The 144,179-nt window shown below is 44.3% G+C and overlaps 1 protein-coding gene and 1 long non-coding RNA gene across 2 annotated transcripts; one reads left to right on the top strand and one right to left on the bottom strand.

Moving 5' to 3' along the window:
- Positions 1-50,074: 50,074 nt before the first annotated feature.
- ARRDC3 (arrestin domain containing 3) lies at positions 50,075-58,109 on the bottom strand. Its single transcript, XM_075837347.1, has 8 exons — positions 57,590-58,109; positions 54,488-54,569; positions 54,024-54,171; positions 53,358-53,460; positions 52,875-53,131; positions 52,248-52,407; positions 51,881-52,032; positions 50,075-50,747 (listed from the first exon to the last, which is right to left on the bottom strand). Exons 1-8 carry the CDS (start codon positions 57,867-57,869, stop codon positions 50,691-50,693), a joined length of 1,239 nt encoding a protein of 412 aa, XP_075693462.1. The 5' UTR covers positions 57,870-58,109; the 3' UTR covers positions 50,075-50,690.
- A 3,625-nt stretch (positions 58,110-61,734) lies between these two features.
- LOC142745226 (uncharacterized) lies at positions 61,735-128,375 on the top strand. Its single transcript, XR_012881681.1, has 3 exons — positions 61,735-61,844; positions 65,322-65,475; positions 128,167-128,375. It is a non-coding gene; the product is annotated as an uncharacterized LOC142745226 (long non-coding RNA).
- Positions 128,376-144,179: the final 15,804 nt, after the last annotated feature.

Below are 144,179 nucleotides of genomic sequence, written 5' to 3'. Positions count from 1 at the left end.
GCTCGCCCACGGAGGCGTCCTCCTGGTGAAGGTTCAGCATTGCAGTAGCTGCCGACGAGACTCGTCCAGGCTCCTCGAACACAGTGCGGAATAACCGCACGAACCCCTGGAAGTCTCGGGTGCCTGTCGTTCCCAGATTGGGTTCGCCCACGCCAGGGCCTTGCCAGCAAGTAACAAGATAATAACGGCGATCCTGGCTCCGTCAGAAGGAAATGCTCTGGCGTGCAGGGAGAAGTGGATATGACACTGGTTAAGAAATCCCCTGCACATGCTTGCGTTTCCATGGAAACAAGGTGGCAGTGGCAGCGAGAACCGAGGATCAGAACCGAATCTACCAGAAGGTGTAGCAGTAGGATCAGTCAGAGAGGCTGGAACAGGTGCAGAGAAGGAAGCAGATAGCGTCCCTAGCTGCTGTGCCATGGAGTCTACTGCCACAAGAAGTTGATCCTGTCGTGCTCGCAGGCCTGCAGGTCCGCCGGCATGGCTTGGGAGGGTGACAGGCCCTTGAATTGACCAGCGGGGTCCATGGCCTAAGCGTACTGTCACGGCGCGGGGTGTGGACCCACTTGGCCGTACCGTGTTGCGCGATAGCACCTGAGGAAATGTAGACAGTAGCGTTGGATTCAAACTAAGATGAGGCTCCAACAGTAGACAGACACCCGACGGGGTGTGACACAATAGATGCAGCAGAAGACACAATATGACTCCAACTCTTGACGGCACAGAGGCACAGTAGCACGGGATACAGGGTACAGGCAGCAGGAACGGGTGACACTGGGAACTGGAAAAGACTAATTTTACAAATTTTAGGTAACACAACAACGCTCAGGCAATGATCAAGAGGGCAGAGCACTTTTTATAGTCCAGCAGCATTCTGGGCTAATTGCAGCTTTTCTGCACCTGTGCACGCACTGGCCCTTAAAGGCCGTGCAAGCGCGGGCGCGCGAGCCCTGCAGGAGACAGTGTCTGGACCAGGAAGTGAGTGCCGGCATCTCTCAGGAGGGAGATGCCGCTGAGAACTCATACGTCCATGGCCGCGGCCGTCAGAGTGTAAGTCTGGACGACGGTCCGCGGCCATAGACGTTACACCTATCAGTGTAAAACTGACAGTCTATTAGAATGTGCCTCTGGCACGGCCTAATAGGCATACAGGTATGGGGCCTTTGTTAGGCCCGGACTGCAATGGCAACCAATCGGAGGCCGGCGATCCCGTTCAACAATGGATGACAGAGGGACGTCCCTCTGTCAACCACTTAAGTGCCGCGATCTCTATTGACCGCAGCATTTAAGGGGTGTAACTGTTAGGAACGGAGGTTTCCCTGATCCCGGCCATTGTAGTGGGAGTGTAGTTTTCAATCACAGCTGTGCTCCCGCGGTGATCTTGCAATCAACATTATGTACATGTACGTAGCAATGCATGAGGTACATGTACGTGAAAATGCATTAAGGTGTTGATATAACTCCAGAGTTAACATAGGCTAACTCAAATTAGAATAAAAATAGAAAGACAGTCATTTGGGTACACAATGACACACTCTAATAGGCTTGCATTGGGTTAGGTAATTGGTGCACCCAAATACGGCTTCAGATGGATGGAACTGATTTTCTGATTTTATATACAGTGTTTAGTATTTTTCTGTATTGCATTACTATATTGCCAGTCATATTTTCAAGTCATCTTTAGCAATTTCCCAAGACATTGGCTATGAGACATACACTTTCACTAAGCTACTTTACATTGCATAGCACTGTGGGTGACTTGTCTCCAACAAACGTTTCCTTTCTGCCACTCTGCTTCTATTTTTGGCTGTAGCTAATGTGAGGACTTGCCCTGTACGGATGGATCCTCAGGTTCATCTTGAAGATAGATTGTTCATTTAGATAGCTGACATCAGATGACAAAGTTGAATACAATGGGTTGTTATGAGCAAAAGAAGACACGAGTCACTCTACCCTTTATTTACTGTGCAACACCAATAATTATGATTAGCGACAAGTCATTCAATTTCATCATGTCTTTGTTGGATGAAACAATTATGCAATGTTAAATACTTTTGTGTCAAAAAAGACAAAAGTATAGTAGGTATCATACTACTGGCTAACCAGAAAAATTATGTATGCAAGCTTTCAGAGCACGAAGGCTCCTCCTTCAGGCAAGTTTACCAATGAATCAGACTTAAAGAGGCTCTGTCACCAGATTGTGCAACCCCTATCTGCTATTGCAGCAGATAGGCGCTGCAATGTAGATTACAGTAACGTTTTTATTTTTAAAAAACGAGCATTTTTGGCCAAGTTATGACCATTTTCGTATTTATGCAAATGAGGCTCGCAAAAGTACAACTGGGCGTGTTGAAAAGTAAAAGTACAACTGGGCGTGTATTATGTGCGTACATCGGGGCGTGTTTACTACTATTACTAGCTGGGCGTTGTGTATAGAAGTGTCATCCACTTCTCTTCACAACGCCCAGCTTCTGGCAGTGCAGCACTGTGACGTCACTCACAGGTCCTGCATCGTGTCGGCACCAGAGGCTACACTTGATTCTGCAGCAGCATCAGCATTTGCAGGTAAGTAGCTACATCGACTTACCTGCAAACGCCGATGCTGCTGCAGAATCATCTGTAGCCTCTGGTGCCGACACGATGCAGGACCTGTGAGTGACGTCACAGTGCTGCACTGCCAGAAGCTGGGCGTTGTGAAGAGAAGTGGATGACACTTCTATACACAACGCCCAGCTAGTAAAAGTAGTAAACACGCCCCGATGTACGCACATAATACACGCCCAGTTGTACTTTTACTTTTCAACACGCCCAGTTGTACTTTTGCGAGCCTCATTTGCATAAATACGAAAATGGTCATAACTTGGCCAAAAATGCTCGTTTTTAAAAAATAAAAACGTTACTGTAATCTACATTGCAGCGCCTATCTGCTGCAATAGCAGATAGGGGTTGCACAATCTGGTGACAGAGCCTCTTTAAGGTACTTTTACACAGCCCGACCTGGGCCGTGTAAATGAGCGCCGATCAACGAGACAGCTCGTTGATAGGCATTAGTTTGCCTCTTTCACAAGGAGCTAGTATGGAGACGAGTGCTCGTTACTCCGATCTCTCGTCCCCATACATTATTATCATGTCGGCAACACATCTCCCTGTTTACAATGATAATATTTTCAATATTTAAAACGATATGATCAGCTGATGAACGAGCGTTTTTTTATTCATCGGCTGATCATTTCGCTGTTTACACAGGGCAATTATTGGGAAAGAGCGTTCTGTGAACGCTCGTTTGCCCGACAAGTGGCCAGTGTAAAAGGGCCTTTAGAAAAGAGCACAACATTTAATTTTAAAAAAAATTTTAATTTATATTTTTTTATTATTTTTCAAAACATAACATGAACAAAATCAAAAAGTTTACTGTCACATCCACAAAAATATCTCAAGTCCATATTGCGCAATAAGTTACAAGCATATGTTTTATGCATTAGTACACAAAGTACATTGAAAGCGTTTAGTGAGAAACATAAAAGAGAAAAAGAGAAAGAAGAAGAAAAAAAACAAAAAAACAAAACAGACATACATTTACAAATCAAAAATTTGGCTGCGGTTTACTACGTCAAAAATGTAACGTTGGCATTACATAACTCTACCATCATTGACATCCACAGCCCACTTAAAAACTTTAAGAAAATCCTTAGGGTATGTTCACACGATGAGAGGCATTTACGTGTGAAAAGACAGACTGTTTACAGCTGCCTCGTTTCACACGTAAATGCTCCTCCTCGTAATTTACGAGGCGTCTGAGACGCTCTGAGACGCTCGTAAATCTTGAGCTGTGCTTCATTGAGTTCAATGAAGAACAGCTCAAATTACGTGGCAAAGAAGTGCCCTGCACTTCTTTGCCAAGGCAGTCTATTTACGCGTCGTCGTTTGACAGCTGTCAAACGACGACGCGTAAATTACAGGTCGTCTGCACAATACGTCGGCAAACCCATTCAAATGAATGGGCAGATGTTTGCCGACGTATTGCAGCCCTATTTTCAGACGTAAAACGAGGCATAATACGCCTCGTTTACGTCTGAAAATAGGTTGTGTGAACCCAGCCTTACTGCTATATCCTAATGCCCTAGCACCAACGGGTTAAGAGGGGCTTCCAATATTTATAACATAAGGAGGAAGTGATCTTGAGGCATTATAATCTGACCATAATACCCAGTTACTTAGGAATTTCCCATATGAATTAGAACTAACCGCTACCATTTTTTCCATGGTGTAATCAAATTAGACAAGATTGCTTAACTCAGCAATAGTGAGAGGGTCTGAGGATTTCCAAGACCTGGCTATCAACAGTCTAGCAGCTAAGATGACATGCCCCGTTATGCATCAGCAAGTCCAACAGAGCATAGCGCCAGTGCAGGGGAAGGTGAAATTGAATAATGTGAAATAGCAGATAAAAATGCGATAGTAGCTTTGCAGAAGTTAAATACCAGTAGGCAATTCCACCAAACATGCATATAATCACCTGGTATACCACAATTCCTCCAACATAGGGGAGAGTAGGAAGGATTAAATTTAGCCAGCAACACTGGAGTTCTATACCATCTAAGCAATATTTTATGCGCTATTTCTCTATGACTATGACTAGAGATGAGCGAACCGGGACAACCGAACCCGGTTTCGGTCCGAACATCGGGAAAAGTTCGGTTCGCAGCGAATCCGAACTTCACCGTGTTCGGCCGAACCCGTTTTGACCGATCCCGGTCAAAAATATTATACAAATCGGAAGCCACTTGTCTCTATCAATCACTGATAGAGAAAAGAGGCTGCTGATTAAAAATAAAATAAAAAGTATTTCATACGTACCCGGTCGTTGTCTTGGTGACGAGTCCCTCTTCTTCCTCCAGTCCGACCTTCTTTTCTGACGCGGCAGCCTGTGATTGGCTGCAGAGGCCTCTGCAGCCTGTGATTGGCTGCAGAGGCCGCGGCAGCCTGTGATTGGCTGCAGCGGTCACATGGGCTGTAACGTCATCCAGGAATGTCGGTCCGGATGTCGAGAGGGACGCGTCACCAAGGCAACGGCCGGAAGACCGGACTGGAGGAAGCAGAAAGTTCTCGGTAAGTATGTACGTCTTTTTTTTACAGGTTACTCTATATTCTGATCGGAATTCACTGTCCAGGGTGCTGAAACAGTTACTGGCGATCAGTTAACTCTTTCAGCACCATGGACAGTGACTATTTACTGACGTCGCCTAGCAACGCTGCCGTAATGACGGGTGCACGCATGTAGCCACCCGTCATTACGGGGCCTCATGCACACGACCGTAAAAACACCCGTTATTACGGGTCGTAATTATGACCCGAAATAGCGGGCCCATAGACTTCTGTTAGCCACGGGTACCTTCCCATTTTCTCACGGGAAGGTGCCCGTGCCGTTAAAAAGATAGAACATGTTCTATTTTTTTATTTTACGGGCCGTGCTCCTATAATTTATAATGGGAGCACGGCTCGGAAAAACGACCGGCTGCCCGTGGCCGGCCGTGCTCATCTCCTGAAATACTCTGTGCTGCCTTAAACTCTGTGGACAGGTCAGGATCCTGTTTCTTTTAAATGCTGCTGGGGAACCCGCTCGATCCACTATATAAGGCTGCACTACAGTGCAGCATTTAAAAGAAACAGGATCCTGACCTGTCCACAGAGTTTAAGGCAGCACAGAGTATTTCAGGAGATGAGCGTGCAGATTCAGTGCTGCTGTGAACTCTGCTCTTACCATTACGTAGCTCTCAGTCTGTTACCTCTCCTCCACTCCTGTCCTCAATAACACCTTCACATGATTGGCAAGTCACCACGTAATGGTAAGAGCAGAGTTCACAGCAGCACAGAGTATTTCAGGAGATGAGCGTGCGGATCTTGTGCGGGGTGGTGACTTGCCAATCATGTGAAGGTGTTATTGAGGACAGGAGTGGAGGAGAGGTAACAGACTGAGCTACGTAATGGTAAGAGCAGAGTTCACAGCAGCACAGAATCTGCACGCTCCTCTCCTGAAATACTCTGTGCTGCTGTGAACTTTGCTCTTACCATTACATAGCTCAGTCTGTTACCTCACCTCCACTCCTGTCCTCAATAACACCTTCACATGATTGGCAAGTCACCACGTAATGGTAAGAGCAGAGTTCACAGCAGCACAGAGTATTTCAGGAGATGAGCGTGCGGATCTTGTGCGGGGTGGTGACTTGCCAATCATGTGAAGGTGTTATTGAGGACAGGAGTGGAGGAGAGGTAACAGACTGAGAGCTACGTAATGGTAAGAGCAGAGTTCACAGCAGCACTGAATCTGCACGCTCCTCTCCTGAAATACTCTGTGATGCTGTGAACTCTGCTCTTACCATTACGTGGTGACTTGCCAATTATGTGAAGGTGTTATTGAGGACAGGAGTGGAGGAGAGGTAACAGACTGAGAGCTACGTAATGGTAAGAGCAGAGTTCACAGCAGCACTGAATCTGCACGCTCCTCTCCTGAAATACTCTGTGATGCTGTGAACTCTGCTCTTACCATTACGTGGTGACTTGCCAATCATGTGAAGGTGTTATTGAGGACAGGAGTGGAGGAGAGGTAACAGACTGAGAGCTACGTAATGGTAAGAGCAGAGTTCACAACAGCACTGAATCTGCACGCTCATCTTCTGAAATACTCTGTGCTGCCTTAAACTCTGTGGACAGGTCAGGATCCTGTTTCTTTTAAATGCTGCACTGTAGCGCAGCCTTATATAGTGGATTGAGCGGGTTCCCCAGCAGCATTTAAAAGAAACAGGATCCTGACCTGTCCACAGAGTTTAAGGCAGCACAGAGTATTTCAGGAGAGGAGCGTGTGATTGGCTGCAGAGGCCGCTGCAGCCTGTGATTGGCTGCAGAGGCCGCTGCAGCCCGTGATTGGCTTCAGAGGCAGTCACGTGGGATGAAGCGTCATCCCTGGAGGCCGGCCTTCTGACGTCATCCTGACGTGCGTGACCGCCACTACAGCCTGTGATTGGCTGCAGTGGCGACATGGATGAAACGTCATCGCTGGAGGCCGGACAGGAGGAATGTAAGTATGAACGTATATTTTAATTTTTTTTTTATTACATTAAAATTGTATTTTCCGCGCGCCGAGCATGGTACTGTCAAGGTTGCTGAAAGAGTTAGTGCAGCCCATTAACTCTTTCAGCACCCTGGACAGTACCATGCTCGGCGCACGGAAATTACAGGTTCGGTCAGAACTAGTTCGGTCCGAATCTAACTTTTTCGTGAAATTCGGCGAACTAGCCGAACCGAACTTTTCATAAATTCGCTCATCTCTAACTATGACCTTTAGAAATCTTTGAGTGATAACCAGATTCAATTCTGTCTCCCATTTAAGCAAATAACCTGGTTTATTTAAGAGCACAACATTTAAGATGTTACACAAAGACAGGTTAAGAATTGTAGTCTGCACACCTTGATTGTGTTCAAAATTATATTTATTTGTTTCTCAGGATAAATGCCAGAGGCACATATAGCCTCTGGCATTTATCCTGAGAAACAGATAAATATAATTTTGAACACAATCAAGGTGTGCAGACTACAATTCTTAACCTACATCCGGGTTGGGACCCTATCTCGAGCACCCAAAGATACCGGTGCTATCTGAACACAACCATAGTTACACAAAGACAATCAGTACATGAGGTGATACATCATTAAGATAAGCCAGGGCAATAAAACTGGGGTTATAGGGGTGATGACTTAGGAGTTAAGGGATCTGGAGTCAGTCTGATGGGGGATGTGATGTGTGTCCATGTAATGGCTCATAAATCCGGGTGTTAGATTGAGTCCATGTGTCAATGACTGGAGTGTTATCATCAACTTGAATTCCCAAATTTTTCTTTCTCTGTTGTTCTTAAAATGACCCTTCAGTATTAGGACCGTTAAATCTGCCAAACCGTGGTCTGACCACAAGTGTTTTATCCCGTGAGTGTATCCAGCTGCTGCTTTATTGTATGTCTGTGAAGATGTCTGTGAAGATTCATTCTGCTTTGTAGTTTTTGTTTGGATGAAAGAAAAACATTGGAAGAAGAAAAAAAAATGTTTTCCAAATAAAAAAATGTATAGGCATTTTGTGGGTGGATTGCAAACAATAAATTCACCCTCTACTTTTAACATCATGAACTATGTCATGCCGTTTCAATTCATCCGTCAACCAGGCCATAGTCACACCATACCTCCCAAGTTTCAAGTATCGCAAAGAGGGCAATTTTTCTTCCTTTTAAGCCCTGCCTCTAACCCTCTCCCATACACACCCGATTCAGCCCACGCAGTATCATGCCCCTTTAGCTGCCTCCCACACAGTATAGTGCCAAATAGCTGCCCCCACACAGCATAATGCCCCCAATAGCTGCACCATACAGTATAAGACCCACACAAATTCCCCAACACAGTATAATACCCCATAGTGCCTCCCACACAGTATATTGCCAAATAGCTGCCCCCACATTATAATGCCCCTATAGGTGCCCCCATGGAATATAATGCCCTCTTAGCTGCCCCCATACAGTATATTGCCACCTTAGCTGCCCCCATACAGTATAATTCCCCATAGCTGCCCCCATATTGTTTAATACCCCATAGCTGCCCCCATACAGTACAATGCCGCCTTAGCTGCCCCATACAGTATAATGCCCCCTTAGCTGTCCCTAGTGCCAGTGCCCACATAGTGTCAAACCCATGTAGATAGTGCCACACACAGTGTCCATGTAGATAGTTCCACAGTGTCCCCTGCAGATAGTGCCCAGTGCCTATGTAGATAGTGGCACACCCCCTTGAATATAGTGCCACCCCTCCTGTAGATAGCGCCATTGGGGCTCCCTCTATGAGCGGAATCCCCAGCAAGAGCATCGGACACGCTGTGGGTGGGAATTCCGCTCCAGGAAAAGCCCCTGACATCACTGTCCATATATGCAAAGGTTTAGAAGTATGGGCAGCACAGGAGAACAACAATGCTCTGGCTGAGGATTCCGCTCCAGGATCTTGACGTCACTGTCCATACATGGATAGTGACGACAGGGGCTTCTCCAGGAGTGGTATCCCCGGCCAGAGGGTCGACAACACTCTGGCTGGGGATTCCGCTCCAGGAGAAGCTCTTGACGTCGCTATACATATATGGATAGTGACGCCAGGGGCTTCTCCAGGAGCAGAATCCTCGGCCAGAGCATCGGCAACGCTCTGGCTGGGGATTCCTTTCTATGAGTAGCCTCTGACGTCACGGTCTATATATGGATAGTGAAGCCAAAAGCTTCTCCAGGAGCGGAATCCCCGGCCAGAGCATTGGCAACGCTCTGGCTGGGAATTCCACTCTAGGCAAAGCCCCTGACATCACTGTCCATATATGGACAGTGACTTCAAGGACTTCCGTGGGCTCAGCGCTTAAAGGAGCGCTGTGCCCGGGGAGTCCTCTAATAGTGGACAGTGAATGCTGAAGCAGGGAGCTGACGGTTCCTTGCTTCAGCATTGGATTCAACTATATCTGCATCATGAGGACGCAGATAAAGTTGACACTGTGACATACCACCGGCCGCCCGGGACAGCGGGACACTGTCCGGAATCCGGGACTGTTCCACTGAATCAGGGATGGCTGGGAGGTATGGTCCCACACCAGCAGTTGCATTGGGATGCATTACATTTGTCCACTGTGTTTTTTAATAGTGTCCTAACTATTTAACCCCCGGACATAGCCGTATTAGGGCTTGTCTTTTGCGGGATGAATTGTATTTTTCAATAACACCATTTTTGGGTACATATCATTTATTGATATACTTGTGTTAACTTTTTTGGGGGGGAATTGAAAATAAAACAAACAAAACCGATACCTGCATTGCTTTTTGCATTTTAAGTTTGTGCCATTCACTGTGTGGCGTAAATAATGTGTTCCATTTATTTTATGATTACAGCCAATGGCGGATTATAATATGGGCCGTTCGGGCGGTCGCCCGGGGCCCGAGGCTGCCAGGGGGCCCATCGCGGCCCGAACCACACACAATCTTAAAAAACTATGCAGCGCTGCCCGCTTCCAACTGAATCTGCGTCCGCAGGACGCAGATTCAGTTGGGTTGAATGCTGGAGTCTCGCCCCAGCATTCACTCTGCCGTGAGCGGCTCGGTGCAGGCAGGCGCGATGTAGTGACGTCATCGCTCCTGTCTGCACGGAGTCACTCACAGCACAGTGCAGAGGAGGAGAAGTATCCCCCACCGTCGTGGCAACCGGGATAGGTAAGTAATTATGTTTTTTTTATTTATTAGGTACGCACATATGGGGGCATTATACTGTGTCAGCTATGGGGCATTATACTGTGTCACAGCTATGGGGCATTATGCTGTGTCACCTCTATGGGGCATTTTACTGTGTCACATCTATGGGGCATTATACTGTGTCACATCTATGGGGGCATTATACTGTGTCACATCTATGGGGCATTATACTGTGTCACATCTATGGGGGCATTATACTGTGTCACATCTATGGGGCATTATACTGTGTCACATCTATGGAGGCATTATACTGTGTCACATCTATGGGGCATTATACTGTGTCACATCTATGGGGCATTATACTGTGTCACATCTATGGGGCATTATACTGTGTCACATCTATGGGGATATTATACTGTGTAGCAGCTATGGGGGCATTATACTGTGTAGCAGCTATGGAGGCATTATACTGTGTCACATCTATGGGGGCATTATACTGTGTCACATCTATGGGGCATTATACTGTGTCACATCTATGGGGCATTATACTGTGTCACATCTATGGGGATATTATACTGTGTCACATCTATGGGGGAATTATACTGTGTCACATCTATGGGACATTATACTGTGTCGCAGCTATGGGGGCATTATACTGTGTCACATCTATGGGGGCATTATACTGTGTCACATCTATGGGGCATTATACTGTGTCGCAGCTATGGGGGCATTATACTGTGTCACATCTATGGGGGCATTATACTGTGTCACATCTATGAGGCATTATACTGTGTCACAACTATGGGGGCATTATACTGTGTCACATCTATGGGGGCATTATACTGTGTCACATCTGTGGGGGCATTATACTGTGTCACATCTATGGGGCATTATACTGTGTCGCATCTATGGGGCATTATACTGTGTCACATCTATGGGGCATTATACTGTTTTGCAGCTATGGGGCATTATACTGTGTCGCAGCTATGGGGCATTATACTATGTCGCAGCTATGGAGGCATTATACTGTGTCGCATCTATGGGGCATTATACTGTGTCGCAGCTATGAGGGCAATATACCATGTAGCAGCTATGGGGATATTATACTGTATCGCAGCTATGGAGGCATTATACTGTGTTGCAGCTATGGGGGCATTATACTGTGTCACATCTATGGGGCATTATACTGTGTCACATCTATGGGGATATTATACTGTGTAGCAGCTATGGGGGCATTATACTGTGTAGCAGCTATGGAGGCATTATACTGTGTCACATCTATGGGGGCATTATACTGTGTCACATCTATGGGGCATTATACTGTGTCACATCTATGGGGCATTATACTGTGTCACATCTATGGGGATATTATACTGTGTCACATCTATGGGGGCATTATACTGTGTCACATCTATGGGACATTATACTGTGTCGCAGCTATGGGGGCATTATACTGTGTCACATCTATGGGGGCATTATACTGTGTCACATCTATGGGGCATTATACTGTGTCGCAGCTATGGGGGCATTATACTGTGTCACATCTATGGGGGCATTATACTGTGTCACATCTATGAGGCATTATACTGTGTCACAGCTATGGGGGCATTATACTGTGTCACATCTATGGGGGCATTATACTGTGTCACATCTGTGGGGGCATTATACTGTGTCACATCTATGGGGCATTATACTGTGTCACATCTATGGGGCATTATACTGTGTCACATCTATGGGGCATTATACTGTTTCGCAGCTATGGGGCATTATACTGTGTCGCAGCTATGGGGCATTATACTATGTCGCAGCTATGGAGGCATTATACTGTGTCGCATCTATGGGGGCATTATACTGTGTCGCAGCTATGGGGGCAATATACCATGTAGCAGCTATGGGGATATTATACTGTGTCGCAGCTATGGAGGCATTATACTGTGTTGCAGCTATGGGGGCATTATACTGTGTCATAGCTATGGGGCATTATACTGTGTAGCAGCTATGGAGGCATTATACTGTGTTGCGGCTATGGAGGCATTATACTGTGCAGCAGCTATGGGGATATTATACTGTGTCACAGCTATGGGGGCATTATACTGTGTCGCAGCTATGGGGGCATTATACTGTGTCGCAGCTATGAGGGCATTATACTGTGTCACAGCTATGGGGATATTATACTGTGTCGCAGCTATGGAGGCATTATACTGTGTCACAGCTATGGGGGCATTATACAGTGTCGCAGCTATGGAGGCATTATACTGTGTAGAGGCAGCTATGAAGGGCATTATACTGTGTGGAGGCAGTTATGGGGGCATTATACTGTGTAGCAGCTATGGGGGCATTATACTGTGTCACAGCTATGGGGGTATTATACTGTGTAGCAGCTATGTGGGCATTATACTGTGTCGCAGCTATGGAGGCATTATTCTGTGTAGAGGCAGCTATGAAGGGCATTATACTGTGGGGGCAGCTATGGGTGGCAATATACTGTGGGGGCAGCTACGGGGGACATTATACTGAGCAATTACAAGAGCTGCAGGTCCAAAGGGGGAGACGCTGTGTAGCACAATATACAAGGGGGGATTGTTGTATAGCATTATATAGAAGGGAGAGCTGTGTATCACTATATCTAAGGGGGATTGCTGTGTAGCACTATATACAAGAGGGGGAGGGCTATGTGACGCTATTTACAGAGGGGGAGGACTGTGTTGCGCTATTTACAGGGGGCTGTGTGTGGTGCTATCTACAGTGTTTGACACAATTATATTCAGGGGCGCAGTCTATGGTGCTATAATATTTAGGGGCACAGTGTTTGTACTATTTTATTCAGGGGCACAGTGTTTGGTGCTATTATATTTAGGGGTACAGTGTGTGGCACCATGATAATATTATCTTTGTTTATAGGTGTGGAAATGTTGGAAAAGTGAGGAGCCAAGACATCTGAGTGACAAATTCTACAGAAATGGGCCATGGCCGGGAAAAGTCGTCATGAACTCTGGACTGGATGGAGAAAAGGAAAAAAACTACGTTGTCACCTGTGAGTCACTAGATTTATAGACAATCTGTCATCTCTACTGACATGTTTATTATAGGAAATCCTTGTATTTCACAAAGTCTTTGTCCAGTCCAGGACTGATAGACAAATAAGTGTTACTATTCCCCTTGTCAGGAGAATGTGTCCCTACACGGTGCGATACTGTCAGCGATGGTTGGAGACTGTCAGTATGTGGGGACACAGCCTTTTGACAAGGGGAGTAGTAACACCCATTTGTTAATGTCTGGACAAAAAGGAAGTGTTAACAATAGTTTCAGGGCGGCGGTGGAGAAGGGGGGCCCAACTATGGGTAACAGCCCAGGGCCTATGGTCTACTTAATCCGCCACTGATTACAGCGATACCAAATATGTATAGGTTTTTATATTTGTTTTTGTGGGTCAATAACTCCAATAACTTAATCCATTCCAATGACTTATTTTTAAATAAATTAACTTATTTTTCTGTCAATGTAGCTATATGTGGGCTTGTCAAGCCACTTAAATGTCCTGGTCACTATTGACCATGGCATTTAAGGGGTTAAACATCCGGGATCAAAGTTATTTTTTTTCCTGGTCATTGCAGCAGGAGCCTGACTGTCATTCATGCAGAAGAGCGTTTTTAAGGTCAGGCACTGATGTCGGTCGAGAGGGCCAGGCTCACAATCTCTGTTCTAGTTCATCCCAAAGGTGTTCAATGTGGTTGAGGTCAGGTCTCTGTGCGGGCCAACCCCTGAAAAAAAAACCCCATAGCATTACCTTGTCTCTACCAAACTTTACAGTTGGCACAATGCAGCTGCTTGGCCATGAAGCTCCCGGCGCACAGTTTTTGTGTGGATGTTAAAGCAAAAAGAGGTTTGGTACCCTACTGTTATTGAGTCAGCAGAGTGTTGGTGACTTTTATGCACTATGCGCTTCAGGACTCATTGATCCCCAGCTCTGTAACTTTATGTGGTCTGCCACTTCGTGGCTGAGTTGCTGTGGTTCCTAAATGCTTCCACTTTGTAATAATACCACACACAGTTGATTGTGGAATATGTAGAAAGGAAGAAATTTCACAAACTGACTTGTTACAACAGTGGAATCCTATTACAGTACTACGCGCAAATTCAGTGAGATCATTAGAACGACCCATTCTTTCACAAATATTTGTAAAGGCGACTGTATGGCTAGATGCTGGATTTTATAAACCTGTGGCAATGGGACTGAATGAAACAGCTGAATTCAATGATTAAGAAATATGTCCAAATACTTTTGTCCATATAGTGTATATCTGAAGCTAAAAGCACACAACTAGAGCAACTGGAGAAGAGAAAAAAGCACATAACTTTCACAAGTTTTAGGATAAACTGTAAGGGTATGTGCACACACACTAATTACGTCCGTAATTGACGGACGTATTTCGGCCGCAAGTACCGGACCGAACACAGTGCAGGGAGCCGGGCTCCTAGCATCATAGTTATGTACGATGCTAGGAGTCCCTGCCTCTCTGCAGGACAACTGTCCCGTACTGTAATCATGTTTTCAGTACGGGACAGTAGTTCCACGGAGAGGCAGGGACTCCTAGCATCGTACATATGTATGATGCTAGGAGCCCGGCTCCCTGCACTGAGTTCGGTCCGATACTTGCGGCCGAAATACGTCCGTCAATTACGGACGTAATTAGTGTGTGTGCACATACCCTAATAGGTAATTTTATTGGTGTTATTATTGTGATCAGGATGCATTTTGGATTTATTCTACATCCATAATCCTAATGCATCTAAATTATGTTCAAGAATCTTTAGTGTAAAAAGCCGGTGTACATTTTAAGGTCTTGAAAAGCAATTATTCCAGAAAGAGTCAGGCTAAACAATTTTTAAAAGCTGCACAGATTAAAAGGATAGATGTATGAGTACAAGCTACTTGTAAAAAGGAAATGAAAAGTTAAGGTATTACATAAGCCTTAATCATTGGTTTCTATTTTAAGGTCTTTTAAGGGCAAGCAGTGCGCTCTGGGCAGGTCTGAAGCTTCAGGCGCGCACACGTGTGAGCTGCAATGAATATCACTTCAAACAGCTGCTTCTAGCTACCAAGGCTCCGGCCGGTCTTTGCTGGTCCAAGATGACTCATCACATGAAACAGAAACTTTTATATCCAGACATGACTCATTTTACCTTCCATAAGTCTATATATATAACATGTTGAAACACTATTGGACTAGTTACCTTAAAATAAATTGAACAATGACATTGGCCAATGTAATTGAAGGCATTACATAACTATTAAGTCCTTAAGGATCGGTCCAATTTCCTTGAGGACTAGTAGAATTTAATGCTTTTTTCTCTTTTTTATTTTTTGTTCAATGTAGCTGTGTGAGGCTTCGTTTTTTGCGGGAAGGAGTTGTACCTTATGTAGATCACATTTATTGGTACAACTGTATGAAAAAAGAAGTCCTGCTGCAGTTATTTTTTTATGTTTTTTACAGCATACACCGATCATCATAACTATTAAGGGCATTTGAAAAATACAAATCTGAGGGTACAGCTGTAGCCTTTGTAAATTATAACGAGCTTAATAAAATCAGTAACAAAGTAATAAAATCAGCAAAAATACAAAATGAAAGGCAGGTGGCCTAGGTTAGTAAAACAAATCCCAAAAAATTCTTCACGTATGTAAAAGAAACCAAGGTCTGAACATGTAGGACCCCTAGATAGTGGTAATGGGGAGTTGGTGACAGGGGATCAAGAGAAGGCAGAGTTACTAAATGGATTCTTTAGCTCTGTATATACAACAGAAGAAAGAGCAGCTGATGTAGCCGGTGCCAGTGCTGTTAATACATCAAATACAACGAAGGAGCTAGTCACAGCAGCTACAGTAGATAGCTTTAAAACAAGCTTAGATGGGCAGCGGAGCCTGACCGCTATGAGAGATGGACGCATGATCTTACAGCTTCGTCGTAGCAGTGCAAATAGCACTGATTTTCAGCTGATTTTTTGCAAACAAGATGGTGAAAACCGGTATTTATAGAGGCGGTGACTTACCTGGTACTCCCAAACCGGGAAAAAAACAAGCAGATTTGCCGAAATATTGGAATAAGCGGAACGCTCATTCTTCCGCCAGAGCACTTAAGATGGCGGCGGACGCCATGGCGGTTACAGACACGGCAGATGAATCTGATGCAGACAGCTTGGCTGACCAACACGACGTCTCCTCAGTGCCGACACCAAGTCTTTCCTACGGAAAACCTTATTGCAGGCAATGCGTTCTGTGCTGTCGGAGCTCGCGGATATTAAAACCGAGGTGAAGCAGATTGGTCACATGGACGAGACCTTAGAGACCTTGTGTTCTGAGGAAATTCACTTCGCCGGCGCATTAGTTGTCCAGGTTGATCACATGAAGAACCCCCTTCCTCCACTCAATGCTGATTTACCATGGCAACCTGTGATGAAATCTAGGTCCCCGAAGGTGAAGAAGACGTAGGCTAACATTCAACCAGAGGTTCCCTGAGGGACTCTGAAATATTCTCTTAATTTTTCTTTGTTGTCCTCATTGTTCCAAGACCTTATGGGAACATTTGCGCCGAATGAGTTTTCCTGAGACGTGAGTTTAATGGGCGCCTTGGTTCCCACATGTTATTTCATTTGTCTCCTTTGTTGCCTATAAGCACTGTTGATGCTGACTATTTTTCCTTTGGGCTTCATTGCATGGATCCCTCGTGCTTCTATTGACTCACTGTCTGTTTGATCGTTTAATACTTTATTATTTACAAGTGATTTTCTTTTTTAGGTTTTGCTTAACCTTTGTACATATACTGTAATGTATCTATATGATGTGGTTAATATAGATGTTATAGCTCTGGTTTACACCACAATGTTCTGGTTGACTTGCACATGCGCTTTCGATCAGGAAACCTCTCCTCCTCCCCCTCCCTTGCAATACCGTCTTACGTTGTTGACTGTCACACTTTACCTCCCTAGTGCCTCTTCAAAGGGGCTGACAAATAGCAGAGAAATTGTTACTATTTGTATTTAAAACTTGCTTGGTTTTTTCGGGCACTAGTCCGGAGCTCCTTATTTTTTGTGTTCACCCCCCTCCCTCCCTTCTTATTCTAACTGAATAGCTTCTGGATGCGTGGGCTTCCACCTCTACAACCCATTCCCCATCCAACTGTAATAATGGCAGATGTCACCGTGTCTACTTTTAATGTTAAGGGGATGAATGTGCCTAATAAAAGAGAACACATTTTTCTAAAAAAAATGGAGGCGCAGATAACCTTTCTGCAAGAAACGCATTTTAAAGCTAAGAAGATTCCCCAGATCCCCAGACACCACTAATCAAGTTGGTATCACAGCTGTCACCCGACATCCGCTTCCAAGAGTGTCGCTACCGTTATTCATGAATCCATACCTTTCAGACTGAGACAGCGACACACTGATGCAGAGGGTAGGGTCCTTTTTTTGAAAGGGCATATTGCTTCTGCTACTTATACTCTGGTGAATATTTATGCTCCAAATACCCATCAGATTTCCTGGCTCCTGAAAGCATTAAACGATTTGAAACTTTTTGCAGAAGGCCAAATTATCCTAGGTGGTGATCTTAATGTTGTTTTAAATCCCTTTTTAGATTCCTCTTCCAAGAAATCAAGCATATCGCAATGTGACTTGTGTAAATTGCATACTAAACTCCACGATCTGGGACTTCATGATGTCTGGAGATCTCATTTCCCTACTACCAAAGACTTTACTTTTTTTCTCACCCATCTACCTTTCATACCAGAGATTAGATTACATCTTTGTTTCTACTCCCTTGTTGCCACTGTCGCTGTCGTCGCTATCTCCTAGGAGTGGAGGTGGCACTTAAATTAGTCACTTTTGGATAAAGCCAGTGATTGTGACAACATCAAACAACACCTTTCAACATTCTTTGAGATCAATTCTCAAGACAATAGCAACCACCCTATGATATGGGAAACACACAAATCCTACATTAGAGGCATCTCAATTGCTTTGGGTTCCAAAATCTTGTTGGCACAGATAGCTTCCATGGAACGTATTCACAAAAGATCAGCATCCCTTTTAGCTCAGGAGGATCCAAATTGAGAGAATTTCTTAAAGGGTTTTTTAACGCTAAGGCCGCAAAAACGTATCTTTATTTCCAGCACTGTATATATCAGGGGTCTCAAGCACGAGGCCCACGGGCCACATGCTGCCCCTGGGGCACTCATCTGCGGCCAGCGGGACACAGAGCCGCTAGTACAGGCTCTGCTCCGTGACTCTGTGGAATTCACTGACATCGCTGTCCATATATGGACAGTGTTGTCAGGGTCTTCCCAAGAGCGGAGTCCCGAGCAGACCGCTAGTATCGGCTCTGCTCCGGCACTCTGGGGAATCCCATGACATCGCTGTCCTCATATTGACAGCAATGTCTGGGGCTTCCCCAGAGCCGGAGTCCCGTGGAGAGCGCTAGTATCGGCTCTGCTCCGGGACTCTGGGGAATCCCATGACATCGCTGTCCCCATATTGACAGCGATGTCTGGGTCTTCCCCAGAGCTGGAGTCCCAGGCAGAACGCTTGGCTCTGCTTCGGGACACTGGGGAAGCCTCTGACATCGCTGTCCATACATTGACAGTGATGTCAGGGGCTTCCCCAGAGCAGGAGTCCCAGTGATGTCATGAGCACAGCTGGAGTCCCAGGAAGAGCTTACTAGCGCTCTGCCCGGGACTCCAGCTCTGGGGTTGCCCCTGACATCCATGTCCATATATATGGACAGTGATGTCAGGAGCAGAGCTGGAATCCCAGGCAGAGTGCTAGAAGTGGCTCTGCTCCGGGACCCCAGCTCTGGGCAAGCCCCTGACATCACTGTCCATATATGGACACTGTTGCAGTGACTTCCAAAGAGTTCTGGCACAGAGCCTATATTAGTGCTCTGCTACGGGACACCAGCTCTGGGGTTGCCCCTGATATCCCGTCCAGGAGGATCGCCTGACGTCACAGTGTATGGACAGTGACGTCAGGGGCTCCAACACCAAAGGAATCCCCAGCCAAAGCGTCGGCAACGCTCTGGCTGGGGATTCCACTCCTAGAGGGAGCCCCAATGGAGCTATCTACTGGGGGTGTGTGTGGCATTATCTGCAGAGGGCACTGTGGCAGCATCTTCAGAGGGCACTGTGACAGCATCTGCAGAGGGCAATATGGCAGCATCTGCGTAGGGCAAATGGCAGCATCTGCGGAGGACACTTTGGCAGCATCTGCAGAGAGCACTGTGGCAGCATCTACGGTGGGCACTGTGGTAGCATCTACAGAGGGCTCTGTGATAGCATCTACAGAGGGCACTGTGGTAGCACCTACAGAGGGCACTGTGGTAGCACCTACAGAGGGCACTGTGGTAGTATCTACAGAGGGCACTGTGGCAGCATCTACAGAGGGCACTGTGGCAGCATCTACAGAGGGCACTGTGGCAGCATCTACAGAGGGCACTGTGGCAGCATCTACAGAGGGCATTGTGGCATTATCTACAAGTGGGTCTGTGGCAGTATCTACAGAGGACACTGTGGCATTTTCTAGGGGGGTGTGGCAGTATCTACAGAGGGCACTGTGGCATTATCTACAGAGAGCACTGTGGCATTATCTACAGAGGGCACTGTGTCATTATCTACAGAGGGTACTGTGGCACTACCTAAAAAGGGGATGCCCAATCTTGACATGTGTGTCTGCCAAACGCTGCCAACTGAGCCGCCGGACTGCATTTAGCGACACTTAAAGGAACAGTGTCATCACAAAAAAAAAATTCATATGTTAAAGATGTTAGTGCTTTATTAAAAACGTTTATATTTATTTGTGTGTTTGTGTTTTACTTTTTCTTATTTTTACACTTTTTCTTCCCTATGGGGGCTGCCATTTTTTGTTCCATTTCTGTATGTGTCGATTAACGACACATACAGACATGGAATACGGCAGCCACAGTCCCATAGGGACTGCGAACGGCTCCCGTCCCATCCACTTCTGTGTACGCCGTCTGTGTGGGAACTGCGCATGCGCCGCTCCCACACAGTCCAATTTGAAATTGGCGCCGTCCGGCGCCATTTTCCTGTGGACCGGAAGTCGCGGCCGGACAGTAAGATTACTACTTCCGGTCGCGGCTTCCGCACTTGGACCAGCGGCAGCAGACGGAGCGGACGGGCCGGAGGGAGCCGCGGCGGCAGGAGCAGGTAAGAGATTTCAATGTATGTTCGTGTTTGTGTACGTTTACTACTGTATGTAAACCTACTACACTGTGTGTTAGCTCAAAAAATGGCGACACACAGTGTAGGAGGTTAGACCGTTCAAACCCCTCGTTTATCCCGGCACTAGCCAAGATAAAGGAGGGGGGGATGCTGAGAGCTCACTAGAGCGAGGGCTTTTTACCCAATTTTGCAATGCTGCAATTTTGGGAATAGCTCCATCTAGTGACCAGCAATGGGAAATATTATAAATTAGAATCTAATTTATAATATTTCCTGACTCGTGAAAAAAATAAAAAAAATTTGAACAATGTTTAATCACCTACACACTAAATGTTTAATTAAAAAAAAAAAAACATGTTTTTCTGGCCACACATTCCCTTTAAAGTGGATTGTTGAAATAAGCACGTGGATAATTCTCTAAAATTTTAAACCTAGCGGTATTATTATAGTAATGTAGTATTATTATAGTAGTTCAAATAACTAATTGATTAACAATAATTTTGTATTGTATCAAATTTGAATGTAATGCGGCCCGCCAACTTCCCATTTTTTCTATATGTGGCCCACTTACCTGGCCGAGTTTGAGACCCCTGGTATATATGCTCATGGTAATAAGGGTGGAAAACTTATGTCTCGCTTAATTAAAAAAGCTAGGGAACGCTCTCACGTAGCCTCGGTCAAGGATGAACTAGGTAATCATTTCTCTTCCACCAAAGATATTACACAGACATTCCAAACTTTTTACTCCAGACTTTATAATTTAATAGACTCTGAACCTACGGACTCTAATCTTTGTAAAAAGGAAACTACTGAAGCTTTCCTTGCATCCCTTGAACTCCCCTCCATAGATTCATACTCTGCTGCTAAACTTGTAGCGCCAGTTACTATACAAGAATTGCAAAATGTAATAGCTAGTTTTCCCCAGGGAAAACGTCTGGGTCCGGATGGATTTCCATTCATTTACTATAGAAAATTCCAAGATGTCCTCCTTCCTCGCTTTACGCAGTTATGTAACAATGTATTACAAGGGGGTAGGTTACCTAAACCGACACAAGAAGCACATGTGGCGCTTATACCTAGAGAAGTGAAATACCCTCAACTGTGCGGAAGTTACAGACCAATCTCACTATTAAGTTTAGATTTAAAAATGTGGGCCAAACTCCTTGCCTCCAGGCTGAGACCCTTAATGCCCCTTTCAGTGCATAATGAACAATCAGGCTTTGTTGTCGGAAGGGAGGGTAAAGACAACACTACCAAACTTTTCTGGGCCATTCATTTAGCTCATAAGACGAACACACCTCTTGTTCTTCTCAGCATAGACGCCGAAAAGGCATTCGATAGAGTCAATTGGGCTTTCATGAGGGCCACCTTGGAAAAATTTAACCTACCGCCAATTTTTATAGAAGCAATTTTTACCTTATAAACACAACCTCATGCAAGATTAAAGGTCAGCGGGTCTCTATCTCCTGCTTTTGAGATCTAAAATGGGACACAACAGAGTTGCCTCCTTTCCCCTTCCTTGTTTGTTTTAGTGGTCGAGACGCTTCTTCAATGTGTAAGGCAGGCATCAGATGTGAGAGGCATGGAGTTTGGCTCAACGCAATTACAGGTCACAGCCTTTGCTGATGACCTCTTATTCTTAGTCACTAATCCCCAGCTTGGCTTTCCCAAACTCACGACTATATTGAATCAATATGGGAGCATCTCTAATTTCAAAGTAAATTTGAAGTAAGTCTGAAGTGTTAAATATAACTCTCCCGCAGGCTGACATGTTAATTATGCAATCAAGATCCCCTTTTCTCTGGTCCAAAAACACCATTAAATATTTAGGAATTCGTTTATCGATTAATTGCTCCCATTTATTCCATTTAAACTACCACCCTCTTCTCTCAGAAGTGACTAAGTTAACTAAAGAGTATAATATTCCCCTGCTATCATGGTTAGGCAGAAAGAACTTACTAAAAACTTACATTTTACCCAAGATTCTGTATGTGCTACAAATGTTCCCTATAGGACTTCCACAAACTTTCTTCAAATCATTACGAGGGATATTCTCTAAATTTCTCTGGAACAATAAGAGACCTAGACTGTCCCACTCACTCTTGACAACTAAAAAAGTAGCTGGAGGTATTTGATTGCCAGACATGCATTTATACTATAAAGCTATCCAACTCAATAGATGAATGGAACTGGTTAAGCCTTCCAGAGACCAAACCATTGCCCTTGTTACAAAGTCCTTATGGGATACATCGTTCAATAAGGCTCTCTGGACACCCGAACCAAAATTGTTTCGGAAACTCTCTTTTGATCCCCTGACCAAAGGAATGTGTGAGGTCTGGCACTCCCTACATCCCACCCTCATGCCATCACCTTCACCTTGCTTATCGATGGGGCTCATACCTGACCTTTTAAAGATAGGCACAACAGAATATCCAGACATGTGGGAAGCTCTTAAGGGTATGTTCACACGTAGTGACCAAAAACGTCTGAAAATACGGAGCTGTTTTCAGGCGAAAACAGCTCCTGATTTTCAGACGTTTTTGTAGCAACTCGCGTTTTTTGCCGTTTTTGGAGCTGTTTTTTAATGGAGTCAATGAAAAACGCCTCAGAAAACGTCCTAAGAAGCGTCCTGCACTTCTTTTGACGAGCCGTGATTTTACGCGCCGTATTTTGACAGCGACGCGTAAAATAAAGGCTTGTGGGAACAGAACATCGTAATTCCCATTGAAAGCAATGGGCAGATGTTTGTAGGCGTATTAGGGGCGTTTTTTCAAGCGTAATTCGAGGCGTAAAACGCCGGAATTACGTCTAAAAATAGGCCGTGTGAACATACCCTAATAGATATTCTGTCCAAGAAATTCGAGGTCATCATACAGTGCCGGATGAACACCACTTTCACACACTTCTGCCGGAAATGAGTCTCACATTTTTACATTACATCCACTTCAAGAAATTGTGTTCACACTTTTTAATGCTTCATTCCCCACTTAGGAACGTGAATGAAATGGAAAAGATATTGTTAGCTCAGACTCCCAACACCAGGAAAATGTCATATTTATATAATGTCTTGCTGAGTGGATCCTCGTCTGTCAAACCAAACTTTATTTCATCTTGGGAAAAGAAGACAGGAACCCCCTTCTCTAATTATGAAAATAAATTCATTCTTGAGAATTCACATGGTGTCTCGAATTGTGTACGCTTGCAGGAAAACCACTATAAGCTCTTATCCAGATGGTACGGAACTCCTGAGTTCTTACATACCCATAACATGGCGAATTCAGCAGATTGTTGGAGATGCAAAGCTGGCATTGGCACATACACACACATCTGGTGGTCCTGCCCTCTTATAACTCCCTTTTGGGATCAAATTGGAGATATGATCAGACAGATCACTGGTGTTGACTTAGTCTTGTCACTTGACATGATTGCTTTCTCTAAACCTTCCGGACTGTATAAGCCATCAAAACGTAACTTATCCACATATTTGATCGCTGCGGCAAAAACTCTGGCCCGCTTTATTGGTTGCAGACTCAACCACCCTCCATGCAAACTTGGTTAACTAAAGTAGCTCAAATTTGTCGATTCGAAGAATTGTCCATCTGGGCCGATAGAACGCATGATGCCTTTCTTAAAATTTGGCAGTCTTGGATTCATTTCCAGACCCTGTCACAACAACCATCTGCCACATAGTGTTTAATTCTCTTGCCATACAAGGTGCTGTCTCCTCTCTCTTATGATTAACATCTAGTCCAATGGGCAGTGGCGTAACTACCGCCGTAGCAGCAGTAGCGGCTGCTACGGGGCCCGCGGCATGAGGGGGCCCGTGTCGCCCGCCGGCACGGGCCCCCACCATGGCCGTAGGCTCCGCTAGCAGCCGCTATGGCTGCTAAAGCGGGACGCCACTGAACACTACGGCAGAGCAGGGAGGTATCTCCCCGCTCTGCCATTAACTGGTTCCCGACCGCTGGCTGTATTTTTACGGCCAGCGGTCAGGGTCCTTAAAACCCGAGCCATAGACTTTCTACGGCTCGGGTTTTAACTTGCTGCCCGCGCGATCGGGCAGCTGAATGTCGGGTCTCCGGCTGTCAGTGACTGCCGGGGACCCTGAGGAGAGGATAGAAGCAGCTTTCGCTGCTTCTGTCTTCTCTGATCACTTGTACACAGCGCTGAATGCGCGCTGTGTACAGGAATAGAGACAGCAGCAGCGGCGCTGTCTCTATTCCTCCCGGTGATCATGTGACTCGTCACATGATCGCCGGGTGCCGTTAGTGGCAGACTGTTGCTGGGTCTTACTAGACCCAGCACAGCCCTATTAGTGACAATCGTCACTATGAGAGGGCTGATTTCCCCTGTAACTGGGGCTGCTGTGCAGCTCCAGTTACAGTGGAAAACATGGTGTAAAAGAAAGAAAAAATATATATAAAGTTCCCCAAAGGTCTTCTTTGACCTTTGAGGGACAGACCATTGTAATAAAAAAATAGTAAAGTAAAGTGCAAAAAAATTTAAAATAATAAATACACATAAAATACCCACCCCAAAAAAAACGTTCCCCCCGCTAAACATTGTTGTAACGCTAGCGCTGACCCAATTACCCTAATATAGACATGTAATATATTAAAATTTACGGTAGACAATGGCGATCACAAATAAAAGGTCTATTTTAGGGTAAAACTATGTTATTACCAAAAAAAAAATAGCTGAAATGTAAAAAAGCTTATTTTTTTACTATTATTTTCAAACTTTATGAATAAAAATTCTAAAATAGCAAAAAAGGTGTGTATAAAAACGATAAAAAATTAAACCTTCTACGGAAAAAACGTCGCAAAAATCACGTCGTTAGCCCAACAAATAAAAAAGTTATAGCCATTTAACTAACACGTGCTAAAAATGGCTAAACGGTGTCTGGTCCTGAAGGCGCAAAATAGAGCAAAAGACATGTATCCCCTCTCCACAGGACACGTATCCCCTCTCCACAGGACACGTATCCCCTCTCCACAGGACACGTATCCCCTCTACACAGGACACGTATCCCCTCTCCACAGGACACGTATCCCCTCTCCACAGGACACGTATCCCCTCTCCACAGGACACGTATCCCCTCTCCACAGGACACGTATCCCCTCTCCACAGGACACGTATCCCCTCTCCACAGGACACGTATCCCCTCTCCACAGGATCTCCACAGGATAGGGGATACATGTGTGATCTCTGGCAGCGATAGGGAGAACGGGGGACTGAAAGTCCCCTGAAGTTCTCCATCACAAACCTCTGACTTCCGGGGTCTGTGTCGGCAGCTCCGGAGAAATTAATGGAGCGCCGGTCGTGCTTGTGCGCATGCGTGACCAGGGCTCCTTTCATTTTTATTGAGCTGCGCAGACGCCGGAAGTCAGAGGTTAGTCATGGAGAACTTCAGGGGACTGTCAGTCCCCCGTTCTCCCTATCGCTGCCAGCGATCACTCATGTATCCCCTATCCTGTGGAGATCCTGTGGAGAGGGGATACATGTATTTTGTAGGACACACTGTAGGTCGCATTTTTTTGGGAGGGGGGACGCTGTATGGCGTTCCCTACAGGGGGGGAACGCTGTATGGCGTTCCCTACAGGGTGGGGGGTGGCTGTATGGCGTTCCCTACAGGGGGGGTGGCTGTATGGCGTTCCCTACAGGGGGGGAGCTGTATGGCGTTCCCTACAGGGGGGGAGCTGTATGGCGTTCCTTACAGGGGGGAGCTCTATGGCGTTCTCTACAGGGGGGCTGTATGGCGTTCCCTACAGGGGGGGCTGTATGGCGTTCTCTACAGGGGGGGCTGTATGGTGTTCTCTGCAGGGGGGGCTGTATGGCGTTATCTACAGGTAGGCTGTATGGCGTTATCTACAGGGGGGCTGTATGGCGTTCTCTACAGGGGGATGTATGGCGCTATCTACAGAGGGGGGGGCTGTATGGCACTATCTACAAGGGGGGGGTTGTGTGACACCCAGGGGAGGGGGGGCCCCAGTCAAAGGTTTGCTATGGGGCCCAGTCTTTCCTAGTTACGCCCCTGCCAATGGGTATACGTGGATCCTCTCAAATCTCCCCCCCCCCTCAGACCTGCTTCTTTTATGTATCCCTCCCTCTCTCCTCACCCTCCCCTCTTGCAATGCTGTATGGTATATTGCTCTTTGTACGAGATTGTTGTATATATGAGTTTTGTTTATATTGTCCTGCTCCCAGTGCTCTCCTTACAATGATCATATACTTACCTCTTTACCTGCAGTAATGACTTGACGGTGTTCTATGCCCGTATTTTCTTTTTGTATTTTTGTATTTTCATAGATTTCAGTATCCCTTGTATAAATGGTTATTTACGACTTATGTGATGTTAAAAAAAGAAAGAAATATAAATAATGATTAAAAAAAGGCATAAAACGGCCGTCACCCGGCTGCTGTAGGAACAATAGACCCCTAATGGGGCTATTTACACGACCGATTTTTTGACGGCCCGGGAAACCTGGCCGTCAAAAAATGGGACATGTCCTATTTTCGGCCGTTTACCCGGCCGCCCGGCTCCCATAGAAGTCTATGGGGCCGGGTAATACACGGCCATCACCGGAATGTGTCCCGAGTGATGGCCATGTATTCCGTCGCTCGCTCCATCCTCACAGCGCAGAGTGCATGTGAGGAGGAGGAGTTGATGCCACTCGGACGAATGGCTGTACTCTGGAGATACACTGTGTGGCAGGGCCGGGGTGTACAGCAGGTGGAAGGGAGCACTGCGCTGGCTCCCTTCCCCTGCTTGTTTTAAATGCGCCTTGGCCCGGCGACACCTTAGATGGTGCCGCTAGCAGCTGCTGCTGCGGCTGCTACTATTGTAGCGACGCCACTATAGCAGAGCAGGGAGGTATCTCCCTGCTCTGCTATGTGCTAGCCCCACTTTAGCTCCCTGAAGGAGCGGAATCCCTGTGTGTTCGGGGATTCCGCTCCTGGACAGAGCGCTTGATGTCTCTGTCCATATTTGGGCAGTGACATCAGAGGAAACTTCTGAAGCGGAATCCCCGAACACATGGGGATTCCCCTTCAAGAGTTGCCCTTGATGTCACTGTCCAGATATGCCCGGCCCGGAACGGATGCAAAACTAATGCAAACCGGCCGGGAAAAACAGCCCCCTGTTGGTAATTCCACCCAGCCCCCTGTTGGCAATGCCACCCTGCCCCCTGTAGGTAATGCCACACAGCCCCCTGTAGGTAATGCCACACAGCCCCCTGTTGGCACTGCCCCCTGCCCCCTGTAGGCAATGCCACCCTGCCCCCTGTAGGCAATGCCACCCTGCCCCCTGTAGTTAATGCCACCCAGCCCCCTGTAGGTAATGTCACCCAGTCCCCTGTAGGTAATGCCACCCAGCCCCCTGTTGGTAATGCAACCCAGCCTCCTGTTTGCAATGACACCCTGCCCCTGTAGGTAATGCCACCCTGCCCCCTGTAGGTAATGACACCCAGCCCTCTGTTGGTAATGCCACCCAGCCCCATGTTGGCAATGCCACCCTGCCCCCTGTAGGTAATGCCACCATGCCCCTGTAGGTAAAGCCACCCTGCCCCATGTAGGTAATGCCACCCTGCCCCCTGTTGGTAACGCCACCCAGCCCCCTGCAGGTAATGCCACCCAGACCCCTTCAGGTAATGCCACCCAGCCCCCTGCAGGTAATGCCACCCAGCCCCCTGCAGGTAATGCCACCCAGCCCCCTGCATGTAATGCCACCCAGCCCCCTGCATGTAATGCCACCCATCCCCCTGCTGGTAATACCACCCTGCCCCCTGCAGGTAATGCCACCCAGCGCCATGTAGGTAATGACACCCTGCCCCTTGTAGGTAATGCCACTCAGCTCCCTGTATGTAATGCCACCAAGTCCCCTGTAGGTAATGACACCAAGTCCCCTGTAGGTAATGCCACACAGCCCCCTGTTGTTAATTCCACCAGCCCCCTGTTGGCAATGCCACCCTGCCCCCTGTAGGTAATGCCACACAGCCCCCTGTAGGTAATCCCACACAGCTATTCACACGACCAATTTTTTGACGGCCCGGGAAACCTAGCCGTCAAAAAATGGGACATGCCCTATTTTCAGCCGTTTACCCGGCCGCCCGGTTCCCATAGAAGTCTATGGGGCCGGGTAATACACGGCCATCACCGGAATGTGTCCCGAGTGATGGCTATGTATTCCGTCGCTCGCGCTCTCTCTCCTCCTCCTCCTCCTCACAGTGCAGAGTGCATGTGAGGAGGAAGGTCTTTTTACGCTCCCTGTAGAAGTCGGAATCTTCGATCCCCGGCCGGGGATTGGGGATTCCGCTACAGGAGAAGTGAGTGACTACACTGTCCATATATGGACACAGCGACGTCACTCACTTCTGAAGCGGAATCCCCGACACCTTGGCCGGGGATTCAGCTACAGGAGAAGTGAGTGACTACGCTGTCCATATATGGACACAGCGACGCCACTCACATCTGAAGCGGGGGATTCCGCTACAGTAAAAGTGAGTGACTACGCTGTCCATATATAGACACAGTGACGTCACTCACTTCTGAAGCGGAATCCCCGACACCTTGGCCGGGCATTCCTCTCCAGGAGAAGTCAGTGACTAAACTGTCCATATATGGACATTGAAGTCAGTGACTTCTCCTGGAAGGGTGCAACTAACAGGGGGCTGTGTGACATTACCTACAGGGGCAGGGTGGCATTACCTACAGGGGGCAGGGTGGCATTACCTACAGGGGGCTGGGTGACATTACCTACAGGGGGCAGGGTGGCATTACCTACAGGGGGCAGGGTGGCATTGCCAACAGGGGGCTGGGTGGAATTACCAACAGGGGGCTGTGTCGCATTACCTACAGGTGACTGGGTGACATTACCTACAGGGGGCAGGGTGGCATTACCTACAGGGGGCAGGGTGGCATTACCTACAGGGGACTTGGTGGCATTACATACAGGGAGCTGGGTGGCATTACCTACAAGGGGCAGGGTGGCATTACCTACAAGGGGCAGGGTGGAATTATCTACAGGGGGCTCGGTGGCATTTCCTGCAGGAGGCTGGGTGGCATTACCTGCAGGGGGCTGTGTGGCATTACCAACAGAGGGCTGTGTGGCATTACCTACAGGGGACTGGGTGACATTACCTACAGGGGGCAGGGTGGCATTGCCAACAGGGGGCTGAGTGGCATTACCAACAGGGGGCTGTGTGGCATTACCTACAGGGGGCAGGGTGGCATTGCCAACAGGGGGGCAGTGTGGCATTGCCAACAGGGGGCTGGGTGGCATTACCAACAGGGGGCTGTGTGGCATTACCAACAGGGGGCTGTGTGGCATTACCTACAGGGGGCAGGCTGGCATTGCCAACAGGGGGGCAGTGTGGCATTGCCAACAGGGGGCTGGGTGGCATTACCAACAGGGGGCTGTGTGGCATTACCTACAGGGGGCTGTGTGGCATTACCTACAGGAGGCTGTGTGGCATTACCTACAGGGGATTTGGTGGCATTACATACAGGGTAGCTGGGTGGCATTACCTACAAGGGGCAGGGTGGCATTACCTACAGGGGGCTGTGTGGCATTACCTGCAGGGGGCTGGGTGGCATTACCTACAGAGTGCTGTGTGGCATTATCTACAGAGGGCTGTGTGTGGCAACAAATTTAAATGAAATGCAACCGATATTAAAACGGACAGGGAAAAAAAAAGGATGCAAAACGGGTCAAAATCGGCCGTTAAAAACGGCAAAACGGCCCGGAACGGAATCGGAACGGATGCAAAACGGATGCAAACCGGCCAGGAAAAACAGCCGATTTTATCGGCCGACACTCGGACCCTGTCGTGTGAATGAGGCGCAAAGCTGTAACTGCAGGGACTGTTTGTGCTGTCATATGGCGCTCCATTGGGTTCTGCATGTAGGAGATACAGGGTGATTTAAAAAAGTTGGTGCACAATTATAGCCTTAGTATTCAGAACCGAGAGAACATAACACACATTTATTAACATAGAAAGAAACACTATCTATCCAAGTTTTATCTATACACTACAAATGTTCAAAGTGATTTCCACTGGTGTCATGGCAGATGTTTAGGCGGGAGTCCAGTTCTGTCCAGACACGTGCCAGCATATCCTCGGATATGGACTTCACTGTTTCAGTGTTGCGTTGTCTCAGGTCGTTCAGATCCTGAGGCTGGGGGGGGGGGCAGACAGTGGCGTAGCTATAGGGGTCGCAGCGGTCGCAACTGCGACCAGGCCCCGTAGCTAGGGGCGCCCGGAGGCCCCCCTCACTACACTAGGGCTGCAATGATTACTCTACATTGCTGGTAATGCCCCTGATACGACACCCAGTAATGTAGCTTAAAGCATTGGTGGCAGCTCAGCTGTCAGAGAGTCATTGCGTGGAGGGGGAACAAGAGGGTGGAAAATGATTGATAGATGAATCCACCCATCTTACGAGACCCAGGCCCGCCCACTGTACTGTCCACCAAATCAGCTCACTTCTTGCTGTTTCCCTCTTCCTCGTGACCTGTGCAGAGGTAAAGGAATGGCTACAGCAAGAACATCGTGTGCATGTCTGATCCTCCCCGGCAGAACGAGCTGCTCTCTGACCCCACAGCAGATGTAAGTAGCAACTAGTAATCCAGCTATTAACCCCTTCACTGTGTGTACATATGTCTGTCATGCTGAGCAGTCACACCTCAGGGCTGACCGTTTAGCATTACAGACAAAGTCTATCTATCTATCTATCTCATATCTATCTATCTATCTAACTATCTATCTCATATCTATCTATCTATCTATCTATCTATCTATCTATCTATCTATCTATCGTGAAGGAAATAAGTATTTGATCCCTTGCTGATTTTGTACGTTTGCCCACTGTCAAAGACATGAACAGTCTAGAATTTTTAGGCTAGGTTACTTTTACCAGTGAGAGATAGATTATATAAAAAAAAAAAAAAAAACAGAAAATCACATTGTCAAAATTATATATATTTATTTGCAATGTGCACAGAGAAATAAGTATTTGATCCCTTTGGCAAACAAGACGTAATACTTGGTGGCAAAACCCTTGTTGGCAAGCACAGCAGTCAGACGTTTTTTGTAGTTGATGATGAGGTTTGCACACATGTTAAATGGAATTTTGGCCCACTCCTCTTTGCAGATCATCTGTAAATCATTAAGATTCCGAGGCTGTCGCGTGGCAACTCGGATCTTCAGCTCCCTCCATAAGTTTTCGATGGGATTAAGGTCTGGAGACTGGCTAGGCCACTCCATGACCTTAATGTGCTTCTTTTTGAGCCACTCCTTTGTTGCCTTGGCTGTATGTTTCGGGTCATTGTCATGCTGGAAGACCCAGCCACGAGCCATTTTTAATGTCCTGGTGGAGGGAAGGAGGTTGTCACTCAGGATTTGACGGTACATCGCTCCATCCATTCTCCCATTGATGCAGTGAAGTAGTCCTGTGCGCTTAGCAGAGAAACACCCCCAAAACATAATGTTTCCACCTCCATGCTTGACAGTGGGGATGGTGTTCTTTGGGTCATAGGCAGCATTTCTCTTCCTCCAAACACGGCGAGTTGAGTTAATGCCAAAGAGCTCAATTTTAGTCTCATCTGACCACAGCACCTTCTCCCAATCACTCTCAGAATCATCCAGATGTTCATTTGCAAACTTCAGACGGGCCTGTACATGTGCCTTCTTGAGCAGGGGGACCTTGCGGGCACTGCAGGATTTTAATCCATTACGGCGTAATGTGTTACCAATGGTTTTCTTGGTGACTGTGGTCCCAGCTGCCTTGAGATCATTAACAAGTTCCCCCCGTGTAGTTTTTGGCTGAGCTCTCACCTTCCTCAGGATCAAGGATACCCCACGAGGTGACATTTTGCATGGAGCCCCAGATCGATGTCGATTGACAGTCATTTTGTATGTCTTCCATTTTCTTACTATTGCACCAACAGTTGTCTCCTTCTCACCCAGCGTCTTACTTCTGGTTTTGCAGCCCATTCCAGCCTTGGGCAGGTCTATGATCTTGTCCCTGACATCCTTAGAAAGCTCTTTGGTTTTGCCCATGTTGTAGAGGTTAGAGTCAGACTGATTAATTGAGTCTGTGGACAGGAGTCTTTTATACAGGTGACCATTTAAGACTGCTGTCTTTAATGCAGGCACCAAGTTGATTTGGAGCGTGTAACTGGTCTGGCGGAGGCTGAACTCTTAATGGTTGGTAGGGGATCAAATACTTATTTCTCTGTGCACAATGCAAATAAATATATATATAATTGTGACTATGTGATTTTCAGTTTTTTTTTAAAATATAATCTATCTCTCACTGGTAAAATTAACCTAGCCTAAAAATTCTAGACTGTTCATGTCTTTGACAGTGGGCACACTTACAAAATCAGCAAGGGATCAAATACTTATTTCCTTCACTGTAAGGGTATGTTCACACGGCCAAATTACGGACATAATTTGGGCGTTTTACGCCTGAAATTACGTCTGAAATTATGGCTTGAAAGCGTTGACAAACATCTGCCCATTGAAAGCAATGGGCTGACGTTTGTCTGTTCACACGAGGCGTATATTTACGCGTCGCTGTCAAAAGACGGCGCGTAAATAGACGCCCGTGCCAAAGAAGTGTCATGTCACTTCTTCAGACGTAAATGGAGCCTTTTTCCTATGGACTCCATGGAAAACCAGCTCCCGTTCAAGCGCCTGCACATGCCGTTACGGCTGAAATGACGGGGCTGTTTTCTCCTGGAAACATACCCTAACTATTCAGCTCCGGTTGTAAAGTGACTGTGTGACTAGACTATAGGCCCTTTTACACCAGCCAATTATCGTTCCCGATAATTGCCCTGTGTAAACAGGGCAACGATCAGCCAATGAACGAGCAAACGCTCGTTCATCGGCTGATTGCATGGTTTTAAATACTGAAAATATTATCTTTGTGGGCAACACATCTCCCTGTGTAAACAGGGATATATGCTGCCGACATGTTAAAAATATATGGGTAGGAGCGATCCTGAGGATAGGTCATCAATGTTTAGGGACTGGACAACCTCTTTTAAGCCTGCCGTGTGTTAGGCTTAGATACAGGGCCCCAGCAGACAGTAATTTTATACTGTATCACACATGCACTTGAGCCCTGTATCTAAGCCTACCATATGTGTTAGGCTGTGTTCACATAAGCGTTGCCCTTCCGTTGAGGGGTTCCGTCGGAGCTTTCTGTCGGTTAACCCCTCAATGGAACGGCAAACTGAAACCTCAGCTTCCGTTTCCCTCACCATTGATCTTCAGGGTGACGGAAACGTTGCTAAAGGTTTATGTTTGTCAACGTTGTGACGGTTCCGTTGTTCTTGACACAACCAATAGTGCAGCCGACTGCGCTATTGATTGCAGAACAGCTATTCCTATTGATCAGCCGGGCTGAAATTATTGATTTCACTAACCAGTGTCTGATCGGCCACACCACTCTGCAGCAGTGGGCAGGAAGAGGTGCTCTTGCAGAATTGAGGCTAGGTAAGCATTTATTTTTATTTTTTCATCCACTTACAAAAGCTTGACGTAATAATATGTTAAAGGCCTAAGGTAGTTTGGACACCTTGATGCACTTCTTCGACATTCCCGCAACAAATGCAGGGATCAGAGAAAGCTCTGTTCCGAGTAGTTAACCCTTTTAGTATTACGTTAAAAATTACACAAATGACAAATGGGGCAGATTTACTAATACTGTCTTAGTTTTACAGTGTAAACTTAAACAAGGCAGTCAGAAAATGCACCAAATTGATCAAGGTGATACATGCTGTATAATCAATTTGGCGCATCTTGCTATACACTTTTCTGTTACTTATACCACCTATAAAGTTGGCTTCGTTTATGCCAGTTTTGTGCGGCAAAATTTGGTTGTATTTTTAGCGCAAGTTGTCATCTTTCCTGAAAAAAAAATAAAAAATGGCTAAAACAGTTCATAAATGTGGCGCACAGCATATACACCAGAATTGTGGCTCAATTTGTGCCAAAATTCTGGTGCTTTTTGAATAGTAGATCTGCCCCAAATATTTTATTCGATAGAGCCCACGTAAAATAACCTCAATATATTAGAATCCCCATAAAATTAATCCCCAGTAAATGGTGACATATATGTAACCCAAATTGATATTATCCTCCCCAAAAAACTAGCTGCGTCGATGGAAAAATAAAGAAGTTATAACTTCAGTAATGCGGAGAAAAATTGCGTGTGATCTGAAATTCCAGAACGGCTTGGATCTATAGGGGTTAAATGCACACTTATGTTTTTTTTTTATTATTATTATTTTGGGCCCAAAACAACTGTCCAGTCATCAGACTGGATATTCATTTTAATCATCGATGCCTCAATGAAATTACAGAAACCGTTCAAGGAAATGTTTCTAGACCTGCTTCTATTGAATGCCACATCACTACTAACCCCTTACTGCACCTTGCTGTAAAGTTATGGCAATGGCATCTGTGGCAGCACAATGCTATACAGTAATGGCAATAAGCTGATGGCTACAGGTCCGGCTTCAGAAACCACAATTAGCAATAAGCTGTCATCACTGGGGAAACTTTGGCTAGACAAATATAGTATACCATGTCAGCCTTTCAAATGAGACAACCCCTTTATGGCCAAAACTGGCTGCATCCTTAGGTAATTAAAGTAAATCAGAAAAAACATTAGTACAACAAAAACTTGTGGCATAGGGCATGCACGGACATTTTTAAACTTTGCAATCTAATGGGGAATTTTAGAAATTCAAAGCAAAACTATCTAAAAAATTACTGCTGCACTTTATTTTGCATGACTGGTGGGGTCGCGGGGGTTGGACCCCACTGATCATACATACATTGATGGACACCAATTCAAATTAATGGAAAACGCATTTAATCATAGTCTATAATTATAGGGAACCATTGTCCATGCTGTCGTATCTGCCAGCAGCTAAGTTATAGAGCAGGAGGACCTAAACAGATTGGAGTTTAGTTCTGTGCAAAAAGATTCAGGTTAACCTGTATTTTATGAATTTAAATCCCTCCTAAGGCAGAATTCACACGACAGGGTTTCCCGGCCGGGTGCCGGCCGTTCATAAATCGTCCGGCACCCGGCTGCATTAGGAACAATAGACCCCTAATGGGTCTATTCACACGACCGATTTTTTGACGGGCTGGGAAAACCAGCCGTCAAAAAATAGGACATGCCCTATTTTCGGCCGGGTACCCGGCCGCCCGGCTCCCATAGAAGTCTATGGGGCCGGGTAATACACGGCCATCACCGGAATGTGTCCCGAGTGATGGCCGGGTCTACCGTCGCTCGCGCTCTCTCTCCTCCTCCTCCTCACAGTGCAGAGTGCATGTGAGGAGGAGGAGGGTCTTTTTTTGCTCCCTGTAGGAGTCGGAATCCCCAATCCCCAGCCGGGTATTGGGGATTCCGCTACAGGAGAAGTGAGTGACCACACTGTCCATATATGGACACAGCGAAGTCACGCACTTCTGCAGCGGAATCCCCGACTCTATGGCCGGGGATTCCGCTACAGGAGAAGTGAGTGACTACACTGTCCATATATGGACACAGCGTAGTCACTCACTTCTGCAGCGGAATCCCAGACTCTATGGCCGGGGATGCCGCTACAGGAGTAGTGAGTGACTACACTGTCCATATATGACGTCACTGTGTCCAAATATGGACAGCGAAGTCACCCACTTCTGCAGCGGAATCCCCGACTCTATGGCCGGGGATGCCGCTACAGGAGAAGTGAGTGACTACACTGTCCATATTTGGACACAGTGACGTCACTCACTTCTGAAGTGGAATTCCCGACCTGTGGCAGGGAATTCCTCTCCAGGAGAAGTCAGTGACTACACTGTCCATATATGGACATTGAAGTCAGTGACTTCTCCTGGAAGGGGGGGGGGGATGGGTGCAACCTACAGGGGGCTGGGTGGCATCACCTACAGGGGGTTGGGTGGCATCACCTACAGGGGGCAGGGTGGCATCACCTTCAGCGGGCAGGGTGGCATCACCTACAGGGGGCAGGGTGGCATCACCTACAAGGGGCAGGGTGGCATTACCTACAGGGGGCTGGGTGGCATCACCTGCAGGGGGCTGGGTGGCATCACCTACAGGGGGCTGGGTGGCATCACCTGCAGGGGTCTGGGTGGCATCACCTACAGGGGGCTGGGTGGCATCACCTGCAGGGGGCAGGGTGGCATCCCCTACAGGGGGCTGGGTGGCATCACTTACAGGGGGCAGGGTGGCATCACCTACAAGGGGCAGGGTGGCATCACCTACAAGGGGCAGGGTGGCATTACCTACAGGGGGCTGGGTGGCATCACCTACAGGGGGCTGGGTGGCATCACCTGCAGGGTGCTGGATGGCATCACCTGCAGGGTGCTGGGTGGTATTACCTGCAGGGGGCTGGGTGGCATTACCTGCAGGGGGCTGGGTGGCATTACCAACAGGGGGCTGGGTGGCATTACCAACAGGGGGCTGGGTGGCATTATCTACAAAGGGCTGTGTGTGGCAACAAATTTAAATGAAATTCATCCGATTTTAAAACGGACAGGGAAAAAAACGGATGCAAATCGGGTCCAAATCGGCCGGTAAAAACGGCCAAAAACTGCCGATTTTCCCGGCCGACACTCGGACCCTGTCGTGTGAATGAGGCCTAACTGTGAGCTAAAGAGTCCAGTGGGCGTCTCAACCACTGATTAACAGCCTTCCTTGCATCTGTGTCTATACAGAAAAAGCTGCCAACCACTGGATAAGACCCATGGACTCTTAAAGGCTATGGAAAACTTTGTGCATGAAAAATAGTCACTGCAGAAAAAAAAAGATGCACTTATCTGTTTAATGCATTGAATTTTCCTTTTTATGGCTGTCATAACCAGTTTATAAACTTTTCTCCATTCAAACTTCTTCTCTAGGGGCGTTCCCCCAGCACTGGTTACATGTTCTCTTCTCTAGCGGCGATCCCCAGCACTGGTCACATGTTTTCTTCTCTAGGGGCGTTCTGCAGCACTGTTAACATGTTCTCTTCTGTAGGGGCGTTCCCAGCACTGGTCACATGTTCTCTTCCCGAGGGGCGTTCCCCAGCATTTGTCACATGTTCTCTCTAGGGGCGTTCCCCAGCATTTGTCACATGTTCTCCTCTCTAGGGGCGTTCCCCCAGCACTGGTTACATGTTCTCTTCTCTAGCGGCGATCCCCAGCACTGGTCACATGTTTTCTTCTCTAGGGGCGTTCTCCAGCACTGTTAACATGTTCTCTTCTGTAGGGGCGTTCCCAGCACTGGTCACATGTTCTCTTCCCTAGGGGCGTTACCCAGCATTTGTCACATGTTCTCCTCTCTAGGGGCGTTCCCCAGCATTGGTCACATGTTCTCCTCTCTTGGGGCGTTCCCCAGCATTGGTCACATGTTCTCCTTTCTAGGGGCGTTCCCCAGCCCTGGCTTCTCTTCTTCTCTGGCTGTGTGGATTTCTCATGCACAAGCAGCCTTCTCTCTGCTCTCTCCTCAGCTCTCCCCCCTACCTTCTGCTGCTTCTGAGGCTATTTTGCATAACCATGCCCACACAGTTACACAGTGTGTCTATGTATTTCCCATTCTCCCCCCTCCCCCTCTGAGCTTCTGCTCACAATCTTCTGACTACACTATAGCTCTCTGCTTACACAGGAGACATGTTGCACTGTGCATGCCCAGCTACTTGTGGTTGGGAGCGATCGCTGGGCATGCACTGTAGTGTTAAAGAGGCTCTGTCACCAGATTCTCAAATCCCTATCGCCTATTGCATGTGATCGGCGCTGCAATGTAGATAACAGTAACGTGTTTTTTTTTTTAAAAACTTTCATTTTTGGCCAAGTTATGAGCTATTTTATATATATATATATATATATATATATATATATATATATATAGATATGCAAATGAGCTTTGAAATGGACAACTGGGCGTTTTTTTTTTTCGTATGTCCAACTGGGCGTGTATTGTGTTTTTAACTGGGTGTGTTTATTTGTTTTACTAACTGGGCGTTGTGAATAGAAGTGTATGATGCTGAGGAATCAGTGACCAATCAGCATCATGCACTCCTCTCCATTCATTTACACAGCAGCATCACGTTCTTACTAGAACGATGTGCAGCCACATACACAAGTGTCCTGATAATGAATACACATTACCTCCAGCCTGGACATCATGTGTATTCAGAATCCTGACACTTCTGAATCTTTTCTGTGAGATTCCAGCAAGCCACGCGTAATCTCGCGAGATTACGAGGTAAAAAAAAACTTGACTGTTATCTACATTGCAGCGCCGATCACATGCAATAGGAGATAGGTATTTGAGAATCTGGTGACAGAGCCTCTTTAAGTAAAGGGGAGAAAGTGGCTGGTGACTGAAGGGGAACTGTTCTCATCTGCACAGCACACACCAGTGAGTAGGACCTCGCACATGGGCAGATGTCACAGTAAATGCTCGTACATGTGTCTACAAAGGAGGAGTTGCTGAGTTTGCCGTCAGGGAGCTGACCGACAGATCAGAGAGAGAACTGAATATAGCAGCTTGCCATGTTCTGAAATACACTGCAGGTACAGAAGACAAACGGTAGACAATTTTTAATTAAGATTAAATAGAAATGTGTTTTATTTTGCAAAAAAAACATACAATGCATATATGTTATATTACAGCTGTAACGGCAGGCACCAGACTGGGGTCCGATCCCCGCAAATTAACCCCTTAAATACTGTGGTCAATTGGGACCGCAGCATTTAGTTGGTTTGTACGCGATCTGCACCCCTGCAACGCGATCACGGGGCTGCCGATTGCTGCTATGGCAACCAGACGCCTAATAATGGCCTCCTGGCTGCCAGGTACGGTAGCCTTTTAGACCCCGCCCAGAAGCGGGACCTAATTGGCTTGCTGTCCGTGTATAACTGTCAGCTATAATACACTGCACTATGTAGGTAGTGCAGTGTATTAGAATAGCGATCAGGGCTTTTGGCCTTCAAGTCCCCCAGTGGGACAAAAAAAAAGTTCAAAAAAGTTAATAAAAATGTTGCATAAAAATAAAGAAAGTAAAGTTTCAAGTTAAAAAAACAAAAAACAGCCTTATTCCCATAATAAATATTTTATTATAGGAAAAAACGGAAAACACATATTTGGTATCGCCGCATCCGTAACAACCCCAACTATAAAACTAGAACAATGTTTTTCCTGCATTGTAAAAGACAATGCCAGAATCTCTGTTTTTTGGTCACTTCGCCTCCCAAAAAAATGGAATAAAAAGTGATCAAAAAATTGCATGTATCCCACAATGGTACCAATAAAACTACAGCTCGTCACGCAAAAAAAAAAGCCCTTACACAGCCTTGTGGACGCAGAAATACAAATATGGCAACCCAAAAGTTAAACGATTTAAAAAATTAAAAAAAAGTGATTTTATTGTGGTAATGCTGTAAAACATAAAAAAATGTATACACTACCGTTCAAAAGTTTAGGGTCACTTCGAAATTTCCTTATTTTTGAAAGAAAAGCACAGTTTTTTTCAATGAAGATAACATTAAATTAATCAGAAATACACTCTATACATTGTTAATTTGCTAAATGACTATTCTAGATGCAAACGTCTGGTTTTTAATGCAATATCTACATAGGTGTATAGAGGCCCATTTCCAGCAACCATCACTCCAGTGTTCTAATGGTACATTGTGTTTGCTAACTGTGTTAGAAGGCTAATGGATGATTAGAAAACACTTGAAAACCCTTGTGCAATTATGTTAGCACCGCTGTAAACAGTTTTGCTGTTTAGAGGAGCTATAAAACTGACCTTCCTTTGAGCTAGTTGAGAATCTGGAGCATTACATTTGTGGGTTCGATTAAACTCTCAAAATGGCTAGAAAAAGAGAGCTTTCATGTGAAACTCGACAGTCTATTCTTGTTCTTAGAAATGAAGGCTATTCCATGCGAGAAATTGCCAAGAAACTGAAGATTTCCTACAACGGTGTGTACTACTCCCTTCAGAGGACAGCACACACAGGCTCTAACCAGAGTAGAAAGAGAAGTGCATTAGAGTCTCTAGTTTGAGAAATAGACGCCTCACAGGTCCTCAACTGGCAGCTTCATTAAATAGTACCCGCAAAACGCCAGTGTCAACGTCTACAGTGAAGAGGCGACTCCGGGATGCTGGCCTTCAGGGCAGAGTGGCAAAGAAAAAGCCATATCTGAGTCTGGCTAATAAAAGGAAAAGATTAATATGGGCAAAAGCACACAGACATTAGACAGAGGAAGATTGGAAAAAAGTGTTATGGACAGACGAATCGAAGTTTAAGGTGTTTGGATCACACAGAAGAACATTTGTGAGACGCAGAACAACTGAAAAGATTCTGGAAGAGTGCCTGACGCCATCTGTCAAGCATGGTGGAGGTAATGTGATGGTCTGGGGTTGCTTTGGTGCTGGTAAAGTGGGAGATTTGTACAAGGTAAAAGGGATTTTAAATAAGGAAGGCTATCACTCCATTTTGCAACGCCATGCCATACCCTGTGGACAGCGCTTGATTGGAGCCAATTTCATCCTACAACACATCCGCACAGATTACATATGCCACCACATTATAAACTGAAATACCAGCAAAAACCCCAAATAGAACTACTACCATGCAAAATCCGCGATCCAAAAGCCAAATGGAGCTCCCTCCCTTCTGAACCCTACAGCGTACCAAAACAGTAGTTTACGTCCACATATATGTCATTACTGTACCAGGGAGAACCCGTTTAACAGTTTATGAGGTATTCTGTGGCACAAACTGGGTACAACATATTGAGCACTAAAATGTAATATCAGTGGAAAATTCCAATTTTAACTTTGCACCATCTGCTGCGCATTAATTCCTTCTTGATAAATGCCTTGAGGGGTGTATTATCCAAAATGGGCTAACTTCTTGGTGGTTTGTTTTACTATTTGACCTTAGAGCCCTGCAATTGTTAGCCAATGCTGCATAAATTGCCAAAATGACCTCAAATCCGCATGGTGCTTTTTCACTCCTATAAGGCAACACGAAGGGTGTATCTAAAGCCAAGAAACATAATAATTAGAGAGCTGTCTTTTCATAGTGGCACAAGCTGGGCACCACATATTGGACACTGAAGTCATATAATGGCCAGAAATAGTGTTATTCCTCATGTACACACATATGACAGCTTGTTCTGAAAAATCACTTGAAAAGTTAAGTACGCTTTAAAGGGATTTTCCCACAAAACACATGTATCCCCTATCCACAGCATAGTGGATACATGTGTGATTGCTGGGGGTCTGACCGCTGGGACCCCCAGCGATGTGGAGAATGGGGGACCGAAAGTCACCCGAAAGGCTCCATGACAATTAAACGTAGGTGCGCATATGCTCGGCCAGCGATACATTAATTTCTATGGGAATTTCAGGACCGCGGGTGCGCTGGTCGGTGCATGCGCACCATTCTCATGGAGCACTTCGGAGGATTTTTGGTCCCCAGCGGTCAGACCCCCAGCGATCACATATTTTTCTCCTATCCTGTGGATAGGGGATACAGGATGGAAGAGACACAGGATTTGTTTATGGCAAAACCCCTTTAACCCCCTTCCCGCTCCTTGACATACTATTCCGTCATGCTGAACGCGTCGTTCGTCCTCAGTAACCGCATAGTACGTCATGGGGAAAATGCAGCGCCATTTCCCCCCCGGCGTTTTCTTGAGCTGTGATAACCGCTTTTTCCGACAACAGGCTATCACAGCTCAATGTGCAGGGACCGATCGCAGTGGTCCCCACCGATTAACCCCTTAGAAGCTGCGTTCAATAGCGATCACAGCTTCTAAGGGGTTACAACACCATTGGTGGCCTCGCGACGCAATCGTGTGCTACCGATGGTTCGGGTTGCTATGGCAACCAGAGGCCTAATAATGGCCTCCAGGTCTGCCATCTGCGGAAGCCTAGGAGGTCCTGTCAAAGGCAGGACCCTCTAGGCTTGCTGTCAGTGAGTAACTGACAGCTCTAATACACAGCACTACGCATGTAATGCAGTGTATTAGAATAGCGATGAGGGCTTCCTGCCTTCAAGTCCCCTAGTGGGACAAAAAAAAAAGTTACAAAAAGTTGAAATATTAAAGAAAATTTAAGTTTTAACATAATAAAAGTCAAAATCGCCCTTTTTCCTTTATCAAGTCCTTTATTATTAAAAAAATAAATAAAAAGAAACTATACATAATTAGTATCGCCACGTCCGGAACGGCCTGAACTATAAAAGTATTTTGTTATTTATCCCGCACGGTGAACGCCGTAAAAGAAACTAATAATAAATCATACCAAATCTCTATTTTTTGGTCATTTCACCTCACATAAAATGGAATAAAAAGAGATCAAAAAGTCTCATGTGGCCAAAAATAATCAAAACTACAGTTCGTTACGCAAAAAACAAGCCCTTACACAGCTTTCTTGAAGGAAAGTAAAACAGTTCTGGCTCTTAGAATAAGGCAACACAAAAAGTAAATGATTTTTCAAAAAGTATTTTATTGTGCAAACGCCATAAAACATAAAAAAATATATAGATTTGTTATCGCCGGAATCGTATCGACCCGCACAATAAAGTGAATATGTCATTTATAGCGCATGGTAAACGCTGTAAAAAAAAAATAAAAAATTATAAAAACCAATAGTAGAATTGCTGTTTTTTAGTCACCATGCCTCTTAAAAAATAGAATTAAAACTGATCAAAAAGTTGCATGTACCCCAAATTGGTACCAATGAAAACTACAGATTGTCCTGCAAAAAAATAAGCCCTCACACAGCTCCGGTGGAAAAATATTGGCGACACAAAATTTGCAGAATGTGTTCCAAAAGAGGATAAGATCTGGCACCATTTATCAGCGCGACAGTGGCCACATATCTGCGGATTATTATACCCTCTTATTTTACCCTGATGTACTCCTGACAGATTACGTATACCCTGATGTACTCCGCACAGGCTACCTATGCCCCCACATTATAAACGGAAACACCAGTAAAACCCCAAACAGAACTACTACCAAGCAAAATCCATGCTCCAAAATCCAAGTGCCGCTCCTTCCGTTCTGAGCCCTACAGCGTGCCCAAGCAGCAGTTTACGTCCACGTATATGCCATTGCCATACCTGGGAGAACTTGCTTAATAAGTTTGAGATATTTGTCTTCAGTGGCACAAGCTGGGTATAACATATTGTGCACTAAAATAGCATATCAGTGGAAAATCCACTGCGCATTATTTTCTAGTAAAAAAACACCTTTTAGGTCAAAATACTCACTGCACCTCTTAATTTCCAAAATAGGGTCACTTCTGGTGGGTTTCCATTGCTCCGATACCTCTAGGGCTCTGTAAATTGAACATGGCACCTGAAAACCAATCCAGCAAAATCTTGACACCAAAGAACACATAGCGCTCCATCCATTCTGAGCCCTCCCATGGGCCTAAACAGCAGTTTATCACCACAAATGGGGTATTGCCGCACTCAGGAGAAATTGCACAACAAAATGGGGTATTTTATTCCTTGTGATATTAAGAAATTTTGTGCAAAAATTACATATTAATGGAAAAAATTGTAAAAATTTTAATTTCACAGCCCAATTCAAATATGTTCTGTGACAAAACTGTGGGGTCGGTCACAACACTCGTAAATTAATTCCTTGAGGGGTGTAGTTTCCAGAATGTGTTCTTTTTGGGGTTGTTTTCTATGTTTTGGCACAACAAGACCTCTTCAAACCTGGCATGGTGCCTTAAAATATATTCTAAAAAAAAAAAAAAAAAAAGAGGCCCCAAAATCCACTAGGTGATCCTTTGTTTCTGAGGTGTTTTAGCCCAGTAGAGCACTAGGGCCATACGTGGGACATTTCTAAAAACTGCAGAATCAGGGCAATAAATATTTAGTTGTGTTTCTCTAGTAAAAACCTATGTTGCAGAAAAAATATAGATTAAAATTGAATTTCTGCAAGAAAAATTATATTTGCAAATTTCGCCTCCACTTTTCTTTAATTCCCGTGGAACGCCTAAAGGTTTAAGAAACTTTCTAAATGTTGTTATGAATACTTTGGGGGGGTGGTTCTGGACTTTAAAATTGGGTTTCTAATATATAGACCCTTCAAATCCACTTCAGAACTAAACTGGTACCTAAAAAAAAAACTATTTTGAAATTTTCTTCAAAATATGAGAAATGCTGCTTATGCTCTAAGCTTTGTAACATCCTAGAAAAATAAAACAATGTTGAAAAAATGATGCCAACATAAAGTAGAAATATGGGGAATGTTAATTAGTAACTATTTTGTGTGTTATAACCATCTGCCTTACAAGCAGACACATTTAGGGTATGTGCACACACACTAATTACGTCCGTAATTGACGGACGTATTTGGGCCGCAAGTAGTGGACCGAACACAGTGCAGGGAGCCGGGCTCCTAGCATCATACTTATGTACGATGCTAGGAGTCCCTGCCTCTCCGTGGAACTACTGTCCCGTACTGAAAACATGATTACAGTACGGGACAGTTGTCCTGCAGAGAGGCAGGGATTCCTAGCATCGTACATAACTATGATGCTAGGAGCCCGGCTCCCTGCACGGAGTTCGGTCCGGGACTTGCGGCCGAAATACGTCCGTCAATTACGGACGTAATTAGTGTGTGTGCACATACCCTTAAATTCAGAAAAGTGCATTTTTTTTCCCCCAAAATTTTCTGTACATTTTGCCATTTTTCACAAATAAGCAATGAATGTATCGACCAAATGTTACCACTAACATAAAGGCCAATGTGTCAGGAGAAAATCTCAGAATCGCTTGGATTAATAAAGGCAATCCAAAGTTATTACCACATAAACTGACACGACAGATGAGATTTGAAAAATGGCTCTGAGCCTTAAGGCCCAAACTAAGCTGCGTCATTTCATTTAATTATTTTTTACATTTTTCCTGTATTGTCTGCATAGACAGTTCAGAAAGTGCTTTATGGCAGCTACAATGGGAGCGGTCAGAAAAATGTCATACTATCCGTTTCCAGGAAGCAATAGAGTACTATCACCTTCCCAGAGACCAGGGAGTGACAAGGGAACTGCATAGAAAGCCTTAGGGTATGTTCACACGGCCTATTTACGGACGTAAATCGGGCGTTTTTGCCCCGAATTACGCCCGAAAATAGCGCCTCAATAGCGCTGACAAACATCTGCCCATTGAAAGCAATGGGCAGACGTTTGTCTGTTCACACGAGGCGTATATTTACGCGCCGCTGTCAAATGACGGCGCGTAAATAGACGCCCGCGTCAAAGAAGTGACCTGTCACTTCTTTGGCCGTAATTGGAGCCGCTATTCATTGACTCCAATGAATAGCAGCGCTAATTACGGCCGTAATTGACGCGGCGTTCAAGCGCCTGCACATGCCGGTACGGCTGAAATTACGGGGATGTTTTCAGGCTGAAACATCCCCGTAATTTCAGCCGTTACGGACCCCCGCCGTGTGAACATACCCTTATCTGTGTGTAAAGTGCGGCTATCCTGCCTTATCTAGACCTTCATTAATACAAGAAAGCTGTCATTAACTTGCCCAGCCTCTAATGATAATGAGATGATTCTCCTCATCCTGTACATACAGCAAAGCCGACAGGTAAGGCTTCGTTCACATCTGCGTCAGGGCTCTGTTCCGTCGGAACAGAGACAAAACCTTGCAAAACGGAGACAAACTGAAACCATTGGCACCGGAACATTCACCTTTGAAATCAATGGTGATGGAAACGGAAACCTATGGTGCAGATGTGGACGAAGCCTAACTGATACAAGCAAATGGCACATCAGCTTGTATCTGTCATCCATGGACTTCAATCTTAAAAAAAAAAAAAAAAAAACCCCAGAAAGCTCCTTTGTCAGGTTTCCATAATTTGACGGAAAACAGCACAGCAGACTACAGTATTTCTAGTGTAAAAAATTTTTTAAAAACCAGATGGAACGGAGCCTGAGGGTATGTTCACACGCTTAACAAAAAACAGCTAAAAATACGGAGCGGTTTTCAAGGGAAAACAGCTCCTGATTTTCAGCTGATTTTTAAGCAACCATCGTTTGAGCGTTTTTTTTCGATTGAGTCAATGAAAAACTGCTCCAAAAAGGGCTCAAAAACTGACATGACTTCTTTTTACGTGCCATTATTTGAAAATGAGGTGTAAAATAACACCCAGTCTTAACAGAACACCGTATTTCCCATTGAAATCAATGGGCAGATGTTTGTAGGTGTTCTGCTTCCGATTTTTCAGCCGTTTACGGCCCGAAAGCTGGTTGGAAATAGCCTGTGTGAACATACCCTCACTGGGCACAACTGATGCAAAAATACAACCCAATGAAATCAAAGGGTTCTTTGACGGAAACGTTGACTTCCGTTCCTGTGGTCCTGACTGATACGCTAGAAAGGAAACCACAACGCAGATGTGAACGGAGCCTAAGCTAGAGAACCGGACATAAACAGTGTCTGCTCCAGTAGTCATTGGGAAAACTGGAATATTAAAAGAATTAGGCTATGTTCACACGGGGTCTTTTGCCGAGTTTTTTGACGCGGAAACCGCGTCGCAAAACTCGGCAGAAACGGCCCGAGAACGCCTCCCATTGATTTTAATGGGAGGCGTCGGCGTCTTTTTCCCGCGAGCAGTAAAACTGCCTCGCGGGAAAAAGAAGCGACATGCCCTATCTTCGGGCGCTTCCGCCTCCGACCTCCCATTGACTTCAATGGGATGCAGGAGAAAGCGTGTTTTCTGCCCGCGGCGCTCAATGGCCGCGGGCGAAAAACGGCGCGATAATTGCTATTCACACGGAGTATTTTGGGGGAGGAATATCTGCCTCAAAATTCCGTTTGGAGCTTTGAGGCAGATATTCCTCCCCCAAAATACTCCGTGTGAACATAGCCTTAAGGTGAATATTGACATTTAAAAAAAAAAATCTATTCATAATAAAAATGTAATTCAAAATAAAAGTCAGACATTTTCTGATGGTACATTCCAATTAAAGTGGCTGTCATTTTATGAATCAGTGAGCGGTGCGCAGTTGTCACGCACCCAGACTTCAATGGGCGCGTTGGTGCATGATTACGCACCAAAATAGGACATGCAGTGAGTTTCACGCAACGGACTCTCGCTGCGTGGAAAACTCCTGCACGTGAGCAGCAATGGGTCAGTGTGCTGCGTGAGACTTACATGCGCAGCACACGGACGTCATTCACGTTTGTCTGAATGAGCCCTTACTTGTAAAAGGTTCAGATTCTACTGGAAGGAAGCCCAAAGTAAAATGCTTTGTCTGAGTAATAAGTCAGTTATCCATGTGAGATTCCATATGGTCTTGCGATTAAATTTTTTTTTTAATGTGAAACAAGTGCTGGATTATCAGAATGTCTGAACGTCTCAGATGCTGGATTTAAGGAATTTCTGAAGACTTGTTCGCGGTGGATGTGTTGTAACCCAGAAATATAGAATTTCCACTTTTTGCTCTTGTCTTCTACATACATTAAACATTTACATATACAGTTGAGAAGAGAGAGAGAACGAGAGTGTGTGAGTGAGTGAGAGTGAGTGAGAGTGAATGAGTGAGTGAGAGTGAATGAGTGAGTGAGTGAGTGCTACCATTATAAGAATTCTTGTCAAAGGCAAAAAAAAAAATCTTTATTTAGACGCTTATTGGGTTATTTAAATAAACTACAAGAAATTGTTATAAAAACAAAAAAGTTTATTTTTGAAACAAGGAAGAATAGGAAAACAAAATATTTTCCACATAAGTTTGCTTTGAACTGGAGCTTACAATAACATTTTCAGCACCAAAACAATATATTAGAAAAAAAAAAAAAAAAAGAGAATATACAAATAGCCATAGATTAGTATCTATAAGCATACACATAATATTGCACTTATTCATCCATTTGTTCCTAGTTAGGAAAAAAACCTTGAATACTGGGCTATATTCGCCAACTTTTTTAATAAACTGACCAATACATGTAAAAAAGAAAAAAACAAAACATATATAATGCCTCTAAACAACAGAGTAAATAAATATTTCACAAACTTTGCAGAAGTTTAAGCATATTTGATTTACCACATTTCATGCGATACAGTGCCAGTGGTCTTAATGCTAAACCTCACTTACATATGCAGTGGCTATTAATATTGGTCAACCCTATTCAGACATAAACTTTGCCCATATTATCGTAGGCAAGCCAGGAATTGTTCCCCATTTTCTAAAGCATAAAAAAATAAAGTTTTAATGCCAATTACATGACAACTAATCAGCGATTAAAACAGAAAGTGAACCAGTAGAGAAATTAGATTTTTTTTCCCCTCAAAACTACTGTCATTTCCACTTAACTCAGTATTATGTCAGATAGAGAAAACCAAATAGTCAGATGAATCACTTAAAACGTGACTAATATATTTTATATCTTCACGGTGGAAGTATTTTTTTTTTCTTCTTTTTAAACTCAACCTCAACTAAATTAGCTTAAAAAAAGGACACTTGCAAAAAAGCATGGATTATAGTGGATGTCACAAGTTCTTATAGTCCAATTTCTCACTTGCGTTGTATAATCCGCTATACTAATCCGTTTTTAGATCAGAATAAGGATAAAAACAGATCAGTTAAAAATCCTATTGAAATCAATAGTATTTTTCATTGCGTCCGTTACGTTAATCAGTATTTTTTTTTTTACGGAGATAAAAGTGCAGAGCTTTTTCGCTGTTCAAAAAAACAGATGGGTTATTTTTATCATTGGTGTCAATGTAAGACTGATACAAACGGATTGTAAACAGTTATATTGATTTCAATGGGATTTTTAACCAATCCGTTCTGATCTTAATTCAGATCTAAAAACGGATCAGAGTAACTGATTTTACAACGCAAGTGTGAACTTAGCCCAACTTCCTTGTCAGAAGAGCAACGTTATTTGTGTAATATTAACAGCACTGTGGTGGGACCTTTTAGGTTTGCTATACAACTAGTACAGAGGATAGAGTTATTAGGACATGACTTGGTTTCATGCAAGTACTCATCACATGTGCTAGGTTTTTAACTATTTTGTAGGGAAAGTGATGAATGCAATAATACATTAGCTAAAAAAAAAAAAAAAAACTTTTACTTTGTGCATCAGTAAAAAAAGTGTTCTACCAGTCAGGTAAACTACTATTCTTGTCAAAAAGTAATCTGAGTCGGTCTAGAGTTTTAAGTCTTGCCGCGAGTGATTTAAAAGAGGGGGGGGGGGGGGGGGGGTGGTGGAGAAGAGAAATATATATATATATATTTAAAAAAAAAAAAAGGAGTAGGAGTTGGTTTTTTGTTTCGCTTTCTTGTGCATATTAGCTAATACCATCTCATAACTCCCCACACCGTACAGTGCAACGTAAAGACACAAATAGCATTTCAAAGTTTGGCAAGTGATGAAATCTCCTGAGATTAAGTGATTTGTAGGAAGCCTGCAACAAAATCCTGCTTGGGGTGACAGTATAAAGGCAAAATGTCTTTGATAGAAACTAAGCATACAATCTTGCTGAAAAAGTCGGATTTCCTCAAGTCATATTTTTCACTCTCCTCTGTATTTTTATCTAACCCACTGGAATTGTTGCTATTATATAACAGTAGGCCGCAAAACATAACAGCAATAAACTGGCATGAAGGCATTTGATGGGTGTAGAGAAATCCATTGCAAGCTGAAGATGGTGCACATGCAGCCATAATGGACTATACGAAGCACGTAAAGCCCAGGCTACAATGAAACAAAAATTATTAGTGCATTTGTCACTATTGTCTCTTTTGCTTGCTTCTTGGTGTGCACAACACAACCAAGTTTAAAGGAGGAAAGGAAAGCTGTAGTGATTCCAAGCTGCTCTACATACACGCTGGAGGTCCGGAAATTCAGTGTTAGAGGAACCTGAACCCTCTTAACTACGCGCCGAGCATCTTGCCGCTTGACTGTGCCGTAAGAGCGCAGCCTCTTTGTGTGCCAACAGCGAGGCAGTCTGACTTCCAAAAGTATGGAGCACAAACGTGTTACAAAGCTGTAAGCGCCATAATCATGACCACAGGTTCATTCAGTTTGCAGTTTCCAAGGAGAGACTCAAACTGTTTTCTCTGAGAGTCTCCATTATGGCTGCCATGTCTCATTGTTGGCGGTTAACTTAAGTCTCATCAGCTGAATATAGCAGATTTCTTCAGCGAGATGGACAGGAGGGATGTTCATCCACAGGCTCATCTGGGTTTGGATCAACCTAAGGTAAAAGAAGAATGTTGTCTATGTCAATATCTGAAATAAACACTGAAATAAACAAGTGAGCTCGAAATACTGAGAATGGTGCAAGCGGCAAAACATGAGAAGTGGACACTGTTAGGCTGGGTTCACACGAGCATGTTACGTCCGTAATGGACGGAACGTATTTCGGTAGCAAGTCCCGGACCGAACACACTGCAGGGAGTCGGGCTCCTAGCGTCATAGATATGTACGATGCTAGGAGTCCCTACCTCGCTGCAGGACAGCTGTCCCGTACTGTAATAATGTTTTCAGTACGGGACAGTAGTTCCACGGAGAGGCAGGGACTCCTAGCATCGTACATAACTATGATGCTAGGAGCCCGGCTCTCTGCAGTGTGTTCGGTCCGGGACTTCGGGCCGAAATATGTTCCGTCCATTACGGACGTAACATGATCGTGTGAACCCAGAATTTCAGGTCACCCAAATACTGCTTTATTTTGGTCTTGAACAGGATTGCATAAATGCCAATAGTTGGATAAAATTATGTATGTATGTAGAACAATTTGATACACCAATACACAAATTAGAATTTTGGGCCTGTTCACATCAGCGTTAGGTTCCCTTGATAGGTACAGTCAGACCTTTACATCAGGGGAACCCATCAACGGAAAGGCAAACTGAAACCATAGCTTCCGTTTGCATAACCATTGATTTCTACGGTAATGCTTCCGCTGCTAATGGTTCCAGTTTGTCTCCGCTCTGTTTGCTTTTTTTTTGGGCGAAAACAGTGCTATTGATTCCGCCAAAACAGAACCCTTATGTAAAAACCCGAAACCATTAGCAACAAGCGTATTACCATTGAAATCAATGGCAATGCAAACGGAAGCTATGGTTTCGGTTTGCCTTTCAGTTGATCGGTTCCTCTGACAAAGGTCCGACAGAACCCTGATGTGAATAGGCCCTTAATTGGTTTATTTAAATTTTCGGTTTATATATTCCTGTCTATTCCAAGGCAGAAAAGTAATCAAGCCTACTTCACTATCCAGTATCTAGAGGAAAGGCAAATAGTATTAGATTATGGCTTATGGGTATTTTATGAGCCAATACTTCTAATAGTTGGTACCGCAGACTGCACATAATGCGATTTGCTTACCTCTGAGTAAAGAGGAGGAGGCAGGTAACGAAATTCTTGGATATAAGCAAACAGCGGTCCTTGAAGCGCCAACTCAAAATTATCACAAATGTTTAACGATACCATATTCTGTCTTTGCTCTTCGGTGACAATTTCTGCATAGCTTGGAGGTGCTAAAACAAAAGTACAACATGTAAATAGTGGTTTAAAAAACAAAAACCTAGTGTTTAAGCAATGCTGATGTGAAGTATATTGATGCTCTACAATAGTGTTGCATGATCCTGCACATGCCTGTTGCTAGTGAGAGCACGTGGAAGAACATGCTGGGATTGCAATCTGTAAAGATTAAAAAAAATAAAAATACAACATGATGATATTGCAAAGTTACCTTCAGGTCGCTCTGGTAGAACTAATCCCAGCCAGTTATTCATGCTGTACTGACTGCTTACACTAGACGTCCGACTGCCAAATGGGTGTAAAGGAATTGTCCCAATGACCAGAGGCAAGTTAAGAAATAAATCCATAGCGCCAGGAATATCTACATATACCTTTAAAAAAAAAAAAAAGAAGAGTTAAAAGAGATGGCAATATAAACCAGAACATGAAACTAAGCATTTTGAAAAATGGACAGTCCCTTTAAGTACTACCCATCTGCAGTATATCTGAGATGTCCTTACTACTATAATAGGGGGATGCTCAGACAGACACGGAGGGTGCAGCTATGACCCAGCTCACTATCTTTTTATTATTTGCCATGTGGCAAATAAGCACTGGTGGGTGCCCATGTAGAAGGGAGGCTGGTGGTATAGAGGCAGGGGACTACCTACTAGACCAAGGCATCTTTGGCTTTGCTACTAACACTCCTTTCCCAAATCATACTGTATGAGATTTGCTCTTTTCTCTTAATATTTAAATCAATAAAAGGCTCAATTAATATTCCCAGTCAATGACTAATAGATTTTTTTTGGTGTCAGTTCAGCTAATTGGAGATTTAGAATAATTTGTTAATACATACCATTAGAGAATATTCAACACGGATAATGCTGCAGTCAATGATTGAGGGGGATACAGGTGGGATTTTTAGCAGTTTTCCATTCCAGGTCTCCGTTTTTCCAGAAGAAAGGGATTCTCCTCGCAAGTTGGCCACAAGCTGCTTCACCTCCTTCATTTTCCCTTTGGCATAGAAAGTCTGTGTTTGATAAATGGCTGCCTTAGGCACAACCATTCTGGAAGAGCAATTCTCAATCTCTGCAAAGATTTGAATGGATTCACCTTCAAGAAAAAAAACAAAAACTGAATTTAAGGAATTTGCAGTGGGTAATAAATCAAAACCCAAACGTAATCTGCGATACCAACATGTATCGTGGCTTTGACCCATCAAGTAACTAGGGAGATCATTTTACTTTCTACCTAATAGCCAATGCTTCTCCATCAATGTCAATATATAAAAAAAAAAAAAAAAAACACAAAAACAAAAACACATTCTTCGCACACTTACCTGGTGTATAGCCCTTCCTTTCGATTTTGGCACTTAAGGATATTGGACCTGAGGTACAAAACCAGCAACACAGAGTTTTCTCTTTTGTGCCTGCTTGTGGTGACTGTAAAAGAAAAGAACATAATAATTTCGTTTTAATAAAATGCAAACAAAGCAAATGTTACAAATACTTCAAGAGGACCTTGAAGACACTATTTTGGTGACAAATTCATATTTATGAAAAAGGGAACCCAAAAATTTGGTAGGAATACAGGGTATTATAATAGTCTCCATCTAAGTTAGAATATCTAATAGTAATGGGACATAAGACCACAAAATGTCTCCCTCTAATATGGACAGGAAGGGGAGTGTAAGAAAAAACATTTGTGGTAAAATTGTATTTCTCTTTTCAAAAATATATATAATTTTTGAAATTTCAACAATGTATATTGGAAAAAATTAAAAAACAAAAAACCATCTCCACAGATGTATAATAGTATAGAATTTGGCCAGGCAAAAGGTTAACAATAGGCTTTATCATTCCATGCGACTGGAAGCGGTATTCGTGTAGGATTGTATAAGCTTTAATCACTTCAAAAATATATATATTTTTTTAAATAAGTTCAAATATAAAACTTCAATTTTAATTATGGAAATTTTGTTGTAAACAAATCCAATATTCCTTACCAGTAATGAAGGAGTGTTGATATCTATATGTTCAAACACGGTGAATTCCTTCTTTAATTTTACTGGTAGCAGCCAGGCTCTGTGCAACTCTGCTTTTACCCAATAACGTACACTGCCGTGTCTGCCTTCAAATGAGGTAGCAAGTGGTCTGCGCAAAAGAGGAAGGCAAAATTAGTGACAGAGTTCCTTAAAGGCTTATCAATACAGCCCATTGCTGCTTGGAGCAGAGGCCTAGATTAAGAAAAATAAAAAATTTGCTGGATTTTAAACAGAAACGGGTGAAATTTGGGAAAATAATTATTCTGGCCAGTTATGAAATAATGACATTAGCAACTTTATATTCCAGAAGTTACCCTCCCCTGTATTATGTATCAGTTGGGGTTAGAAATGTATTTCTGAGGAGTAGTTCCTATATCAGGGGGTGGCACGGCCTTATGAAACAGGACACAAGAGGAGATACTTACGTCTGTGGAAGCTCGAAAGTAAATGCATATTCATGGCGTCCTGAAAGAATAGTGGTCAGTCCTTCTTCAGAGTTATCATCATCTAGAAAGAGAACAAAATACCAGAAGATTAATTTCCTGTTTCCGCCATGATTCATGTTATAACGTCCTACTAGAGCTTCACTACGGAGCTTAAAATAAAAGGCGGCATTAGTAAACGGCAAATCTGAACACCAATTATCTGGGTCTGACTTTTGCAAACTAACGTTTTACGTAATTCGTACATAAAGTATTTTTTTTTTAAATAATCAGTAATTCTAATATAATCTGCTCCAGCAAACGACCTAAATAGCCCGAGAAAGAACGATAAGCCAACTAGTCTTTGAGACAATGAAATCTAGTCTCTGGCATGGAGGTCAAACCCCACCCAGACATTCGATATATTAAGGAGGGGTTACCATTTGCCGTAAACAACTTGACCTTGATCATCTACCTTCCCACATCCACAAGGGATATTTTACCCTATTCTGGGTGTGTAGACCGTGGGGTTTATTATACTACAGAATCAAAAGTATAAACCGGTTATAAAACAAAAAGCACAAAACCACGACTTGTACCGAAATGTAATATATTACCACAGACTTTTATTAGGGGCTAGAAAACAAAGCCGTTTCCTTTATGGAAGCCCTAAAGCCACTTGTGGGTGTAATCGGTATAGTAACCGGCTTCAACCGCTCATTTTATTTAACGTTCTTTATTTTTCTTGTTTATTATACGTAAAAAGCAAAGCCGTACTTTCATTTCTCTGCTGCAAAGTTTTTTTTTTTCAATGCCAGCTCAGCAATCTCCTGGAAAAGAGCACTAGCAGCAGTACAGTGTGGTAAACAAGTGCTGGGCTGTCAATCACAGACAGACTCCAGCAGGAGAGGACCGGCCTGAACCGGTGCAAGCAGATCCTCAGCCAGTCTCTCATATGCATAGACATGACGTAGCTCGCTGCAGAGACCGCTCATGCACAGCCTAACCTGCTGAGGACCCGCCCATACTGGCCTCGTCATGCCCGCCCACTTCTTCCGGGTCTACTGTAGACCATGCTGGATTGAGCAAAGCCAACGTGCCCACTGGCCCCGGTGCCAATGCATTCTTCATCAGTGACAAGCGTTCATTCGCCCGACCATTGCCTTTAGAGAAGATTAGTGGTATCCATATACTAGATAACAGACTGTGTCCAACGTGGTCGTTTACTTAGAGATGCCCCGAGGGCAGCCGCTCCACTAGCCACTTCCTAGATGGGGCCTTCATAGTCTTTGCCATAAACTTGTTTCCTAACCCCCTCAGTAGCTGTAACATTATAGATTATTATCAGGCTGGAACTTGCATAGCCCCCACCATGTATCCTGCATAGAGGACCACATAGGTGCAAAATAGATAGGTATTAGTGTTTAGCAGAGGTTTTATGTTTGTTGCAGGATTTCCTCCCCTGACAAACGCTGTGGAATACGTTGGTGCGATATACTGTAAGTACAGGATAATATTCTCCATTTTTATTAACGGCCATTTGGCCGCCCGCCATGGCGCACTGACACAGATTGGTGTTGGATTTTAGAGAATGCACCGACCCCAGGAAGATGGCCAATAAGCCCGGTTACAGGGACTCTATAAAGTCTTGCCTTCAAGAACCGTTGAAATGGTTCCAGGTTAGCAGCCATTGTAGACCACAGGAGAGGCAGACTGTAACGTTTAGTCCCTAAAATGCCTCTAGTCCCTACTGCGTCTCCAGTCCTGGGAGCCACCTGCACGTTTCCATACATATACGCGAATGATAGAGGCTTTTAGAGTAACTACACTTGTATAAGCTCAGTACTCGGGGTCTTGTGCTCCTCTAAGCAGTTGCCTTGCTCTTTATACTTTTTATGTAGAATATAATGGCCGTCAGTATACCATTACAGAGCAGCAGGAATTACACACCGTGCACGTGATCTACTAGCCGTTTATTTCAATAAAATCAAACAATCCTGTCAGACGCCAAACTGACAGAACTCGTCTCTACTACAGCGGGTTAATCAGCGTCACCGCCACGCCCACCTCTCGCCACCTGCTCCCGGGTGCCCTAAGCAACAGCATCAGCCAATCACAGCACCCAGTCATCTCCGTGGCAACAGCCTAACAAAAGCTCAGCGTCCAATCAACAGCTTGCTGGGTGCGGCTTTTCGCTGCTACCCCTCCTTTCCCATAACCAAGTTTGTGTGAGAGCCGTTTGCCGAGCTGCACGCAACAGAAGAGGGACAAGATTAACCCCTTCACTGCTGCAAACAGCAACTTCACTGGAATAATAGCCCAACATAGATCTCACACTTGTCGCTGCTAAATACTTATAAAGATTCGAATAGCAAATCCAGCCTGTGCGCACATATAGAAATATAATGACTGCATACAATATCGCGCGGATTGCTATTATGGAGTTTGAGTAGTAACCAGAGCTGTAAAATCTGGGTCAGTTTATTTATTATGAGCAGCGATAAGACAGCGCAATGAAATATCATGCACGTCCTACACAAGATCATGCAGACACGGAGGCTGTTAGCGAATGCGTTATTTGTAGAGAATACATGTGCTCTTCTGTGTGCCATTCTCTTATGGAAGATCATATGAAGTCATGGGCGCCACCTGACAGTCATGCAACCAATGCCTAGTGAGAAGAGCAGGCTCCCCCTCCCACTCACATCTCTCTCTCTCCACTGACACCACTAGCCCAAAACAGGATTGAACCGCTTCTAACAAAGGCTGCTGGAAACTTCAGAAAAACAAGACGATTCCTTCACTCCCCCCTCCTCCCCATGCAATGACTTCTCCCATTCAGTCTCCATCACCCTATAAGACTATTAAGAACATTTATGCATTTTGGAATAAACTGCCGCATACATGTAGAAAAGTTGGGCTGGAGCTGTCCATCCTGTCATACCATATCATGACACTATGTGCATAGGAATATTACAGCAGCTGCCATTAAGACTTTAGAATATCTAATAACTCACAAGGCGATGCCCATGGACTAGCAGCAGGTAATAGGAGGATGATGAATCAGTAGTACTCCAGTAATGTCAGTCTCCGCAGTGCACTCACCTCTTTCATGGCCGATCAGGATGTCTTTATGGTTGAAATACTCCACTTCCTCGGTATAATTCTGGGTATAGGCAGTATTAGATCCAGCATTCCTAGATTCAGTCCATCTCACTTTGGCATGTCCTCTTGCATGGATCTTCAGGGATTTCACTCTGATCTCCCCAGTAACTTCCAGATTTACCTTTCCTGAGACTGTGTCCCCACTGGAAAACACGGGGACATGGCTGCCATTGAGACAGTCAAAGCTTATGGTTAAACTCTTCACCTTCCCCAGCACCATGATCGCTAGAAAATGTAAAAAAAATAGATGCTGTGCGATGGTGGAAACGGGAAGGATAAAAATAAAATGTAAGATCTCATATAAAATGTGATCTTGTATTGCACTGATGGGTGCCTTAGAGGCAGTGCTTGCTGTGCAGGCAGTTCATTGGGGATAGTGGGTAGGAGAAGTAACAGCAGTGCTGCTGTCACAGTGCTCACATCAGTGGTCTCCTTACAAAGACGGCTGTCTGCAGTGTGCCGGCTCACTTTATGTAGAGCTCTGAGAAAAACAACCTGTCTGCGCATGCGCCGCGCCTCTGACACCTCTGCTCCTCCTAGCCCTTTATCCCTTCTTCTAGAAAACTTTGCAGGACGTGCCCTTTTTTTTTTGCACTTGTTTGTTCTGTATACTGTAGCAGGAGTTTCAGCTGCTGATCTGATTAATATAATACACTCACTGAAGGTGCTCAGTACTCAGTAGCTAGAATGCAGCAGATATATATGGCCTTGTGGTATAAACTTCTATTACTAGAGATTTGTTTTGTGATCAGATCTAGAGCATCCATTATCTTACATGAAAAAACAGGATTAGATCCTAGATCTCCTGTGAGATGTCGGCAGACTCCTGAGAAAAATTATACGCTGCATGCGCTCTTATTGCACTGGAGCTTGTAATCTTATGCATTGTGCATATATATGGACTTTTTTTTGTATTTGCAGGTGTTTTGAATAAGTCAAGGGTTTACTACTTGATCTGGAAGTTATCCATTTGAAGGTATTGAATTCTCAACATGCATCTCCGCATAATTATTTCAGATACTGAATGGTGATTGTATATGGCAGCTCTAGTCGATCTCTCTCTCTCTTTTTTTTAAGGCGTTTTTAGTTCCATTTTTGGTGCCATTTTTCATTAGGTGTCATTTTGTACATGCCTTTTTTCCAGCGTTTTTGAAGTCCTATAGTGAAGTCTATGGGAAAAACCCATACCCAGAAAATGCTGCCTTTGGAAAAAAATTTCACTGACCACAAAATTGCCTCAAAAAATCCACGAACCAAAGTGAAGTTGTGTGTAGTGCATTTTATATTTTACTATAGACTTTAATGTAACATCTGGCTGCACTTAAAACTGCATTAAAAACACCATTAAAAACGCCATGCCTAGGGGCAAAGGGAAGACTAGAACTTCTATTGCATCACACAATCCCTCCTTGGTTCCATTCCTGCAGCCATCAATGCCGCAACAACGCCTAAAAGATGACCCACCACCTGAACTGGTAATGGCGTCCTGTCCTGTTCCCAGCGCACTTGCGCCAGTGGAGACTCCGCTCTCGCAAGACACTTTGGCGGTATTCCGCCCATCCCAACCAACCTCAGCAGCGGCTTCATGTGCCTTTTCGACCCCATATACCCCAGCGGACTGCACCCTTACCGAAATCTGGGAGATGGTGAGAGCTCTCCCCACTAGGGTGGACATGGATGCACACATGGCGCTTCTTGAAGAACAACGGGCCAAAGCCATACAGGAAGTTTCACTGGCTGTCCACTCTCTAGACGACCGTTTCACTCATCTGAAGAGCCACAACATGTCGCTTGCCTCCAAGCTTACAGCACTCACCACCACTGTGAATACACAGGCTATACAAATGAAAGACTTTGCTTTTCACCTCAACGATGTTGAAAACGGGAAGACGTAATAACCTAAAACTACGTGTTATCCATCAATCCACAACATTGGAAGACCTGCATGATGCAGTGACATCCTTCTTCAATAAAATGCTGAATCGCCCAGCGGAGTTCCCCCTAGAACTGGACAGGGTCCATCGCTCAGCTGGTCCCAGAGCCAGAGACCCTAATCGTCCCAGGGATGTTCTCTGCAGAGTCCATTTCTATAAACAAAAGTTGCGTCGCACTTGGGAACAGGGTACGGTACCCTTTAAAGGAACAGTGTCACCCAAATTTTTTTTTTTATATGTTAAAGATGTTAGTGCTTTATTAAAAACGTTTGGATTAATTTGTGTGTTTGTGTGTTACTTTTTTTTATTTTTACACTTTTTCTTCCCTATGGGGGCTGCCATTTTTTTTTCCATTTCTGTATGTGTCGATTAACGACACATACAGACATGGAATATGGCAGCTCCAGTCCCATAGGGACTGCGAACGGGGCCCGTTCCATCCACTATCGTGTACGCCGCTGTGTGGGAACGGCGCATGCGCCGCTCCCACACAGTTCAATTTGAACTGTGGACCGGAAGTCGCGGCCGGACAGTAAGATTACTACTTCCGGTCGCGGCTTCCGGACTTGTGCACATGGAGCAGCGGCAGCAGACGGAGCGGATGGACCGGAGGGAGCGGCGGCGACTGGAGCAGGTAAGTTATTTCTATGTATGTTCGTGTTTCAGTGTGTGTTTACTACTGTATGTAAACCTACTACACTGTGTGTTAGCTCAAAAAATGGCGACACACAGTGTAGGAGGTTAGACCGTTCAAACCCCTCGTTTCTCCCGGCACTAGCCAGGATAAAGGAGGGGGGGATTCTGAGAGCTCACTAGAGCGAGGGATTTTTACCCAATTTTGCAACATAAAGCAATGTGGTTGCTTTACCACATGCAATGCTGCAATTTTGGGAATGGCTCCATCTAGTGACCAGTGCTGGGAAATATTATAAATTGAATCCAATTTATAATATTTCCTGACTCGTGAAAAAAATAAATAAAATTAGAACAATGTTTAATCACCTATACACTAACTGTTTAACTTAAAAAAAAAAAAACATGTTTTGCTGGCAACACATTCCCTTTAATGGAGAATCTGGTCACATATTAGTCGTCAAGTCACCTGCTGACCTGACTGAAGCTTTCATCCTCCACTACCAACACGGAGAGACACAATGGCTCTGCCTCCAAGGCCAGCCTCTCGCCCCAGGGGTTCCGTACCCCTTATCCTTGAACCGGCAGATGCTATGGAACTGTAGCCTCTTTGATGGGACGGCAAATACTCCCCTTATGTTGAGCATCTACGGGCCTTATGTATGTCTACATCCAGCTATACGCTGTCTAGAGAGGCTTTAACCTTACTATAGGTCTCCACCTGACGTGACTGCCCCTGCATATTGATGGATATCTCTTCATCTACCATTACGTGATGGGGGTAACGTAGTCCTCATTACCCTCCTCCAGTTTGTTCAGAATAAACTGGACCCTTAATTGACACAGTGTTCGTTCGACTGCCTCTCTACAATAGGATTGGAACTGTTTCCAGGTTTTACCTACCCAGTTGAGTTTGGTTACAAGATGTTTCTGTACAGCTCAAACATCATGCTGGTCGTTAGACTGCTTCCCACATTGATATATTCTTCAACCTGACCCCCCTCCCCTTTGATTCCTGTTGTTCCAGAAATACATACCACATAGATAGAGCATTAACGTTTTCCTGTTGTCCAAGATGATAATTTACATATAGATTTTTTGTCATAGTCCCTTCCGCTGGGCTCCTATCATGCTGAACTGCTCCTGTAATGTAACATACCGCCATTGTTGTCTGTTTAATAGCGGTTATTTAAATCTATGCAGGTTACAGTAAACTCTTTGCTATATACACTATTACCTTCAGGAGTCTCCGGGCCTTTCCGCTGCTGTAACTTTCTAAATTCTCACTTAAAAGACCTGTGTTTCTGTGGCTCCCACCTTTAGGGCCTCGCAACTCTCACAGCTGTCACTTGGAGTTTTTGGGCTTCACCTTTTACTACAACTTCTTCCTTTCTTTAACTTTCCTCTCCCCCCCCCCTTTTATTTCTCACTCCATCCCCTCATTTTTTGAGCTCCGCTTAACGAACATTGTTTTGTCATGGCTAACCTTACTGTTGTCTCTTTGAATGTCCAGGGTCTGAATGTCCCGGAAAAGCGGTCCTCCCTCCTTCAACTCCTACAGAAAAAGAGAGCACAAGTGGCATTCCTTCAGAAGACTCATTTCCACTCAGACCAACTACTGTCTTTGCGTAAGTCTAGATTCCCTGATGTTTACCACAGCACCTCTCGGGACTCTAAAACCAAAGGTGTGACCATCCCCATTTCTCGGTCCTTACCATGGGAATTACTAGGGAATCACACAGATGAGGCAGGTAGATGCCTGTTTGTCAAAGGTAAGTTCGTAAACTCCACTCTTACTTTTGCTATCCTCTACCTCCCTAATACTCTTCAAATGGCGTGCTTAGAGGAAACCCTTGCCGCCCTTGACGAGTTTGCTGAGGGGACTCTGGTACCAGGAGGCGACTTTAACTTACCACTAGAACCATCACTAGACACTACTACACCACAACCTGACCCTCCTATGAGTTTGAACCATCGCTTACATCACCTACTACACACCAACTGACCGATCCATTGCGTATCCTTCACCCCACGGACCGAGGCTACACATTTTTCTCTCATCCACACAATATGTACTCCCGTACAGACTACTTCCTCCTCCGTCACTTATAACTGTCGCTCCTCTCCTCCAGGTCGATAGATTTAATCTCTTTCTCTGACCATGCCACGATCCTACTCTCACTGACCCTTCCGTCCCTCCATCTCACACTCTGGGAGTGGCGCCTAAATTAATCCTTACTGCAGGACCCTAGAGTCCTTGTGGAATTAACGAATGGCCTTTGCTTGATATCAACTCCACCGAGGACTCCAACCACCTTTCAGAGCATAAATGTTTCTAAGGGGCTCCCTAATATGCATTTGTTTATGCCTTAAAAAAAGAATGCTCTGCTACCTTCTCTGAGCTCGTGACAAAAATTTACACCCAAGAACAGTCCCACAAAAAGTCCCTTGACCCCGTGGTAGGTGTTGAAATATGTTGGTTGTGGGACAAACTGTGTTCACTTACCCTTTCCACAGCCAAAGCCACACTCATTAAGTGTTGCTTATATTTCCTTGAGTTTGGCAATAAACCTGGTCGTACCCTGGCGAGGGCCCTACGCACACAACGAACATGAACTTACGTGCCCTATGACACCACCCCCGGTGATACTCGAGTACATATACCCATACAAATAGCAGACGCTTTTTGCTTACTCCTTGAATCTCTACAATCTCCCCAGAACTCCTGGAGACCCTGCCTCCAACCCCAGACTCAGTTCTATCAGGTCCTACCACCAGACTTCTGGAATGGATTGTATCCCATCAGATGCTCTTGAGACATTAAAATCCCCCATCTCAGAAGACGAATTTAATCTAGCCCGTAAATAATCTCCATCGGGTAAAGCCACAGGATCAGATGGTCTGTCACTACCAAACTATAAAAACTAAAATCTATCTCACTCGCCCTTTCCTTGCTGCATTTAATTCCATCCTCGAAGGTAGAACAATGCCCTTCGATACACTAAGAGCCCATATAACAGTAATCCCCAAAGACCACTCCTTATGTTGTAATTACCGCACCATTTCCCTCCTTAACTTAGACCTTAAGCTGTTCTCCACGATTCTAGACACACGACTCACCCCATTTCTAACCACAATTATCCATGGAGATCTGGTGGGTTCTCTACCTGCAAGAGAGGCCATTGACAATACTATCCGGGCTATCAACCTCATCGAACATATCACTAGCTCCTCTACCACAGCTTTTTTGCTCTCCAAGGATGCAGAGAAAGCATTCGACCTAGTAGATTGGTCGTTTCTCCAAGAGACTCTATCTTACATAGGTCTAGGTCAAAGTATGCTTAGCTCGATCTCGAGTTTATACTCCTCTCCCTCGGCATCTGTGAAGGTCAATGGCCACATCTCACGCACCTTCCCTATCACTAATGGAACTTGCCAGGGCTGCCCGCTATCTCCCCTGATCTTTATTCTTTGCATAGAACTATTCCTCTGTCACATCTGTGATAACCCAGACATTGCAGGTGTCATAGTTGGTAACATACCCCATAAAGTAGCAGCATATGCGGATGACCTATTGTTTTTTATCTCTTGTCCCCACATCTCGGTATCCGACTTGTTAGCCAAATTCAAAACCTACGCGACTTTGTCTAAATTTGAAAGTAACTTCCAAAAATTGGAGGTGCTCAATATATCCCTACCATCCCAAGTGGCATCAGCCCTGGCGGATTTCTTCCCCTTTCAATGGGACTCAACCTACCTCAAATACCTTGGGATTCTCCTATTGGACAGGCCCTCCCAACTCTTTTCCTTTAACTACCCCTCTCTCCTACGTATAATCAAAGGGGACCTCGACAGATGGTACAAAGGAATTTTTACCTGATTTGGTCGCTCCTCTTGCTTTAAAATGAACGTGTTACCCCGCCTGTTATATTTTGTCTAAGTGGTCCCCATACACCTGCCACGCTTCTTTTTTAGTGCCCTCTCCTCCATACTAACCAAATTTATCTGGTCCCAAAAACCATGTTGTATTGCCCCCACAACTCTCACTTGACCAAAACATGACGGGAATACCGTATCTCCATCTTTATTATCACGCAGCACACCTGGTCCGAATCGTGGACTGGTGCAAACACGGTTCCCTCAAACCATGGGTACGACTAGAGCAATCCCACTCCCTCTCCATGCAGCCCCAAGGATGTTAGATCAGATCACACCACATATGTGATCCCACCCGCTCATCAGACCCACATTACGTGTAGCATCCCTTTCATTCCCTAGCCAGAATATGTCCCCCTCCTCTTCGCCGCTTTATCCCATCTTAGGCAACCCATTATTCCCACCGGGCTGTGACCCGGGTCCCTTTCATTAGCGACGTATTACTCACAAGACTCAATCCCGTCATTTCATAACGGACAATAGCTGAAAGACGATAACACAACTTACGGATACCGTAGTCCTGTGCCACCTTCCCCACTGGCAAGCGTCTCAACTCTGTCACTTTCTACTGTCCCTTTCCTTCCGCCTTCTCCTATACTTCTACAATTTTCGAAAACCTCTGCTCCATGACTGGCCACTTGCGACATGCCCCCTCCCTCACATACAACCTACTCATCTCACCTGCAGAAAACACCCCCCCAACCTATTTGTCCAAATGGGAAATAGACCTTAATATTAGCTTCACAGCAGACCACCGTAATCGGATGTATACTATGACACATACAGTACGTCTTCTCTATCAAGAAGAATTAAAGAAGCGGGCTTTAAGATCTTGACTAGGTGGTACAGAGTCCCCTCCAAACTCCATATCTTCTATCCCGAGGTTTCACCCATGTGTTGGAGGTGTGGTACCCAAGTAGGTGACCTTCTACATACCTTTCGGTGCTGCCCAAAGCTAACTGCCTTTTGGAACACTGGCATGTCACTTCAAAATTCACTGACTTTGTTCTCCCCAAATCTCCTGGTCTCTTCCTGCTCCACCTGTAAGACATCCCTATCTCCACTTACAAGAAATCAGTTGTACGCCACTTGGTCAACACAGTCCGTACCTGTATCATGTATGTGAAAGCAAGTTGACCCACCTACAAACATGCCTTTGGTTTCAGAAGATCCAAGAGGTGAAACGTATGGAGGAACTCATGGACACTTTGCCGGATACTCATGACAAATTTTTGCGCTCCTGGTTCTAGTGGTTGAGCTTTGAGAACTCTCCGGAATATACCTCTTTAATAACCTAATGCAACACTTGGATTGACAACTGGGGTTAGTAGATAATTAATAAGGAATACCCTCTTATTTTATTTTTCTCTTCATCTCTCTCTTTCTTCCTTCCTTTCGTCTTCCTGTCTTCTTTCTGTCAATTTCTTTCCTGTCCTTCTATAGGACCTCAACAACGATTCAACACCATCTATTAGATCATTATTAGTTTGATCTCTGTTCTTTTGATTACCCTTCGCAATTATATGTTACTAAATTGTAATCGTGTTTTTGCCCTTTTATTAACTTTGATAATAAAAAACAGAATTAAAGAAAAAAGAAAGAGCATTCTCAGTATGCTAAAACACGATTAGCTATTGTATGGTTGGAGTTGTACTCCGAGGTTAGGTTCTCAGTTTCAAGGGGTTCACTCCAATCCCATTCAATATGCAAACAACAGAAGATAAAGTGACACTCCAGAGTAATCCAAAAATGGTGTAGGCTTTATTCACCCATTATACATGATAATGCAATTTTTCAACCCCACAATGGAGTAATTCTCAAGCCTACCAGATTATAAACTGAAATACCAGACAAAGCCTATCTGTACATTCAGGAAGACAAAAATGCCACAGAGGCATATAACCAGTACAAAGACAGTTGTAAATGTACGATAGTTCAAAAATATCCGGGATTGCTGGGGCATTTAAGAAAGGTATACCAAGCATAAGCTGGTGTATTGACCCAAAGGGATATAAAGAAAACCTACAACTGGAGAGGGTCAATAATTACACAGGAGATAATGAAAAAAGTATTAAACTTTATTAAAGACATGTATACAAAAAATAAATGAGTCGTACAATGAAAATGAGGGCGTCAGCCTGTGCCAGGGGATCCAAAGGATATGTGCTAAAGGGCAAACAGTTTGTTCATATCTATACGACAAGTAAACATGTAGTAATGAGACCTTTTGTAAAAAAATATATATATGCTAGTACAAAGACAAATGAAGCGTGTTTCAGAAAAGATCCCGCTGGTCAACGACAGACAGATTGTCAAATATAAATCAAGCACATGGAGAAACCACGTCCACACACATGAATGCAAATAGACAGATGTAATGGCAGTCAGGGAAAAGCCAGGAAAGCTGCCCCCAATAAGGTAAGAATAAGGCTGGGTTCACACACCCTATTGACGGACGTAATTCGGGCGTTTTAACCTCGAATTACGTCCGAAAATACGGCTCCAATGCGCCGGCAAACATCTGCCCATTCATTTGAATGGGCTTTACGATGTTCTGTGCCGACGGTCATTTTTTTTACGCGCCGCTGTAAAAAAGACGCCCGCGTCAAAGAAGTGCCTGTCACTTCTTGGGACGTAATTGGAGCCGTTTTCCATTGACTCCATAGAAAAACCGCTCCAATTACGTCCGTAATGGACGCAGCGAAAAACGCCGGCAACATGCCATTACGTCTGAAATTCAGGAGCTGTTTTCTCCTGAAAACAGCTCCGTGATTTCAGCCGTAATGGACGTTGCCGTGTGAACATACCCTAAGAGTAGTCAGATCATAGGCATGCTGTTTAGCCCAGTAGAGGAACCAAATGAAAAATAGATCATGGTTTAACATGACCATAGCACACACATGAATGATGGTAAAGAACCATGAAAACCAACACGTCGATTGAGCGGTATGGGAGCTTATTTTTTGTGCGGCGAGCTGTAGTTTCTAATGGTAGCATTTTGGGGTTCATGAGACTTTTTTTTATCAGTTTTTATAAAAAATTTTGTGGCAGATAAAGTGACCAAAAAACAGTAATTCTGCCAGTTTAATATTTTATTTTTTACGGCGTTCTACGTACGAACTAAACAATGATATACTGTAACAGTTCACACTTTTACGGATGTGTCGATACTGGTTGTTTATTTTTTATTTTTTTTTTACATTCTGCTTGGGGGAAAATGGGAAAAGGTTTTTGGAACTTTTAATATTATTTTTTTTATATATATTAAAAAAACTTTTTTTTACATTATTAAACTTTCTTTTACTTGTCCCCATAGGGGACTTGAACCAGCGATTGTTGGTTCGTTTGTATGATATACTGCAATAATAATTTATTGCAGTATGTCATTATACTGACACTCTCCTATGAAGCTTCACAGGAGTACAAAGAAGGCAGACCTGGGGGCCGTTGTGATGTTATTAGGGGCCACCCCCTGTTTCTAACTATTTAGATGCCACAATTACTATTTAACAGGTTAAACAGCACTTAACGGGTTAAACGAGTGGGATCGCTGTAAGATACAGCCGACACGCTCGTTCTATGCCTGCTCCATACTCCCCCACCCGACGTGCGCCATATATATATATATATATATATATATATATATATATATATACACGGCGGATGTCGGAAGGGGTTAATAAATGCCTTGAGGGGTGTAGTTTCCCAAATGGGGTCACTTCTTAGTTGTTTGTTTTATTATTTGACCCCAAACCCCTGCAATTGTAAGCCAATGGTGTGAAAATCACCAAAATAGACCTTAAATGCACATGGTGCTCTTTCACTCTAAAGCACTGTCGTATGTCCATGCAAATTATAAATTTATTAAGGGGTGTAGTTTCCATTTGGATTCACTTTTTGTGGGTTTCCACTGTACTCTGGTGCATCAGGGAACTGTGTAAATGCAACATGGCGCTTGAGCACCAATTCAGCAAAATCTGCGCTCCAAAAGCCAAATGGCACTCCTTCCCTCCTGAGGCCTGCCATGTGCTCAAACAGCAGTTTAGGGCCACATATAGTGTATTGCCGTACTTGGGAGAAATTGAGTAACAAATTGTGTTTTTTCCTCCTATTACCTCTTGTGAAAAGGAAAAATTAGGAGCTAAAACTACATATTGTTGGAAAAAATTGTGGGGTCAAAATGCTCATTACACCCCTAGATGAATGCCCTGAGGGGTGTAGTTTCCAAAACGGAGTCACTTTTAGGCCTCATTTACACTAACGTGATATACGTCCGTGCGACTCGCGTGCTTTTCACGCGGGTCGCACGGACCTATACAAGTCTATGGGGGCATGCAGACAGTCCGTGAGTTTTACTCAGCGTGAGTGCGCTGAAAAAAACTCACGACATGTTCTAAAATTCTGCGATTTTCGCGCATCATGCACCCATTGAAGTCAATGGGTGCGTGAAAACCACGAAGGTCGCACGGAAACACTTCCGTGCGAACTGCGTGATTCGCGCAAGAGCTGTCAAACTCTGAATGTAAACAGAAAAGCACCACGTGCTTTTCTGTTTACAAACATCCAAACGGAGTGTCTTAGAGATGAGCGAACCGAACTTCACCGGGTTCGGCCAAACTCGTTTTGACCGAACCCGGCAGGAGGCAGTCACTGTCCAGGGTGCTGAAAGAGTTAAACTGGTTCAGCACCCTGGACAGTGACTTCCGATCACAATATACATGAACGTGTAAAAAAAAAAAGAAGTTTTGATTTACCGATAACTCCCGGCTTCTTCCTCCAGTCTGACCTCCCGGGATGACGATTCAGTCCAAGTAACAGCTGCAGCCAATCACAGGCCAAGCACAGGCTGCAGCCAATCACAGGCTGCAGCGGTCACATGGACTGCCGCGTCATCCAGGGAGGTGGGGCCGGATGTCAAGAGAGGGACGCGTCACCAAGGCAACGGCCGGGAGACCGGACTGGAGGAAGCAGGAAGTTCTTGGTAAGTATGAACGTCTTTTTTTTATTCACAGGTTGCTGTATATTGTGATCGGAATTCACTGTCGAGGGTGCTGAAAGAGTTACTGCCGATCAGTTAACTCTTTCAGCACCCTGGACAGTGACTGACGTCGACTAGCCTCATCTCTATGATGGCGGCTGCGCGAAAATCACGCAGCCGCGCATCATACACTGATGACACACGGAGCTGTCAAGTGCCTTTTACGCACGCAAAACGCTGCGTTTTTTTTGCGTGTGCAAAACGCACACGCTCGTGTAAATCAGGCCTTAAGTGGTTTTCTTTGTACTGGTACCTCAGGGGCTCTGCAAATGCTACATGGCACCCAAAAACGAATCCATCAAAATCGACATGCCAAATATTGCTCCTGCTATTCTGAGCCCTGCCATGTATCCAAACAGCAGTTTATGAGCACATATTGGTTATTGCTGTACTCGGGAGAAATTGCTTTACAAATGTTAGTGTGCTTTTTCTTCTTTATCCCTTGTGAAAATAAAAAACAACAACATTATAGTGGAAAAATTGTTAATTTTCACAGCCTAATTCCAATACATCATGCAAAACACCTGTGGGGTCTAAATTCTTCTAGTTAGATTCCTTGAAGGGTATAGTTATGGCAATGGAGTAACTTTTGGTGGATTTCCACTGTTTTGGTCCCTCAGGGGCTTTGCAAATGCAACATGTCACCCAAAAACCATTCGAAGAAATTCAGCAATAAACCTGTGTGGTTAAAATGTTCACTATACCCTTAGATGAATTCCTTGGGGAGTGTAGTTTCTAAAATGGTGTCTTTTTGGGAGTATTTTCTATATTTTGCACCACCTCTTCAAACCTGTCATGGTGCCTAAAATTATTCTAATAAAAAGGAGGCACCAAAAACCACTAGGTGCTCCTTTGCTTTTGAGGCCTGTGTTTCAGTCAAGTAGAACACGAGGGCCACATGTGGGATATTTCTAAAAAGCTGCAGAATCTGGGCAATAAATATTGATTTGTGTTACTCTCTTAAAACCTTTTGTGTTACTGAAAAAATTGGATTCATTTTGATTTTCTGCATAAAAAAATTACATTTTAAATTTCACGCGACTTTTCTTTACATCCTGTGTAAAAGCTAAAAGGTTAAGAAGCTTTCGAATTCCTGTTTTAAATACTTTGAGGGGTGCAGTTTTTAAAATGAAGTGATTCATGGGGGTTTCTATAATATATAGGCCCCTCAAAGTCACTTCAGAACTGAACTGGTCCCTAAAAAAAATTGGTTTTGGAAAATGTAATGAAAATGTGAGAAATTGCTGCTAAAGTTATAAGCCTTCTAACATCCTAGAAAAACAAAAGGAGGTTTACAAAAAATGATGCCAACATAAAGTAGACATATGGGAAATGTGAATTAGTGAATATTTTGTGTGGTATTACTATCTGTCTTACAATCAGATACATTTAAATTTAGAAAAATACAAATTTTGCAACTCTTAAGTTTTTTTTGTGTTTTTCACAAATAGACACTGAATATATTGTCCAAATTTTACCACTAACATAAAGAACAATGCGTCACGAGAAAACAGATACAGAATCTGTTGGGTAAATAAAAGCATTCCAAAGTTATTAGCACATAAAGTGAAACGTCAGATTTAAAAAACCTTAAAGGAAAGGTGTCACGAAAAAAAAAAAATTGATATCAATTTGCATTTAGTGTTTTATTATAAAATCTTTTATTTATGTGTGTGTTTGTTTTTTACTTTTTTCTAACTTTTACTTCACTATGGGGGCTGCCATTTTGGTTTTCATTTCTGTATGTGTCGATTAACGACACATACAGAGATGGAATACGGCAGCTACAGTGCATAGGAGTCAATGAACGGGAGCCGTCCCATTGACTTTTCACTATGGCTCTGTCCTGCGCAGATGCAGGTCAGAGTTACACAGAGCAGAGCAGCTGTTTGCAGGGAGAAAGCAGGCGCCATCTTGAAGACCAGCTGCACTGCAGGTAAGATGTGTGTCTCTGCATGTCCCACTCTCTACCTCACAGACCCCCGCTCTCGTGAACCCCGACGGGCCCCCCCACCCGACGCCCCCCCCTGACTTCTCCCCCCGACGCCCCCCCCGAAACGGCCCCCCCTCCATCGACGGCCCCCCCCCCCCGAAACTGCTCCCCCCCCCCCCGACGCCCCCTCCCTCCCTTGTGTGAAGGACACACAATGAAATTGTACTGGGAGAGCCCTGAACGATAAATCTCTCTAGTTGTGCTGGGACTGTTTGGGAATGTGACTAATGAACCTCTCAGTCTCAGCACAACTAGAGAGATTTATCGTTCAGGGGTCTGGGAAAGCTGGGTGACCACCATTACCCCTCCTACTGGAGTGTGAGATTCATTAGTCACATCCCCAAACACACTCCAGTAGGAGTAATGGTGGTCACCCAGCTTTCCCAGACCCCTGAACGATAAATCTCTCTAGTTGTGCTGAGACTGAGAGGTTCATTAGTCACATTCCCAAACAGTCTCAGCACAACTAGAGAGATTTATCGTTCAGGGGTCTGGGAAAGCTGGGTGACCACCATTACCCCTCCTACTGGAGTGTGAGATTCATTAGTCACATCCCCAAACACACTCCACTAGGAGGGGTAATGGTGGTCACCCAGCTTTCCCAGACCCCTGAATGATAAATCTCTCTAGTTGTGCTGAGACTGAGAGGTTCATTAGTCACATCCCCAAACAGTCTCAGGACAACTAGAGAAATTTACCGTTCAGGGGTCTGGGAAAGCTGGATGACCACCATTACCCCTCCTACTGGAGTGTGAAGAGGTTCATTAGTCACATCCCTAAACACACTCCAGTATGAGGGGTAATGGTGGTCACCCAGCTTTCCCAGACGCAGATATAACCAGGAAAGGGCTGGATGGACGGGCTGAGGGTGCACAGGGTTTTTGGTGACCCCCTCTGTCATGTGATCGGACCTAGGTTACCGGTTCATCAGACGGGGTTCATGTGACTATAACTCTGTCCATAACAAGAGACAGTGCACTCAGGACAAGCCCTGCCCTCATGCCGTAGTTGTGTGGTTCTGTCTGCGGTGATGGCGGTGGGTGGCTCTGACACCCGCCTCCCCCGTCGGGTCATCTCAGGACAGAAGGGGTGTCCGGATTGGAGACACAGCGCCGCACCTGTCCTCAGGTCTTGTCTGGTATTGCAGTTCACCTCCATTGAAGTGAATAGGACAGAGCTGTAATACCACACACGACCTGAGGACAGGTGCGGAGCCATGTTTTCCTGGACGACCCCTTTAAGACTTTTCCCGTGTGTGTGTGTGTGTGTGTGGCAGAGCGGAGTGTGCACGGGCGCCGCTGATACTTCATAGCCGCTTATCAGCTGTTTTGAAGAATCAGCGGCGAGAACACACACACACACACACACATCCCCCAAACACGCAAAATCAAGTGTAATCCAGCGTTTTTTATGTGTTTTTTTTGCACGTAAAATGTGCAAAAAAAAAAAACATGTCAAATACACGGCGTGTGAACCGGTCAACTGAAAAGTCATTCACTTCACTTTCATCATTCTAAGGCTGGGTTCACACGACCTATTTTCAGGCATAAACGAGGTGTTTTACGCCTCGATTTACGCCTGAAAAGACGGCTCCAATACGTCGGCAAACATCTGACCATTCATTTGAATGGGTTTGCCGACGTACTGTGCCGACGACCTGTAATTTTACGCGTCGCTGTCAAAAGACGGCACGTAAAATAACAGCCTCGGCAAAGAAGTGCAGGACACTTATTGGGACGTAATTTGAGCCGTTTTTCATTGAATTCAATGAACAGCTCCAAATTACGTCCGTAATTGACGCCTCGCAAAACGCGAGTACGAGCAATTACGTCTGAAATGACGGAGCTGTTTTCTCCTGAAAACAGCTCCGTCATTTCAGACGTAAATGCAGTTAGTGTGTGCACATACCCTAGGGGTATGTTCACACACAATGTTTTCAGCTGAAAAATCGGAAGCAGAACGCCTACAAGCATCTGCCCATTGGTTTCAATGGGAAATACGGCGTTCTGTTCCGACAGGGCGTTTTTTACGTGGTAGTGTTCCAAAAACGGCAAGTAAGGGTATGTTCACACGGCCTATTTACGGACGTAATTCGGGCGTTTTTGCCCCGAATTACGTCTGAAAATAGCGCCTCAATAGCGCTGACAAACATCTGCCCATTGAAAGCAATGGGCAGACGTTTGTCTGTTCACACGAGGCGTAATTTACGCGCCGCTGTCAAATGACGGCGCGTAAATAGACGCCCGCGTCAAAGAAGTGACCTGTCACTTCTTTGGCCGTAATTGGAGCCGTTATTCATTGACTTCAATGAATAGCAGCGCCAATTACGTCCGTAATTGACGCGGCGTTCAAGCGCCTGCACATGCCGTTACGGCTGAAATTACGGGGATGTTTTCAGGCTGAAACATCCCCGTAATTTCAGCCGTTACGGATGCCCTCGTGTGAACATACCCTAAAAAGACGCCCGACCAAAATGAAGTGCACATCACTTCTTGGGACGTTTTTGGAGCCGTTTTTCATTGACTTTATAGAAAAACAGCTCCAAAAACGGCCGTTAAAAAACGCGAGTCTGATTAAAAAAATGGCTGAAAATCAGGATTGGTTTTCCCTTTGTTTAGTAAGCGTGTGAACATACACTTAGCCTTTTGGTGTGTCCTAGAACTTCTTCCAGCTGCAGAATCACACCCAATATGGCTGCCAGACACTGCTTAGCAATTTGAAGACACCTTTACCTGGCTTGTGAGAGGGGGGGTGAGGTTCCCTCCCACATTTACAGCAGCTGTGAGTCAGGTTGCTTTGCCTTATTCACCTTGCTGTAATTCTGGGAAGTGCTCCCCCTGGTGGCCAACATTGGAAAACATGTAAAATTATTATTTAATTTGTAATACTTTCCACCATACGGAAAAAAAAAAAAAATACAGAAAAAAACTTAAAAAATATAATAGAAATAAGTAACGACACTTAAAAAAAAAGGTTTAATTTGCGACACATTCCCTTTAAGGCCCAAACTAGGCTGCATCATTAAGGGGTTAAATAGAAGAATTCGCAACACTAGACATTTATTGACCTAAGGTACTAACTAGTGAAAAACAATATGTACGTATTTTATTGATTATGAGAAAATTTCCTGACAGTAGAAACCTTTTTTTGGACATACATAGATTTACACCAATGGGAAACCTGTTTTTCATCGAAATTATTCATTAGCGTCTTTTTAGACTAATTTTTTAATATTTGACTTGCAGTTTGCTTAGCAGTGGCCTCAATATGAAGAAGAATGAAGTTGGATACCTCTCACCAGTGTTGGAACCGAGATGTCTAATTAAGGCCCTGTTCACATCTCCATCAAAGGAGCAGAACCAGGGAATGCCGAATGCAGCGGTACCGTTAAAACATTGGCGGCTGACAGAATCCATTGACTTTAATGTGTTCCGTCGGCTTTCCGACGGGGTGTCCGTGGTTTTACCATAACAATAGCGCAGCATACTGTGCTATTGTTTACGGCAATCTCTGCCGTATCTGCGATGAAGACCCCTAATGGAGCTTCTAACACAGATGTGAACAGGTCCTAAGTATATTCTTGTTTTTGTGTTGTTGCGATTTTTGGAGGGAACCAAAAGAGAAGTGTTTCTTATATTTATCATGGCACATGTGCCAATTTGGTTCAGTCCGAGCCATTTTTGCTGTCTCGTAAACTGAAACATCCTCAGTATAGATAAATCTCCCATGATGTTCTGACTGACTAGTTGTTTAAACAGAGATTCCCCAAAACAGTGATACAAAGGTTTTGAAAGATAATGATTAAATACATTTAAAACTGTCATAGTGCAATACACACAGACTCTCCAAGTAAAGCAATTTGTGTGTGTGTGTGGGGGGGGGGCTGAAATACCTATTTTTTTAGGGGGGGGGGGTGTAGTACCTATTTTGACTGGTCTGTATCTTTTGAATCAAGCAGTGTTGTAGATGTATTTATCACATGTACAGTGAAGGGAATAAGTATTTGATCCCTTGCTGATTTTGTAAGTTTGCCCACTGTCAAAGACATGAACAGTCTAGAATTTTTAGGCTAGGTTAATTTTACCAGTGAGAGATAGATTATATAAAAAAAATAAAATAAAATCACATTGTCAAAATTATATTTATTTGCATTGTGCACAGAGAAATAAGTATTTGATCCCTTTGGCAAACAAGACTTAATACTTGGTGGCAAAACCCTTGTTGGCAAGCACAGCAGTCAGACGTTTTTTGTAGTTGATGATGAGGTTTGCACACGTTAGATGGAATTTTGGCCCACTCCTCTTTGCAGATCATCTGTAAATCATTAAGATTTCGAGGCTGTCGCTTGGCAACTCGGATCTTCAGCTCCCTCCATAAGTTTTCGATGGGATTAAGGTCTGGAGACTGGCTAGGCCACTCCATGACCTTAATGTGCTTCTTTTTGAGCTACTCCTTTGTTGCCTTGGCTGTATGTTTCGGGTCATTGTCATGCTGGAAGACCCAGCCACGAGCCATTTTTAATGTCCTGATGGAGGGAAGGAAGTTGTCACTCAGGATTTGACGGTACATGGCTCCATCCATTCTCCCATTGATGCGGTGAAGTAGTCCTGTGCCCTTAGCAGAGAAACACCCCAAAACATAATGTTTCCACCCCCATGCTTGACAGTGGGGACGGTGTTCTTTGGGTCATAGGCAGCATGTCTCTTCCTCCAAACACGGCGAGTTGAGTTAATGCCAAAGAGCTCAATTTTAGTCTCATCTGACCACAGCACCTTCTCCCAATTACTCTCAGAATCATCCAGATGTTCATTTGCAAACTTCAGACGGGCCTGTACATGTGCCTTCTTGAGCAGGGGGACCTTGCGGGCACTGCAGGATTTTAATCCATTACGGCGTAATGTATTACCAATGGTTTTCTCGGTGACTGTGGTCCCAGCTGCCTTGAGATCATTAACAAGTTCTCCCCGTGTAGTTTTCGGCTGTGCTCTCACCTTCCTCAGGATCAAGGATACCCCACGAGGTGAGATTTTGCATGGAGCCCAAGATCGATGTCGATTGACAGTCATTTTGTATGTCTTCCATTTTCTTACTATTGCACCAACAGTTGTCTCCTTCTCACCCAGCGTCTTACTTATGATTTTGTAGCCCATTCCAGCCTTGTGCAGGTCTATGATCTTGTCCCTGACATCCTTAGAAAGCTCTTTGGTCTTGCCCATGTTGTAGAGGTTAGAGTCAGACTGATTAATTGAGTCTGTGGACAGGAGTCTTTTATACAGGTAACCATGTAAGACAGCTGTCTTTAATGCAGGCACCAAGTTGATTTGGAGCGTGTAACTGGTCTGGAGGAGGCTGAACTCTTAATGGTTGGTAGGGGATCAAATACTTATTTCTCTGTGCACAATGGCAATAAATATATATAATTTTGACTATGTGATTTTCTTTTTTTTTTATATATATATAATCTATCTCTCACTGGTAAAATTAACCTAGCCTAAAAATTCTAGACTGTTCATGTCTTTGACAGTGGGCAAACTTACAAAATCAGCAAGGGATCAAATACTTATTTCCTTCACTGTATATACCATATATAGTGCTTTGACCCATATTATTTTGAATATTTTCCATACTGAAAGGTCTCTGATCTGAAAAGTTCAAAGCTTAGACAATGTTAACCTAAGTAATCACTTAGCACATTTTTAGTAAAGGAAGTAAGCTATCCTACATGCTTATCACCCAAGTGTGAAAGTATCTGCGTCCTTAGCCAGACATGGAAGGGTCACGTTTAAACCTCTTCTGACATTTCATTGAGATTACTGAGACACAGTAGGTGTCTATGTCTTTTGGCCCCCAATGATCACAAGAGTGAAGGGGCTGTATTCATTTTCTTATCTTCAGATCTCAAAATCTATCAGTGGATGGGAGATTCTGTGTATGGTCTCATTCTAAAAATCTCAGAGTGGAACAGAAGGGGCACAGTGTTTAGATGATCGGCATATTAATTTGCTTCAACCTCCCTTCACCCTTTTCAGCTGATTGACAGCTTTCTTGCCATTACTTTGCTAGGGAAAGAGCTGTCAATCAGCGGTAGGAATGCTGTGGAGATTTGCAGCTCATAAATACGCCGGATTCCAAGTTCACAGTGATCGCAGTGTGCTGCCATTCATAAACTGTTAGTTTAGCCAGAATGCAACATTTCTCCACAGAAAAATAAAAGGCTGAAGTCAGCGTGCCTGGAACTGGGACTGCCCTCCTTGCTCTCAAGGAGGACTGCATAAATGGACTGACAGATTCCCTTTAAAGGGGTATTCCAACCTACAGCATTTTTGACCTATTCACTGGAGAGGTGATAAATGCTAGATCAGTGGGGATCTGACCGCTGGGACACCCACAAATTGCGAGATCGCATGCCTGGCCACTGCTCCAATTAAAGTTTCCCTCCAGCGTGTTGCAGAAAAGCCAGAGGGAAACTGATGCTAGAACGGAACCCATAGTTTTCTATGGGACCTGTTCTGGCCCATGGGACATAAGTTGTGGTGCAGTATGGCACCGGACCTGTATAGGAGCAGTATCCAAAAATGTTACCTGCAGCGATTTTGTGACTGGGTCCCTGGGAGGTCCGGCACCGTATCCTATCTTAATGAACTGTTCGCCGGATAAACGCTGGGTGCTGCCGCATCCACCTTCCAGTAGCACAAGCGTAGGAGAATAAGGCCCTATTCTGCTACTAGAGGGAGCCCTTGATGTTGCTTTCCATATATGGACAGTGACGTCAGGGATCCTCCTGGACCAAAATCCCCACCAGAGCATTGCCGTCGCTCGGCCAGGGATTCCGTTCCTAGAGGGAGCCCCTGATGTCCCTGTCCATATAGAGATTGTGACATCAGGGGCTCCTCAATGGCGCTATCTACAGGGGGCATGGCTGGCAGTATCTGCAGGGGGTGTGTGTGGCGATATCTACAGGGGGATGTGTGGCACTATATACAGAGGGCTGTGTGGGACTATCTACAGGGAGTACTGTGGCATTATCTACAGAGGGCACTGGCATTATCTACAGGGGATGTGTGGCACTATCTACATAGGGCAGTGTGGCACTATCTACAGAGGGCACTGTGGCATTATCTATGAATTAGATGTATCCATTTTTAAAATGGACAGTGAAAAACAAATGCAAAACTGGTCACAATCAGCCGTCAAAAACAGAAACACAGAACAGATGCAAAAGTTCCATCAAAAATGGACCAAGACGCCCGTTTTTAATGGCCTCGGCGCTGCACTGAATATGACACAAGTGATATTACAATGCGTGTGTCAGACTTCAGCGTAGCGCCGAGACCGGAGCAGAGAAGGAGAGCCCTGACATGCCAGGATCACGTCAGAAGTTGTGTGAAATTACAAGTACACAACATGTATCCAATCTATCACAAACTATGCACCACCCTGATAAAATTGGCACATTTTCAGACCCTAGACTACCTTTTTGGTGGACCATTGTGGTAAAAACTAATGGTAAAAACGGATGGTAAAAACTCATGACAACTAACGACAGCTGATGACAACTGATAGTTTTGTAGTAAGACATTGTGAAAAAGCTTGAAAGGCAACTACATGTTTGAATCAGTTTTTGCATCAGTTGTAATCACTTGAGGGTCAAAAAAACTGATGCTGATGCAACTGATATATGTGAATGCACCCAGTTAGAAGTGGTTCCTTTGTGTATTTAATTGAGCATGGTTGGAAGATGGTTGGAAGGGCCTGTTCACATCAGTGTTGCCCTTCCGTTGAGGGGTTCCGTCTGAGGTTTCCGTCGGGTTAACCCCTCAACGGAAAGGCAAACTAAAACCTTGGCTTCCGTTTCCCTCACCATTGATCTCAATGGTGACGGAAACATTGCTAATGGATTCCGTTTGTCACCGTTGTGACAGGGTTCCGTTGTTCTTGACGGAACCAATAGCACAGTCAGGAAACGGAAGCTAAGGTTTCAGTTTGCCTTTCTGTTGAGGGGTTAACCCGACGGAAACTTCCTATGGAACCCCTCAACGGAAGGGCAACGCTGATGTGAACATAGCCGAAGATGGTTAGAGACGGGTGGCGTAAATGGTGGATGAAGTGGGTGAGATCAATAATGTGGCTGCGCCCTTGTAAATAGGGGAACAGAGTGGTTTTACAATTGCAGATTTCTGCCGGTAACTGAGTCCCAATTGACGATATAATGCTGGCTTAACACTGTGCATTTTTGTTGCATTTCTAACGTGCGTTTATTTGTTTTGGTTGATAAACTCCCATGTCTATCAATGTGAGTTCAGCAACCAAAACATAAATGCAAAAAAAATGCAGATTATGAACCCATCCAAACATGTCAAAAGGCACTTGTTTAGCTCTATTTATAAGGCGCTATTACATGGGCCAATAATTGCACAAACGAAAGTTTGTACAAACACTCATTCATGGTTACTGTTGTTTTTGTATACTAAGAAAGGACCAGGTGACAAACTAGCAAAAGTATGTTTTATAGGGCTATAAAAATGGTTGCTTGTCGGCAGGAGATCTTCTTGTGTAAATGGGATATGCTTCTGACATGATGCAAATGTATGGGGACAAACAATTGTAGTAAAGATCCTTTGTTCAGATACATGACAATAATTGCAATACAGTAAGAATTGAAAATACAGATTGTATATTGTGCTTGTCACACTGTGGCGACTTAAAGGTTATTGTTCAAACACATACTATTCTTAGGATAAATGCCCACACCTTCTATTACTGTAACGCCAGTAAAATAATACATATGTTTCTTTTGATAATATTCTTGCCTATACATGAAAGCTCGCAACCTACGTCAATGGTCCTCATGGTCTTGCAAGTCCCTATACTAATCTAACAAATTTAAATAACCTTGCGAAACAAGATGCAGAAACAAGATGTATATCCGGAGGCATAACTAAATTATCTTGCTCTAAGGACATAGTACTGCTGCCAGGGAACAACTCCCTCAGGTCTCAAGAAATAATCTGTATAGAAGTCCTTGATCAGGGGACTGTAGAGTGCGTACAGTCCTATAAGGGTAATGTTACTTCCCTCTACCCCTTCCCCCCATTAGTAGCCATACCCCCTACCAACCCCCCGTCCCTATAATAAAACTCGGACACTTGGGTTAGATAAATTCGGCCACAGCAGCCATTTTATTTACAAACAGACATAATGAACAACAATTTACAAATAAGAATAACAATAGAAGGGGAGTCCTTGGAGTCACAAAAGTCTGTCACCAAACAGCCCACCTGCATCGTATTTTACTCCCAGCCGCCACCCTACTGGCTCAGGTGCACGTCATACCTGCAGTTGGCTGACCTAAACCGCAACCACTCCCCGGGACACCACCCAACAGGAGCCCAAATTGACCAGACTACCAACCATAATGAATTAGGGAGGGACCATACCCCCGATGAATCCCCCCCCCCCCTCCGTAATTTACCACCAACTCCAAGGACCCTCAATCCGCCATACAACTGCTGCGACATCGCAAAACTGTTCCACAGCATCCTCAGGTACCTGTGAAGAAAAACAAAACAACGAGCAACAAAGCAAAATAACCTAATTGCCAACACACCGACGAAACAAAACATTTTTAGGGAGGGAAGGCGGGACAAGCTTTCCTGTACTGCTTAGAGTAATGGCGTCCTTCCTCTCTGCCCACCCTTAAATATCCTAGCCTCGCCCCACTAACCTCCGCACCCCACTACTTCCTAACCACCCCTCCTAACTCCCTTAACTCTTTCCCTGCCTACATCCTTGATCATGTTGGCCTCCCCCCAGGGCATTCTTCCGGGTCCGGCCTGTACTTGATCAGGGGACTGTAGAGTGCGTACACTCCTATATGGGTCATGTTACTTCCCACTCCCCCTTCCCCCCATTAGTGGCCATACCCCTGTCCCTATAATAAAACTCGGACACTTGGGTTGGATAAATTCGGCCACAGCAGCCATTTTATTTACAAACAAACATAATGAACAACAATTTACAAATAAGAATAACAATGGAATGTGAGTCCTTGGAGCTACAAAAGTCTGTCAACAAACAGCCCACCTGCATCGTATTTTACTCCAAGCCGTCACCCTACTGGCTCAGGGGCACCGTCATACCTGCAGTTGGCTGACCTAAACCGCAACCGCTCCGCGGGACACCACCCAGCAGGAGCCCAAATTGACCAGACTACCAACCATAATAAATTAGGGAGGGACCATACCCACCCACCATAATTTACCACCAACTCCAAGGACCCCCAATTCGCCACACGAACATACTTAGACACCTTTAAGTATGCGAGCCCCCACCCAACAAGAGGATCCGTTCGATCCCTTCTTGCAGGCGCAGAGTCCACAGATCGATCCCCACGGCCGTCATATGAACGCCTTCACCTAGCCAATAATTACCCAGGCCATCCTCGTAAAGTCGTAATGACGCACGAAGATGCACTACAAAACCCGAAACTGCCCAATTGACCTTCACCCGGGCCTTATTTAACCGTGCCACCGACCTGGCATGCCGCCACACCTTCTGCGGGACAATCTCCGACCATACCAGTTTAACCCCCGGGAAACTGGACCACAACCTAAGTAAATCGTACTTTATGTCCCGAATCAATTCCTGGAAAGGGCGACTACCCAAATCATTACCCCCCACGTGCAAAACCAGGACATCCGGAGCTCTATCCATCTGCGCAAACCTGTGTATTTTAGGCAACACCCTGCTCCACACCATCCCTCTACACCCCAGCCACCGCACCAATACTTCCTCCCGCCGAAAACCCAACTGCCGCCCATCCGGACGAACATCGGCCGCTCCGCCCCCCAATGAATGTACGAATGCCCGACAATCCACACCAATCGGCAAGGGAGACCTAGGACAATAAAGCCAAACAAATTAAAACCAAAGCTATGCACAGACGTTAAAGAAGAGGAAGGAGGGGAGAGGGAGGTGGGGAATTCAGAAATTCACACATAAAATCATCATAAGAACTGCGGGCGCACGTATAACTGGAAACGGCGGAAATCTCATCGGCCTATCCGCTTCACCACCTCCGCCCCAACCCCAATGACACCGCCTCCGTCACCGCCCCAATACGAAATGAATGTGGGGAAAGCAAAGACACCTCAAATCCCAACTGCCGCAAGCACCTACGAAAAACCCAAGTAAACTGGTACCGAGACAGAAAGGACCCGTCCACAACTGCCCACTCATCACCGGCCAAACCTCTCTATGTACTCTGCAAAGCGTGCGTCCGGGCACATCCTGGCCCCCGTGGCCGCCCCCAACACCACTCTCTTACCCTGACTGCCATGATCCGTCTTTGAACGCCGAATCCAGAATTTCACACTCCTGTCCGCCAACAACACATCTTCCATCTTCAACCACCCAGCCTCCTAGTACTGGGTGCCACCAGCTCCCCCACCCTCACGGCTCCAAGAAACGCCCACGAGAACGCCAACCTACACTACCGTTCAAAAGTTTAGGGTCACTTAGAAATGTCCTTATTTTTGCAAAAAAAGCACAGTTTTTTTCAATGAAGATAACATTAAATTAATCAGAAATACACTCTATACATTGTTAATGTGCTAAATGACTATTCTAGCTGCAAACGTCTGGTTTTTAATGCAATATCTACATAGGTGTATAGAGGCCCATTTCCAGCAACCATCACTCCAGTGTTCTAATGGTACATTGTGTTTGCTAACTGTGTTAGAAGGCTAATGGATGATTAGAAAACACTTGAAAACCCTTGTGCAATTATGTTAGCACCGCCGTAAACAGTTTTGCTGTTTAGAGGAGCTATACAACTGACCTTCCTTTGAGCTAGTTGAGAATCTGGAGCATTACATTTGTGGGTTCGATTAAACTCTCAAAATGGCTAGAAAAAGAGAGCTTTCATGTGAAACTTGACAGTCTATTCTTGTTCTTAGAAATGAAGGCTATTCCATGCGAGAAATTGCCAAGAAACTGAAGATTTCCTACAATGGTGTGTACTACTCCCTTCAGGGGACAGCACAAACAGGCTCTAACCAGAGTTAGAAAGAGAAGTGGGAGGCCCCGCTGCACAACTGAGCAGCAAGACAAGTACATTAGAGTCTCTAGTTTGAGAAATAGACGCCTCACAGGTCCTCAACTGGCAGCTTCATTAAATAGTACCCGCAAAACGCCAGTGTCAACGTCTACAGTGACGAGGCGACTCCGGGATGCTGGCCTTCAGGGCAGAGTGGCAAAGAAAAAGCCATATCTGAGACTGGCTAATAAAAGAAAAGATTAATATGGGCAAAAGCACACAGACATTGGACAGAGGAAGATTGGAAAAAAATGTTATGGACAGACGAATCGAAGTTTAAGGTGTTTGGATCACACAGAAGAACATTTGTGAGACGCAGAACAACTGAAAAGATGCTGGAAGAGTGCCTGACGCCATCTGTCAAGCATGGTGGAGGTAATGTGATGGTCTGGGGTTGCTTTGGTGCTGGTAAAGTGGGAGATTTGTACAAGGTAAAAGGGATTTTGAATAAGGAAGGTCACTCCATTTTGCAACGCCATGCCATACCTTGTGGACAGCGCTTGATTGGAGCCAATTTCATCCTACAACAGGACAATGACCCAAAGCACACCTCCAAATTATGCAAGAACTATTTAGGGAAGAAGCAGGCAGCTGGTATTCTATCTGTAATGGAGTGGCCAGCGCAGTCACCAGATCGCAACCCCATAGAGCTGTTGTGGGAGCAGCTTGACCGTATGGTACGCAAGAAGTGCCCATCAAGCCAATCCAACTTGTGGGAGGGGCTTCTGGAAGCATGGGGTGAAATTTCTCCCGATTACCTCAGCAAATTAACAGCTAGAATGCCAAAGGTCTGCAATGCTGTAATTGCTGCAAATGGAGCATTCTTTGACGAAAGCAAAGTTTGAAGGAAAAAATTATTATTTGAAATAAAAATCATTATTTCTAACCTTGTCAATGTCTTGACTATATTTTCTAGTCATTTTGCAACTCATTTGATAAATATAAGTGTGAGTTTTCATGGAAAACATTAAATTGTCTGTGTGACCCCAAACTTTTGAACAGTAGAGTATTGCCCATTGCCGGATTTAGTCATGTCACCGCTGGGGGTCGTGCCCAAGAAGGAGCTGAATAAGTTTTGGCTCATGCATCACTTGTCTTATCCGCGGGGGCGATCGGTTAATGATGGGATTTCTCCGGAACATTGCTCGGTGGTTTTTACATCGTTTGATGCGGCGGTTGAGTGGGTGTGCGCCGTTTTGGGACGGGGGCTTTAATGGCAAAAACGGATATCGAGTCAGCGTTTCGCCTCCTCCCGGTACATCCTGATAGCATACGGCTGTTAGGGTGTTATTGGGATGGAACTTATTTTGTGGATCGCTGCCTCCCGTTCGTCACTAAGGGGCCATAGGCTAGGCTGACGCCTTTTCACGTGAGCCTAGTCTAAGTCCTGCACGGGTCTGATGACGGCTGAGCTCCTGCTCCAATGCCCGCGATCGCATTTTACTTCGATCGCGGCCGTTTAACCCGTTAAATGCCGCCGTCAATAGCGACCACGGCATTTAACTTGTTTACAGAGGGAGACGCGCTCCCTCTGTCACCCATCGGCGACCCGCAAATGCAATCGCGGGTCTCCGATGGGGTGTCATGGCAGCCGGGGGCTTGATGAAAGCCCCCAGGTCTGCCCTGGACATATGCCTGTTAGGACATGCCGGAGGCACGTCCTAATAGATTGCCTGTCAGATTTACACTGACAGGCAATAATGCTCTGGTATATGAAGTATACCAAAGCATTATAGCAGCGATCTGAAGATCGCACAGTAAAGTCCCCTAGTGGGACTAGTGAAATAAATGTGAAATAAAGATTATTAATAAAAATGACGGTAAAAAAATAAATCCATTTTTTTCCATAAAAAGTGGTTTTATTTAGTAAAAGTGTAAAAAATAAATAAAAGTACACATATATGGTATTGCCGCGACCGTAATGACTCCATTAATAAAGTTAATATGTAATTTAAACTGCAAGGTGAACACCGTAAAAAAAAAAAACGCAAAAAACAATGGCGAAATTGCAATTTTTTTCCATTGCCCCCCAGAAAAGTCATAATAAAAATGAATCAATAAGTCCCATGCACTCCAAAACAGTACCAATCAAGACTACGTCTCGTCCCGCAGAAAACAAGCCCAAAAAATCACTACATTGATGTAAAAATAAAAAAGTTACGGCTCTTGGAAAGCAACGATGCAAAAACAAATTATTTTAGTTCAAAAGTGTTTTTATTGTGCAAAAGTCGTAAAACATAAAAAACCTCTACATATATGATATCGCCGTAATCGTACCGACCCATAGAATAAAGGTAACATGTTATTTACGCTGGACAGTGAGCGGCGTCAATTTAAAAACGCATAGAACCATGGTGGAATTTCTGTTTTTTTTTAAACCCCCCAAAAAAAGTTACTAAAAGTTAATAAAAAAATTATATGTACCCTAAAATGGTGCTATTAAAAAGTACAACTAATCCCGCAAAAAACAAGTCCTCATACAGCTATGTAGACGAAAAAAAAAAAAAAAAGTTATAGCTCTTTGAATGCGACTATAGAAAAACGAATAAAATAGCTTGGTCATTAGGGCCTAAAATGGGCTGGTCACTAAGGGGTTAAAAGGGCCTCATTTCTGTCTAATGGTTTAATTGAACGTGCTAATTAAGTACAGCCGGTGCTTTTGGTACTATACAAGTGACAGCATACACTGACTGCCACCTATTCACAGTCACTCATTTTCAGCCAGTCCCAATAATATTTTATAAGGGCCTCATTCCTCTAGTAGGGGAAGGGGTTTTGATTCAACTTGCTGCACTCCAGCAGTGAAATGTCTGGTAAAAAAAAGGTTGTGAAAGGACGGGGTAGAGGAAAAAACACCCATGCCATGTCCTCTTCCAGTCCCAATATTGGATCTGTTGGTGCCAGTACCAGCATTTTTGGCACAAGACATGTGCCCAGTTCTACTAGTAGCAGCAGCCATGTGCCTGCTGGTAGTAGTAGCAGTACCAGCAAGCCAGAGTTGTCCATCTCCTCCGGTGGGCGGGTTTTTTCAGACAATACGGCCATTGTGGACTGGTTGGCTGGCTCGCGGTCATCTCAGCAGGAAGACTCTGACGATCTGGCTTCAAGCCAGCTTTCGTTGGATTCAAGATCCTCTACAGTTCCTTGGCACAGTAGTAATATGAGTATTTCTAGCGTTTCCATTCCATCATCTATGTCTTCACTCCCCCTTCCTAGCGGGAAGCCATCTTTCCTGAGAGTCCTAAGAGACATCTCCTCGGGCGCGAAGGAAGATACTGAACAACATAGTGATGATGATTTGTTTTCCGCGAGTCAGCCAATGGAGTGTGTTGCGGCGGTGGTGGAGGTGGAAGCGGTGTCCGAGACGCATAGCTGTGGTAGTGGGGGTGTTGGTGGTAGCCGTGGTGGCAGACGCAGTAATGAGAGGGTGGCATGGAGCCCATGATGTCACATCACAACACAGTGACAGAAGTGGCGGGGATGATGAGGAGGGCTATGATGATGTTGTTTTAGACAGGACGTGGGAACCAGGTGACGAGGTGATGACGGCGTCAGAGGAGGAGGGTAGTAGTGGCGGCACTGGCAGTGATAAACAGCCAAGCCGAGGTAGGGGCAAAAGTAAATCTGCAAAACGTTGCAGCGGTAGGGTCAGCTCAGGAGCCGGTGATGGCGACAATGCTGCTACTGGAGTACGCTCACGAAAAAAGCCTGCCAGACAAGGGGCAAGCTCGGGTGGTGGTGGTGGTGGACGTGGTACTACCTCTTTACGGTACTCTGCCGTGTGTCAATTTTTCTGTACCTTCCCGGAGGACGAAAACATGGCACAGTGCCGTATCTGCAAGCAGAAAGTAAGGCGTGGGCAGGGCAGCAATGTAGGAACTACCGCTCTACGTAAACACATGGAGCGGCATCACAAGGCCATGTGGGACAATCGACATGCCCCATCATCATGTACATCTAATTAAGACCCCTCTGCCGCTGCTGCTGCTGCTGCTCCGAGTCCCTGTCATCTAAGTAGTAGCCAGGCCTTATCCACCATCTCGTTGTCATCATCATCACTGTCATCTAGTGCTCCTCCTACGTCCCGTCAGTTATCCATTATGGAATCGTTGTCCAATAAGCAACAATATATACCCAGTCATCCACTTGTCGTGCGGCTTAATTCACACCTGGCTAAGTTGTTGGTGGTGCAGTCGCTGCCGTACCACCTGGTCGACTCCGCCGGCTTCAAGCAATTGATGGCGTGCGCTCAGCCTATGTGGCACGTGGAGGAAAAGGTGGGCCAGTCCTTGCAATTATCCGTGTGCAGCAGGGTACATGCCACCGTCGACACGTGGAGCAGCAACTTTGGGCAGGGACAGTACATGTCTTTCACGGCCCACTGGGTCAATATTTTGCAGTCCGATGCACCACCGCAGCAAAGCCAGGCATTACCACCTCCACTCTTGTATCTTTCTGGTTCAACTCTGGACACCAGGCGCCTACCACCCTCCTCCTCCTACTCCTCCTCCTTGCCCTCCTCAATGGAGGTCTTCCCGTCCCCGACAGGACACAGCGTATCTTCCACTCCTCCTCCCTCCTCTTTTCATAGGTGCAAGGTGAAGCGCCACAACGCTGTCTTACACCTGCTGAGCCTGGGAGAGAAAAGCCACACAGGGCAGGAGCTGCTGCTGTGCATCAAGGAGGAAATCGCACGCTGGCTGTCTCCTCTGAAACTCACACTGGGCAATGTTGTCTCTGATAACGGGAAGAACGTTGTGGCTGCACTGCGTCTAGGTCACCTGACACACGCTCCTTGCATGGCACATGTGATCAATCTGGTCATAACACGCTTCTTAAAATCATATGTTGGTTTGAAGGGTGTGCTGGCCATGTCCAGGTGGGTTTGCGTTCGCTTTAGACGTTCGTATGCATTTAAGCACGCCCTCCTGGACTTGCAGCATCAAAACAATCTCCCAGAACACAGCCTGATTTGCAACGTTCCAACACGCTGGAATTCCACCCTGCACATGTTGGACCGTCTGTACGAACAGCGGAAAGCCGTGAATGATTTCCTGATGCAGCAGACGTGCAGCGTTTGGAGCCAGTGTAATTTCGAGCTCAGGCACTGGCAGCTGGTTAGAGACGCACGTCGCGTTTTGAGGCCCTTTGAAGAGGTCACACGATTTGTGAGCCGTGACGCTAGCGGAATGAACGATGTTATGCCGCTGATATTCATTCTGGAGCAAACGCTCACAGCGATGATTCAGCAAGGGATAGAGGAAGGATCACATCTGGCTATGGATGTTGAGGAGGAGGATGAGGATGAGGAAACAGGACCTGAAGAGGAGCTGGATTTGGAGATGGAATCACAGGAAGGGATAGGGGACGAGGCAGTCTCACAACATGACAGTGATGATGATGACAAGTCTGACGATGACCTTGATGATGGACAACCATGGCAGTATGGGGCGGAGATGGAACAAACCGGGCCCTCTGAAACGCTGGCCAGGATGGCGAGCTCTATGCTTCGTTACTTGCGCGCTGACTGTCATATTGTTAACATGAAGCAAAGAGATGAGTACTGGATAGCCACACTTTTAGACCCTCGGTATAAAGCCAGAATGGGGTTTTTTTGCGCCTTCCGAGAGGGAGGCAAAATTGGTTTATTATGGAGAGAAGCTATGCAGCCAGCTTGTCACGGCTTTCAAACGGCAAACACCTGCCGCAAGCATGTCTGACCGGTGGGCCACTCTCCGCTCCCCACTGTCTCATCATACCACCGCCTCTGGCAGAGCTACCTCTGCAATAGGCGGCAGCAGCAGCAGCCAAAAATATGGAAAATATGATGACAAAATTTTTACATCCAATATCCCGACCTGACACACATCGTAGTCACCAAAGGGATGTTCACCAGCACCTAAACACCCAGGTTCACTCGTACCTGGACTGTGCCCTTTCTCCGTCAGAAATCCTGATCCCAGACCCCATGGACTTCTGGGTCAGCAGATTGGATCATTGGCAAGAACTGGCCCAGTTTGCCATGGGTGTACTGTCTTGTCCACCCTCCAGCGTAGCGTCAGAGAGGGTATTCAGCGCTGCAGGGAGCTTCGTCACCCCTAAGCAAACAAGATTGTCCGCCAAGAGCTTGGAAAATCTCATGTTTCTGAAAATTAATCAAGCGTGGATCGGTGAGGATTTTAAAACCCCTGTGCCTGATGCCACTGATTAGATCTGACATTGCTGCTGCTGCTGCTGCTGCCGCTGCCGCCTGCTACTGCCGCCTGCTACTACGGGATTCTGTCCTGTCCACTCTTTTTTTAATGTGCCGCTGTTGGTGCTGCTACTACTTCTACCACCACTCCACCCCCAGTGCCGTCTCCTACAAGCACGCCTGCCCCACCACAGGGCTTTGTCTGTGACTGTCCAGTCTGTTTTAATGTGGTGCTGCTACTACTACTACAACCACCCGTGCTGTACGTTGGCTACCTCTACTACCACCAATACACCTCCACTGCCGTCTGCTACAAGCAGGCCTGGGGCCTGCCCCACCACAGGGCTTTGTCCTGTGACTGTCCAGTCTGTTTTAATGTGCTGCTACTACTACTACTACTACTACTACCACCACCCTTGCTGTCCGTTGGCTACCTCTACTACCACCAATACACCTCCACTGCCGTCTGCTACAAGCAGGCCTGCCCCACCACAGTCTTTTTTTAATGTCCTCTTTTTATCTTGGGGATTGTAAAATTCTACCAAAGTTTATTTTCCACATGTTTTGTTCCAAAGGAAGCCTTGGCTTGATCTTCCATGTTGTCTGTGTCTGCCTAGTAACCGACACCGGTCCTCATACACAGCACCATCCGCAGTACCTCTGACAAGTCTCAGAAAAACAACCACAGGGCTTTGTCCTGTCCACTCTTTTTTAATGTGCTGCTGTGCTGTTGATGCAGCTACTACTACCACCACCACCCGTGCTGTCAGTAGTCCACCACCACCACTATTACCAGTCAACCACCACCAATCCACCTCCACTGCTCTCTGCTACAAGCTGGCCTACACAACCACCGGGATTCTGTCCTGTCCAGTCTGTTTTCATTTGCTGCTGTTGGATCTGCTACTACAAATTCTACCACCAATCCACCATCCCTGCTGCCGTCTGATACTGCCAGATGATCTTAAAAAAGGAATAATTTTTGTTCTTTTATAGCTTCTTCACTTTCCAGATGCAAAACCTGTTGCTACTCCCAAAAAGGGTTAATTTTTTGAGGGCTTTGAAAAAGCAATAGCTAAGTAATAATAATAATAATAATAATAATAATAATAATAATAATAATAATAATAAGAATAATAATAATAATCTTTATATATTGGCAACATATTACGCAGCACTTTACAATTTAGAGGGGACATGAAACAAACAATATCAGACATTACATAGTGACAAAGTTCATTTACAATTCAAATCTGGGGAGTGAGGACCCTGCTCGCAAGAGCTTACAATCTATGGGGAAATAAGGGATACACAAAGTGTAACAGTGTTTGTTCTGTACAATGGTCCGGCCATTTTTATACACATGCGGTGGTAACATAAAGCTGCATGAGCCGGTCACCAGCCAGTATCCGTGTATGACGGACATGAAGAGAAGGAGTGTGAGGGAATCTTATTCTGATGACTAATCTAAATGGAGGGCCATGGAAAGGAGTCAGGTTAGGGAATGTTATAGGCCTGTCTAAATAGATGTGTTTTCAGGGCACGTTTAAAACTGTGGATATTGGGAATTAATCTGATTGTCTGCGGTAGCACATTCCAGAGGATTGGTGCAGCACGAGAGAAATCCTGGAGACCGTAGTGGGAGGTTCGGATTATGGAGGATTTTAATCTAAGGTCGTTGGCAGAACGTAGAGCCCGAGTAGGGTGGTAGACAGAGATGATGGAGGAGATGTAAGGAGGTGCAGCACTGTGGAGAGCTTTGTGGGTGAGAGTAATACGTTTGAATTTTATTCGGAAGGGGATGGGCAACAGATTGACTGGCACAGATTAGAGGCGTTGGTGTAGCGGTTGGTCATAAAGATGAGCCTGGCTGCTGCATTGAGGATAGATTGGAGAGGGGAGTGTTTAGTGAGGGGAAGACCGACTAGTAATGAGTTACAGTAGTCAAGACGAGAGTGAATCAGAGCAACAATGAGAGTTTTGGCAGTTTCCTCCGTAAGAAAAGAGCGGATTCTGGAGATGTTTTTGAGGTGAAAATGACAGGAGCGTGAAAGTGATTGTATGTGAGGAGTAAAGGAAAGATCTGAGTCAAAAATAACCCAGAGACAGCGGGCGTGCTGCTTAGGAGTTATGATAGTGCCACACACAGAGATGGAGACATCAGGTTTAGGGAGGTAAGTAGATGGTGGGAACACAAGGAGCTCAGTTTTAGAAAGATTCAGTTTCAGATAGAGAGAGGACATGATGTTAGAGACAGCGGACAGACAATCACTGGTGTTCTGTATTAGAGCAGGGGTGATGTCATGGGAAGAGGTATATAATTGGGTGTCATCAGCGTAGAGATGGTACTGGAAGCCAAATCTGCTGATGGTTTGTCCAATAGGAGCTGTGTAGAGAGAAAAGAGCAGCGGACCTAGGACTGATCCCTGAGTAACCCCGATATCAAGGGGAAGAGGAGAAGAAGTGGAACCAGCAAATGACACACTGAATGAGCAGTCAGAGAGATAGGAGGAAAACCAAGAGAGAGCCGCATCCTTGAGGCCAATAGAGTGGAGCATGTTAAGTAGGAGTTTGTGGTCTACTGTGTCAAAGGCTGCAGAGAGATCCAAAAGAATCAGGAGAGAGGATTTACCATCCGATTTAGCCGCCAAGAGATCATTTGAGACTTTAGTAAGGGCAGTTTCTGTGGAGTGTAGAGTAGAGTAGAAGTAATGACTTCTTCTTTTACCACCATATATGTATGAACCCCGGCAGGCATCTGCCACCATAAAGGGTAAATTTTTGGAGGGCTTGTCAAAAGCCATTGCTTGTTGTTGCTTTTACATCCATGTATGGATGAACCCCCGGCAGGCATCTGCCTATAAAAAGGGTAAATTTTTTGAGGGCTTGTGAAAAGCCATTGCTTGTTGCTTTTACATCCATGTATGGATGAACCCCGGAGGCATCTGCCAATAAAAAGGGTAAATTTTTTGAGGGCTTGTGAAAAGCCATTGCTTGTTGCTTTTACATCCATGTATGGATGAACCCCGGCAGGCATCTGCCAATAAAAAGGGTAAATTTTTGGGGGGCTTGTCAAAAGCCATTGCTTGTTGATTTTACATCCATGTATGGATGAACCCCGGCAGGCATCTGCCAATAAAAAGGGTACATTTTTGGAGGGCTTGTGAAAAGCCATTGCTTGTTGCTTTTACATCCATGTATGGATGAACCCCGGCAGGCATCTGCCAATAAAAAGGGTACATTTTTTGAGGGCTTGCCAAAAGTCATTGCTTCTTCTTTTACCACCTTATATGTATGAACCCTGGCAGGCATCTGCCGCCAAAAATGGTTAATTTTTGTACCTTTTTAACAATCCATTAAGCATACAACATGCACAAGTGCAGTGGTTTCTGTTAGTTATCAGCGTGTCCCATCCGTTTTCCAATAGCCATACATGTTGGCGTAACTTTCACACTAACTTTGCCTTAAAGACAGCTCAAAAGTACTTGGATACACTCATGGGTGACCTAAGAGTGTTATACAGGGCTTCTATGGCTTTTAAACAGTGTTACACATGATTTTTATGGGCTTTCTTGAATTACAGGTTCGGTCAGAACTAGTTCGGTCCGAATCGAACTTTTTCATGAAATTCGGCGAACCAGCCGATCCGAACTCATAAGTTCGCTCATCTCTAGTCTTTGCCATTCAGGGGTTGTTTTCGTCTTCCTCTAGATCAACTGGGGCGTGTAAGTATAAGGCCTTGATCACATGGTGTACATTTTGCATGCATTTTTTAAGCCAAAACCAGAAATGGATCCAGAAGAGTAGACACATTAAAGCCTTCCTTTATATATCTCTTCTTTTTAGGTTCCATTCCTGGTTTTGACTTTAAAAAAATGCATGCAAAATCTGCAGCAAATCTGCACTGTGTGAACAAGGTCAAAGCGTCCAGACGCGCAGCAGATTTTGATGCAGAAATTTCTGAGACTGAAAATCAGTACTTTTCATCTGAATGGGGTTGCTTCTGCAGCAAGCACATGGATTTTGGCAAGTTCCATTTTGATGAAATTTCAGCTACTGATTTTGCATGTATTTTTAAAGCTAAAACCAGTTTCTGGTATTTTCTCTTAATTTATATTATTCTATAAGAAATTAGGCTTTTAAAAAATTAGCTCCGTTGTGAGCTGTTTGGTACAACCAGTAAACTGGTAACAATATGATGAAAAATCAAATTAGAATTTTATGAAAAAAAAGAGGAAGAATTGATTAAGAATCTCCTTTCGATTAAATTAATTTTAATTTCTTACACTGTGTAATAGAAAGTCTGCCTATTTATAATTTTTCTTGCGATGTATAGTAAAAAATTGTGTAGTACCGTGTTAGCCAGAAATAATATGCAATGTTAAATACTTTTGTGTCAAAAAAGACAAAAGTATAGTAGGTATGATACCTTTATTGGCTAACCATGAAAGTTCTATATGCAAGCTTTCAGAGCGCAGAGGCTCCTTCTTCAGGCAAGTTAACAAATTAATGACTTCGAAAAAAGCACAACATTTAAGATGTTACACAAAGACAATTGGTCTTGCGATGTATATAACCACTTGCGCGTTACCAACCATTCATTTTATAACTCCTACTGCCATCCTGTGGTAGAATACATAAACTGCAATATTAATTCGCTGTTGAGTAACACTCATTGTAGGCGTCACAGCTGCTGTTATGTGTACAAGGAGCTGCACATTGTCACGCACACAGTTGGGTGCATGTCCAAGGAATAGGGGCTTCCTGCTGGTTTTAAACGGATAAATTTGGAGACAAAGTAGAAAAATATTTATTGTTTAGGTTGAATCAGTAAGTGCCTGGAAACACACACATCTTTACAGACACTTTTTTTTAACACATTGCTGTCACTGTCAGTTTTTGCCTTAACGCCGGAGCCCTATTTTTCTAATCTGATATTAGTTAATTTATGTGGTAATAACTTTAGAATGCATTTCCCTATCCAAGTGAATCTGAGATTGTGTTTTCATGACATATTGTACTTTATGTTGGTGGTACATTTTTGGCATTATGCTTTGCGTTTATTCATTAAAAAATTTAAAATTTGCAGGAAATTTTGAAAAATTAGCAATTTTCAAAATTTCAATTATTCTGCTTGTAAGACAGATAGTCATACCACACAATATAGTTATAGTTAACATTTACCACGTGTGTACTTTATGTTGGCATCATTTTTTGAACATTCATTTATTTTTCTAGGACGTCACAAGACTTATTACTCTAGCAGCAATTTCTCACATTTTCAAGAAAATGTCCAAATGGCAGTAAACTCATTACATCAATCCTCAAGAGACACTGGTATATTCTTACCAATGATCCTTTTTTAAAAATAATACTCCCGGCTAAACCAAAAATCACATATAGGAGAGCTAAAACTTTAAGAAATCTGATTGCACCAAGCAAACTACACAGTATTAAACAGAATGTCCCAAAAATGTTCACAGTTAAAAACGGTTCGTTCCGCTGTGGACATGCTAGATGTCTCTGTTGTTCAAGTATTGCAAACAAAAGTACAGACTACTGTTCTACAGTAACACGTGAAATCTTTCTTATTAAGAGCTGTTTGAATTTTGGTACCGATTTTGTAATTTATTTGCTACAATGTACGTACAATTTGCAATATGGAGCGCTGGTCACACATGCGCACAAGCGCGACCGGCGCTCCATTAATTTCTACGGAGCTGCCAACACAGACCCCAGAAGTCCGAGGTTTCTCATGGAGAACTTCAGGGGACTTTCGGTCCCCCGTTCTCCCTATCGCTGCCAGCGATCACACATGTATCCCCTATCCTGTGCATAGGAGATACATGTATTTTGTAGGAACAACCCCTTTAATGGCAGAGCGGGGAGATACCTCCCTGCTCTGCCGTAGTGTTCAGTAGCGTTGCGCTGTAGTAGCCATAGTGGCTGCTAGCGGAGCCTCCGGCCATGGTGGGGGCCAGTGCCGGTGGGCGACACGGGCCCCCTCATGCCGCGGGCCCCGTAGCAGCCGCTACGGCTGCTACAGCGGTAGTTACGCCACTGAGCATGATCGTAACTTTTATAGCATAACAGTTACCCCAATAGAACAGATTCCTGTAGACATATCCAATAGATTCATCAGACTTAAGCAGAGGGAAAATTATTGTATATATAAGCTTGTGACCTTACATCCCAATGGTCTGAATGACCTGACAGAATCTACCTTGGAATGATTTTATGTAGTTTTTAATGTAATTTTTATTGTATTTTTATTATATATTATCCTTTATACAACGTTCTCTTGGTCAGAGCCTTGGAACTTCTCTGTTATTATGGTTATTTATTATGCGTTTTTATGCTGATATACCCCTGTCCTTGAATTGGTTCTTCTATCCTACTCCTTTATATATCTCTTATATATACATATATTTTTCTTATTGTTGTTATTATTCCTTTTCGAGCAATTTAAATTTTTGTGTCCCGTTTATTTCATTTTTTTTTTTATTCCTGCGGCACCTAGTTTTTATAAATTTTCATAACTTATTATACCAAATAATTCTATCTACTTACCTATTATGATTCTGTGTACCTTTGTCTTGATATCATTTTTCATTCCTTTGTTGCGAGTCTATATCTCGCTCCTCTTCTGCGTACAATTTTGCGTGTCATGATCCTTTTTGGGCTTTTCTTTCAAAAATAAGGACATTTCTAAGTGACCCTAAACTTTTCAACGGTAGTGTATATATATATATAAATATAAAATGTCCAAGCAGGGCCGGCCTTAGGATAGATGGCGCCCTGTGCGAAATGATCTTTTGGCGCCCCACCCCCATCATTAAAAAAAAATGCCCCATAAAAAAATTATAATGCCCGTTTAGTGCCCCCATACAGCTTAATAATAATAATATTTAATAACATAATATATTATAACCCCTTCAAGGACACAGTATTTTTTCTTCTAATTTTGCCCACAGTATTACGCCCCCTGTAGTACCCCTACACAGTATAATGTCCACTTAGTGACCCCCACGCAGTATAGTGCCTGTCATGTCCGTGGCTGCGTGCTGTCAGGTTCACTCTCCCCCTGACGGCCACAGTCATGGGTCTGCAAGCGCTGGCCCCAGTCTCCTCCTCAGAAGATGCCAGCGCTCACTTCCACCCACCTCCACCCAAAGGAAGATGCTGATCCAGCATTGAAACGCGTTGTCACTGTACTTTTTTCAAATAAATCTTTGAACTTACCTTTTGCATACGTGATTTATCCCTTTTCACTCTCTTGCATTTCACCCTGAGTGTAGCAGCACCTCCCGAAGACTAGTTTTTCTCCCTACCATTATAATTTTGGACTATAAGAGGGGTCCAGCCCCTTGCTTCTATGCCTGAGCATTGTTTGTCATATCCTAGTTTGTCTAAGCTAATGGTCTCTTAGTGTTTTCCAGTTCCAGTGTTCCCTGTTCCTGTATCCCATATCCTGTATCCCTTGCTATCGTGTTCTAGTGCCGTGCTGTGCTGTAGTCGTGCTGTGCTGTATTCCACGCCTGTCCTGCTGCTCCACGCCTGACGTCTACCCGCTGCCCAGTCCCAGCCGAGCCTGCCTTGCTACTGTCCGAGCTGCCACAGGTTCCTTATACGAACTGTGGACTGTGACCAGTGGCGGATTAAGTAGACCATAGGCCCTGGGCTGTTACCCATAGTTGGGGCCCCCTTCTCCACCGCCGCCCTGTAACTATTGTTAACACTTCCTTTTTGTCCAGACATTAACAAATGGGTGTTACTACTCCCCTTGTCAAAAGGCTGTGTCCCGACATACTGACAGTCTCCAACCATCGCTGACAGTATCGCACCGTGTAGGGACACATTCTCCTGACAAGGGGAATAGTAACACTTATTTGTCTATCAGTCCTGGACTGCACAAAGACTCTGTGAAATACAAGGATTTCCTATAATAAACATGTCAGTAGAGATGACAGATTGTCTATAAATCTAGTGACTCACAGGTGACGACGTAGTTTTTTTCCTCTTCTCCATCCAGTCCAGACTTCATGATGACTTTTCCCGGCCATGACCCATTTCTGCAGAATTTGCCACTCAGATGTCTTTGGCTCCTCACTTTTCCAACATTTCCACACCTATAAACAAAGATAATATTATCATGGTGCCACACACTGTGCCCCTAAATATAATAGCACCAAACACTGCGCCCCTGAATAAAATAGTACAAACACTGTGCCCCTAAATATTATAGCACCATAGACTGCACCCCTGAATATAATTGTGTCAAACACTGTAGATAGCACCACACACAGCCCCCTGTAAATAGCGCTACACAGTCCTCCCCCTCTGTAAATAGCATCACATAGCCCTCCCCCTCTTGTATATAGTGCTACACAGCAATCCCCCTTAGATATAGTGATACACAGCGCTCCCTTCTATATAGTGCTATACAACAATCCCCCCTTGTATATTGTGCTACACAGCGTCTCCCCCCTTGGACCTGCAGCTCTTGTAATTGCTCAGTATATTGCCACCCATAGCTGCCCCCACAGTATAATGCCCTTCATAGCTGCCTCTACACAGTATAATGCCCCCATAGCTGCAACACAGTATAATGCCTCCATAGCTGTGGCACAGTATAATGCCTCCATAGCTGCAACACAGTATAATGTCCCCATAGCTGCGACACAGTATAATGCCCCCATAGCTGTGACACAGTATAATGCCCCCACAGCTGTTACACAGTATAATGCCCACATAGATGTGACACAGTATAATGCCTCCATAGCTGCGACACAGTATAATGCCTCCATAGCTGTGACACAGTATAATGTCCCCATAGCTGCGACACAGTATAATGTCCCCATTGCTACGACACAGTATAATGCCCCCATAGCTGCGACACAGTATAATGCCCCCACAGCTGCGACACAGTATAATGCCCCCATAGCTGCTACACAGTATAATGCCTCCATAGTTGTGACACAGTATAATGCCCCATAGATGTGACACAGTATAATGCCCCATAGCTGCGACACAGTTTAATGCCCCATAGATGCGACACAGTATAATGCCTCCATATCTGTGACACAGTATAATGCCTCCATAGCTGCGACACAGTATAATGCCCCATAGCTGCGACACAGTATAATGCCCCATAGATGCGACACAGTATAATGCCTCCATAGCTGTGACACAGTATAATGCCTCCATAGCTGCGACACAGTATAATGCCCCATAGCTGTTACACAGTATAATGCCCCATAGATGCAACACAGTATAATGGCCCATAGCTGTGACACAGTATAATGCCCCATAGCTGTGACACAGTATAATGCCCCCATAGCTGACGTGAGGTCAGGTGACTGGACTGGTCCACTCCCTGGCCGTCACAAACCCCAGTCAGAACGCAGTAATGTCCTGGCTCTTCCTAAGCTGCTGCAGGTGTCCCACATACGGTGCGCCTGTCAGCAGTGATCAGCTGCTCTTCGGCGCCCCACTTCCCTATCCTCTGGGTTGCGCCCAGGGCACATGCCCCGCCTGCCCCCCCCCCCTAGCTACGCCCCTGCAGTATGTTCACACATGTTTTTTTGGAGAACTTTTTATCATTATCTACTATTCAGGAGAGGACACACCATTTCCTTTGGACACATCCATGTAGAGGACTACTGACCGAAAAACACGGGGTAGGAGGGCAATCGCCCCATGTCTTTTACATTATCTATAAATGTGATCCGAGGAATAAGAGCGAAATTGGAAATAATACCCTGAAAATAGCTACCATAACATCACATCAAAATTAGGAAACCTTACAAAGGCGGACTGACCTATTGCTGTCATCAGAATTTCTGATATCAATATAAATTATTGAAAATAAATGAGAATTTGTATGCAGTATTGGCAGCAGTGGCGTAACTACCGCCGTAGCAGCAGTAGCGGCTGCTACGGGGCCCGCGGCATGAGGGGGCCCGTGTCACCCGCCGGCACGGGCCCCCACCATGGCCGGAGGCTCCGCTATCAGCCGCTATGGCTGCTACTGCGGGACGCCACTGAACACTACGGCAGAGCAGGGAGGTATCTCCCCGCTCTGCCATTAAATGGTTCCCGACCGCTGGCTGTATTTTTACGGCCAGCGGTCAGGGTCCTTAAAACCCGAGCCATAGACTTTCTACGGCTCGGGTTTTAACTTGCTGCCCGCGCGATCGGGCAGCTGAATGTCGGGTCTCCGGCTATCAGTGACTGCCGGGGACCCTGAGGACAGGATAGAAGCAGCTTTCGCTGCTTCTGTCTTCTCTGATCACTTGTACACAGCGCTGAATGCGCGCTGTGTACAGGAATAGAGACAGCAGCAGCGGCGCTGTCTCTATTCCTCCCGGTGATCATGTGACTGGTCACATGATCGCCGGGTGCCGTTAGTGGCAGACTGATGCTCGGTCTTACTAGACCCAGCACAGCCCTATTAGTGACAATCGTCACTATGAGAGGGCTGATTTCCCCTGTAACTGGGGCTGCTGTGCAGCTCCAGTTACAGTGGAAAAACATGGTGTAAAAGAAGAAAAAAAATATATAAAGTTCCCCAAAGGCCTTCTTTGACCTTTGGGGGACAGACCATAGTAATAAAAAAATAATAAAGTGCAAAAAAAATGTAAATAATAAATACACATAAAATACCCACCCCAAAAAAAAACGTTTCCCCTGCCAATCATTGTTGTAACGCTAGCGCTGACCCAATTACCCTAATATAGACATGTAATATATAAAAATTTACGGTAGTCAATGACGATCACAAATAAAAGGTCTATTTTAGGGTAAAACTATGTTATTACCCAAAAAAAATACCTGAAATGTAAAAAAGCTTATTTTTTTACTATTATTTTCAAACTTTATGAATAAAAATTCTAAAATAGCAAAAAAGGTGCGTATAAAAACGATAAAAAAAGAAACCTGCATTGTCTACGGAAAAAACGTCGCAAAAATCACGTCGTTAGCCCAACAAATAAAAAAGTTAGAGCCATTTAACGAACACGTGCTAAAAAGGGCTAAACGGTGTCTGGTCCTGAAGGCGCAAAATAGAGCAAAAGACATGTATCCCCCCCCCTCTCCACAGGACATGTATCCCCTCTCCACATGACATGTATCCCCCCCCCCTCTCCACAGGACATGTATCCCCTCTCCACAGGATCTCCACAGGATAGGGGATACATGTGTGATCGCTGGCAGCGATAGGGAGAACGGGGGACTGAAAGTCCCCTGAAGTTCTCCATCACAAACCTCGGACTTCCGGGGTCTGTGTCGGCAGCTCCGTAGAAATGAATGGAGCGCCGGTCGTGCTTGTGCGCATGCGTGACCAGCGCTCCTTTCATTTTTATTGAGCTGCGCAGACCCCGGAAGTCAGAGGTTTGTCATGGAGAACTTCAGGGGACTTTCAGTCCCCCGTTCTCCCTATCGCTGCCAGCGATCACACATGTATTCCCTATCCTGTGGAGATCCTGTGGAGAGGGGATACATGTATTTTGTAGGACACACTGTAGGTCACATTTTTTTGGGAGGGGGGACGCTGTATGGCGTTCCCTACAGGGGGGGGGGAACGCTGTATGGCGTTCCCTACAGGGGGGGGTGGCTGTATGGCGTTCCCTACAGGGGGGTGGCTGTATGGCGTTCCCTACAGGGGGGAGCTGTATGGCGTTCCCTACAGGGGGGGCTGTATGGCGTTCCCTACAGGGGGGCTGTATGGCGTTCTCTACAGGGGGGGGCTGTATGGCGTTCCCTACAGGGGGGGCTGTATGGCATTCTCTGCAGGGGGGCTGTATGGCGTTATCTACAGGGGGATGTATGGCGCTATCTACAGAGGGGGGGCTGTATAGCGTTATCTACAGGGGGGGGCTGTAAAAAATGCACTATCTACAAGGGGGGGGGGGGGTTGTGTGACACCCAGGGGAGGGGGGGCCCCAGTCAAACGTTTGCTATGGGGCCCAGTCTTTCCTAGTTACGCCCCTGATTGGCAGATAGGATCCTCATATTTTTTATATATGTCTGTTACGTATATTTTAATCAATTTAGTAAAAGTTATATTTTATTACTCCGAATCTACTCTTTCTTCACACATCTTTATTGTAAGGCAAAAAAAAAAATCTGCTTCAAAATTCCTTCAGGAACTGACCTTTTTTTTATGCGTTTTTTCTTAAGCCGTTGAAGCGAATGCAAAAGACGCAGGAAAAAAAGCTCCAAACGGGTGACGCAGGTATTTTCTGCCTCCTATTACAGCCCCCCACTCACAGTAAAATGACCATCAGCCCCCACTCACAGTAAAATAACCATCAGCCTCTCACTCACAGATTCCCCCTGTATGTAGCATCACACAGCCCCTTGTAGCTAGTGCCACACAGCCCCCTTGTAGGTAGCGCAACACAGCCCCCTTGTAGGTAGCACCACACAGCCCCCTTGTAGATAGCGCCACAAAGCCCCCTTGTAGATAGCGCCACATAGCCCCCTTGTAGAGAGTGTCACACAGCCCCCTAGTATCGAGCGCCACACAGCCCCCTGGTAGAGAGTGCCACACAGCCCCCTGGTAGGGAGTGCCACACAGCCCCCTGGTAGGGAGTGCCACACAGCCCCCTGGTAGGGAGTGCCACACAGCCACATGGTAGGGAGTGCCACACAGCCCACAGCCCCCGTGTTGGTAGTGCCACACAGCCCTCTTGTAGGTAGTGCCACACAGCCCCCTTGTAGGTCGTGCTACATTACACTGTGTCACTATGACACAGGCTGATGTTAGGGCAGCACATAGTGTGCCCGAACAACAGGCAAACGGAACAGACAGCCCTGGGGTCCTTTGTAGGTCCCCAGGGCTGACTGCAGAGGGATTCTCCGTGCTTGATCGCATCACCGAAATCCCAGTGATGCGAACAAAGAGGGGAATTCCCTTTGATCATGCCGCGGTCACGGACCGCGGCAATCAAAGGGTTAGACAGCCAGGGTCCGAATGTTTTCCGACCCCAGCTGTATTCAGGAGGCTGTTCTGAGATCAGGAGCTGTTAGTTACAGCTCCTGCTTAGAGGATGAGCGCTCACAAGAGCGCTCATCAGCCTCATCTACAGCGACGACAAAAGACGTTGTTGTAGGCTGGGGACCTGCACCGCCTGACGCCAAAAGACGGTGGACGGTCGGGAAGGAGTTAAACCCTACAGTCGTATGGATATACACTGTATCTTAGTTATTATATTGCAGTCCCACACGTGGACCCTGGGTTCTTGACTCACTAAACGTGAATCATAGTACCCTGGATCAGGGTCTGGGTGTTGACTTGTTACACTTTCATGTACCAGCCTCGTACCACAGAAAACCACATTAACATGTATCTGAATTTTTAGAGTCAGGGGGAATCATCATCATCAACTCATGAATTCCTGGACTATAAGAGGGTCACCACCCTTCTTATCCTCACCTGAGTGTTGTTGTTGTTGTTTCCCTTAGTCTGTCTTGCAAATGGTCTCCTAAGTGTCTTCCAGCTTCCTAGTGTTCCCCATACCTGTATCCCGTTTCCCGTGCTATCTGTACCATCCTGGTCTACTGCCGTGCTGAGCTGTTGTCATGTTTTGCTGCATCTCCACGCCTGTTCTACTGCACCACGCCTGACGTCTACCTGCTGCCTGGTCCCAGCCGAGCCTGCCTTGCTGCTGTCTTCATTGCCTCAGGTACCCTTTTCTGGACTATAGACTCTGTACCATACCTGTTTGGCCAGCTGCCATCCCGCTACGCGGTACAGGCCAGTAGGTCCACACCCCGCCTCGTGACAGTACACTCAGGCCATGGACTCTGCTGGTCAATTTAAAGAGGCTCTGTCACCAGATTTTGCAACCCCTATCTGCTATTGCAGCAGATAGGCGCTGCAATGTAGATTACAGTAACGTTTTTATTTTAAAAAAACGAGCATTTTTGGCCAAGTTATGACCATTTTTGTAGTTATGCAAATGAGGCTTGCAAAAGTCCAAGTGGGTGTGTTTAAAAGTAAAAGTCCAAGTGGGTGTGTATTATGTGCGTACATCGGGGCGTTTTTAATACTTTCACTAGCTGGGCGCTCTGATGAGAAGTAACATCCTCTTCTCCTCAGAACGCCCAGCTTGTGACAGTGCAGATCTGTGACGTCACTCACAGGTCCTGCATCGTGACGGCCACATCGGCACCAGAGGCTACAGTTGATTCTGCAGCAGCATCAGCGTTTGCAGGTAAGTCGATCTTACCTGCAAACGCTGATGCTGCTGCAGAATCAACTGTAGCCTCTGCTGCCGATGTGGCCGTCACGATGCAGGACCTGTGAGTGACGTCACAGATCTGCACTGTCACAAGCTGGGCGTTCTGAAGAGAAGAGGATGTTACTTCTCTTCACAGCGCCCAGCTAGTAAAAGTATTAAAAACGCCCCGATGCACGCCCACTTGGACTTTTACTTTTAAACACACCCACTTGGACTTTTGCAAGCCTCATTTGCATAATTACAAAAATGGTCATAACTTGGCCAAAAATGCTCGTTTTTTAAAAATAAAAACGTTACTGTAATCTACATTGCAGCGCCTATCTGCTGCAATAGCAGATAGGGGTTGCAAAATCTGGTGACAGAGCCTCTTTAAGGTCATGTCACCCTCCCAAGCCATGCAAGCAGACCTGCAGGATCTCCAAACAAGACAGGATCAACTTCTTGTGGCAGTGGACTCCATGGCGCAGCAGCTAGGGGCGCTAGCTGCTTCCATTCCTGCCTCTATACAAGCTCCTCCGACCGACCCCTCTGCTACATCTCCTCGCGGTTCCGGTTTGGATTCCCGGTTCTCGCTGCCATTACTTTCCCGGTTCCATGGAGACGCAAGTACGTGCAGGGGATTTCTGAACCAATGCTATATCCATTTTTCCCTGCATGCCCGAGCATTTTCGTCAGACGGAACCAAGATCGCCTTCATCATGTCTCTACTTGCTGGCAAGGCCCTGGCGTGGTTGAGCCCAATCTGGGAACGACAGGGACCCGAAACTCGAGACTTTCAGGGGTTCGTGCAGTTATTCCGTACTGTTTTTGAGGAGCCAGGATGTGTCTCGTCGGCAGCCACGGCTATCTTCAACCTTCGCCAAGAGGACACCTCCGTGGGCGAATACACCATCCAGTTCCGGACTCTGGCAGGAGAGCTGTCCTGGAACAATTAGACCTTGGTGGCATCCTTCTGGCATGGCCTGTCGCCTGAGATCAGGGACGAACTTGCTGCCCGAGACCTACCACCTGCCTTGGACAACCTGATTCTGCTGGCTACTCAGGTAGATATAAGGCTCAGGGAAAGGTCTCATGTGGTGCAACAGGAGAGACGGCTTCCAAGATTGGCGCCCAACTTCAAACAACCCCTCTTGCCTTCATCTACTGCTACGCCCGAGGTGCCAATGCAGGTGGATTGCCTAAAATTGTCTGTACAAGAGAAACAGCGCTGGTGCACCTCTGGACTCTGTCTGTATTGCGGCCTCACTGGCCATGTCGTGCGTCTGTGTTCACAGACACTCAAAAACCCCAACGCCTAGGTTTGGTTGGAGAGACAACCCTTGGTGCCTCTGCATTTAATCGTGAACTCTCTTCCAAACTGTTTATTGCCGTGACCATCGTCTCTGGCTAGAGGCTCCATCCGGTTTCTGCCCACCTGGACTCTGGCTCTGCAGCTAATTTCATCTGTCAAGACCTTGTGGATCTTCTCCAGTTGCCCACTGTCCGCCTGGAAAAGCCATTGATTGTTGCCTCGGTAGATGGACTGCCTTTGCCTGACACCGTTTTTTACGTGACCAAGCCATTGAGTCTTCAGGTGGGAGCTCTTCACATTGAGCTCATCTCCCTGTTTGTTCTGCCTAAGGCCGTCAACCCCATGCTGCTGGGTTTGCCTTGGCTCAGTTTGCACGCCCCAGTCCTAGATTGGAACTCCGGAGAGGTTCTCCAGTGGGGTCCCAAGTGTTTCGACCGCTGTCTGGGTCATATCCAACCACCGCAGCCTTCTCCACATCAGTCATTGGCAGGGTTGCCTCCTTGTTTCTCTCAGTTCGCTGATGTCTTCGACAAGAAGGAAGCAGAGACCTTGCCACCTCATCGTGCATATGATTGTCCGATCGACTTGGTTACTGATTCATCTCCTCCTCGCGGTAGAGTATATCCTCTCTCCCTGACAGAGACTCAGTCTATGTCGACCTACATTAAAGAGAATCTGGAGAGGGGCTTCACCCGTAAATCCTCATCCCTGGCCGGAGCCGGGTTCTTCTTTGTCAAGAAGAAGGATGGAACCCTCCGTCCCTGCATTGACTACCGAGGCCTCAATCGGATTACAGTTCAGAACAGGTACCCTTTGCCTTTAATTTCGGCACAATTAGATCGCATATGGGGGGCAAACATTTTTTCTAAACTAGACTTGCGGGGGGCCTGCAACCTGATTCGGATTCGTCAGGGTGACGAGTGGAAGACTGCATTTAATACTCGTGATGGGCACCATCAATACCTAGTGATGCCCTTCAGCCTGTTTAACGCCCCCGCGGTGTTTAAAGAATTTGTCAATGACATTTTTCTTGATCTCCTCTATATCTGTGTTGTGGTGTATCTCGATGACATTTTAATTTTTTTCCCAGATCCAGTAACTCATCAGAGTCATGTCCGCCAGGTGTTGCTTCGTTTACGGGAGAATCATCTTTACGCCAATCTGGAGAAGTGCATGTTTGAAAGGAGATCTCTTCCCTTCCTGGGCTACATCATCTCCGATCAGGGCCTCAAGATGGACCCTGAGAAGGTAAAGGCTGTCCTGGAGTGGCCACGCCCCCAAGGCTTAAGGGCCATACAATGCTTCCTGGGATTCGCGAACTTCTACCGGCTGTTCATCCCCAACTTCTCGTCTTTGACAGCTCCCATCTCTTCCCTCACAAAAAAGGGTATGAAGGCCAAAGTGTGGACTCCAGAGGCTGAAGCCGCATTTGAGACCTTGAAAAAAGCCTTCACGTCAGCTTCTATTCTTCACCACCCTAATGTGTCCCTACAGTTTTCTTTAGAGGTGGACGCTTCCTCTGTTGGTGCTGGCGCACTTTTGTTCCAGAGAGGTTCATGTGGCTACTATTCCAAACTGTTTTCTTCCGCAGAGCGCAACTACTCGATTGGGGATCGGGAGTTACTAGCCATCAAGCTGGCCCTGCAGGAGTGGAGACACCTACTGGAAGGTGCAGTCCACCCTATCCTGGTCTTCACGGATCACAAGAATCTGACCTATTTACAGACGGCGCAACGGTTGAATCCTCGTCAAGCCAGGTGGTCGTTATTCTTTGCTCGATTCCGGTTCGAACTCCACTACTGACCTGCCGACAAGAATCTGAGGGCCGATGCTTCATCTAGGTCATTTGAAACAGAGGACACTATGGAGTCCCCATAGAATATTATTGATCCTTCCTGCATCTTCTCTGTGAACCCTCTGCAGTTTAGAGACATTCCTCCAGGAAGAACTTTTATACGTCTGGCAGACAGAGGAAGAATCCTTCGCAGCTCCAAGCTGGCAGGTCACACGGGTACTCGTAAGACCCAAGACCTAATCACCCGTCAGTTCTGGTGGCCCACGCTGCCCAAAGACATCATGGACTTCGTTTCCTCATGTACGGTATGCGCAGCAAATAAAGTTGCCCACTCCAGACCAGCTGGTCTGCTCCAACCACTGCCTGTGCCCGATACCCCCTGGCAGCATTTTGCAATGGACTTTGTCACGGACCTCCCTCTCTCTGCGGGTTGCAGTGTGATCTGGCTGGTGGTGTATCGATTCTCTAAAATGGCTCATTTTGTCCCCCTGACTGGCCTGCCTTCTGCTGCTCGACTGGCTGACCTCTTCATACAACACATCTTCCGTCTGCATGGCTTGCCCCTGCATATTGTTTCGGATCGAGGGGTCCAATTCACTTCAACGTTTTGGAGAGCACTCTGTGGTCTACTTGGTGTAAAGTTGGACTTCTCTTCGGCCTATCATCCCCAGTCCAATGGACAAGTCGAGTGGATTAACCAAATTATGGAGAACTATCTGCGGCACTTTGTTTCCAGACAACATGATGACTGGGTGCAGCTGCTCCCGTGGGCAGAATTCTCCTATAATAACCATACTAGTGAGTCCACCACCTCCAGCCTGTTCTTCATAGTCTACGGCCAACATTCTCGAATACCTCTTCCTGTCTCTACTATGTCCCAAGTGCCTGCAGCTGACTCGACCTTCAGGGACTTTCTGCAAATATGGCAACAGACCCGATTCTGCTAGCGGTGAATCGCATGAAGAAAAAAGCAGAAACTAGAAGACGGGATCCTCCTCAGGTTCTTCCAGGTACGAGGGTCTGCTTGTCCTCAAAGAATATCCGGCTGAGGGTGCCGTCCTGCAAATTTGCCCCCAGGTTCCTCGGACCCTTTGAGATCCTGCTACAGATTAACCCAGTGTCTTACAAGCTGCAGCTGCCTCCTACACTCAAGATCCCTAACTCCTTCCATGTATCCTTGCTGAAGCCCGTGGTCCTGAACCGCTACTCTAGGACTCCTAGTTCCGCAGTGGCTCCTGGCGGTTCATCTGTGACTTTCGAGGTAAGGGAGATTCTAGCCACCAAGAAGGTGAGAGGAAGGACATTTTATTTGGTGGATTGGAGGGGATTCGGCCCAGAAGAGAGATCTTGGGAGCCAGAGGAGAACATCGATGCCCCTGTCCTCATAAGGAAGTTTCTCTCCCGTTCTGGTCCCAAGAAGAGGGGGTGTAAGAGGGATGATACTGTAACGTCTATGGCCATGGTCTGTCGTTCTAACTTACCCCTCGACGACCGTGGCCATGGACGTCCTGCTGCTGTGCTGCGTCGTCCCCCTGTGACGCGCCGGCACTCACTTCCAGGTATCGAGCCTGTCTCCCGGAAGTTGCGCGCACGCGCGTGCCTGCTCTTAAAGGGCCAGTGCACGCACCTGAAAATCATCATCATCAACTCATTAATTCCTGGACTATAAGAGGGTCACCGCCCTTCTTATCCTCGCCTGAGGGTTGTTGTTGTTGTTTCTCTTAGTCTGTCTTGCAAATGGTCTCCGAAGTGTCTTCCAGCTTCCCAGTGTTCCGCATACCTGCACCCTGTATCCTGTTTCCCGTGCTATCTGTACCATCCTGGTCTACTGACGTGCTGAGCCGTGTTTTGCTGCATCTCCACGTCTGTTCTACTGCACCACGCCTGACGTCTACCTGCTGCCTGGTACCAGCCGAGCCTGCCTTGCTGCTGTCTTCATTGCCTCAGGTACCTTTATCTGGACTATAGACTCTGTACCATACCTGTTTGGCCAGCTGCCGTCCCGCTACGTGTAACGGCACAGTGGGTCCACACCCCGCCTCGTGACAGTAGGGCCCATTTTGCTGACATTGCGGCTCCTGCGCTGGACCCAGGATAGGTAAGTATAAGAATTGTTTTGCTTTTTTTTATGTGTTACAAATTTTTTTTGTGTTAGTGTTTTTTTACAGGTTCAGATATTGGACTACTTCGGATTCGAGGACTACTTCGATGATGGTGGTTTTTTTATTCTAAATAAAATGGTTAATAAAGGTTGTGTGGGGGTTTTTATTTCAATAAAATATTTCTTCCATGTCCTTTTATTTTTTTAAACTTTATTACTACTGCCTTAGTAATGGCCACTGGCTGATTGTCAGTGTCCATTAGTAAGGCGGGCTTAGTGTTAGCTGGTGCAGAGGCTAAAACTAACCCCCATTATTACCCCGGTACCCACCGCCACCAGGGTTGCCGGGAAGAGCCGAGTACAATCCAGTACCCGACCAGCTGTAGCGATGGTCGGGAACTAGGGCGGCCGCAGGCAGGTGTTATTAGACTGGAAAAAGCCAAAAACAGTGGGCCTCTAGGCTGCTGCTGTGTTGTATCTGGCTGGTTATGAAAAATGGGGCGGAACCCAACAGTATTTTTTTCCAATTATTTAAAAAATTATGTGGGTCCCCCCCATTTTTCATAACCAGCCAGATACAACACAGCAGCAGCAGGCTAGCATTACCAGGGTGAGAAGGACCACTGTTTTTGGGCTTCCCCAGCCTAATAATACCAGCCTACGGCCGCCCCAATGACCAACCATCGCTACAGATAGTCGGGTACTGGATCGTACCTGGCTCTTCCTGACAGCGGTGGGTACCGGGTTAATAATGGGGGTTAGTGTTAGCCTTTTTACTGGCTAACATTAAGCCCCGCCTTAGTAATTGACGCTGTCAATCAGCCAGCGGCCATTACTAAAGCGGAAGTAATAAAAGTTCAAAATAAAATACAAAGACATAGAAAAAATATTTTATTGAAATAAAATGCCCCCCACACAACACTCATTCACCGAAGTAGTCCTTGAATCCGACATAGTCCAACGACCAAACCTGTAAAAAAACACAAACACAAAAAAAATTAGTAACACATGTGATAGGCTTAGATACAGGGCCTATGTGTGATACTGTCTGTTAGACCATGTATCTAAGCCTACCACAAGGTAGGCTTAGATACAGGGTGCCAGCAGACACTTATACTATATTATACTATATTATATACTATATACTATATTATACTGTATAAGATTACTGTCTGCTGGGGCCATGCCCCCATATAGAAGTTAGTCCGTTGTCTGTGTTCCCATATAAATGCTAATCCCCCAGTTTGGTGCCTTTGCTCTAATAAAAATAATTAAAAAAAACTCACCTAACACGTTCCCACGGCGAGCTGAACGGTCCCGTCACTGCCTTCTTACTGGTACTTGGCGCCGCTCGCATCCACAATAACAAAGCGGTGGGCGCAGATGACGTAATTACGTCAGCGTGACATGATTACATCATATGCGCCGCAACGCATTGTTATTACTGCTCCTCTGCAATCTACCAGGTACAGCTATAGTTAATTTAAGCAGGTGGGCGGCGTAAAGCACCCGGCGGCCGAGTGGGCCCCTACAAGAGCAGTGGGCCCCGGTTGCTGACGCCGGCCCTGTATATATATATATATTTTTTTTTAAAATATGCCGTTTCAAACTGAACAATGGGACCGGAGCATCCACCAGTGACCCTGCTGTATTTGGAAGTGGGGATACCCTACCTACCAAATTTTAAATGAGAGGTATCATTGATACCTAACCGGGACCTCGGGCAGTGGGCAATCTAGGTGTATACAGCTGGGTACAGGTGATGACAGGCAATAACAAGTCTGGTAACAGGTCTGCTGACACTGATCACCAGATGATGGTGGTTGTGGTAATTTAGCAGCTGGTGAGGGGGCAGATCAGCAGCTTTTTTTTTTAACTTATAGTTATAAAATCTCTATTGAAGACGGCGTCTAGCTCTATCAAGCTCTGGGACACAAGTGAGCTTGACAGAGCAGGAGTTGCCATCAAAACAATCCTTCTGCGCTGTGATTGGATAGTCAGTACAGACTGGCCAATCACAGTGATCGCCGGCATGGGGGACAATTCTGATTGGTCCCATGCTGGCATCTCCTGCCCGGCACCTCTACTTTAGAGCTTAGTTGCTGGTTCTGTCATTGTGTCGCTTGACACAGTGACAATTTAAAGTACTGACGTGCCTGGTACGTTGGATTGCACTAAGTCACTTGCAATCCCGACGTACCAGGCATGTCATTTTGTGGGAAGGGATTAAAGAAGTACTTCGGCGAAATTAGGAATGTACTTTATCCTTGAAGTATCTCATTGATTTCTATGGGCGAAACATATGTCAAAGTGTATAATTATGTCATACATTCTTGTTCAATACGTCAAGGATACACTATAGAAAAGGCAATAGCTAAGGGCTTTACACTGTTTATGCTTAAAAAACAAACAAATTATAGATGATGTATATATTTTTAATGAAAGCCTATAGAGAAAAGTATTGCATGCGAATGTATGTCATTCTTTGGCATACATTTGCATTCTTTTACTCCAATTTTTATGTTTTGTTTTTTTACATACTAAATGTGTACTGTCCCAAATGTGGTGTGAAATGATTTATATTTTTAAGAATTAGCCTAGTTAAGAATCCACCTCCAAAATTTAGATTTATTTTTTATTACAATCATTCATAACTAAATGAATATTAGAAAAATTAAAATTCTGCAAGTAAAGCCAAGACCTTATAGGGTGCCTCCCTATAAATTTTGAGGCATAAGGAGGTACAATATGGATCCATAGCATTCTAAGGGCACCGTATTACAGAGATGTTACAACACAAGACATTTCAACAGGTTACATCAGTAGGGAGGGAATAGTGAGCATGACTCATATTGCTGTCCCTATGACTGGCTCCTTGACAGAATTTCAGAATCTTACGGGAAAAATGTTACAATTTCTGTAAGTTCCTATCTACATGTAATGGGTTTTCACATATTTGTTAGTTTTTTTTATTTTTATTAATTCAGTATTTTTCTATAGCTTTAGGTATGAGGTTTTGCCTCATCCCAATAAAAAGGTACAAAATAAAAGAAAATCATAATTATGAATTGAGATAGTGGTAGTTCACTTATTTAATGGACAGGCAGCACTGTGGTTCCCTTTATCAACAGCAGCACTCACACAGCGCTACTACAGATTATACAAAATGTATCTTTCTGCCTTTTAGTGTACGCAGCGCAGGAGCATTTAGGCATTTACTATGGCAGTTATTTGCTCATGGGAGAACATTGACTGACACTTGTATGGGATTAATGTAGCTGGTACTCTAGGGAAACTACGCGTTTCGACCCAGAACTTGGGTCTTCATCCCAAGTTCTGTATTGAAACGCGCAGCACACTAGTATTGTTTTATTTTATTTGCTTTCACTGTTTTATTATACAAATGGAATAAACCTGGAATTTTTACCCAAACGGGAAATGTGTGGATCGGTTCTTACCTGAACAGAAGGGGTACCTCGAATTATACCGTGCAAATACAGGAGCGCCTCGTGAAAGAGTAATCTTTTTCTATACAATCCATTGGACATTATCTTTCACCAGAGGATTTGGTGTTTACCTGCCACCGGTGTTTACGCCAAGGGCCAGCATACAGTATGCTACAAAGTTTGAAAGTTGAGTTGTGCCGATGAACTTTGCACAACTGTATAGGGTGAATAAACATTTTTTTACCAGCTATCATACTGATGAGTTGCTATCTGTATAACCAAATCATACAAACTGGATATACAATACTACCTTAGAGCAGCACCTGTTCTCTTTTTTTCTTTTTTCTCCTCCCCCCTCCTTTCCTTCCCCCCTCCTGTTTTTTTCAAGACAGCACCATACAGTATAATGCCCCCATAGCTGCCTCCATACAGTGTAATGCCCCCAGAGATGCCCCCATACAGTATAATGCCCCATAGATACCCCCATACAGTATAATGCTCCCATAGATGCCACCATACAGTATAATGCCCCACAGCTGCCTCCATACATTAAAATTTCCCATACAGTATAATGCCCCATAGCTGGCACCACAACTGCCCTATACAATATAATGCCCCCACAGCTGCCCCATACAGTATAATGCCTCTTAGCTGCCACATAAAATATAATGCCACATAGCTTCCCCCACACTGTATAATGTTCCCATAGCTGCCCCCTCATACCCGGTATTATGCCCCCATAGTGCCTAAAAAATAAATACAAAAATACTCAACTAATCTCGTTCCCACGACATATGGAGGAGCTCCCTCTGCTCCTCCGGTCTGTGCTATGAGTGGCTCATGTAGACAGGCGCAATGACATCACTGCATCGCACCTGTTTGTGCTGAGCCACTCGCACTACACAGAGAATGCTGAAGCAGGGAGCTGACGGCTCCCTGGTACAGCATTGGATTCAAATGTATCTGCATCCTGAGAATGCAGATACAGTTGAAACCGGGACATACCACTGGCTGCCCAGGACACCGCGACACCGCATGGAATCCGGGACTGTCCTGCTTAATCTGGGACGGTTGAGAGTTATGTAGCTAGGCAGGGGCGTAGCTAAAGGCTCATGGGCCCGGGTGCAAGAATTCAGCTTGGGCCCCCCTACCCCTCCCCAACACCACCATCATCATCAGACACCTGCGCGTGCCTATGCCCAGACGCCTTGCCCAACAGCCCCCATAGTATAATGCCCCCACACAGTATAATGCTCCCATAGCTGCCCCCACACAGTATAATGCCCCATAACGTATAATGCCCCCACATAACAGCCCCCCATACGGTATAATACCCCCCCCCCCGCAATATCAGCTCCCCATACAGTATAATGCCCCCATATGTGCATAATATAAAAATAGCATAATTACTTACCTATCCCTGTTTCTTCGCCTCCTCCGGTGTGTGCTATGAGTGACTCAGCGCAGGCAGGCGCGATGATGTCGCTACATCCCGCCTGCCTACGTCGAGCCGCTCAGGGCACAGTGAATGCTGGATCAAGGAGATGTCAGCTCCTTGCTCCAGCATTGATTGGAACCGGGACCTCGGTGAGTGACTCACGAACCCCCAGGGGGACGCGACCCACAGTGTAGGGATGTCACGATACCAAAATTTGGACTTCGATACCGATACTTCGTTTACTTTGCCAACAGTAACAAAACAAAAAAAAGTTCTTTCGTTTTCTAATGTGAGGCACGAGGTGTGATGAATTTTGAATGTGCCTCACATTAATAGTAATTAACCCCATTATGTTTCTCAGTCATAATGGGTTAATATGTAAGGTACATGATGGGGTTAATTACTATTAATGTGAAGCACATGGAGGTTAAATTCATCATCGCACCTTGCGCCTCACAATTAGGCCCCATTCACTTTCATTGAGCGCGGACACATTTCCGTAGCGCTACGGATGGGTGTCCGTGCCGTAGAAATGTTCCGGATATTATGGAACATGTCCGTTCTTTTGCATTTTGTGGGCCGTGCTCCCATACTTTGTATGGGAGCACGGCCCGAAAATGCGGGTGGCAGTCGGCGGCCGGCCGTGCCCGCAATCGCGGGCCATGATTGCGGGCACGGTCGTGTGAATGGGGCCTAAGTGATAGAAAGCAATTTTTATTTTATTTTTTTACAGAGTACACATCATAATGATGTAAAAAAATTGTTGTGCAGGTTATTACGGCCGCACCAATACCGATTTATGTGTATGTTTTATGTATTGAGACTTATTTTAATGTTTATTGTAAAAAAGGTGTATGTGTATTTTTTTAATTTAACATTACTTTGTTTTTACTTTATTTTTAAATTTCAATGTACTGGCCTATATCTATATGCCAGTACATTAGCCTGTGTATGTATAGTACACAGGCAGTTGTTAGGACATACCTCAGTATGCCCTAACAACAGGAAATATGGTAATTCCCTGTGATGCGATCCAGGGGCATTCCCCCTTCTCATTTTCCCCTGAATGCTGCAGTCAGCTTTGATCGAAGCATTCAGGAGAATAGCGGCGGAGATAAGAGGTTTCTCTGATCTCCGCCGTTATAGAGCAGGGCTGCGGATATGTAATACAGCCATTGCCCCACTCCTGACAGGAAGTGCATGTGCGGTCAGCATGAGGAGATGCGGCCGGCGCTGCACTAATGAGCGGCGGCGCAGGCACCGAAGACAGAACATGGGGGTGTTTTCTAGCGCACCCACCATGTTCTGTCTTCAGTGCCGCAGATCATTAGTGCAGCGCCGGCCGCATCGGATCATCCTGACGGCGCGCACTTGTCAGGACTCAGGAGCGGGGCAGTGACTGTATTTCACAGCCGCAGCCCCGCTCTCATACAGTCATGTGTACTATACTGTATTGTGTTGTGCAGTTTGCGGTGGAGGAGGGGGGGCTGTGATTTAACACCCCCCCTCTCCACCGCAAACAACAAAATACAACACAATACATTACAAGGCATCACAACACAATACATTACAACACAATACATTACATTACACTGCAGTTTACCTGGAGTCCTCCGCACCGACTCTTCTGCTCTGTCTGGAAGACGTGTCACATGACAACACGGTCACATGGTACACTAAGTGTACCATGTGACCGTAACCAGGAAGTGCCGGCTTCACGGCACAGAAGATTTAGTTAGGAAACATGCTGTATGGCAACGGGGGCCCGTGGGCCCACCAGGCTTAGGGGCCCGGTCGCAACTGAGACCGCTGCGACCCCTATAGCTACGCCACTGTAGCTAGGACTCTCATGAGATCACTGGTATGGGAAAACTGTTATTTATACTGTTATTGAGGCACTGTGATTGCCACTGTTATTGGTCATAATGGTTGTTACTTTGGGAAGGCACTTTGGGTGCCGAAAAGGCTCATACCATGCTAGAGGATACTATATTATTCAGACTCCTGACCTTTAAAAGACCAAAAAGATAAGCTGATTGTTGTCTTACGCCACCGAAAAGGGACAGTTGTTTTTTTTTCCAGTAAATAATTCACAATTTATACGATGTGGAAGCCATATTCCCTTGTTGCCAATACTTTGTCAAGAAAAGGTTTTCATGCTTGATAAATATGAGGTTTAGGGCTCATTTACACAAGCGTGTTATACGTCCGTGCAACGCGCGTGATTTTCACGCGCGCCGCACGGACCTATATTAGTCTATGGGGCCGTGCAGACAGGTGCCTGATTTTCACGCAGCGTATGTCCGCTGCGTGAAATGCATGACATGTCCTATATTTGTGCGCTGTTCGCGCATCACGCACCCATTGAAGTCAATGGGTGCTTGAAAACCACGCATGTCACACGGAAGCACTTCAGTGGGACAAGCGTGATTGGTGCTACAGCACTGTAAAGGATGAATGAAAACAGAAAAGCACCACGTGCTTTTCTGTTTACACACATCCAATTGGAGTATCATAATGATGGCAGCTGCGCGAAAATCACGCAGCCGCACATCATACGCTGATGACACACAGAGTTGTTAAGTGCCTTTTGCGCACGCAAAACACAGCGTTTTTTGTGTGCGAAAAACGCACAGGCTCGTGTAAACCTGGCATTAGCCTGAACACTATTATTTTCAATGCAGTAATGCAATTGCATTGATTAAATACTGTATGCCCCAATACTCCATGTTATTTACAGATGTTTTCCTTCAGGTATATTGTTATTAGTCTTGAATGATTTGTTTAAGAAAAATAAGTCTAGATTTTTTTACTTTGACAAGTTAAATGAAGTTTGTTCAGTGTTGTATCCCTCTTTATACTCTCCGAAATTCTTGTGCTTTCCTGAAAACTATTACAGCCGTCTTGAAAGGACTAGTTTCCCTTTCCTTTGATACAGGAAACTAAATGAAGAATCACATAATGAGAAAGACATCTGTGCTCAGTCTGTTCTCTTGGCTGTGTGTCAGTCTATGTACATGTAGCATCATGTTGTTGTTGCTTAGAGATGAGCGAACTTATCAAAAGTTCGGTTCGGCTAGTTCGCCGAATTTCACAAAAAAGTTCGGTTCGGACCGAACTAGTTCTGACCGAACCTGTCACTTACGTGCGCCGAGCATGCTACTGTCCGGGGTGCTGATAGAGTTAATGGGCTGCACTAACTCTTTCAGCAACCTTCACAGTACATGCTCGGCGCGCGGAAAATACCATTTTAATAAATGTAATAAAAAAATAAAAATTATACGTTCGTACTTACTTTCCTCCTGTCCGGCCTCCAGCGATGACGTTTCATCCCTTTCGCCGCTGCAGCCAATCACAGGCTGTAGTGGCGGTCACGCACGCCAGGATGACGCTTCATCCCACGTGACCGCCTCTGCAGCCAATCACAGGCTGCAGCGGCGACATGGATGAAACGTCATCGCTGGAGGCCGGACTGGAGGAAAGTAAGTATGAACGTATTATTATTTTTTTTGGCATGTATGTATGTATGTATGTTGGCATGTATGTATATCTGTGCATGTATGTTGGCATGTATGTATATATGTGCATGTTTGTATGTATATTTGCATGTATATATTTGCATGTATGTATGTTTGCATGTATGTATTTTTGCATGTATGTTGTCATGTATGTATGTATGTATGTATGTATGTATGTTGTCATGTATGTATGTATGTATATATGTGCATGTGTGTATGTATATTTGTATGTATGTTTGCATGAATGTATGTATGTTTGCATGTATGTGTGTTTGCATGAATGTATGTTTGCATGTATGTATGTATGCATGTTTGTATGTATATTTGCATGTGTGTATATATATATATATATATGTATGTTGTCATGTATGTATGTATGTATGTATGTTGTCATGTATGTATATATGTGCATGTATGTTGGCATGTATGTATATATGTGCATGTGTGTATGTATGTATATTTGCATGTATATATTTGCATGTATGTATGTTGTCATGTATGTATGTATATATGTGCATGTATGTTTGCATGTATGTTGGCATGTATGTATACATGTGCATGTTTGTATGTATATTTGCATGTATATATGTTTGCATGTGTGTATGTATGTTTGCATGTATGTATGTTGTCATGTATGTTTGTATGTATGTTGTCATGTATGTATGTATATATGTGCATGTATGTATGTTTGCATGTTTTTATTTTTGCATGTATGTTTATATATATGTGCATGTATGTAATTATGTTTGCATGTATATTTGTGCATGCTTGTATATATGTATGTATGTATCTTTGCATGTTTGTTTGTATGTATGTCTTCATGTGTGTGTGTGTATGCATGTATGTATGATAGTTTGCATGTATATATGTGTGTATGTTTGCATGTATGTATATTTGCATGTATATATGTGCATGCTTGTATGTATGTTTGTATATATGTATGTATGGCCATGTATGATACTGTCTGCTGGCGCCCTGTATCTAAGTCAACTTCACGGCAGGCTTCTATACATGGTATAACAGTCAGTATCACACATTAAACTGAATCTAAGCCTACGACATGTTTTATTAAATTTTTTTTTTCCACAGGTTTGGTGTTTGGACTACGTCGGTTTCGAGGACTACTTAGATGACGTGTTTTTTTTCTACAATAAAATGGTTAATGAGGGTTGTGTTGGGGGTGCTTTATTTCAATAAAATATTTTATCTATATCTTTGTCTTTTTCTTTTCAAATTTTATTACTACCACTTTAGTAATGGCCGCTGTCTGAGTGACAGCATCCATTACTAAGGCGAGGCTTAGTGTTAGCCGGTGCAGAGGCTAACACTAACCACCATTATTACCCCGGTACCCACCACCACCAGGGGTGCCGGGAAGAGCCAGGTACGATCCAGTACCCGACCATCTGTTGGGATGGTCGGGCTCTGGGGCGGCCGCAGGCTGGTATTATGAGGCTGGGAAGGGCCAAAAACAGTGGACCTTCCCACCCTTGTAATGCTAGGCTGCTGCTGCTGTGTTGTATCTGGCTGGTTATAAAAGTGGGGGGGACCCCACGTCATTTTTTAAAATTATTTATTTAAATTTTTTCTTTTTAAAAGACATGGGGTTCCACCCAATTTATCATAACCAGCCACATACAACACAGTGTTATTAGCCTGGGAATGGACAAAACCAGTGGCCCTTCCCACCAATGTAATGCCAGACTGCTGCGGCCTTGTATATGGCTGGTTATTAAAAATGTGGGGGACCCGTCTATTGCTAAATTTGTTAAATTCAAAAAAAAAAAACGACGAGGGGTTCCCCCCCATTTTTATAACCAGCCCGATACAACACAGCAGCAGCAGCCTAGCATTACAAGGGTGGGAAGGTCCACTGATTTTGGCCCTTCCCAGCCTCATAATACCAGCCTACGGCCGCCCCAGTACCCGACCATCACAACAGATGGTCGGGTACTGGATCGTACCAAGCTCTTCCCGGCACCCCTGGTGGTGGTGGGTACCGGGGTAATAATGGGTGGTTAGTGCTAGCCTCTGCACCGGCTAACACTAAGTACCGCCTTAATAATGGACGCTGTCAATCAGCCAACTGCCATTATCTAGGCACTAATAAAGTTTAAAAAAAAACACAAAGACAATTCTTTTTTATTGAAATAAGAAATCCCCAACAAAACCCTCGTTAACCATTTTATTAAAATTTGAAAAAACGTAGATCTACGCAGTAGTCCAACGAATCGAAGATGTAGTCCAATCGGTACATCAAAATCTGCAACAACATAAAAAAACAGTTATCAATGTGAACAATAACAATACTTCTACTCACCTACACACATATATACACGCACACACAAACAAACATACACAAACACACATATATACACAAACACAACAAGATATACAAACACACACACGCACACACACACACACACATAAACAGACAAACACACACACACATATACACAAACTCACACATATACAAACAAAAACACACATATCCAAACACACACACACACAGTTATACACACACACATACACGAACACATATACACAAACACATATACAAACAAAAACACACATACCCAAACACACATATACACAAACACATATACACAAACACACCCATATATACACACAAACACACACCCATATACACAAACACACACATATACAAAAACACACACAAACATCTACACACAAACATATACACAAATACACCCATATATACACAAACATATACACAAACGCATATACACAAACACACCCATATATACACACACACACATATACACAAACACACATATAAAAACAAAAACAGACAAAGTCACATACCCAAACACACATATATACACAAACACACACATACACAAACACGGTTTCTTTTAAATGCTGCTGGGGAACCCGCTCGATCCACTATATAAGGCTGCGCTACAGTGCAGCATTTAAAAGAAACAGGATCCTGACCTGTCCATAGAGTTTAAGGCAGCACAGAGTATTTCAGGAGATGAGCATGCAGATTCAGTGCTGCTGTGAACTCTGCTCTTACCATTACGTGGCTCTCAGTCTGTTACTTCTCCTCCACTCCTGTCCTCCAGAACACCTTCACATGATTGGCAAGTCACCACGTAATGGTAAGAGCAGAGTTCACAGCAGCACAGAGTATTTCAGGAGATGAGCGTGCAGATCTTGTGCGGGGTGGTGACTTGCCAATCATGTGAAGGTGTTATTGAGGACAGGAGTGGAGGAGAGGTAACAGACTGAGCTACGTAATGGTAAGAGCAGAGTTCACAGCAGCACTGAATCTGCAAGCTCCTCTCCTGAAATACTCTGTGCTGCTGTGAACTCTGTTCTTACCATTACGTAGCTCAGTCTGTTACATCTCCTCCACTCCTGTCCTCTATAACACGTTCACATGATTGGCAAGTCACCACCACGTACAAGATCCGCATGCTCATCTCCTGAAATACTCTGTGCTGCTGTGAACTCTGCTCTTACCATTACGTGGTGACTTGCCAATCATGTGAAGGTGTTCTTGAGGACAGGAGTGGAGGAGAGGTAACAGACTGAGAGCTACGTAATGGTAAGAGCAGAGTTCACAGCAGCACTGAATCTGCACGCTCATCTCCTGAAATACTCTGTGCTGCCTTAAACTCTGTGGACAGGTCAGGATCCTGTTTCTTTTAAAAGCTGCACTGTAGCGTAGCCTTATATAGTGGATCGAGCGGGTTCCCTAGCAGCATTTAAAATAAACAGGATCCTGACCTGTCCACAGAGTTTAAGGCAGCACAGAGTATTTCAGGAGATGAGCACGGGCAGCCGTTCGTTTTTCCGAGCCGTGCTCCCATTATGCACACGACCGTAAAAACACCCGTTATTGCGGTTCGGAATTACGACCCGCAATAACGGGCTCATAGACTTCTGTTACCCACGGGTACCTTTCCGTTTTCTCACGGGAAGGTGCCCGTGCCGTTAAAAAAATAGAACATGTTCTATTTTTCTATTTTACGGGCCGTGCTGCTATAATTATAATGACAGCACGGTTCGCAAAAGCGGCCGGCTGCCCGTGGCCGGCCGGCCGTGCTCGTAGTTACGAGTCGTAATTACGAGCACGGCCCGTAAAATAAAAAAATAGAACATGTTCTATCTTTTTAACAGCACGGGCACCTTCCCGTGAGAAAACGGGAAGGTACCCGTGGCTAACAGAAGTCTATGGGCCCGCTATTTCGGGTCGTAATTACGACCCGTGATAACGGGTGTTTTTATGGTCGTGTGCATGATGCCCCGTAATGACGGGTGGCTACATGTGTGCACCCGTCATTACGGCAGCATTGCTAGGCGACGTCAGTAAGGGTATGTGCACACACACTAATTACGTCCGTAACTGACGGACGTATTTCGGCCGCAAGTACCGGACCGAACACACTGCAGGGAGCCGGGCTCCTAGCATCATACTTATGTACGATGCTAGGAGTCCCTGCCTCTCCGTGGAACTACTGTCCCGTGCTGAAAACATGATTACAGTACGGGACAGTTGTCCTGCAGAGAGGCAGGGACTCCTAGCATCGTACATAACTATGATGCTAGGAGCCCGGCTCCCTGCACTGTGTTCGGTCCGGTACTTGCGGCCGAAATACGTCCGTCAATTACGGACGTAATTAGTGTGTGTGCACATACCCTAAATAGTCACTGTTCAGGGTGCTGAAAGAGTTAACTGATCGGCAGTAACTGTTTCAGTACCCTGGACAGTGACTACCGATCACAGTACCTGTAAAAAAAAAGACGTTCATACTTACCGGGAACTCCCTGCTTCCTCCAGTCCGGTCTCCTGGCCGTTGCCTTGGTGACGCGTCCCTCTCGACATTCCTTGATGACGATGCAGCCCATGTGAGCGCTGCAGCCAATCACAGGCTGCCGCGGCCTCTGCAGCCAATCACAGGCTGCAGAGGCCTCTGCAGCCAATCACAGGCTGCCGCGTCAGAAAAGGTCGGACTGGAGGAAGAAGAGGGACTCGTCACCAAGACGACCGGGTACGTATGAAATGCTTTTTATTTTATTTTTAATCAGCAGCCTCTTTTCTCTATCAGTGATTGATAGAGACAAGTGGCTGCCGATTTGTATAATGTTTTTGACCGGGTTCGGTCAAAACGGGTTCGGCCGAACCCGGTGAAGTTCGGATTCGCTGCGAACCGAACTTTTCCGGAAGTTCGGACCGAAACCGGGTTCGGTTGTCCCGGTTCGCTCATCTCTATTGTTGCTGACTGACCCTCATTTCAGAGATTTGTCTAACTGCTCAGTACAAAGCATTGTATTGTGTGATCTGGATGCAGGTCTTACTATTATCATTCTTTGAGCTACGTAGTTAAATATTTCAGTGTAGCAGAGCATTTTAAGGGGTTTTCCCATAATTAATATTCATCACTTATCCACAGGATAGATGATAAATATCTGATTGGTGGGGGTCCGACTGCAGGGACTCCCACCCATCACGAGAACGGGCTTACCTTGTCGTTCCTGAGAGCCCCAAAGAAATGAAGTGGTAGTGCTCATGCTCGACCACCGCCCCATTAATTTCTATGGGGCAGCCGAGCACTATCTTCCCAGCGGTCAGAAACCCAACGATCGTCAATAGGTGATAAATGATGATTATGGGAAAACCTCTTTAAGGTGGAAAGAACGTAATAAATCTGTCATGGTTCAGATTGTAGTACTGAATAGACACACCGTTGTGATGTTGCATTTAAATCCTTAAGGACCGTGCCAAAGATAATTGTTTTCATTTTTGCCTCTTTGCATTCTATTGGACATAAAAATCTATATATTTTTAAGGCTACATAGCTATTCTAGGCCTTGTTTTTGCAGAACGAGTTTATACATTTTTTAGTATGGACGACTACATAAAAAAGCAATTCCGTCATTTTTTTTCCCATTTTTTTTTCATAATACGATTATGTAAATTAAGCCTTACTCTGATAGTAATGCAAGTATGTATGCCCACTCCTTTATATCTCAGACATTGCAGGACTGCAGGTATGAATAGCATAATGTAAAGGGGATTAAAAAAAAGACGATCAATATTGAGTTAATTTTCAGTTCTGTCCATCACAATCATACCCGGGATAATATGCCGGTACAATTAGCCTGGCTTCAGTTTAATTATTGCCTGTGCCCAATAAATAGCCTTTCTCTGGCTTTACCAAGTTCTGGCTTTGTAAAATAATTGACTAGTTTTTTGATTCATTTGATTTTATATTGGGTTCAGGAGATAAATAAAAGATAAATTAAGACATTTTAGATTTTGCCATGGACTTTAATCACTAGTGAGGCTAAAGGAATCCGTGTTCTGTTCTGATTGGTGAAGCCCCAGTAGAAAAAGATTGAAAAACCCTGCTCTGTACAGAAAGCTTTTATAAACATGGACAATTTTTCATATAGTTTTAGAATTTATCACTGACAGCTTTTAGGCTTTTACATGCAAGTGACCATTAATAAGAACACATTATAAACAATGTTACAAAGACAACAGGAAGAAACCTGGATACCATAGATGTTTGGTTAAAGGCTATGTGTCACGGCTCTGGAGAATGTGGACCCACTGTGCCACTTTGCCGTAACGGAGTAGCAGCTGGCCAAACAAATGTCAGTAACAGTCACTAGGACTAGAGTACCTGGATAGCTGGTTTGTGATGGTTTATCGGAAGCTGGCTTGTGCCGGACTATCAGAAGCTAATTTGTGCCGGATTATATGAAGCTGGCTTGTGCCAGATAACCAGAAGCAGGCTTGTGCTGGATAATCGGAAACAGGCTTGTACTGGATAATCGGAAACTGGCTTGTGCCAGATTATCGAAAGCTGGCTTGTGCTGGATAATCGGAATCTGGCTTGTGCTGTATAATCGGAATCTGGCTTGTGCTGTATAATCGGATGCTGGCTTGTGCTGTATAATCTGACTTGTCTCGGATACAGGACATGGATACTGAAGTTGTCACGGATACCGGACTTGACACGGACACCAGACACAGATACTGAAGTTGTCACGGACACTGAACTTGACACGGACACCAGACACGGATACTGAAGTCGTCGCGGACACTGGAATTGACACAGACACTAGTCACGGATACTGAAGTCGTCACAGACACTGGACTTGACACGGACACGGGTAACGGATACTGAAGTCGTCACAGACACTGGACTTGACACGGACATCGGATAGAGGAACAGACAATGGAATCTTTGCAGACTAACACACACAGTTAGAAACAACATTGCTCGGGCAATGAGGAAGTGGGAAAAGTTCGTTTTAATGTCCAGGGTGTGCTGGGGTTGGTATGGAGCAATATTCCTGGTGCTCGCGCTGGTCCTTTAAGGTCGGGGACGAGCACAGGCCGAAGGAGAGAGCAGAATGTGCCTGCATCCCTGGGGAAGGAGACGCCGGCGGGGATCCAGAGTCCTGCGGTCGCGGCTGCCGGTAAGCGGGGAATGCAGGTATTGCACTATGTACATATTTGAAAGGGTTTTTTTAATAAAAAAGTAAATCAGTGTGTTTTGTGCAAATTTATGAGTTTTTAATTAAAAATTATTTTTACTTTTTGAGATACAGCTGCTCTGTATTCTGCATACAGAGCAGCTGTATCGTGCACTAAGAGATGAATCCGTTAGGTCCGCGGGACTGACGGGTTCAGGATCCACCTACGTTATAATCTTAGATGTGATCGATTACAGGTGGATCCCCGCTGACACTGAACCCGTCTGTCCCGTGGAACTGATGTATTCATGATTCAGCGTAAGCTACAGCTGTTCTGTATAGAGAATACAGAGCAGCTGTATCTCAAAACGTAAAAGGAATTTTTAATAAAAACTAATTATACATTTGCACCAAACACACTGCCATTTTTATTAAAACAAAAAAAATACCCTTTCAAATGTTTACATAGCCTTTAAATGAGAAGTTTATACTGCTACTTATGCAAACATTTCACATAAAGGTTTAGTCACAGTTGAGAAGGAAGTTGTGAAACTACTAGTCATGTAAGTAACAAATAAACTATATTAGTCCTGGTTGCATTCTTAAGAAACTAGAATTCTAGTGTGAGAAAATGAAATTGGAGATTTTTTTATGTTTATATATTAAAGTTTTACTTATTTTGGTGGAAATGTTCAGTAAAGCTCTGTTCACATCTGCGTTGGGGGTCCCGTTCTGACGTTCTGTCGGAGGTTTCCGTCAGAACGGGACCCTGAGCAGACACAAACTGACACCGACGGAAACCAGAGGTAAAAAAGAGTAGAAAAAATGGACCAAAAGGCGCTGCTAATAATGGCAAGGCTAGGTAACTCAAAGCATTAATTTGTATTTATTAACAGTGGACAGGCTACTCGTTTCAACGCCGGACCGGCGTCTTCATCAGACCAATACAGACAGTGCGATTTAAAAAGATTTAAATACAGATAAAATGAATAACAATTAGCTGTCAATCAGAAAAAAGAACCGCCAAAAATAATTTTCTTATATTTTTTATTTACTTATGTATAGTCACTTATTCTCCAATTTTTTCCATTATCGTATTTAGTACAGGTTTAGTGTTTTTTGTATTCTTAAATTTTTGGGTTAATTAATTGATTCTGTGGATGTGCGTTATTTGTGACGTAATGATTGACATTTGACCTTTGACCTGCCGTTTGGCTGTATTTTCTCACCTTGCAGTTAATTGTAATTTATTATTTTTTCTGTATTTAAACCGTTGTAATGTTGCACTGTCTGTATTGGCCTGATGAAGACGCCGGTCCGGCGTTGAAACGCGTAGCTTGTCCACTGTTGATAAATACTATTTAATGCTTTGAGTTACCTAGCCTTGCCATTATTAGCAGCGCCTTTTGGTCCATTTTTTCTACTCTTTTTTTACTGTTACCTGACAGCAAACTCCGTTTGTTGTGTTACGGACCCGGCAGCAGCTTTTTATACGCATCTCTCCCCCTGTTGTGACACCTGTCAGTGTCTACAACCCAAGTTGAGCATTTTTATATTATATAAGTAGCTCCATTTTTTATCCTGCTTTTATTTGCACTATGTGGCGCCGTGTCTCTTTTACTCTCTCCTAGGAAACCAGAGATTTCCGTTTCCATCACCATTGATTTCAATGGTGACGAAGCCGGTGCCCGTGATTTCCGTTTGTGTCTTTTGTGCGCCGGACCCGTCGTTTTGCCGGAAGCAATAGCGTTGTTGACTACGCTATTGCTTCCGGCAAAACTACGGATCCGGTGCACAAAAGAAACAAACAGAAACCATGGGCACCGGCTCCGTCACCATTAAATTCAATGTCGATGGAAACCTCTGGTTTCCGTCGGTGTCAGTTTGTGTCTGCTCAGGGTCCCATTCTGACGGAAACCTCCGACGGAACGTGAGAACGGGACCCAAGCGCAGATGTGAACAGAGCCTAAAATAGGTGACTACAGTATATTTCACATAAATATGTATAAAAACTATAAGCTTAGTTGATACATATTGATCATAATATCCAGAAATATATTACAACATTAATAAAAATATACTAATTATAGAACTCAGTATTTTGTTACCATGCTTCTGAGGTTTCCGTTCTGAAAAATCTGTGTTAAAGATTTCTATGGTGCATACTGATGGAAATGAATAAAGACTGGTGTTTTGTTTTTTGTTTTTTTTTAAAAAAAAGGGTCTTATATAGAAGTTATAGATGGAGCTAGAACAGAGAGCCACTACGTAAGTGCAGCTCCACTCTGACGGACCTGGCCCGTCCACGCATTACATTGTTGGCCATTCATTTGAATTCAATGGTCAGACTACTATTGATCAGACATTGATGGCATATCCTAGCGACATGAGTCAACATCACGTGAAGAGCTCCAACTATACAGCAACCAGAGTCAAATTTTCTGTATACTGTTCCTGGCATCCAACTGAAAAAGAGATTTTGAAGGAGCGCTGTGTGGAGAGTTTTGTCTGTCAGCCATTACTGAGATCACTTCAAGTGATGCTGATTGGTTGACAGCAGCTGACTGACAAGCCAGCCACTCACAATACTCCTCCCATGTGTTCTTTTTAGCTGGACATTAGGCACAGTATACAATACCCGGAGTAGAACATAAGGAGAACTCAAGGTAACTGCAGGGAATTTGAAATGTGGATAGTTACGAGTCTACATCATAACTTCACCTTTAAAACTTATAACAAACTTACTCTTTATTAACCTCAAAATAGCATAACGACTCGCTAAACCCAGAAATTAAGATTATTTAAGTAATCAACAGTATTTATAGGAACAATTTATGTTTAAAAGAAAAAAATAAATAAACTATAATATCCTTTAGGCTGGGTTCACACGACCTTGTTACGTCCGTAATGAACGGAACGTATTTCGGCCGCAAGTCACGGACTGAACACAGTGCAGGGAGCCGGGCTCCTAGCATCATAGTCATGTACAATGCTAGGAGTCCCTGCCTCGCTGCCGGACAACTGTCCCGTACTGTAATCATGTTTTCAGTACGGGACAGTAGTTCCACGGAGAGGCAGGGACTCCTAGTATCGTACATAACTATGATGCTAGGAGCCCGGCTCCCTGCACTGTGTTCGGTCCGGGACTTGCGGCCGAAATACGTTCCGTTCATTACAGACGTAACATGGTCGTGTGAACCCAGCCTTACATTTACAGTGAAAGGTTTGTTAATGGAGCTGAGGATCAGAGTTGGCAGTTTGGACAGCAGAGTGGTACCAAAATGATGTAGAGCAATGAAGGCAAGATGTTGACATGCATACTGAAATGCCATCTGCACTGGGCATTATAATTAAAATGTAATTATACTGATCATTTAGGAATGTCTACTTTTCTTTTTAGTACATACTTTGAAATGACTTTTATCCAGCATCTGATAATCCAGAAAGGCTGACTACCTGCTACTTGTTTCCTGCACATCACTGCAATGTATTGTGGAATGTCACAGACCAGAATCAGAAGACCGAGCAGAGAAAACCAACCAGGATACTCCTCTGATATAAAAGTTATAGTAACATATTTTGGGTCAACATTTTATTTTATGCTTTCTTCCTAAAGGTTCTGTACTCTTACAATTGAATTTTATTTACTTTTCTATGATCATCCAATAATCCAGACTATGTTATAATTTGGTACAAGTTCCACTGATGACAGATAAAAGTATTTTTACTGTAGTAATAGTTTTCCAGATAATTTGCTTTCTCCTGGGCAACTTTCTCATACATTCACTTAATGACTTTATGGATGGGATTGAAAGTGTCAGTTTTTGCTGATGTTACAAAACTTTTGTACTTAAAACTCAGCTTGATTGTAAAATATTACAGAAAGACCTAGATAAGGCTTCATTCACATCTGCGTTGGGACACCGTTCATGGGTTCTGTCTGAGCTTTCCGTCAAAGGAACCCATGAACGGAATCCTTACTGAAACAAACGGAAACCATAGGCTTCCGTTTGCATCACTATTGATTTCAATGGTGTTGGAACCGGTGCAAATTGTTTTAGTTTGAGTTTTGATTGAGTCAATACCATAGTCGACCGCACTATTCATTCTGTCAAAACGACAAAACCCTTAAACAATGGTGACAAACTGAAACCATTTGCACCGGATCCATCACCATTGAAATCAATGGTGATGCAAACAGAATCCTATGGTTTCCGTTTGTTTCAGTTAGGATTCCATTCATGGGTTCCCCTGACGGAAAGCTCCGACGGAACCCATGAACGGAGTCCCAAAAACATGGCAGATGAATTTTAATGTTGATAAATGCACCTAGGCCTCATAAATAGTATTAAGGCGTATATATTAAATGGGATAAAACTGTATAACAGAACAAGAGAAGGTCCTAGGTATTCTGGTTACAAGTGAGCTACGCATCGGCACTAAATGTCAAGCAGCAGTTGCAAAAGTGAATATGATTTTAGGGTGTATAAAAAGAGATAAAAACCGGTGATGCTACTGTAATATTACCCCTCGATGAATCCCTTGTAAAGCCACATCTTGAATATGACATTCCGTTTTGGGCTTCACAATGTAAATAGCATATAGGAGGATGGGGAGAAGCCAGAAAAATCGGGTTTGTTCTTCTTGGAAAAAATCACACATGATAGGATTAGATACAGTGGCTCAGCAGACAGTACCACACATGATAGGATTAGATACAGTGGCTCAGCAGACAGTATCACATATGATAGGATTAGATACACAGCTCAGCAGACAGTATCACACAAGATACGATTAGATACAGGGCCCAGCAGACAGTATCACACATGATTGGATTAGATACAGGACTCCGCTCGCTGACATTGCGTCTCCAGCGCTGGACCCAGGATAGGTAAGAATAATAATTTTGCTTCTTTATGTGTTACTGATTATTTTTGTGTGTTTGTGGTTTTTTACAGGTTCGGTTGTTGGACTTCGGATACGAGGACTTCTATTTCGGCGTTTTTTTTAATTCTCAATAAAATGGTTAATGAGGGTTGTGTTTTTTTATTTCAATAAAACATTTTTTCTATGTGCTTGTATCTTTTTAAACTTTATTATCACCGCCTTAGTAATGGCCGCTGGCTGATTGACAACCTCCATTACTAAGGCGGGGCTTAATGTTAGCCGGTGCAGAGGCTACACTAACCCCCATTATTACCCCGGTACCCACCGCCACCAGGGGTACTGGGAAGAGCCGGGTACGAACCAGTACCCGACCATCTGTAGCGACGGGCAGGCACCGGGGTGGCCGCAGGCTGGTAGTATTAGGCTGGGGAAGGCCAAAAACAGTGGCCCTCCCACACTGGTAATGCTGCCTGCTGCTGCTGTGTTGCATCTGGCTGGTTATGAAAATTGGGGGGGACCCCACATCGTTCTTTCCAATTTTATTTTATTTTTTTAAATGACGTGGGGTCCCCCCCATTTTTCATAACCAGCCAGATACAATAAAGCAGCAGCAACCTAGCATCACCAGTGTAGGAAGGGCCACTGTTTTTGGCCTTTCCCCTCCTGATAATACCAGCCTGCGGCCACCCCAGTGGCCGACCATCACTACAGATGGTCAAGTACTGGATCGTACCCGGCTCTTCCCAGCACCCCTGGTGGCGGTGGGTACCGGGGTAATAAAGGGGGTTAGTGTTAGCCTCTGCACCGGCTAACACTAGGCCCCGCCTTAGCAATGGATGCTGTCAATCAGCCGGCGGCCATTACTAAGGCGGTAGTAATATAGTTTTAAAAAAAACACAAAGACATAGAAAAAATATTTTATTGAAATAAAAAAAAAACCCACACAGCCCTCATTAACCATTTTATTGATAATAAAAAAAAAAGCTGTCATCGAAGTAGTCCATGAATCCGACGTAGTCCAACGACCGAACCTGTAAGAAAACACACAAAAAATTATTAGTAACACATGTTAGGCTTAGATACAGGCCCCATGTGTGATACTGTCTGTGGGACCCTGTATCTAAGCCTACCACAACGTAGGCTTAGATACAGGGTCCAGCAGACAGTAATCTTATACAGTATAAGATTACTGTGTGGTGGGTCCCTGTATCTAAACCTACAGTGTGGTAGGCTTAGATACAGGGCACAGCAGACAGGATCACACATAGGCCATGTATCTAAGCCTACCATGTGATTGGCTTAGATACAGGGCCCAGCAGACAGGATCACGCATGGGCCATGTATCTAAGCCTACAGTGTGGTAGGCTTATATACAGGGCCCACCAGACAGGATCACACATGGGCCATGTATCTAAGCCTACCATGTGATTGGCTTAGATACAGGGCCCAGCAGACAGGATCACACATGGGCCATGTATCTAAGCCTACCATGTGATTGGCTTAGATACAGGGCCCAGCAGACAGGATCACACAATCTGTGATCCTGTCTCATGGGCCCCCTAAGCCTGCTACATCGTAGGCTTAGGGGTTGTGCAGTCCCTAAACATTGATGGCCTATCCACAGGATAGGCCATCAATAGCTGATGTGTCGCCTGGGACCCGCAAATCAGCTGTTTTGAAGGGGCCGCAGCACTCGTACGAGAGCTGCTTCCCCTTCATTTCACTACTCGCTCACACTGTGAATCGCCGACACGGATTCACAGTGTGACCGGAATGAAGTGACAGGAATGAAGGGGAGCAGCTCTCGTACGAGTGCTGCGGCCCCTTCAAAACAGCTGATTGGCGGGTCCCGGGAGTCGGTTCCCGCCAGTTAGGGCTAACCTTACCTTCCTCTTCGGCCGCGGCGGGAGTTCTGTCGTCTCGATGCTGTGCGCGGCTCATAGCGCTGTGACGTCATGCGCTGCGCACAGCGCCTGACGTCAGGACCTCCGCTGCCATCCGGAACCAGGAAGGTAAGTAAAGTATGTTACTATAGTAACAGGGGCCCGCGGCCCGAGTTACTTTAGTAACTTTTTATTGATGTGGTGCGGGGGGCCGCGGGCCCCCCTGGCTTCGGGGCCCGGTCGCAATTGCGACCGCTGCGACCCCTATAGCTACGCCAGTGTCGAGGCGTTCCTGTGCCATTCCTCCACGTCCCCTGCTTCCATCATGTCTACAGGTATCTGAACCATTCATTGTTTGCATTTGGCATTCATTATATATGCCTGTCTGTATGCATGTTATATAGCATATTGTATATCCAGCATATTTGCGATATGCACTCTTTATATACAGGCACCATTGTATCTACATAGTCTTATACCTGTTTCTTTTTTGATACTCTAATTTACCTGTACCCCTGGTATGTTAGCATTGGGATGTGTTTTTGAGGTTGGCTTTTTTCTTGTGTTCCTTATGGTATGTTGCCATCTTTACCAGACTGCTACTCCTTTTTGATATATGATCCGCCATATTTTTACTATATCTGATATTATCATACCATGTATTGTTATATATTAATAAAGTTATATATTTTCTTACTATCCATGGTATTCATTTTCATATTCTATTGGGATGTTATGTCCCCTGCGCTGGTGCGCTTATAGGTTGTTTCCTAGTGTGTTTGGGGTTTCTCCCCTGTTCCGTTGTACCTTGTTTTGAGGTTTGCTGTAGGTTTACTAAGTATATGTGTATTCAATACAGAGAACTAGCACATAATCTGTTCTTTCCAAGGACTGTACACCAGAACCAGGGGACTTTCAGTGTGTGTGGAGGAAAGGCAATTCAGACATCAATATTGGAAAGGGATCTTTACAGTTACAGTAGTCAAACTATGGAATGCCCTCCTCCAAGAGTAATGGCAGATACTATATAAGCATTTAAAAAAGGGCTAGATGCAGATTAGTATCTAGCCGAATGGCATTGAGGGTTAAAATTAATCTGGTAATGAATGACGTGTAATGGATTGAGAAGGCTTACATTTAATGGACCTGTGTTTTTCTTTAACCTATGTAACTATGCTGCACAGAGTCAGACTGGTGCACCAGAGGATCGTCTCATGGTCCCAAGTTCTACCACAGTAACACGGCCTAGCTACAGCAGAGAGCGTTCAGCAGTGGACAATCCCATTTGAGCCTTACAATAGACCAAATGACTTGCTTCTCAGGTTTATAACTTGTAATGTGTTATTTCTCAAATACCCTTTATATTCTTTGACCTATATGTGCATATTTACAACAGTCTATATTTTAAGGGCTCTATCCTGCGCCCCGGACAGATTTATGCTAATTGGTATTATAAAGGGTCATTCCTGGTTAGAGCTGGTGTAGCGCTTAAAATGTTCCACGATTTGGGCAAATATTTATGTGCAATGGTACTAAAATAATTTACTATGCAATTAATAGTGGACATGCAATATTGTACAGCTAAAGCCTTCGGAATCATTCATGACGCAGTTATGTATAGGCTAGCATACCTAGGAATGAGCTTTACATTAGGGTTCCTAATGAACTTCTCGTAGGGAATGACTGACTGGCAGAGGGGCCAGGAGTGGAGTACTGCGCACTGTACTGTTTATGAAATCGTTTTTTCAAACACAGACTAAACATTGCCATCTAGTGGCCAACTGGAAGAAAGATGCTTGCTGATGTCATAACCCTGTCATTCTCCATAAAAAACTGCATAGACAGATCCCAGACAACATTGCAAAATTGTGACATTTACATTTCCCATTTGAACTTGCGCAAGCCTTTCTCTTCCAGTAGTTAGTCATCTTATCAAGAATGAAGGCATTGGGGAATTTCACTTGAGCGAGATCTTTCACCACATTTTATCTAGATGAATAAACAATATGAAAAGACATTTTGAAGCATACATATGTTACATTTCACAATGTAGAATTTGATATTTTGATGTAATCGTATTTACACATCTGTGTCCACTTCTCACTATGTTAAAGATTTTGCCTGGGTGCCCAGACACTTCAGGTAAGACTTGTTAACACTTCCCAAATAGCGCTCTTTAAGCTGACTATGATGAACCTTGGTGACTCTCAATAGTAGATTTCAGATAATGAACATTTAGCTCTAAACATAATATAACCAACCAAGAGCCTCTTCTATTAGGATATGTTCACAAAGAGTTTTTTTGTCAGGCAGAAAAAATCTGCGTCAAAACTCCTTCAGGATTTTTTAGGCAGATTTTGAAACGGCAGCTGTTTTAGACGCTTTTTTTGACGTGTTTTTTTTAATGCTTTTTTTTTTAGCCGTTTTTTTAAATTAATCAAATGCAAAAACCATGGCAAAAAATGCTTCAAATGGGCTGCGTGTTTTTTTTTTTAATGTGCCCCATTGATTTCCTTGGAGGCTCCGAGGTGGAAACAGCGTCAAGATAGGGCATTCTGTTTTTTTTACTGAGAGTGGTCAAAAACTGCCCAGGAAAAAAAACGCCTCTGCTCCCCATTGAAATCAATTGGGGGGAGACTTGTGGCATTTTTGGTGCGATTTCCAACGCGGTTTCTGCGTCAAAATCAACTCCAAAGAACAGTGTGTGAACTGAGCCTTAGGTGGAAAGGGTCAGATTGGAGGCTCCGTATAAAGTCATTACTATTATTTTCACAAACTGTTAAGACGGGGAGCTCGCCAATCTATATCTACTCATCACACATAACAGAGGTGGTATGTCTAATTGTATATAGGGTAGAGAATGGGTTTTATTTGCACCAACAAGAAAGTGCAGTCATTCTTACTTTTTACTTATATTCAAAAGAAAGTCAGTAGATGTTTGTGGAATGTTAATATGCTGCCATCTTGTGGATAGAAACTGTAATTGCTGTGCCCTGGATAAAGATTTTTTTATTTTGTTTTTTACAAGAACATGATTTAAATTATTTAATGCATCATGTCCATTAGGTCCCATTACGTACACAGACATGTGACTGCATCACTCTTGCCATTTGCAGATGCATGTACAGCAAGGTACTACACACTTTGGCAGTTATTTACACAGGACATAGTATGTGGACAGCGGCAAACAGAGAAAGAATAGAAATGAGGGATAAATACAGTAGATGAGAACCTTTTATTTTTGCAGGTTTTATCTATTTTCTTGGAAAATTCCATTAAAGCGTACCTAACTTTTAAGATGACTTTTCAGAGTAAGCTGTCATGTGTGCACATGAGGAATAACACTATTTCTGGCCATTATATGATTTGTATTTTGCATCTTTTATCAGTTTTCCCCTCTGTAGACTTTATTTCTCATTCTCAGTTGTCTCTGAGCTTGTGTGCAGAGTCTAACGGCTATTATGTCTTCTATACACTGCACATAGAGAAGAGGAGAATCCTGCTATCCTGTCTCTATCACACACATATATATATACTAGTCCTTCCCAATGAATTAGAATATCATCAAAAAGTTAATTTATTTCAGTAATTCAATTCAAAAAGTGAAACTCATATATTATATAGATTCATTACACACAGAGTGATCTATTTCCAGCATTTTTTTTCTTTTAATGTTGATGATTATGGCTAACAGTTAATAAAAATCCCAAATTTAACCTCTCAGAAAATTAAAATATTGGGTAAAAGTTGAAGATTGTAGACTCATGGTGTCACACTCTAATCAGCTAATCAACACAAAATACCTGCAAAGGTTTCATAAGCCTTTAAATGGTCCAACAGTCTGGTTCAGTAGGCTACACAATCATGGGGAAGACTGCTGACTTGACAGTTGTCCAGAAGACAATCATGGACACCCTCCACAAGGAGGGTAAGCCACAAAAGGACATTGCTGAAGAAGCTGGCTGTTCACAGAGTGCTGTATCCAAACATATTAATGGAAGGTTGAGAGGAAGGAAAAAGTGTGGTAGAAAGAGGTGCACAAGCAACAGGGATAGCCACAGCTGGAGTCAGTGCTTCAAGAGCCACCACATACAGACATATCCAGGACATGGGCTACAACTGTCGCATTTCTTGAGACAGCGTCAGAAGCCTCTCACCTGGGCTAAGAAGAAAAAAGGACTGGTCTGTTGCGCAGTGGTCCAACGTCCTGTTGTCAGATGAATGTAAATTTTGCATTTCATTTGGAAATCAAGGTCCCAGAGTCTGGAGAAAGAGTGGAGGGGCACTCAATCTAAGTTGCTTGCGGTCCAGTGTGACGTTTCCACAGTCAGTGATGGTTGGGGGGAGCCATGTCATCTGCTGGTGCCGTCTACCAGGAAATTTTAGAGCACTTCATGCTTCCCTCTGCTGACAAGCTTTATGGAGATGTGATTTCATTTTCCAGCCTGACTTGGCACGTGCCCACACTGCCAAAAGTACCAATACCTGGTTTAATAACCACAGTATCACTTTGCTTCATTGGCGAGCAAACTCGCCTGATCTAAACCCCATAGAGAATCTATGGGGCATAGTCAAGAGGAAGATGAGACACCAGACCCAACAATGCAGACGAGCTGAAGGCCGCTATCAAAGCAACGTGGGCTTCCATAACACCTCAGCAGTGCCACAGGCTGATCGCCTCCATGCCACGCCGCATTGATGCAGTAATTCATGCAAAAGGAGCCCAACATTTCGGCATTAAAAATCATTTTTGAAATTGGGCTTATATAATATTCACATTTTCTGAGACTAAATTTTGGGTTTTCATGAACTTTTAGCCATAATCATCCACATTAAAAGAAAAAAAATGCTTGAAATAGATCCCTCTGTCTGTAATGAATCTATATAATATATGAGTTTCACTTTTTTAATTGAATTACTGAAATACATGAACTTTTTGATGATATTCTAATTCATCGAGAATGACTAGTGTAAAGTCTATGGCCACGGCCCGCCGTTCTGACTTACCCCTCGACGGCCGCGACCATGGACATGTGAGTTCCCTGCAGCGTCATCCCCCTGTGAGGCGCCGGCACTCACTTCCTGGTATTGAGACTGTCTTTGGAGGGCACGCGCGCCCGCGCGTGCATGGTTTTAAAGGGCCAGTGCGCGCATAATTGCAGGATGTCTGCATCAAGCCCAGAATGCTACTGGACTATAAAAAGGGCTCTGCCCTCTTGTTCTTTGCCTGAGCGTTGTTTGTTACCCTAAGTTTGTCTTGCAAATAGTCTCCTAGTGTCTTCCAGTTCCCAAGTGTTCCCTGTTCCTGTATCTTGTATCCCGTGTTGTCCAGGTCAAGTGCCGTGCTGAAGCTGTTGTCGTGTTCTGCTACTCCACACCTGACGTCTACCTGCTACCTGATCCCATCCGAGCCTGCCTTGCTACTGTCCGAGTTGCCACAGGTACCCTTTCTGAACTATAGACTCTGTACTATACCTGTTTGGCCAGCTGCCATCCCGCTACGTGGTATGGCCCAGTGGGTCCACACCCCGCATCGTGACAACTAGTATATGTATATACAGTTAGGTCCAGAATTATTTGGACAGTGACACAAGTTTTGGCATTTTAGCTGTTTACCAAACATATTGAATATACAGTTATATAATCAATATGGGCTTAAAGTGCAGACTCTCAGCTTTAATTTGTGGGTATTGACATCCTAATTTGTGGAACGGTTTAGGAATTACAGCTCTTTAATATGTAGCTGCCTCTTTTTCAAGGGACCAAAAGTAATTGGACAATTATCTCAAAAGCTATTTAATGGGCTGCATGGGCTATTCCCTCGTTAATCCATCATCAATTAAGCAGGTAAAAGGTCTGGAGTTGATTCCAGGTGTGGCATTTGCATTTGGAAGCTGTTGCTGTGAACCCACAACATGAGGTCAAAGGAGCTCTCAATGCAAGTGAAACAGACCATCGTTAGGCTGAAAAAAATGAAGAAATCCATCAGAGAGGTAGCACAATGTTAGGAGTGGCTGAATCAACAGTTTGGTACATTCTTGAAAAAGAGATCTCATAAACTCCAAAAGGCCTGGACATCCATGGAAGACAACAGTGGTGAATAATCGCAGAATCATTTCCATGGTGAAGAAAAACCCCTTCACAACATCTACGCAAGTGAAGAACACTCCCCTGGAAGTAGGTGTATCAGTATCTAAGTCTACCATAAAGAGAAGACTTCATGAGAGCAAATACAGAGGGTTCACCACAAGGTGCAAACCATTAATCAGCCTCAAAAATTTAAAGGCCAGATTAGACTTTGCCAAACAACATGTAAAGAAGCCAGCCCAGTTCTGGAACAGCAGTCTTTGGACAGAGGAAACTAAGATCAACTTGTACCAGAATGATGGGAGGAAGAAAGTATGGAGAAGGCTTGGAACGGCTCATGATCCAAAGCACACCACGTCCTCTGTAAAACATGGTGGAGGCAGTGTGATGGCATGGGCATGCATGGTAGGATATATATATATAGGTGTTATATATATATATATATATATATATATATGTATAGCAGAAGAAAATTTGCAGCACTCCAACATGAAAAAAATGGTGGTTTATTCAATCCAAACTAACAGCAACGTTTCAATCCTACAATAGGATCTTTATCAAGCCTAGTGACACATCTACTCAGCAAGTTTATATATGTTTGAGACTCTTTTACATAATTAGTCTCATTATAAAACAATCAAATACAAAGTGTATGAAAACAAACATCATATATTGTGTACGGTATCATCATAAACATAGACATGATACAGAAAATACAGAAGTGTGTATGTGACATCGTGAATAACAATACATAATAACAAAAACATTAAAAACAACTGATTACATTATAATCATTTATGCAGCAGTGGTGTAAAATCCATTGGCATATCCTCACTCACCAATCAGAACTTCAGACTCAACTACTCCATTCAAGTGTGTTGCAGCACTCTGCTGCATCCCTCGTGGTAATTGAAATTCGACACATCAGTGTAATCCCCCGAGGCGGAAGTAAATCATCACTCCGCAGCAGAGAGCATAGATCGCATCCATATGATGTAATGCGTGTCAATGCGTTCCACTGAGTCGCCCCATGTATCATGGCATCGTAAGTTGCTAAGCAACTGCTGTAACATTACTATAAACATCCATTGACACGGCTATGTCAGTCAAAAAGTCATGAATGTAAAAAATACAGATATATTAGTAAATGCTCCCTATAGTAAGTGATGGAGATATTAGGAATATCTAAAAGTAGCTTTATATCGGCTTTTAAAGATGATCCACACGTGGGTTCAAAGACCTCTGTATACAACCAAGTACTCAGAACGATCTTGTTCCCAGAGTTATGGGACCACATAGTCACGTCTTCACGTGTCCAGGATGTCACATTATCCTCATACGTGTAACGGACCCATATTATCACACTAGTGATATGATATATCATAAGACAAAAGAATGCATGAGAATCCCTCTCGCTTTTAATATCTCTCTATCACTTAGAAACCTAATAGGAGACTAGAAACAATTCAACAAATAATAAACATATTTTATTGATGCAATAAGACTTGATGCATTGAACATAGCCCCGTCAAATATCATAGTACAATAACATTGAAAAATAATTAAAGAAGTTCCGAAGTTCTGTTGGGAGTGGTATTCCAATCTAAAAAAATACAAAACATAATTGTTTTTAGTATTTATAAGACATTGACAGTAAATATGAGATATAGATATTGATATTAATGTGTCAACAATCATCATACTGAAGAGAACATCAAGAGAACACGAGGGAACGGAGCTCATAAGGCTATTCTATCTACAACAAATTCTACATTAAGTCCACAAGGTTTTAAGGAGTTCAGTAAAAATATCCATCTTAATTCTTTTTTGTGTAAAACCAGATGGCGATCACCACCAAATTGTAATGGAGGAACATGGTCCAGAATCATAAATGTTAGATCCCTTTCATTGTGACCATGTTCCGAAAAATGTTTAGCTACAGGTAAATCAAGTTTCTTTTTACGTATAGAAAAACGGTGATTGTTTAGACGAGTTTTAAAGGAACAGGTGGTTTCACCCACATAAAGGAGGCCACAGGGACACCATAGCACATATATGACCCACTCTGAGTCACAGGTGAAATTGTGTTTAATTTTAAACTGTTGTCCAGTCAACGGATGTCTAAAAAATTCCCCTTTGCACATCAAAGCACAATTAACACATCTGTAACATGGAATATTGCCAGGTTTTAGTGGTTTAAAAATAGGTTGTGTCGTTTTCTTATGATCTGGCATTCTGGTTTTCACCAGTCTATCTCGAAGATTTTGTGGGCGTCTATAGGACATAAGTGGATCATTATTCAATACATCAATGTGTCCAAAACTATTGCTAATAATTGGCCAATGTCTATTCATAATTTTGGAAATGTCTCCACTTCTATCATTATAAGTAGAGATAAATGGAATACGTTTCCGTTTTCCATGCGCTGACGGTTTTTTAGACTGCAATAAACTGTCCCTCGCTACATTATCAATCTTCTTTCTATGTGTCCACAGTAATGTTTTGGGGTAACCTCTTTGTAAAAAGTTACTAACCATAGTGTCTAAAGATATATCAAGATCCTCCTGTCTGTCGGTATTGCGTTTGGCCCTAATCATTTGGCTGTACGGCAAGGACCTTACCATACTTCTCGGATGGCAACTATCAAATCGTAACAGAGTGTTCCTATCGGTCTCTTTCGTGTACATTTTAGTTCTAATTATATTATTCACAATAGATACAGTAACATCCAAGAATTGGATATTATCCATAGAATGTATCATCGTAAATTGAATATCATCATCTATTGAATTAAGAAACCTATGAAAATCAATTAATGTAGTGACAGTGTCAGTCCAAATGAGGAAGATGTCATCTATGTATCGCCACCACTTCAAAACATGTGAGAAGTGGTGGGATACATAGACCGACCCCTCCTCAATGTTGTCCATGAAAATGTTGGCGTACGTGGGAGCCATGTTAGACCCCATGGCCGTTCCTTTCAACTGAATATAATAACTCTCTTTGAATATGAAATAGTTAGATGTCAAAATAAGTTCCACTAATGAAATAATAAACTCACAAGTAGCATTGTCATAGTCAGAAGTCAATAATTTACGTCGTACAGCATCAAGACCCTTGTTGTGGTCAATCGAGGTATAAAGAGATGTAACATCAAAGGAGACCAAAATGGACCCCTCTGGTAGTTTTATAGATTTTAATTTCTGTAGAAAATCAGTGGTGTCTCTAATATAAGATTTGGAGTTAATAGCAAAATTTCTCAGCACTTTGTCCACAAAGATAGAGATGTTACTTATTAATGAGCCCCGGCCAGATACAATAGGGCGACCTGGTGGGTTCATTAAATCTTTGTGGATTTTTGGTAATATATATAAGCAAGGAGTAACAGGAAATTCAACAGTGAGAAATTTATGTAGCATTTGATCAATTATATCTTCATCTAGAGCTGTTTTAATAAGTGAAGTAATTCTTTTTGAAATATCCTGTCTAGGATCATTTTTTAGTACTCTATATACATTGGTATCTGCTAGTTGTCTGTAACATTCTCTCAAGTACATATCTGAATCCATAACCACGATTGCTCCACCCTTATCAGCAGGTTTTATAGTGAGATCATGGTTATGGATCAACTCATCTAATGCCACCATATCAAGAGTAGTCATATTAGGCTGTTTAAAGCTCAATTCACACGTTTGAGACCTAAGTAAAGCAATATCTTTCTGTACTAGTTCTCTAAAGGTTTCTATCGCATGTGATGCTATAGGAGGTTGGAACACACTCTTATTAAATAACCCCAGTTTTTTAAGTGATAGTATCGGAAGGGTATCCTGATAATAATTGTAATTGTGTATGAGACAATTGTCTCATACACAATTACAATTATTATCAAAAGGGTTGTCATTTTGCCCTAATCAGCATATTGATTGGTTTCAATTAGAGTTGGATATTTACAGTTTTGTCAGATCTATTAAATTGAAGGTCTGGTTTGAAACACAACCGGTTAATACAGTAATACAGGATACCCTTCCGATACTATCACTTAAAAAACTGGGGTTATTTAATAAGAGTGTGTTCCAACCTCCTATAGCATCACATGCGATAGAAACCTTTAGAGAACTAGTACAGAAAGATATTGCTTTACTTAGGTCTCAAACGTGTGAATTGAGCTTTAAACAGCCTAATATGACTACTCTTGATATGGTGGCATTAGATGAGTTGATCCATAACCATGATCTCACTATAAAACCTGCTGATAAGGGTGGAGCAATCGTGGTTATGGATTCAGATATGTACTTGAGAGAATGTTACAGACAACTAGCAGATACCAATGTATATAGAGTACTAAAAAATGATCCTAGACAGGATATTTCAAAAAGAATTACTTCACTTATTAAAACAGCTCTAGATGAAGATATAATTGATCAAATGCTACATAAATTTCTCACTGTTGAATTTCCTGTTACTCCTTGCTTATATATATTACCAAAAATCCACAAAGATTTAATGAACCCACCAGGTCGCCCTATTGTATCTGGCCGGGGCTCATTAATAAGTAACATCTCTATCTTTGTGGACAAAGTGCTGAGAAATTTTGCTATTAACTCCAAATCTTATATTAGAGACACCACTGATTTTCTACAGAAATTAAAATCTATAAAACTACCAGAGGGGTCCATTTTGGTCTCCTTTGATGTTACATCTCTTTATACCTCGATTGACCACAACAAGGGTCTTGATGCTGTACGACGTAAATTATTGACTTCTGACTATGACAATGCTACTTGTGAGTTTATTATTTCATTAGTGGAACTTATTTTGACATCTAACTATTTCATATTCAAAGAGAGTTATTATATTCAGTTGAAAGGAACGGCCATGGGGTCTAACATGGCTCCCACGTACGCCAACATTTTCATGGACAACATTGAGGAGGGGTCGGTCTATGTATCCCACCACTTCTCACATGTTTTGAAGTGGTGGCGATACATAGATGACATCTTCCTCATTTGGACTGACACTGTCACTACATTAATTGATTTTCATAGGTTTCTTAATTCAATAGATGATGATATTCAATTTACGATGATACATTCTATGGATAATATCCAATTCTTGGATGTTACTGTATCTATTGTGAATAATATAATTAGAACTAAAATGTACACGAAAGAGACCGATAGGAACACTCTGTTACGATTTGATAGTTGCCATCCGAGAAGTATGGTAAGGTCCTTGCCGTACAGCCAAATGATTAGGGCCAAACGCAATACCGACAGACAGGAGGATCTTGATATATCTTTAGACACTATGGTTAGTAACTTTTTACAAAGAGGTTACCCCAAAACATTACTGTGGACACATAGAAAGAAGATTGATAATGTAGCGAGGGACAGTTTATTGCAGTCTAAAAAACCGTCAGCGCATGGAAAACGGAAACGTATTCCATTTATCTCTACTTATAATGATAGAAGTGGAGACATTTCCAAAATTATGAATAGACATTGGCCAATTATTAGCAATAGTTTTGGACACATTGATGTATTGAATAATGATCCACTTATGTCCTATAGACGCCCACAAAATCTTCGAGATAGACTGGTGAAAACCAGAATGCCAGATCATAAGAAAACGACACAACCTATTTTTAAACCACTAAAACCTGGCAATATTCCATGTTACAGATGTGTTAATTGTGCTTTGATGTGCAAAGGGGAATTTTTTAGACATCCGTTGACTGGACAACAGTTTAAAATTAAACACAATTTCACCTGTGACTCAGAGTGGGTCATATATGTGCTATGGTGTCCCTGTGGCCTCCTTTATGTGGGTGAAACCACCTGTTCCTTTAAAACTCGTCTAAACAATCACCGTTTTTCTATACGTAAAAAGAAACTTGATTTACCTGTAGCTAAACATTTTTCGGAACATGGTCACAATGAAAGGGATCTAACATTTATGATTCTGGACCATGTTCCTCCATTACAATTTGGTGGTGATCGCCATCTGGTTTTACACAAAAAAGAATTAAGATGGATATTTTTACTGAACTCCTTAAAACCTTGTGGACTTAATGTAGAATTTGTTGTAGATAGAATAGCCTTATGAGCTCCGTTCCCTCGTGTTCTCTTGATGTTCTCTTCAGTATGATGATTGTTGACACATTAATATCAATATCTATATCTCATATTTACTGTCAATGTCTTATAAATACTAAAAACAATTATGTTTTGTATTTTTTTAGATTGGAATACCACTCCCAACAGAACTTCGGAACTTCTTTAATTATTTTTCAATGTTATTGTACTATGATATTTGACGGGGCTATGTTCAATGCATCAAGTCTTATTGCATCAATAAAATATGTTTATTATTTGTTGAATTGTTTCTAGTCTCCTATTAGGTTTCTAAGTGATAGAGAGATATTAAAAGCGAGAGGGATTCTCATGCATTCTTTTGTCTTATGATATATCATATCACTAGTGTGATAATATGGGTCCGTTACACGTATGAGGATAATGTGACATCCTGGACACGTGAAGACGTGACTATGTGGTCC

Source organism: Rhinoderma darwinii, chromosome 1 (assembly GCF_050947455.1).
Source record: "Rhinoderma darwinii isolate aRhiDar2 chromosome 1, aRhiDar2.hap1, whole genome shotgun sequence".
Taxonomy (NCBI): domain Eukaryota; kingdom Metazoa; phylum Chordata; class Amphibia; order Anura; family Rhinodermatidae; genus Rhinoderma; species Rhinoderma darwinii.
This window is presented reverse-complemented; position numbering and strand designations above follow the sequence as displayed.

Bases quoted from the DNA above. Each gene is read 5' to 3' on its own strand.
- ARRDC3 (XM_075837347.1), bottom strand. From the start codon at position 57,869: ATGGTGCTGGGGAAGGTGAAGAGTTTAACCATAAGCTTTGACTGTCTC. The intron at 53,461-54,023 runs GTAAGGAATATT...TTTCTTTTACAG, and splicing joins TCAACACTCCTTCATTACTG to TCACCACAAGCAGGCACAAA. The intron at 52,408-52,874 runs GTATGTATTAAC...TTTTTTTTAAAG, and splicing joins GTGTTGAATATTCTCTAATG to GTATATGTAGATATTCCTGG.